General features: G+C 46.1%; 3 protein-coding genes and 1 long non-coding RNA gene across 12 annotated transcripts; 2 read left to right on the forward strand and 2 right to left on the reverse strand.

Moving 5' to 3' along the window:
* Window positions 1-1457: 1457 nt before the first annotated feature.
* TTYH3 (tweety family member 3) lies at window positions 1458-77283 on the reverse strand. 3 transcript variants are annotated; one of them, XM_059861777.1, is made up of 15 exons: window positions 77076-77279; window positions 39297-39466; window positions 31672-31783; window positions 30837-31057; window positions 29941-30036; window positions 27376-27448; window positions 26961-27036; window positions 20001-20056; window positions 18644-18736; window positions 18433-18525; window positions 17600-17736; window positions 15542-15718; window positions 14574-14649; window positions 12403-12504; window positions 1458-7125 (listed from the first exon to the last, which is right to left on the reverse strand). In XM_059861777.1, the coding sequence occupies exons 1-14, from the start codon at window positions 77196-77198 to the stop codon at window positions 12424-12426; spliced, it is 1584 nt and encodes a 527-aa protein (XP_059717760.1). In that variant the 5' UTR covers window positions 77199-77279; the 3' UTR covers window positions 1458-7125; window positions 12403-12423. The 3 variants fall into 3 exon arrangements, with proteins under 3 accessions (XP_059717760.1, XP_059717761.1, XP_059717762.1); XM_059861778.1 differs by lacking the exon at window positions 12403-12504 and having other exon boundaries at window positions 77076-77269; XM_059861779.1 differs by lacking the exons at window positions 12403-12504; window positions 14574-14649; window positions 15542-15718 and having other exon boundaries at window positions 77076-77283.
* Window positions 77284-77437: 154 nt separating this feature from the next.
* Window positions 77438-79698, forward strand: LOC132335333 (uncharacterized). 2 transcript variants are annotated; one of them, XR_009488641.1, is made up of 2 exons: window positions 77438-77776; window positions 78338-79698. It is a non-coding gene; the product is annotated as an uncharacterized LOC132335333 (long non-coding RNA). The 2 variants fall into 2 exon arrangements; XR_009488640.1 differs by having other exon boundaries at window positions 77438-77614.
* Window positions 79699-82246: 2548 nt separating this feature from the next.
* Window positions 82247-109108, reverse strand: IQCE (IQ motif containing E). Of its 5 annotated transcripts, none has more exons than XM_059861774.1 (23): window positions 108690-109108; window positions 106920-106967; window positions 106266-106308; window positions 105185-105325; window positions 104760-104891; window positions 103738-103808; window positions 103088-103201; window positions 102438-102488; window positions 101861-101931; window positions 101568-101640; window positions 101115-101164; window positions 98367-98548; window positions 97870-97925; window positions 97372-97574; window positions 96495-96599; window positions 95654-95756; window positions 93357-93452; window positions 93155-93178; window positions 92169-92264; window positions 91027-91157; window positions 90224-90339; window positions 85980-86065; window positions 82247-82464 (listed from the first exon to the last, which is right to left on the reverse strand). In XM_059861774.1, exons 1-23 carry the CDS (start codon window positions 109092-109094, stop codon window positions 82456-82458), a joined length of 2406 nt encoding a protein of 801 aa, XP_059717757.1. In that variant the 5' UTR covers window positions 109095-109108; the 3' UTR covers window positions 82247-82455. The 5 variants fall into 5 exon arrangements, with proteins under 5 accessions (XP_059717757.1, XP_059717756.1, XP_059717758.1 ...); XM_059861773.1 differs by having other exon boundaries at window positions 85952-86065; XM_059861775.1 differs by lacking the exon at window positions 82247-82464 and having other exon boundaries at window positions 82861-86065; window positions 98391-98548.
* An 86-nt stretch (window positions 109109-109194) lies between these two features.
* BRAT1 (BRCA1 associated ATM activator 1) lies at window positions 109195-117682 on the forward strand. 2 transcript variants are annotated; one of them, XM_059861770.1, is made up of 13 exons: window positions 109195-109450; window positions 109820-109974; window positions 110753-110900; window positions 111997-112381; window positions 112472-112591; window positions 113049-113140; window positions 113390-113508; window positions 113998-114184; window positions 114310-114383; window positions 114958-115060; window positions 115336-115434; window positions 116421-116599; window positions 116787-117682. In XM_059861770.1, exons 1-13 carry the CDS (start codon window positions 109273-109275, stop codon window positions 117510-117512), a joined length of 2565 nt encoding a protein of 854 aa, XP_059717753.1. In that variant the 5' UTR covers window positions 109195-109272; the 3' UTR covers window positions 117513-117682. The 2 variants fall into 2 exon arrangements, with proteins under 2 accessions (XP_059717753.1, XP_059717754.1); XM_059861771.1 differs by having other exon boundaries at window positions 110756-110900.
* The last annotated feature ends 20604 nt before the right edge of the window (window positions 117683-138286 follow it).

A 138286-nucleotide genomic window follows, 5' to 3' on the forward strand; every position in this document is an offset into this window, starting at 1 on the left:
CAGGTGCTGCCTGCACAGTGCCACGTCCAGCACAAGTCATGACCTGCAGTTTGGGCCACTTCCCACCCCAAGAGGTGACAGCAGATGGGGACATGCAGTCAATAACTGTGTCCCACAGCCACCAGCTCTGCCTGATGGTTTTCCATCCTCCATCCCACGGGAGCTGCCGGAGGCACCACTCGTGTTAGCACAGCTCAGCACCCCACAGAGCAAACACGTTTGAAAGCACCTCCCCAGGGCACCCCTCCCTGCCTTATCTCCCAGGACTGAGATCTAAGGGACCACTGCTGAAGGCTGATCTGAGGGTGAGGTTTATTCAAACACATACTTCACCCTTCCCTCTGTTTCCTCCACGGCCCCAATGGCTCAGGAGAGAGCTCAGCCCTGCTCCTGCTGGGACTGGGAGCAGGGCAGAGGGTGAGCCAAGCAGCTCCTGGGGTGGCTGGAGAGCACTGGGAGAGGTCACCAGGAAGGTGGCCTTTGCATGTTCCCATCCCTGGTGGAATCCATAAACCTGGTAAAACATTTACACTGATGACTCTGATCCAGGCTTTATTTTCCTTCATGCCATGAGATTCCCTTGACTGCTCCAAGCCCTTTTAGAGCTTTAGAGCAGACTTAATCATCTCAGGTCAGGGATGAAGATGGAAAACGTGGGTTCTTCCTTTAGATGGAAATAAAAAAAAAAAACCAGGGGAGACACATCTGTCAATTATTAGTGAAGGCAGGAAAACTGGTGTTTGGGATTCCCAGCCATGAGGGGTAAGTCACAACAAGAAGCCCTCTGTGGTTCTGAACTGGACTTGAGAGCACTGGTGTGGGTTCCAGCCATACTCACAGCATTTAAAAATACACATAGCATTTATAAAGACAGAGTTGAATTATTGCTTACCCCCACTCCTAGGAAGGGAGGGGCTGAGGTCGGGGCAAGAAAAGCACAGGATGGGGGCAGGAGCCTCCTTTGGCTGGCAGGATCAGGCAGAAAACAGATCAGGAAAATTAGAGGAAGGCAAAGGTTCCAGTTCACTGTGTGATAGAGATGTGGTGGTGGGCCTGTGATCAGAGAAGTGCACAAACAGAACTAAAAAGAAACCCACGATACCCTGGGGCAGCACTGAGCAAGGGGAGCCCATGCTGAGTTTCATCTTCTCCCAAAGAGGAACACCTTTGACAGGGCTGAGCTGGTGGGGCACCATCCCAGGACATTTTTCCACATTTCTTCCACTTGTGCTGGTGGAAATGAGCCACTTGTGTTTCCTGCTGCTCCAGTGGGGAATAATCAAAGCAGCAGAGGGGCCCCAAGGGGTTCAAACTCTCTGGGCACAGGAGAACATCTCCCAGGCTGATGTGTCCCACGGCTGCTGCAGCATCTCCTGCCCCAGGTGCAAGGACATCCCCACTGCAGCCACCAGCCCCACACCCCTCTGGGAGAAAACACAGATCAATAAGCAGGAACAGTGGTTTTAAATCGTTTATTTTTAAAACATGAAACCCAAGCTGAATAGAAACCACAGATATTACATTTAGGTTTTTTTGTTTAGTATTTGCAAACCAAAAAGTTACAGTAAAAAATAGCTACGTTACAATCAAGAGAACTACAGAATTAAAAGTAAAGATACAAAAATGGGCTCAATCCTCTTTAATCTTCACAATTTAAAAACATTTTGGGTAAGTGCAGGAACACTTGAAAGAAACTAGCAGGTCCGAAGTTTAAAAAAAAATTATATATATTTATATATTATATATGTATATAAAGTGGTATGATATACAACCATTATGGTTAAGAAGAAAAAAAAACCAAACAAACAAAACAGAGAAGTTACAAAAAGGCCAGGTACATGTTCACCATTAGGTTTCTGTGCACAGTGTCCAAGAAAATAAACTTCCCTCTGAATGATGTGAATAAAACTCATGGGGCCTCCCGTTACCAAGGGACCTGAGGCACACGACGTGACAGCTGGGCAGCTGCACCCAGGGCAGAGGACAATGGAAGAAATGAGGCTTTTCTGGGTCTTCAGCAGCCTCCTGGGCAGAGGCCACTGGAGAAGTCTTGGTGTGTGAGATTAGAGGAGGAACAGGAAGGAAGGAGTTGGGAATTGCATAGTGAGGAGCAATGTGGTATCAAATATGCAGAGCACCTAAGAGCTTCATGCTACAGTTATCCTCTTTAGGAAAGGAGTATTTTGAACTTTCTGGTTGTACATCAATTTATGTTCCACTTTGTTCGTGCAGCCACAGGGGCTGGGTGAGCACCTGGGAGCTCCAGGCCACCAGTAACCCATCCCTCATCTCCCAGCTGGGCAGCACACTCACCATCATGGCTTGGCAGGGATCCCACACACCCCCTGACAGCACAAACCACTTGTCAGCCATCTAGGAACTGCTATAAAACATCCCATGCTCCTGCTGGGCCTCCTGGGCTGCCTAGGGAAGCCATCTATAGCACACACACAAATTTTGGGAAAGGGAGGTAGGCTGTGGTGAAGGGAGGTACAGACCAAGCCTTGGCTCTGTCTCAAGGCATGAGATCTGCTCCTCAGCACCTCCCTGGAGGGCTTTTCCCTCCCACCCAGAGGTGCTCACAGAGTGGCACTGACACACTTGCTGCTCCTTGGAGCCCAGGCAGGAACAAAGACAGCTCCAAAGACAGCTCCTCTCCCGAGCTCAGGGGAAACCCACCCACCTCACCTCCTCTGGAACTGGGGGGTGGCAGGGACCAGCAAGCCAAGACACTTCTCTCTTCTTCAAAGGGCTCAGAATGGAATTTCAGTGGCTGCTGGGAGGGAGAGAAGGGGGCACCAGAAGTGAAGCCTGGGCTTGCTCCCACAGGTACCTGGACCTTGATCTGGGGGCACCCATCCACTCCTGCCTCCCACCACCCTGCAGCACCCACAGCTCTCGTGAGCAATGGCTGAGCAGCTCCCTGAGAAGTGGTTTAACTCTCAGAAAGGCCAAACTTCTCACGTAGTTTCAGGGAACTGCTGTGGAAATCCTGACTTAGGATCACTTAAAACCCCATGCACTGTGTCCCCCTCAAAGCACTCAAATGAGCATCCCTTGCATCTTGGCTGAGATGACTGTACACGGAAAATCAACACCTATCAAATGGAGAAAACTTAAAAAGGACAGGAGGGGAAGGGAGCACTCCATCCTTCACATTTGGATACATGGATGCACGCTAAAAATCTTAGCTTGAACCCTTTTATCAGCACACAAAATGAACTCAGTTTAATAATACATACAGGATACAAACACTACAGTTATAATTCCCAAGACAGCACAAGAAATTCACAGCCGAGTCTTGATTTGATTTCCTTTACAATTACAATGCAGTCTTGAACACTGGACACAAGAGTCCAACATGCTATTTACATTTCACATTGTGGAGATGTTTGTGTGCTTGGAAGAGTTCTCAGTTCCAAAAGAAAGTGTCATTCACACATGATGATGCAGTGGAAATAAACCAAGCCAACCAGACAAGCCAATGACCACATTTGTGCTTCTGAAAAGGTAACATGAAGTGTCTTCATCGATGCAGTCACCTTCCACCGGACAAGCTGCCATCCACTCTGCAGTCAGCGAGGTGTCCAGAGGCCAATCTCAGCTCCTCCAACTTCTGGACCCTTTTTCTAGCAACCAGCAACATGAGAATTGTCCAATAAGGTCAGCCAGGACACACCAAGTGATATGGCCTCGGCGTTTTGTCACATTAAAAACAGAGAGACACGATGGAAGAGAGAGAAGTCTCTACAGCTTTACCTCCTGCAGCTTGAAGAGTTTGGACTCCCTCAACCATGAATGCCATCCAGAACAGATGAGTCTTTGCCAGATAGCACCTGCTGTTCACCCGAGAGGGAGGCACAGAGTCTGGGAGATCTTGGCTTTTCTAAGTCCCCTCCTCAGACTGAATGTGACCATATGGATGAGACTGATTATGTCGCAGCCATAAGAATAGGCAAAGGCCATCTGTTCTTCAGCAGATCCATTCAGACCAGCCTGCAGAAATGCCACACTGTTGCTCAAGGTTCCAGTAAAACAAAAAAAAAAGGAAAAAAACCCCAAAAAGTAGTAGTAATAATAATAATAAACCAAAAGAAACCCATTAGTCTGTGTTTCCTATCCAGCGCTCTGCACAGCATGCAGCGGGGCAGCAGAGTTCCAGGATGCTTTACAAAAGTGCAATATCCATGTCAAGTAAAGGAAGTGCTGGCTGGACACAGGTACACTGCTCACACCGCAGTCACGTTGTGCTGGCCTCCAGAGAGCAAAATGTTATCTCCATAACATTCTTTCCAGTTACATGTTGAAGTCACAGAGCACGTATCTCCACAGCTGTGCCTTGCTGCGAGCCCCAAACACTGTCAGGAGTTGTTCTGGGTGTTGGAAGTGGCTGTGCCAGACCTTGGAAGGAAGCAGATCAAGGTGGCTGCTCTGCTAGATGCTGCAAACAAAGGCTCACTCCCGTTCCTGGGTGGCACAGACAATGCCACGGCGACAACTCAGACCCAGCCCAAAGCGCAGTCACACGCAGGTTCAGGGTGCATTCTGTGCACAGAGAGGTTGGTACACAGAAGCACTTGTTTTCACAGGGCTCCCCACACCCTGCAGCCTCCAAAACACTTGTCTTCCACCAGTAGGACTGGGCCACAGATTTCAGGGCAGCTCCCCTAAAATTGATAATGTGAGTAGCAATCGGAGCACATCCTTGCATGGAGGGATGATGGCAGAACAACTCAGTCTTAATAAGGATTATATGGCTCTTGATTCTTTCTTCAGAAGGAGGGAAAGGTTGGGGTTCCCCCAGAGAACAGTTGGGTGCTTGGGGCCCTGCAAGATCACCTCACCACACCCTGCACACCCACAGCTCCTGGTAGGCTCTCAGACAGGAGGGAAACCCTGGGGCTCGTGAGCCACAGTGTCCCTCCATCCCACCTGTGACCAAGTTCCCTGCCCTTGTTATTTGATAAAACAGAGGTAATGTTTCAGTGTGAAGCCCATCCAATGTGTCTGAAAGGGCATACTCAGTCCTGAGCAAGAACATCCTGCTTCCAGAGATTTATGGTGAAGAGTGAAGCTTATTCCAAACCCTTCTCCTCCTGTCTGTGTGGTGATGCCTCCTCCCTGTCTCACACTCCTTCGAATGGTAACAGCTGGCCTTGCAGTTTAGTAGTGGTTTCTATCTTAAGAGGAGTCTCAAAGCTTGCTGTGCCACAGAGCTGGTACCATTTCCCAGTGGATCCCTCCAGCCTGTTTAGCTGTCTGCCAGGAGCAGCTCCCACCTCACTGCAAGAAGGCAACTGACTTGAGTAAAGGCAGGTTGGTAATTCTGTGCCCCAAGCTGCAAACGTGGGGTAAACAGACACCAGTCTGAACATCACTGAGGTGACAATGAACTGCCTCTGCCAACGGCTCCACTCCAGTTTGAGAGATGTTTCCCACTCAATTTCCTCTGCCAGTTATTTAATAAAATGCTCAGCAGCTCTGCTAAGATGCCCCTACTAAGAGGTAAAAAGACAAAAAGGAACATTGTAGTTACCCTAGTGAAAGGGCAGTAGTTGACAGCACCTCCCAGGAGGCAGTCTCCTCTTGCAGCAGGAAGCTGCCAGTGCCCTTTGGAGCACTGCTCTTCAGTGGGAAGTACAGCACCAGTGAAGGATGTTGCCCTCTGCAGGCACCCAGCTGCCCCTTTTGCAAGCCTTGTTCTGCCTCACGTCCAGAAAATGCCTTACATGTGCATTAGTATGGTCAGATAGTGGTTAGCAATGTGCCTTTGAAAACAAAACAAAATAGAATAAAATAGAGATCTGTTCTGACAGTCACAATGTTGTCAAGGGTTTTGGACTCTAAACACAGAAGGTACACCGACAATCTTGTGAGTTTGGTAGGAATGAGGCTCCAAAAACCTCCTTCAATGCCATTTCAGCAACCCTGTGCTGCAGATTATGGTTTATAAAAAAGGAAAAAAAGAAAGTCCAGCAGAGTTCACACGTCATTCCCAGGTGGAGAGCTTGCACTTGCTATAAATCCATTGGTGCTTCCAATTTCTCTTGCTTTTGCAAGCTGACTGTCCCGTAAGATCTAGCATCAGAGAGCCAAAACTCTTCAGTGCAAAAATACCTCCCATAAAGTCTTAAAAGTCTTTCCCTGGAAAAATTTGGCACCAAGTGAGTGGCTGGCTCCTGTTTGATCTGTGTCAGCCTAGGAAAGGCAGCACCCAGAATACCATCTGCAAATACCTGGGCTTCCCTGGTGGAGCAGAGAGGTCAGCTCCAGAGCAGCAGACAGGGAAACTGACTGGTGCTGGGCTCCCCTGCTCCTCCTCAAGAATTCACATAGAAATACAGAGGGAAAGAAAAAGGCATTTTCTTAATGGACTTAAAAAAAAAAAAAAAAGCTAACCAGGGTAGTGAGATGGTTTGCTCTTCTGGAGCAAATTCCAGTGGATATGCAGTGACAGCCTGAGGCAGGAGCTCCCTCCTCCCTCAGCCAGGGCAGTGCACCAGAGGATTCCCACCAGATGCTGAGCTGTGCATTCCCCAGCATTCCCTCGTTGCACACCAGCCACAGGCACCCAGTGCTGCTTCTTCAGGGTCTGACAGGCTGCTGGTCCCACTGCAGAAGTGAAGAAGATCTACCAGCATCTTTCACCAAGTTCCTCTTGGAACAGCACGGGGGAAGAAGGGGGCAGAAGATATTCCCCCCCTGCTCCTGCCAGGCTGCTCTGGTGAGCTGGCCCAGGGGCTGGGGGCCCAGGTTCCTGCCCAGGTGCTGTCAGCTGCTGGCCAGCACACGTTTGCTCTCTTGTACTACAGGGTGAAGGCTTAAATTCAAAAGGAGCTTCCACTCAGTGGCCAGGTACCAGGTTGGAAGGGTGGTCTGGACTGGAGAAACAGAAGGAGCTGCACTAGATTTTGGGCAGAACAGCAGGATTGTTCTACAAGGACAGCACAGGGGCACAGCAGTTGGCACATTGTTTAGTCTGACTGCACGTGTGGGTTTTGTTTTTTGTTTTTGTTTTTTGTTTTTTTTGCTTTTTGCTTTTGCTTTTTCATTTTAATGCACACTGCCAGCATCTGGACGAGGTTGGTTGGTGGCGAGGTATTTGGCTCTCATGCTGGAGGTGTACTGGAGAAAGAAAAGACAAGACAAAAAAAAACAAAACAAACAAACAGAAAGTTAAGTCAGAATGACTAATGTCACGATGGAACCACAGATTTCTACCACTTCTCAGCATAACATGGTGTGTGTTTACAGCAAGCATCTCAAGGAGCTGCTGACTCAGTCTTAAGAGAAAAGTTTCACAAGTCACTGCATAGTTCACTCTGAGTAACATTCTGCCAGTCTGCTGCAGGGGTGCTGGCCAGCTCAGTGCAGATGTGCTGGTGATTTATCCAAGCTCTCTAGAGAAGGAAATCCAATAGTCACTAAGTCAAAACATGACATATGTTGGCTTGGGAGAAGAGAGGGAAATGGGAATGATGCAGATGTAAAAACCCACCCAACACTTTCATCCTCTCTTGGTGATGTTACTGCTTTCAACCATGCCAGAAAAGGAGGTTGAAAAGAAAATGGGTGCTCACTGCATCTCCACATTGCATTTTATAGAAGACTGCACGTGCCACGGATGGGCAGCTTGAAAGAAAAGCGAGGAATAAATGATTTATGCCAAGAAAGAACAGACCCTATCAGGCTGGAAACAGGCTGCCATCAAACAGGATGATATCAGCAAGTTATCAGGTGGGAGACAGCCCACTGTGGTTTGGGATCCAAGCTGTGCCCTGTGCAGCAGCAGATGAGACTCCAGCGTGGGGGTGAGAAGAGCAAGTCACAAAGATGAAGGTTAGTTTGATTTGGAGGTGGGGGTGCTGTTCTCATTCCCTTTTTTATTCTAAGCAAGGTAATCCAAACCAGCTCCCAGAAGCTACTGAGGTAACATGTATCATTCAGCTTTGAATAATGAGCTGAAAAACATGTGAATAAAATCCAGCAGTAAGAACAGAACTTTGCCTCTTTATGCCAATGTGTTTGATACCTTCTGGGTTCTGCTACCACAATATTAACAACCAAGCAATGAGGACAGACATTTCATTCCTCTTTTTATACCCTCTGGAGCCTGAATAATTCTATAATATCCACAGCTTACTTCCCAAGAGTGCTCTTCAGCATTCTGACTTTTTATCACCTCTTAAACCAAACCACATAAAATAGCCAGTTAAGCTGGCAGAGACAACTGAAAGGCAGTTCCACACCAGGAGGTATGATTTATCTTGCCCACTGGGAAAGAACATTATGAGGCATCTTTAGGCTCTCAAAAGCTCAGCTGTCCACAGGGGTTTTCAGAGAATTAACAGTATTTTATCAGTTTTCCCTCAAAGACTGACCTGGGTTGAACCTCTGCACAATAGAAGAGAGAAACTGCTCCTCTGGCAGAGCTGATCCCAGCAGCACAAGATGAAGACACCTGTGGCTTACCTGCACACTCAGCTTTTTGTGTCTTCCATAATTGGAAAACTTTTTTCAGAACATGGATCTTAATATAAAACTCTGGCCCAGAAATGGCATCTATATTTAGAAGACAAAGGGTACATCTGTTCTTTCTAAGATGTATTTTTTGTCAGTGAGAGGGCAAAAGATAGAAAATAGCAAGCTGAGCTACTTTAAGGACAATAATCTATACAGTTTATTAAAGGTGATTACTGTTTCAGAAATAAAGTTTAGGGTGTTATTAATACATAGGAGAATAACCCAACAGGCTCAGAGAGGTTTAAAAGTCAAAGAACTTTCTCACAGAGTAAGTAGGGCACATTGCAGGTAGTGCAAGGCTGAAATTACCAGCCTGATAAGAAGAGGGCCTTAGAGGAAAAAATGTATTTGAGTGCTCATTTTCCATTTGCATTCTCTGTAGTGACATGTGATAGGAGATGAGTATGAACAGAGAACTTTTCCAGGTGCTAAAGTTTTTTAAGAAGCATTTAGAAAAAAAAAAAATCTCAGATAAAGGAAGGTTATTGAGCATTTTTCTGGATTAGTCATATGGGTTCAGCACACAACATGCAATATAAACTCTCTTTAAAGCATTAAAATCAAGGGGACCACTTGATGAATTGCATTTCAAAGATGTACAAAGTACACCTATCATGGTGGGAGAAGTTGAAAAGAATTCCCTCCTTCCTCCAAAAAGAAAAGACCCCACAGTTGTTTAAGTGTCACTAAAACAAAGTAACCAGGAACACAAGATCTGGAGAGTCGAGCAGAGAGTATTTGACATTCAAACCTACCTGCAAATCCACCACAAGGAACAAATCAAGACTCAGAGTAGTCAGAGTTAGGGCTGATGTTCTCTCCTTAACTGAGGGTTTTTGCACCTTTGTACCTCTTCCCAGCTCAGCTGAACCAGTTAAGTGTATTTTTAATGACCATGGGAAGTGTGACAGAAACCTGGCAGCACAGAGCCCACACTCCACTGTGCACCTCTCGCAGCACAGCTCTGTCAGAGTGCTCTGGGTCAGCCACAGCATCACCCTCCAGGTACAACTGCTTTCTCCACGTGCTGCAGCCCTTCCTCAAGTCCTTCTCTGCATCCTCTGCTGGGAAGCAGAGGAAAGATGCTGTGGAACACACAGGTCCCAACAGCTGGACAGGCCAGCAGATGAAGATGTATCAGCACACACTTGCCCCTTTTGGATATGAAACCAAACTATTTATCCAGAGTTAAAGCAATTAAGTCTTCAGTCGCTTTTAAAAAAATAACTATGGCTTTAACTCCTTTAAAAAGTGACTCTAAAGACAGAAAGCCTGAGCACAATTCAGACCAAGGAGGGCTTGAACTCCACTCTGAGGCCCACAGCTGTCAGGTTCATGGTTGCATTTAGTTTCCTTTAAAGAGGAGCTTTCATAGAAGGTTAAAGAATGCACAATTCAGTCATTCTTCCAGCACGCTCACTGGAAGTACCCATGTGCCTACACACCCTCATTTACCCTTTCAAAAACAGCACAGAGGACAAGTTTCACCCCATACCTCCAGCTCACTGTCAGCTTCCCCAAGAAGGGCACCTGAAAGGGTTCTTGTTACCATTCCTGCTGGTAGCCTGTGCTATTCAGCACAGCACCTCTCAGTCACTTACCAGCCAGCTCCAACAAACACAGCTGATTGCACACAGGGTTATTTTTGTATTTCTCCAAAGAAAATAAAAGTCTCTGCTTCACATTCAGCCTTGTTGAGGGTATAAACTTTCATAGGTGTGGTTTGCCAGCACATACTAGTTAGGCACTTAACACACATAGCCTGGGCACAAAGGAATCATTGGCTGAAAAAAACCCTATTTTTAAGGAATGATCAGTTTCTTTCAGAGGCCATAAATTCTACTGACTCCTGTGAAATCCATGAGTACTTCACAGCTAACTGAGCTATGCTGAAAGATCACTTTCCATATGAAACCATGACTGGGTACAAACCATTTACTATTCGTGGTTTAAAACCCACGTGAATTTCTCTTGAGCTACCCTGACTTTGATTTCCTGCCAGAGCTGTTCAGGTAATGCAATAAAGACCAAAGTTTCTGGATTCAAGTTCTGAAAGGTTGATCTCAAACAGCTAGAGCACAGTAAACACAGAGGGTTTGGTGTTATTATGTATGGGAGGTACAAGATGCAGGGAAACAGCTAATTCTAGCCAGTGGGCTCTGAATTCAAAGGGACTTAAGTCTTTCAAGTCAAAAGAACAGAGCTTCTGTTGGTTTTGTTTGTTTTTAGAGCCCTGGAAAGAATGCAGTGCCTTTTCCATAGCCCTTCAGCCAGCCACATGAAGCTCGGGTGGGACCAGAGATAAACAGAAGACAGTGCAGACTGGGATCAGGTCATGCTCCAGCCCAGGCATTTCAAGTCTAGAATGAAAGCCCGAGAATTTCCCCACCCTCACCAATATTTTATTTCATGGAACAGATCCATCTAACATTGCTACAATACCACCTACAGGAACAGCAAAGCAGAAACCCCACCACAAGCTAAGGCCCAGGAGCAGTCTTAGCAAGACTTAAGACTGGAGAAAGCTGTGAGCCTTTCAAGGGTGCTGGCACCATGCTTCAGACAAGGTTGTTGGCATTCATGCACCGTGGCAGAGGCATCAAGACACCCCATCCAGCCCCTCCCCAGGCAGGCAGGCAGGCAGAGAGCAAGGAGCAGCAGGGATGCAGACCAAGCACCAACAGAACAGAAAGGAATCCAGTGCAAGGCTGAGAGAAGTGCCAAGAAGAAGAAGAAGAAGAAGAAGCAGAGAAGAAGGAACAGCAGCAGCTTTATGGACATGTATTTCTGGGAAGAGAATGACAAGATATGACAGCCAAAAGCAAAGGGCTCCCTGTTCCCACTGGAGCCAGCACCTCCCTGGCACTGTGCAGTTCCCTTGAAGAAGCACTGTCCTTCACACCACCTGAGCTGTCTGGTAGTCCTAATCACACCCTGTATTTAAGCAAGCTAATAACCCCCAAAAATGCAGACCACCTCCTCTTTCTTTGTCATGAGGGAGGAAACATTGGCTGTCTTGGAGAGCACCAGCAACTGCAGCCCATGAGGAATGCAGACAGTGAAATGGTACTAGGAGGGCCCTGCTCACACAGTCTGTGGGACATGGATGGCATGATTTGGACACACACAGAACAAACAAAACAGTAAAAGGTTTTGAAACAGAATGAAATAGATCTTAGTGATTATATGTGGACCATTAAGGAAGCTTTTTTCTTAAAATTTGCTCCTTTCTGACCTTAAACGTGAGGATAAAAGGAAAAGCTGCACACAGATCTGACAGGCAATTAAGTAACTCTTCAGGACAGTTTAAAATTAAAAATCCTACAACTGAGCTAAAAGCTTGTGGCAGGTTGGTATTGATGGGTTTGGGTGTTATGACCCCTAAGGGCAAACAGAACAGCAGCAGGGCTCAAGGAGAGCCAAAAGCTGAATTAAGACAACCATTCCTGACTGAAGCGCTGCTAGATTGGTTCTCTTTACTCCTAGAGAATGGCTTCTTGTGATGGGAGGACTTCTGTGCTGCTTTTCAAGTGCAAGGTTACTCCTACATTTGAGCAGCACTCAGCACTTGGTGTTGGAGCTGTCCTGAAGTGTGGGATCCAAGCTGAAGCTGCTGTGAGGTTTTTGTGAGGCACGGGCACCTGTACCCCTCACAAGGTGCACCAGAAGCCTCCAGAAGGTCGATACTGCTCCTCCAGTCTGCACCAGAGCCAAAACGGATTTCCACTTTCACCCTTGGCAGGAGGGAATGGGGTGGGAGGTGCAGAGGGAGGGAATGTGAAGAAATAAAGGCACTGGCCTGGGATAAAGAGTGCAGGGATGAAGGGAGCGGTTGGGAGTGGAGAGGGGGTTGAGCAGGAAGGACCTTGGTTGCAGTACCTGTTCCATCTGCGGGCGCTGTTACCAGTATGTCCGTGCACTGTCCGAGGGCTTAAGCTGCCAGCTCATATGGCTGCTACTGTCCATGGCAGCCAAATACAACTGTGATGACGCAAGAAAGAGAGAGAAAAAGAGAGTGCAGCCTCAACGTGCATGAAAAACACAGTGCAAGCAAGTGAAACCCTGGTGTGTGCCAGCGACAAGGTGGGCTCTACCACCCTAAGGGGATATCCCTGTGGCAAGAAGGAGAAATCAGAAGGAATGAGAGAAGGAAAAACACAAACAAACGAACAAAAAGCCAGGAAAAGTAACGGACAAACAATGCGGCAGGATCATCACGTCTAAGTTTTCACCATCTGTTCACAGAAAGCTAAATGGAATAGGTCAGCCCTGACTGCCCACTGGACATAACCTGCTTGGATGGTTATCTCCCTCTCCTCCCTCCCAAAAAGAGGCAGGGATGTGTGCTTTGGTATTCCCTTTTTGTCTCTCTCCTCCCACAGACAATTTGCTATGAAAAGTCACCATTCCTTCTGCCTCAGTACAGTCTCAGCCACCTGCTACGGAGAGCTGCAAATACAAAAATCCCAGAAAAGCCTTTCCCTGTCGCCTGCCAATATGAGAATAGAAAGCATTTTTCTCCTCTCCACTGCCTGTCTACTAGATCCCTCCAGGAAACACTTTTACCTTGTAGCCTGGTTCCTTCTCTCATCTGGGGGAAGCTCCCTTTTCTATGGGTGCAGTGCTGCTCCCTCATCCTCCCCAGCTCCCGCACTTCCCCACAGCCCACACTGATGGCTGCCAACTCAAGTTACTCTGAAGAAAAAACCCTTTATCTACTCCCAAACCCCAGCCTAAGGCAGCAGGACTCAGATTCCCACTCAGGATATTGACACAAACAGCTACTGAAGAACCAGGGAACTTCTTGCCTCACTCCCGCCCCGTGGAAGTGAATTTGCTTTCTCTGAAGCAGAAGAGCTGTAGGGCAAGGGGAAGCAGGACATGGAAGGAACATGTGCCCTGGCAGTGGCAAAGGGACAGTGCCCTTCTGGCCCAGGAGACACCAGCAGTGCAGCACGTCAGGGACTCTGCTGAGAGCGGATAACGCGACCAGAGCTCGCGATCGGAGCACGGGGCAGGAAACCTCTTTGGGAAGGGTGGAAGAGGTCTGGCCAAGGACAGAGACAAGGATCAACTCTGCACATTCCCACTTCCTCTACAGCAAGATGAACTGGTCCTCTTGAAGTGAAAGCATGAATGGCATGCCCTCATTTCCACCACAATTCCTACTCCTTCGTCCGCCAACCTCCTCTTCCTCCCCTTCCCATCAATTTGAACCAGGCACCACAGAGTGTGTTTTCTTTACCTACACCTGAAGACTGGTTGGTCATTAGGCATTTTACTACTCATCCTCTGTAATCACACCACCAAGTTAGTGAGCACTGGGATGGCATGTTCTCCAGGTTCTGCTGTAAATCAGGCTCACAGGATCCAGTGAGGGAGGGCAAGATGCAATTAGCTCTTACCCAGACATGAAGACAAGCCCATGTTTTAACCAGCATACAGAAATGGCTATCAGGCCACTCCAAATACCAAAACCTTCCATGAAAGTTTCTTTTTTTCCTCCATAGGAAATTAAATACAAAAATAGATTTCAAAGAAAGTAAAACAGTTGTGAAAGAAAGATTTAAAAAAAAAAATCTCAACAAAAAAATAATACAGGTTTCATCCTACCATCTCTTTAGGGCAGATTAAGGAGAGAGGTTCAGCAATAACTCTGAATTTACAGTTTGAACAAGTTTCTTTTTAAATTTGAGGAACCAATGGCACAGATAGCAAGAACACTGCATGCAAGTGAATCATCCTGCTGAAGTCACCCATCAAGATACTCATGCACTTCAGTGGTGGCAGGACTGGGCCCATAGGATTACCAGTGTTAATTGACTGAGTTTTATTTAGTCTTTTTGTGTGCAATGTCCAAAGTAGCATAGCAGGGTTTTATTCTCCATGGCAGGTGAGACACACACAGCTTGTCTGTTCAAGCTGCTGCCATTTATGGGCCAGATCCTGTGTTTGGCTGCACAATCAGCTCCCTTGGGAGTACACAGGAGTGGCAAATGTGTATTCCCCAAAGCTGCTGAAGCAGAGAAGAGCAGTAAAGAGAGACTTACTGAGGGAGGTGGGGACTCCCGGCCAATGAGCGGGGTATTCTCGCAACGGGGGTTCTGGAAATTTGCATTCTGGCTCCTAGGAAAGGAAGACACACATGGTAACGGGGCACTTGCCATGCTTCCCTGGGGAGGGGCTCTGATGGGGACACAGGGCAGAGCATCCTCACCCCCAGAACTACTGTATCAGGTCAGTCTCCTTCAAAGCTTTTCTTACAGGCCAGATGGATCCCCTTTTTCAGATAAGGGCATAAAGCCATCATAATTTTCCTCAGATTGAGCACTATTTTTACATTCTTACTCAGAAGGGCCCACAATGAATCACATCAAGTGATTTAAAAATAGGGCCTTGTGAAAATCTGCCTCCCTGCAGCATCAGAACTGCCAAGTGGCAGAAATGGAGATAAAATGAGGACAACGTCTAAGGGGATAAACAAAATGATGTGGCAGCCCAAAAAAAGATGGGCCCTGATGATAGACCAAATGTAATCAGGGTTAGGCACTTCTGGAGAAAGCTCTGAAGATCCCACCTGGACTAGGTAGCTGAAAACTGCAACAGATGTCAGAGGTGACAGCAAATACTGTAGAAAGAGAGAGCCCACAGGTTTTTTCTTGGCTCTCAGTCTTTTGGGAGGCTTCTGGCAAGACTGCTCTGTGTGAAGAATTAAGTCTTCTGGTGATCAGAATCACTGTGTAATAAGAAGCCCAGGCAATACTTTCCTCCTTCTTTTCTTTAGACATTTTCCTGAGTCCTGGAGCACAAAGCTGTTCCCATTTTGGAGCACGCTGTCCAACCAAACTCCTCCTAGTGCAGCACTTTCAAGCTATCCCCTTCTCCCATTAGATGCCAATCAGAAAACAAAATCCTTGGCTGCTTTTTACCTCTAGGTCAGAAGTGCCAACCCTGCAGCACTGGAGCCAACAGAGATGAGAAGGGAGCCCCGTGGAGAGGCTTCCTTGGGGATACTCACATGTACTCCGTGACGGGAGCATTGCTGACTGTGTGTGCTGCTGCAGGGATGCTGGTCTCACTGCCATAACTACTGCCACAGCTATAGAGGCTGGGCATGTGCACTCTGTACAGATTATCGTGTGTCTGTCTGCTCCCCTGAGCAGCTGATTCTTCTTCCCCATCATCATCTGAGCCTCTGCAAGAAGGAGAAAAAGTTCCTCCTAGAACCCTACAGTGACCCCACGTGTGGGGTTTGCAGGAAACCATGGCAATCCTAGGAACCTCCCAGTCATCTTCCACATCCTCCACGTTCGTGCCCGTTTGGGATGGCTCAGGGTGGCAGCGTGAAGCACAGCCCACACCACAGTGACTCAGCCCTCCCACAGATCCCATCTGGAGGTGCACACTGTGTCATCCCCTCCAGCCTCCCTACAGGCTTCTCAGCAGGGGCTGCAACTGCCCAGCTGTACAACCAGAGGATGGCTACACATCCCAAAATGTACAGCGATAAAAAACCCCACAGACAACAAAAAAGAGAAGCAGTGGGCATGTAGTGCCATGCACCCCACAGAAACACCCTTCAAAACTGCAATCTCTGTCCTTCCATTTCCTGTAGACACGGCCAAAGACCCTTAAGGATAAACCTCTGCAGACTTCTCTGAAGTCCCATTCTGGTGGCAAAGGGTCTGCTTCAGCTTCTAGCAAAAGCACAGCAGTCTTTACAGAGACTAAGTTGCAAAATTTGTGTGTAAAGGCTTTATCTTCTCAAAAATGCCAGGATTTGAAATCAATGGAGAGCAGAACTGTTTGCCAGCTGGTTCCCTCTGCCTTCCCAGAGTATTCTCTTGCCCCTCTGACATAATACACACTGTTGTTTTATCTCCCTAATTAGGGGGTGGAGCACCATGGTCTGAAATATATTTAATCTGTGCTTAAAGCTAGTGAAAGGTTCTACACAGTATGGCCACCACTAGAACCTCCCAGACATCACCTGCAGCTTCTGCACCACACGGTGGCACTGAAGATCGAGGGATTGCAGCCAGCAGAGTCCCTTACAGGCAATAAACCACGACATCCTCCACTTCCCAGAGGGAGGCTGGGGGACAAACGGTGCTCCACAGAATGCAAGAGGGAGCCCTTCAGCTCACAGCAGCAACCTGAGCCTGCTGGGGTTGGCAGGGCAGGCACCCACAGGAGATGCCACCAGACCTTTCTCCATCCATCAGGCAGACTGCCCTGCTCTTCGTGGAAAGGTGTCTGCAGCTGCCTGTGGAAGAGGTGAGCAACCAGCCACAGTCTGAGGGGCTGTTCTGACACTTCCTAAGGCCACTTCTCTGTGGGCATGGCAGGCTGGGCCAGCTCTGGCTTCCTGCTGCTGTTCAGGGCCTTCTATTTTACCACAAAAATCAGGACCACAGAAGAGAATGTGCTGCAGCCTCTTGCTGTTCTGCAAGAGTAGAAAACTCAATGCCATTTAAACAGCTGCCTGTGGTGCAGCAGCCAGCCAGTGAAGCAAAGGTTTGCTAAAGACTCACTGATTAATCTGGTTATCATCATTAACACCAGTGCCAGTTTGCAAGTGCCTCACCTGCCCATGTTGTTGACAACAAGCCAGCTCCTGCTTTCCATTATCTATGCAAGTCAGTCACCTCAGCATGAGCAAAGCTACAAAGGCAGGTGTAAACTGCTTCTTATTCCAATTCTCTTCCCCACAGTAGAACAAATGCCTCAAGACAATGTGAGAGAGTAAGAATTTTACAGAGAGAGCAATAGTTCAAGCATGACCTCTATGTTACAGCTATAATCATTCATCTGACTTGACTCACAGTCCTGCAGTGCACTGAGTGCTCTGCACAGAGTATTCCAGTGCAATAAGGTTCAGATGTTAGTAACAACCACAGCCAGAGCAAAACACAACCTTTTTTTTCCTGTTAGACCTGTGGTTATAAAGCCTCATCCCTCTCACCCCTGGGATCATGTGGGAATGAGCTCCATATGCTCATGGGCACAAATCCAGCAGCTAGTTTTCACTGGGAAAGAGCTCTACAGTGCTCCAGGATCTAAACCCTCTCTGTACCTCTTCTGCTGCCAAGTGTGTGGGACACTGCAGACAATGGAACTGAACATGAGGGCTGTGACAAAGGAGAAGAGAACCAGGTAGATGAGGCCTTCCACTCCATCATAGCAGAATCCTGTCAGAGCCTGGATGTAATCCTGCAGAGGGAAAGGAGCAGAGTTACCACTGAGCTCTTACTCAAAAGCCCTTCTCCAGATTGCACTCTCTGAAACAACTTAGAGACAACACACTCCCTTTTCTAGAGCATATTTCTATTTTAATTTCAGGCACTCAAGTGTTTTTCATAAATGATCTAACCCTTGTTTCCCCTCACAAAGACCAGCTTGGATTTAGACATAGAAATATTTTCAACCGCCCACAGTAAGACTTTAAGAGGAGGAAAAATAAACAGCCCAGGCAAATTTATCCACCCAACTGAAGATACAATATTTTTCATTAAGCCTTTCACCTCCCTCACAGTGTCCCAGGAACAGAAGGATAAACTGTCTGTGTCTCTGCCTTTAGAGGGGCAGTGAGGACAACAGCAAGGCTGTGCTACACTGTCCAAGTGCTCTGCACTCCATGGCAAAGGCAGAAAGTTATTTGTTATACACAAAAAACCTGAAGACCTCTATGGCTGCAGCTTGTAGATGTGTGAAGGCATTTTATCCACCTTCCTGTGGTGAACTTTGAACTCAAAGCTAGCTTGATCCAAATTCTCATTCCCCTTTCTGCTATATTCAATAAGTAAAAAGCTGTTGCAGACTTCCACCAGAGGCTTGGAACTCCAAACTAACACAGGCTCTACACTCCCTTTGCTCTTCCTTAGCTCAAGGCCAGTTACCAAAACTCACCAAATGCAGACTCCTGCAGTCTACCAAAGCTGTCAGCTGCTGCAAGTTGATCTCTGTGGAGTTCAAAACCTCCTGGACCCGAGTAAGATACTCCTGCAAACAACAGGCCATCATCAGTGCAAGGGAATGCTTAGCAGGAGCTGATCCTGGGCTCTGCACAGAGTTGAGGGAAGCCCCAAAGGACAGGGAGAGCAAACTTGAGGAGAGTTACCTTGGAGGTGGGGTGCTCTTTGCTCGCTGACCTCATCAGCTCCAACACATCGTCCTGCATTTCTACCAAAGCCTTGTGGCTTCCTGACAGCTTCTGCTCAACACAAAACATGCAATGTTTCAGCAGTTCAGGCCACAGGGACCAACAGATCTCCTGAAAAGACTGAAATCCTATTTCCCAAATACCAAAGCATCATCTGTATGAATGGTACTAGTTAGAGATGTCCCAACTGACAGGAGTCCAGCTGCAACAGGGTTAAGTTTGACCTTTAGCAAACTGGAAGAAGTACAGACAGAGAGAAGAGGAGAAGGGAAGAACCAAAAGGAAAGAAATCTCAAAAACACAAATCCACAAACAAAGAACAAAATACATACACAAAAAATGTACACACAGCTGGGGCTGGCTCTAGGACAGAAGGGATGGAGAAAGAAAAGACACAAAGCACTCAAGTTCTCACCACAGAACACAGCTGGATTTTTTTACTCAATCAGATGGATGAAAAAGACAGAATGTTAATAGTGGAAGTTGTTTGTTTTAGGGTGCAGCCTTCACATCCCTTTAAAGCACCATGAGAATTTCACATGCAATAGCATGTCAGGGAGTACACAGAGCAACCAGAAATGCAACAGATGACAGAGGTGCATCAAATCACAGCCCCAAGTGTTCTTACCCCACCCTTTAAAACAGAGGAAGACAAGATTTTTTAAAAAATCCTAAATATAATCGGGGAAGCAGCTGGTGTCTGCCAAATGGTGGGTGGTGTGGGCCCCTTCTGGCCTCTGATGCACACTGCAAAGTTTGGAATGGGCCCAGGTGCTCTATTCTGCCCCCACACAAAAGAATAATGACTCACATTTACACTTTGGATGTTCAAAGGTTTGTAAGAAGCATCTGTGGAAAGCACTCCTTCACCCACAGAAGCAACTGCATTTTGGGAGTGGAGTGTTACCACTGTTTAACCCAAAAGAACTTTCGAGAAGAGATTCAAAGCAGGAATTACAGAGTTTCCCAACCTGGCATTAATTGTGGTGCTGTGTCTCCACATTGCTGCTCTTGTAAACAGAGGTACCACCAACAAAGCCATGGCTCTCACCACATTACACACAGGCCCTTCTAAGGGGTGTCCTGGACCTGAAGCTGTGCAGGTGGTGATGCTGAAGTTGGAAAAAACTCCTCCCTAAATCACAGTGCCACCTCCTGCACAGCTGGGAAGCAGCTGCCAAAGCCTTACCAACAGCCAGAGCACTCCCTAAAGCAAACAGCCTGTAGCTGGCTGCATGCTGACACCAGAGCACTCCACCTGAACCTGCAGGTGAGGAGGGCCAGGGGTGGAAGGAGTTGGGGTGCTCACACTCACCTGCTGGAAGGGGTTGGGGTACCCAGCACTGCAGGTCATGTAATAGCGGAGAGTCTCTGGGGAGACACAAGAGGAGAAAGTCAGGGCAGAAACATCACCCCAGCTTTGCAGTGTGGGTCTGCTCCACTCAAAGTTAGATGGAACACAGGGAAAGTTTTATGCAGAAGTTGGCACTATCCATCACATAAACCTAAGTCATCAGTCTAGGGCAAGTTCAACTTCAGTACAGTGCAGACATACTCACAAACTCCAGATAAGGTTGGTACTGTGCCCTGCTAACAACACCATTTGTTTCCAGGCTTGAAGACACAGCTGTGTTCCTCTTCATTCACATCAGCCTGGTGCCCTCATGAGCCCTCTACAGCACTGCATCAGCTGCCAGCACACACAAATGACAAATACCAGGCTTTCCCCTGCCATCCTCAATAATGTTATCAAGGAAGGAAGCTCTGAAAGGCCTGATCATCCAAATACCTTTAGAATATTCCTCAAACATTTACAGCTCCTCTTCAGATGAATATGAGCATGCCAGCTCAGCAAAATCAAGGGTGATGTTGGTGAGGTAAAGACTACAAAAGCCCTAAAACACACAAACCCTCTGCATTCCCCCCTCCACCAGCATCTTTTCCTCTGCTCTTTTTAATCTCCTGTCTGTGCCTTTCAGTAATGCATATTCCAGGCTGCACAGCTATTCTGATGAGTCCCAACTCAGAAATCAGTAAAAGGCACAACCAGAAGCAAGCAGAGCTGTGAAGGAAGCAGACCTGCCTGCATCCTGCCTCTGCCACGCTTGCCATAAATATTGCATGCACCTTTGGGCAAGGCAGCCCGCTGGAGACAGAGTGCTGCAGCACAGCCTGTCAGCCCCTGGGTGCTGGCAATGCAACCTGACAGCTGTTATTTATAATTCATCAGCCTGCTCTGGGGCAGCTCCTGCCAGCTGCTCCATCCCCCTCCCACTGACTCTTTCTCTGGGACAGCTTACACCTCCCCAGCCAAGCCTCCAAACAGCAGTTAGCAAACTGTGGGCAGACAGGAGGGCAGCAAGAGCTGCTTTGTGCCTTTGCTTTGGGCAGAGCACAGAAGTGACTGTCCACAAGCACTGAGCCAAGGAAAGGGCTGCTCCTGCCTGCCTCATAAATCACACACAAGAGCTCTGTGAAAATGGATTAAAACACACCTGCACTGAGAGAACAGCAACAGCAACCCACAGCATCACACGTGGTGGCCCAAAGGAGCTGTGATCTTGTCACCTATTCATTTTAAACCAGCAAACCACTACGAGTTTCTCCTAAGCTCCCACAGTGGTACCAAGTTTACGTTGCCTTTTTAAGTGCAATAAATTGCATGACAAACTGCTAATGCAGAGCTCTGGAAATGTTTCTTCAGGGCCTTCAGGATCGTCCCTGGTGGGCAGATTAGAGATGAGAGCTCCTGATATCATAGTTTGCAGCTTGTAAGCTCAGGATAAAGATTGCTGGTTACATGTGAAGCAAAAAGCAGTACAGTGAAATAAATGCTTGCCTTGCTTCACCCTGGAAGGCAGGATCAGCAAGGATTCACTGTGGTAGCACTGGCTTTGCTGCTGACAAGTGTGACACTCTACATAAAACGTGCTTCCCAAAATGGCTCAGCCATCAGGAGCAGCTTTGCCCTGCACTGAACCCAGGCTGTGGTGCTTTAAATCTATGGCTGCAACAGGCAGAGAAGCTGTAGAGCAAAGCCTGGAAATTAAGAGGACCATGTCCCCTGCCTCCATGCCACCAGGACAAGAGGAAGGAGCACGAGGCACCTTCACCTGTTTTAAACCTGGTGGAGCTCTCCTGTACATCACCAAATGTCCCATTTCTGAGCAGAAAGCAGCTACACTAATGCCTCCTTTGCACTTTGCTAACAGCTCCGGGCAATTTCTTTCTATAATTATCTTTCTGGTGCATTTTCCTCTCAAGGAAAATTCCTAAAGGTTGATCTGAGTTTTGAAGCTGGCCTTTAGGCAATCTAGTTCATAGCAGAAGGGTTAGGCAGGGTCACATCTGCAGCTGCCCATGCCTGCTGTAGCTAGCAGCAATCCTCCTGACTCACTCCTGGTGCACAGGCATTGTGGGAGCAGAAGGCAAGGAAGGGAAACTACCTAAAATGCTTTATTTTTGCAAAATCTGTTTTTCCTAGAAAGGAAAGAAGAGCTTCCTACTAAAGACAGCTTCAGCTGATAGAACAACTTACTGCTTCTGCAACCATGGAGACCTACTACTCACTTCAAAGCCCAGCCAAAATGCAAAAATGGTATTTATGCATCTGCCAAAAGGCAGTGAGGTCTGGAGAGAGCAATGAGAAAAAAAGATCCTAGCTCCAAAAAAATCCTCACACCTAGAACAGCTTTTCCCAGCTCTTGTTCATCTCTGATTGAACATTCTCTTAGCAGTGCTCTTTTTAGCCATCCACCCAGATGAGGCTGTCTCTGAGGGTTCAGTCATCAGAGACAGCACCTGTGGTGTCAAAGCAAGGCAGCTCTTTTGGCTGGAGCCCCTTGCCCAGGTAAGGTTCTCCACCAGGAGTTTTGTTTCCCCAAGGCACCAGTCTGACAGCAAAGGGAGGTGTCTGCACAATATTTAATTTCTCTGATACATCCTGTCCTCACAGTGGTAAAAGCAAAGAGCTTGCAACTCTCCCTCCACTCAAAGCTTTCTGCTAATCAGGAGTCCAACAACAGCAGGCAGGACAGCAGCTCCTCAATGCCAAGATCAGCTCAGCAGGACTCTCCAGAGCCCTTCTTTGGCACACTCTGTCCTGCAGTGAGAGAGCCCAGTTACCCTGGGCTCGGGGAATGACTTTGCAGACCCCACTGCCCAGCTGAGGCTTTGTCCTGATCTCTTCTGGAGAGGGGACAGAGGTGCTGGTGGTGCCAATCCTTTGGTGATCCAGCTCTGGACTTGAGATTGCACCAGTGGGAGGCCAGTGAGGAGGGTGGGCACAGCAAGGACCCTTCCTGCTCTGATCTGAGCAGCTCAGCCTCAGCACCCAGCTGGGCCAGCTCAGCTGGACCACAGCTAAAAGGCTCCTTTATCCATCCCCTGAGGCTCACAGCTCCCTCAGATGAAGGGAGTGCCTGTTCACCAAGCAGATTTCTGGGAAGAGAATCTGGAGAAAGCTCTTCCTGTTGTTTAGACAGATTGGGCCTTTTTAGTTAATTTTATGCAACAAGTCATCTGATAATAACATAATATCAGTGCAAAAGAATGGGACTAGAAGATGGCCTCCTGCTTTGAAAATGAACATCTTGGCTGCACCAAGTCTTTTTACTAGCAGCAGGAGTTGATTATACAGGCACTGTTCAATTCCATTGGCTTTATCTCAGTTAATGAATACAGGGTGAGTTAGGCACATACATCAGCCTCTTCTGCAAAATTATTGAAGTATTTGCTTCTCCCAAAAACCTGCATTAAAGTTCTTTGCCTCCCTTTTCTCCCCCCATTATTTTTTAAAACAGCACATTTTATCTGCCAAACAAGAACATCTCTTCTCTAGCTAAAAACATGACAGTAATAATGCACTTAATCAGATTATTCTCAGCTCCATTAATTCCACTTAGATTTGAAAATAGCAATTAATACATAAACAAGAATATTAACACACTTGTTGCCCAGTATTCAACTCAGTTATTTTTCTGTGAAAACTACAACCACCAGCAGCAAAAAGCACATTGCAAATATTGATGACTCAGTCCCAGTCTGAATGTCAGAGCATGGAGAACCTTAGAATACATGGTATGTAACAACAGCAAGTAAAAGCAGTGATTAAAGAGAAAAATTGACCCAGCACTACCAAACTTAGGATTATTGGTTGGTTCTTATATCCTAAAAATGAGATGGCAGCACCCAGCCCTGGCCAGAAGCAGATACCTCAGCAGGAGTCTCAGGCCAGCTTCAGCTGAAGGGATTCTCACAGCAAATGTGATTCCTACACCTGTGATAACTCCCCATGGATTCTCCCTCCATGACCTACCTGAATCCCTCCAGCCACCCACACTCCCTTCTCGTGTGCCTGTACCTCTTTTAGTGTGTCTGTACCTCTTTTAGTGTGCCTGTACCTCTTCTAGTGTGTCTGTACCTCTTTTAGTGTGTTTATACCTCTTTTAGTGTGTCTGTACCTCTTTTAGTGTGTCTGTACCTCTTTCAGTGTGTCTGTACCTCTTTCAGTGTCTCTACACTGCTGTCAAAGCTGGAGAGTACCATCCAAAAAGCAGAGACAGCAACCCAGAGAGCACAAAGCACCAGAACCAGGGGCTTCCAAACAGGGCCTCTTCCTCTGAGAGGACAGCATGGATGTCCAGCTGCCTGTCCCTGTCTCCTGCAGCTCCTCACTCTCCTACATAAGGCTCAGCTGATCACAAAGCAGCTGCTACAGTTTGCAGCCAAGGGATACTAACACTTCTCCCAGACTTTAAAAGAGGTTTTATTGGGATTAAAGTGTAATTGCCACACTGCAGTCTTCATGTCATCATTTTCTTCCTGCTCAGATGCACGGGAAGATCTCATCATTGGGGACCAAGAGCTATTTCCATAGCTTTGGCACAGCAGTGAAAACCCACATGGGAAGACAGAAGACTCAATCATCTCCCAGCCAGCTGTCTGGCTCAGAAGTTGGACAGATTTCCTTCTGGAGTAAGGAAAAGGTGCTCACCAATGCTCCAGGGTGCTTGGCAGCAGGAGCTGATGATGCCTTGTGAAGGCTGACCTAGAACAGAGTCTAGATGGAGTTAAAGAACAAAGTAGGGATTTATTAAAAGGATCTCCTCAATGGATCCACCTTGGGCAGCACAAGAGCCCAACCAGGGCTGCACCCAAGGTGGAAGCAAAATGGTCAAAAAATGCACAACCAGGGGTCTCTCACTTTTGTAAGTTCTGGTCCATTTGCATCTTGGAGTCAATTGTCCAATTCCAGCACTAGGTCATGAAATACCATCCTTGTTTTTCTCTCTTTAGTTCACATTGTTTGTTCTCTTGGGCCTGAAATTTGGACCATTTGTCCTTGGTCCTCAGCTAGAGAAGGAATTGTTTTTCTCACCATCCCCTAATGTGAAGCCCAGACCCACACACTAAAGCAGCACAGAACCTGAAAAACATAAAAGCTCAAACCTGAGGCATCGCTGACACACTCAGCCTCCATGGAGGGGCCACCCCTCCAACCCAGGCCTGTGGCAGCCCCTGCCCTTCCTGCTCTTCCCCATTTCCCTCAGAGCCACTCACTGTTATTGAGGGAGCTTTAACAACTGTCCCATGGTGGTGCTGCAGGAGCAGAGCCTGAATTCCCTGGGGGAGCCAACTGTGCCTGCTGGGGAATGCAGGAGGAGGGATGGAATGTCAGCCCTGCACTGCCTGTGAGCCTCCCAGGGAGCATTGATCCATTGATCCTGATCAGTGGGAATCCACAGGAGCCCAGCAGACAAGCACAGCTGAAATGGACAAGCAGCACAAAGGGGCCTTTCTTTGGTTCCCCAGGGTCAATCTGATTGCTACCAAACACGCTCCAGAGCTAATCTGGGTTACCAAATTAGCACAGCACACAGCTGGCAGGAGCATCCCACATTTCCCCTTGGCCTCACTGACCCACTTGCCTCTTGCAGAGCCAGGAAAGCAGCTAGGCCCCTGAAGCCACACCCCTGTCACCTTCACAGCCAAAAGAGGATTTTCATCTTGTGCTAAACACTCATTCTCTTCCCTCACTACATTTCTTTGTTGCCAAGAGAGCTGCCTGGCTCTATCCTTCCCACAAAAATCAATAAATAAGGCACTCCAAAAATAAGATGCAGAGTTGCAAGATCAACCTGTACCTATCCTTTTATACCACATTCTGCCTCCTGACATTTATGTTTTTCACTGTTTCCAATCACTGCATCCTCAGCCATTGCTACATACCTCATTTCCTACCAGTTGCACATTGAGAGACAGCATTTGGCTAAGCACAGACCTTCTGCACACACAGCAAAAGTTCTCTGTTCCACCAAATAAGAACCAGAAAAAACACAAGTGTCACTCCTTTTACAAATCAGTGTCTTTGCCTATTTGTGTTTTACCATATACAGAACTCCATAAAGGAACTACTGGAGGAGAGAAGGCAGGGAAAAAAAGTTCACTTTGTAAACCAAGCAGCAAACTCAGTCCTAAAAATACTTTTTCTTTTCAGCATTTACTGTATCTCTGCTGGCAGGCACCCAATCACCTTTTTGTTAAGCCATGGTTCTGAATGCCATCTTTGCCCCACTGAGGTTCAAATTTGAGGCACCTCTCACCTCACCAACCACTTCAGTCTAAATTAGGAGCAACAAGCCCCAAATACATCAGTGCTTCAGCTGGAAGCCACTGAGGTGCAGGCAACATGCTTTAAGTGGAACAGGATACACAAAGAAGTCAAAATACTGCATTTATAATGGAAAAGGAAATTCAAACTTCTTTGTGGCTGCTTCCATTCACTTACTTTTCAAAGAGGCTACTATTTACAGCCATCATTAAGAGAAAAAAAAAATATATAAACTGTTGATGACATATATAAAAATAGGTATGCTAGATTTAGGAATACAGACCCAAGAGCAAATTTTAAAAATGATAACTCAAACTGCACACTGCTACTGCCACAGTTCTATCACTTAGAGAGGAGAAGAAGCCTCAAGAGTGCAACATTTAAAGCAAAATAATCCAATAATCTGGGGACTTCTGTTATTCCATCTTATCAGTTATTTCCACCTAAAGGTGAAGGCAGGAGAAAGGTTCTGAAGGTGGTTCTGATGCATACATGCACACTTCTGACCAGAATACTGTTTTCCCTGAGCTCCAAAAATTTAGTTTCCCACTGTATGCCAGCTCCTCTGTTTCACACACAGCCTAAAATTCCCAGTCACTGCCATGCTCCTGTGTGACAGCTGGAGCTGCAGAGCCCCATGGCAGAGCCAGTCCCAGCACTCACCAGCACTGAGCACTGCATTCTCCTCAACCATTTTGGAGACATAAGCATCAGGGTTGATACAGAAGTCACTGGAGCCCTGGATGGATGGAAGACAAAAGGAATATCAAACACATCAGCATCAAGGAGCAGTTGGGCCAGGTTAACATCAGGGAACCTTCTGTTCTGGGGGGTGTTTCAGATGCTGAGGTCTCTCCTCTCCATCCCCAGCAGCACTGCTTTACACAGCCACAGCAGGGCTGGACTCTCAGCCACCACACCAAGGAGAAGGAGTAGCTCTGCACTTCTCCCAGATGGAAATGGCCAGGACAGTTCCTGAGATCAGGAGATGCTGCACAACAGGCACAGCTCAGCACTAACCTGGTGTCTGCTAAACCTGCAGCAAAGGGTGACTGGGGTTTGGATGTCAGCCACTCACCACAGCAACAGCCAGCTCCAGGCCCAGGGATCCCCAGCTGACAATCAGGGCAAACACCCCAAGCAAGCACACCCTGTGGGAGACAGACAGATGGCAGATGTAGCAGCTCTGATTCCAAGCAGCTCCTTTCACAAGATGCATTATTTGGAGTTCAAAGCAATTGCCAAACCCAAGAAATTATCAGCCACCGAGTGTATGTTCAGATAAACAATCCTATTTTAGATGTCATGGACAGCAGCCACCAGAGCAGCTCATATCCAGCTGTTGGTTACTGCGTTACCTGCCCTACAGCTGCAGGGGAAGGGAGAAGTAGGCCAGGAAAGTATTGTCCTGCTTCTAGCAGGGAAACCAAAGGCACAAAGCCTCAGAGGTGGCTGTAGGGGAGGCAGATTGGCAGGAGGTTCACTACAGCCCCATCACTTTCACTGTTCCCATTCTAGACTTCATTTTCAAGGTCCAAAGACACCCAAAGAAAAATATGCTAAATAAAAAAAACCCTACAAAACCATGCTGATGCAAAACTGGAGGAATCTCCCCTGTGCCTACAATAAATGAGGTTGTTGGGGGCAAGCACTACTTGGGTACAGATGGTGGGAGGGAACACAGCCCCTGTTAGGACCTTGGCTCCGAGCTGCTGCACCTGAACAGCACCCAAGCATCCCACACAGCTCCAGGAGAGAAAGTCACCTGCAGGCAAACAGCTTGGAGCTGCAGCTCAGGTGCCCCCCACTGCCATGTGAGTCCCTCTCTGCAGATTTGAAGCTCTGTTCTGACAGCTGGACCTCATTACTGACAGAAATCCTGGGAGGTGTCTGCTGCCAAGCAGCCACAAGGCAGAGGGATGGCAGAGCAGGGCTCTCAGTGACATTCAGGAGCACACACTCATGGAAAAGGCTTTTGCACTTCCCAACCAGCACATTAACTCCTCACCCTTGCTGTCAGTATGAGTGGTAGAGATATTTAGGCTATAATGCTCCTCAACTCCCTCAGGTACAGGGCTGCAGACTAATAAGCAGTTTCATTTTATCTGTTTCTATCTTCAAAGTAAAGAGACACTGGCTTGCTCTCTTAGGGAAGCTTTTTCCCTCAAGCTTTGAAACATAAGTAGATCCCTTCCCACCCACACCCTGAACAATACAAAAACCTGTTCATAACCAAGACATTCTTTATTCAAACCCAGTACAACCATCTCTGTGAGGAAGGGACCTCTTTTTTCTGCTACATTTGTCTCACTGAATACCAGAGCTTTAAAAAAGTAAACCTATAGGTCTCCATTAAAAAAAAATAAAATAAACAACCTATCCCTCAGTTTACTAACTTATTTTAATTCCAAATAATCTCTATTCTGTGAATGGATCTATGCCTCATCTTGCAGAAGTGGGGGAGTTTCACCAGACTGACATCTGTGCTGCACTCTGAAATGAGACACCAAAGACTTTGTTAAGCCTTTTCCAAATGGATGCAAAAATTATCAGCCATGGATCAGCAAGGTTCTGTGGGTTTATGACATAAGGACAACACAGCTTGGTGCCTCCAGCTGAGCATGTTAATCAATAAGACACATTTGTTGTTTTACTTTAAATGAAGATGACTGGGTCAGTAACTGATTGCTTGGCTAAAAGATCTAAAACTGGCATTTCACCATCTTGCCTGGCTGGGATACACTTGTTTCTTTATGCCACGTGCTCCCTTCAGGGAATGCCTCAATATGAACTTCTGGCTAACGGGGAATGAGATTCTAATTTCAGCCCTGGGTCTGCCATCTGTGCACACACTTGGAGTTTGTCTGTATAACCTGCTAGGTATGAAATCATCTGGTAAATAATAAATCTGGATACACATTCCAGTTATTAATGGCAGCACCACGAACCAGGAGAAACCCTTGGCCATGTCAGGAATCAAACTGTCACTGTGTTTATGATACCAGGCTCTTGGCCAAATATGCCAAGCTACAAGATAAGGAGAGGAAGAGTTTTTTCCTGTAATGGGGCATTTTCAGTGCTTTTGAGAAACAGACATGCATTAACATTGCAGTACCATGGCAACAAGACTCCTTCTCCTCACTGTGCAAACCATGGCTTGTTCTCAGTTTAATGTTTCCTCAGGTGTGACAGCCCCAGGTAACAAGAGCAGATAGAGACACAGAAGGCAATGCTGCAGGTTGTGTAGACACCTGCAATGCTTATCATCAATTAACAAAAGCCTTCCCAACTGCAGATAATTAAGGGGAGGTTTTTTAAGCCTGTAATTTTAAGGAAGGATGTTCACATTATTATCTCCCAGCAAATGGAGGCTTCCAAAGCCATCCAGGGGAAAGCAAACAGCCTGGATGGGCTCCTCACCTTTGATTTTATAGCTCAAGAACCTTCCTGTGAACATCTCTTGTGTGAAGCCCTAACTATTTCCACACAGCTACACTCTACAATGTCTCTCTACTCAGAGGAAATGTAAGATGTTCAGTTTCAGATGTCCTTGATGTCAGTTGACAACAGGTAGAGGTTCCCACTAGCAGGCACTGTCATTCAGCTGGCTTTCCTTATGGCCTGTCCCCAGATCAAGACTTACCCCATAAGAATGGCCCTGGAGTTTCTAATGAGCCCAAAGAGCACCAGCAAACATATCAGGACATTGAACAGGAGCAGGCCCAGGTATCCCAGCCACCTGCAGCAAACAAAAACACAGTCTGCAAAGGAAAACTGGTGTGTAAAAAGCACAGATCAAGAAGCAGCTGTGACTTCTGGGGAAAGCACAGTCCTTCTCTTCCCCAAAACCACCTCCAAAGATTAATCTTCAGAGAGCTCTGGGTATTTGTGGGATTGGAAGGTGAGGCAGCTAAAAGCATTTTCACAACATGCTCAGCACAAACAGTTGTTGAGAAATGACACTGCTAGTGTTTTCTAGTGTGATGCTATATGCACTGGTAACCATCAGAGGAAGAAAAGCCATTGCAGCTTCTTGAACTTCCTAGATATTTGTTAGGAAATGCTTCAGTTATTTATTCCACATGTTTGGATAGAGGTGTTCTTTTGTGGAGTACAACTGATGCAATATCTTATTTAATATGTTTAATAAAAAGGAATGTTAGGCTGTGGAATTAACTTACAGAACTAGTGCCATTTTCTACTCCATTTAATGTATTCCTTATGCACTTATTAGGACAGAGAAGAAGCTATACCTGGGGCTGTTTTTTTTCCCCAGTGCTAGAACACAAACTACAGATTTTGTATGTTGAGAAGAAATTTCTCATCAGTTGGTAATAAAGATACTTAAGGAAAAAAAGCTGTGCATTTTGATTTAAACTGAATGCAGTCCTGCTGTAAGAAACAAATCAGCTCTGTGGGCCAAGAGCACCTGCAGCAATAAACAGAGCCTTTGGCTCAGCCATCCAGAACACTCACATAATTTTTGCAGAGCAGGCCAAAGCAGATGTTACAAGCACTACAGCACAGCATGCTACACACCTGTACCAGTCATAGAGGTCAATCTGAATTGCCAGCTCCTCCAGAGACAGCTCGTCATTCTTCCAGAAGGGGATCTCAGTTGTTTGCCTGACCAGATTATCCAAGAGACTTTGCAGTTTCTGGACAATTTGCAGGTAGTCTGTCTGCTTCTTGAACATCTCCTCCAGGACGAGCAAGTTTGGTTCCACTGTTTGGTTCAGGGCCACTGCAGTGTCCAGTACCTACAGGATGGGAGAGAAAAAGGGGAATAACAATTTTTTTTAAAAAATAAATGAAAGTACAGGAAGCCAAGGAAGTAAAAGGGAATTCATTCTTCCTAGCAAGTCATGGACTCCTTCCAGATTACCAGTCCTCTGTCTTAAGAGGCTCAGACTGCTTACCCCTCAAAAGCAACTTAAAAGCATCTGTAAGGGAGATTGTTTGCAATGATGGCACCTCAGCTGAGCCTTAACACGTGCACACACTTTACATCAGGGTTGCATTATGACACCGTGAGATTAGAGACAGCACAGGAACAACCAATGGTGCTCAAATGCCACATTTTACTAAGATTTGTCTGCTTTGGCCTGCCTCCTCTGCTGGGTGTGGAAGAGAGAGCTGATCACAAGCTGTTTTCAAGCCTAGCAAAGACAAGACTTCACTTCACAAGCCGCGCTCGCTTTGTTATTTTTAGACGAGCGGAAGAAATCACCCCTCCACTAATGGAAATTTCAGCACAATCTCCGAGCCCAGACAGGGAGAGAAAACAGGAAGAGACTCAGGCACAGCCAGATTCAGGAGGAGAGGCACTGGGTGAGGCTGCTGGTTGCCCCAGGCCCGTTTTTGGGGTGCTCACCCTGTCCTGGACGCCGGCCACGGTGCGGTTGGCGTGGCGCAGCGAGTACGTCAGCCGGTGGATGCCGTCGCTGGTCTCCCCATTCCCGTAGAAGCCCACAGCAATCCCAGCACTGCAGAGGAAGAAAAACACCAAAGGGCAGAGGTAAAGCTGAAAGGCAAGTGGGTAACACAGGGCTGATGGCTGCAGGGTCACTCCAGCACTTCCCACCAAAAGGGGAGGCGCTCCCCAAGGCCATGCTGCTGCTGAGTTTGCCCCTGTGAGCAGTCACAGCCTGCAGCACCCACAGGGCCAAGAGCAGAACACAACAAGCACATTTCATTGATGGTAAAATAATGAAAATCTGTTAGAGAACTGTGGGGAGCTCAGAACCAGAAATCCAGCCAGTGGCTCCTGCGAGAGCTGCCATTGCTGTGCTAGAGGCCTTCTCTGGACATGAAATCTTGTTACATTTTTTTTAAAGCAGGACACAAAGAGCTTGCTTTGACCACTTGCCCACGGTGGTGGTTCCTCCAGATACATTTTCCATGCCCTCTCCTCTAGCCTGTGAAATATCTATGAACATTATCTTGATTTATCTTCCCATTAGAAACATTTCTGTCACACTGATTTAGAGTACTGGGAAGGGAGGCATAATAACTTACTGGGACAAAAGGCTTATTTATTTTTAAAGCAAGCAAATTTCAAGCTTGCAGACACAATTCAACTCCAGCTGCTTAGCAAATTACCACCTATCAGCTGATTTTCTATAATTGTCCACACATATCAGTCTGCCCCAATTATGAAGTAAACCATATTAGCTTAAGCCTCACTTAAAGGAGGAAGATCCTGTAAATGAGTTGCAACCAGAGGATTATCTCATGCAAGTCAGCAATACCTCTTCTATGAAGAGATCACTGCAGGAACTCACAGTTCCTCTTACCAAGCCCATATTTCCTAATAATAGAGGAGGAAAGAACTTGTGAAGGGATCACACAACTAAACTCAGGGCAAACAAACCTTACCAAGACACAGTTTTTCTGTTCCCATGTTATATTTAGCTGGAGAGCACCCAGGACCTTTTCTAGGAAGGTTCTCGAAGCACCAAGGTTGTGTTTGTGGCAGTGCAGAGGAAGGAGGTGGTGATGATCCTGTTGTAAATCTAAACTTATTCTGGATGAAACATTTAGTTCCTTCACAACACCTTTGGGTACTGTTCCTGCTCTTGCTCCTCTCCTGCAGGAAGACACATCCATTCCTCCTTGCCTGGGGTCTGCTTCAAAAGAGTGAGCAGAACAATGCAGTTCACCTGGTCACATTTCTCCTCATATGTGACAAGACATAGAAGCAAAGATCATGATCTGGAAGCAGATCCACTAGGAAAATCTGTGTCAGCCTCATGCTTTTTCCAGCAATTGAATCTCCATAAATTATAGAGAGCTTGGCCCATAAAAACCAAGGAGTCTTCTAGGGACAAGAGGCAGCCTTCATAAGCAGAAAGAGAGGCAGCAGCTCTGTAACTGTTTAGCATTAATAAAAGAAATGGGCCTCTTTCTTCAGGAGCACCATTCCTCAAACATTTTCCTGATGCAAATTATGCTGATAGCTAGAGAGAGAAAAGCCCTCTGCATTCCTCTGGTTGCAGCTATTATCAGAGCTTGATAACACATGCCTGGGGTGCACGGGGGTGGAAGGGATAAAAAAGACACACTCCCCCCTCCCCCTGAAGCACAGAGATTACAGATGCACAGCTATGCCCAGGATAAGGCAACTCAGCACCCCATCACAGAAATTACAAAACCATGGCTTGGATTTCTCCTTGTCTTACCAGAGCAAAGAAATTCACACAGACCCTTTCAGCCTCCCGAGCTGCAGAAAACCTTAACAGTTGTTTCTACCATAGGCACCAAATAAATTCCAGAACATTCTGGACATTGAATAGACAGATCTGACCCCTTTAATTAGCGAGCAATTTCTATTCAGCCTGTTTACAGCTACTAGAAGCTTATTCTTTCAGCAAAGACTTGGTAAGTGCCCAAAACCTGCTGCTTGGCTCTCAGTATTCCCAGCACAGTAGCACAGTTTTGGTGGGAAAGACTCAGAAACAGCACTCTGAAATATCAACAGAATCCTTGGGGATGCTGCTCAGAGCAGCCAGTTACTCACAGGTACCAGGGTGAAGTGCTGGCAGTACAAACAAGTGACTCTAAACTCCTTGCCCTGTTAGAGGCAGATCTACCCTGGCAGTTTTCCATAGGCTTCCCATCCTGCCCAGTAAAAACCACAGCTCCCACTGCCCTGACCCTCCAGGCACAGCCACTGCCCATGAAAGAAAATCCCACAGCACAACCAGTGGGATAAAAGCCATTCAATCCAAGTAATGAACTCCTCCAGCCGTGAGACTCACACATTCCCTGCAAATTACACATGAAGTGTTAATTATTCCATTCCTGCCCTGCAAAAGCCAGCTCTGCATTCCCCCCCGAGCTGGCAAGGACCACTTACACAGCCAGTCCTTCCCCCAGGAGCAGTTTGGTGGCTTTTCCCCTTCCTATCAGGGTAGAGAGGGAAGGAACCCACCCCACAAGCCTGGGCTGGGGCAGCTGTGCCTGAGGAGGGGGCAGAGCTGAAGGGCAGCCAGGGGGGAACTGCTGCTGCTGAGCTTTGTTTGCATTTGGCTTCATCTAAATCCAATAGTTGCTGCAAATCCCTGCCCACACACACTGATATGAGTTGCTATTGTTTAAAGCAGATTTAAGGATTTACACTAGTTTTTAACTACCTTTTATATGATTAAAGGGAAACAGAGGGGCTCCTTCTATTTAAGAGCATTCTTTTAAAATAAAAAGAGATCAACTCATCTTAACCCAGCAGCATAAGTCCTGGAGGTCATGAGAATCACAAGGCTTCTTGCACGAACCCCAGAAGGCACAGTGGCCTAAGATACAGCAGATCCATCTCCCAGCACAGGATGACAAAATCATCACCCAATGGAGGCACTTCTGTCACACAGCCTGGATGCAAGGACAGCATTCCTGAATGACACAGCTCTTCTCCACCCTGGCACCCTCTGGAAGGTACTCCAACACATTTTCAGTGCTTCTATAGGAAAGTCTCAACTATTTCTGCCAGTCTTGCTTCTGTTGCACTCCCCTTTGAGTGCACACACCCCCCTCCCCTCCCAAATCCATACTGTCCCATCCTGAATAATTCCTCCTCCCAAATCCATATTGTCCCATCCTCAATTCCTCCTCCCAAATCCATACTGTCCCATCCTGAATAATTCCTCCTCCCAAATCCATATTGTTCCATCCTCAATTCCCCCTCCCAAACCTACCTTGGCCAGTCTCCTGTCACTTTCACTACCACCACCTCTCCTCTGCTTTCCCTCTCACTCATATTTTGGAATAAAATTTTTAAAGATCAATCTATCACAGTCTTACAGGCCATATAAAAAGTTGCTCCTGCTACTCAAAACTGCACTTAAAAAGCCACTTGGCTACTCAACAGTTTTGGTAAGTTTTAAGAAACCAACTTAAGTCAAGAAAACATTGCACTTGGAGCTTAAAGCCATCACAGACATGCACTGGGGGCACAGAACTCCACAAGCTCTTCAAAGTTGTACAAGTGAGGTGGAAGAGGTGCACACCAGGATTTCTGTCCTTTCCTACAGGTCCAACAGTGGGATCTAACCTCCTGCAGGCTGTACACACACTTCAGTATCACTTTTCAGCAAGACTCCAGAAATTCAAGTCTGGAGAGCAGCTGTCCCATTGTTTGTGTGCAAGAATCACCTGCACTTTGGACACCTAGGTGAAGAACCAGAAAAATAAAAAAAGAAGTGTAATTCTGAATTTGCTTGCAATGTGACCTGCAAAAAAAAAAAAAAAAACAACAAAGAAATGTTTTCTGCATTTACACGTGATAAACATCAGAGCATTAATCTGACACAGAGAGGATCTCTGTGCTTTCTAGTGATGAGATCCTCCTGCTGTAATACCCACTCACACTGTGACCCTCTGGGTACCCAGACAGCAGTCTGCAAAGATGAGCACTAGCCATTCACATCACATCCTTAGAAATGAATAATCTAACTACACCAAGTCATCTTTAATTACAGGAACTTCATAAGAAGAGCCCTTTTTAGACTTCAGGTTCTCAGGAGGAATGTTAATTTGTCTGCCTAATTACCACCTTGCACTTTCACACCAGGGGAAAGTGCTATTACTGGCACTTGATAAAACAAGTTTTTACCATTTATTTGCACCCCTTTCTTCCTGATGCTCTCTCCACAAGGCTTTCTCTCCACCTTTGGAGCTGAGGTCCCTTCTGGGAGAATTAGGGTCACCTAAGCTGTGGGTGAGGTGGTTTATAGGACAACTCCCCTTACACAGAAACCAATCAAAACTTGTGAGGACTAGAACTGAAGCATTAATGGAAAAATCTAGGCTAAGCATTCCTGCAGCTTTGTGGCCAGAGCAACTGGGAAGACTCAATAGAGACATTTTGTTGGAAGCTCCTGTTCACCAGCTCTGCCTCTGAATGCTGGCTCAGCATCCTCCCTGCTGTGAGTCATTAGGAAGCAGCCAAGCCCACAGCAGCACTCACAGCACTGAGGGAACCCAGAGAACCATGCTCTAGCCCAGCTGGACTCCACCAGAGCTAACAGCTCTCAGCTGGGAGGACAAGAATCCCCTTCCAAGGTCTCAGAGCAAACCTGCTGCTGGTTGGAACCTCTCTCTGCTTCAGCACCCAACCAGAGCCACAGAACGGCCTCCCAGGGCAGCAGAGGGTCAGAACAGCCTCAGAGGGTCAGAACAGCCTCATACCCCATCAGGACAGCTGCTCTGGGTCTTCTGGTGTGTGTGACACACAGCTGGGACAGGCAGGATCTATCCAGTGGGCTCATCTTTAATCAGTGCTAGCAGGAAGTCCCAGGTGGACAGCAACAGCTGGAGTGGGATTGTTGGGAGCTGTGTCTGCATTCCCAGGCACAGACTGAGCACAGAGCACCACCAGACCCTGCTTTGAGGGCACTGTGGCATCCAGCTGCTGCAGAGAGGCAGAAAACCAGTCTCAGCCCTGCAGGAGAGCAGCAGCACTTGGACAGCACCTTCCTCACCGTGGTGGTACCAACCTGCTCTTGCTCAAGCACGCTGATTTCAGAGAGGAAATTAAGCAACTAATTTAAAAAGTCAAGAAAAATGATCATCCAATAGGTTCAGATAGAACTTTATGTTATGAACATTGGTTTTATGGTTCTGCATTTAATACTTGCAGAAACAAATTGAACACCAAGGATGAGACAAGTGGTTCAGATTTTGAGGAAGCCTAAGCAGCTTTCCAGCTTGTGGCTTTGACAGAGCCACATCAAGTTTACCAGAATTTATACGCTGCCCTTCCAATGTTAAATTATCTCACACATGCTCTGGAGAAGTGCAGAATACCTCCTTCTCACCCTTTCCACAACCAAAAACAAACACAGCTACCACAGGGCAGCAGCTGCCTGGGTCACATTTGCTGCATAACAATAGCTAACAAGGGCCTCTAGCAGCAGCACAACTATAAATAGCATCAGCAGAGCTTCTGTAAGAAAGGGTTAGGACCACAGCTCTCTCAGTGGATTGGAATGGATGCAGCTGAAGTTCTTAGGATCACAAAAATACCCCTGCTTCTGCAGGAAAATCCACCCCCAGCTGCTAAACTCACCACAGAATGTCTGCTCTGCCCTGTCTGTCCCAACTCTGCAAGGCTTTGCTGCTCTCTGAGTGAGTGCCTCGAGAGAGCAAACACAGAAATCCAGTCTGGCTCCTGAGCAGCTGAGCCTGGCCTTCAGGGAACCCCTCACCTGCAGAGGGATCAGCAGCACACCCAGCACCCAGCTGCAGGCTAGTGCCCAAAGAGAGCCACAAGGCACTGCCAAACACAACCTCCTCATTGCTCCCTCCTCTCTGACTAGGGGACAGCTCTCAGACCTGCCAGACCCACAGAGGGGCAGCTGAGACCACCTGGAGTCCTGGGCAAGAGGAGATGATGCTTGGAGTTGGAAAGAAAAGCAAATTGGAGAGTGCTTGATCCAGGGCACACATCCAGAGGACTCATCTGCCCAAGCCAAAACAAGATCAGAGGCTCCTTCCTTCCATATCTGCAAACACATCCCTGCTTTCAGATGCCCCATCATCACTTTCTAGGAAATGATCTTTTAAATTCTCCTGCACCCATTCTCCACTAAGTACTGATTTTTCCCCTTGGTTTTCAGCAATCCTTCTTTCCACCTCACCTCCAAAAGCTTCTATTGCTCAGTCATAACAGCAAACACTGCTGACCCTGGCACCACTACCAGCAGCCCCTGGAGAGGGAACACAAGTGCAGATAACAAATGCAGCAGTGTCTTACACAGGCTACAAACATTCCCTCCAGTCAAACACCAATCCTTTCAAACCCAAAAGAATCTGCTGTGACTCTTTCTTCCTAATCTACTCTCCCACACATAGTGATCCTTTCTGGACACCAGGTTCTGAGAAATCTGCATTTAGACCTGATAAATGTTTCAGCTGTATCCATCCTGTTTAAGTGATAAGCTCCCAAGGACAGAGGGTCCTTGATTTATCACTTGAAAAGTATCAAAGAGCAGAACATTAACTATTCCTTTTCACATTGCTCAAACCACCAGGCAGCTCTGCAAGCAGCAGAAAGGAAGGAAATATATTTCAGACATTTAAAAACATACATACATCAAATGAAAGAAAGAGGGATTCTTGCCAATATTCACCAAGTAGAGGCAGAGCATTTTGATGCCTTGTGAAGGCTGACCTAGAATGCAGGAATGTGCTCCTTGTTGCTGGAGTGACAAAACTATCCTTTGTCTCCTCAAAAAGGAAAAAAAGCCCAGAAGTTTCTTGTTTTGATTAGGCAAAAAGACACTTCATAGGACCTAAGGGACTTTGCCTCAAACTTAAGGAAAGCCAATTAGATAGAAGCTAAGAAGTCCTGCTTGAGCAATTTACTAGAAAAAGAAGAGAACAAAGAAACTAATTGCTTTTGTGAAGTGTTTTATCAGTCAAGCCTCAAATTTCTGGCTATATATGATTAGAACATAGAGGTGGGTTAATAACCTTTGGACACAACAACAATAACTTACAGAACTCTTTCATTAGAACACAGGCTAGATGGTGTTAAAGAATAAAGTAGGGATTTATTACAAAGCCTCAGTGGATCCACCTTGGGCAGCACAAGGAGCTGTAGCCCAGCCAGGGCTGCACCCAAGATGAACCAAAATGGTCACAAAATCAATGACTGGTCACGGGGTCTCACATTTTAATAAGGTCTGCTCCATTTGCATATCAGAGTTAATTCTCCAACTATAGCTTTAGGTAATGATGTCCCATCCTTCTTGTTTTTCTTTCTTTAGTTCACTTTGTTTGTGCTCCTGGGCCTGAGATTTGGACCATTTGTCCTTGGTGCCCAGCCGGAGCAGGAATTGCTTTGTCTCCCTGCTGTGTGCAGAGAGCTCACCATCCCCTGATGTGAACCCAGACCCACACACTACAGCAGCACAGAACCTGGAAAACACAAGAGCCAAGCCCCGAGGCCCCATCTGGAGAGCGAGGCCGTGCCTCAGGGCACAGAGGGTGGGGATGGCCTACCTGCAGACGAGGGTGGCGATGATGACGCACCAGGCCGTGCAGCAGCAGTCGGCGTTCAGGTGCTCCTCGCTCTTGCGGTGGCGGCAGCACAGCCAGAAGGAGTAGAAGAGGAGGAAGAGCAGGTCCAGAGCCAGGCAGGACAGAGCAATGCCACCCAACAGCAGCAGGGCCTGCAGGAACAGACATGGGCGTCACACCTGGCCTGTAGTGTTTGTAGGGATCCCCGTGGCAGGGAGGAATGATGAGGAGCACTCCATCTTATTAGGAGGTTAATTAATGACTTAATTACACTGTATTATTTTATATATATTACACTATGTCCATTACATCTAAACTGAATCTGCCAAGCACTCAACCCTGCACACACTGCACTGAATCTCGTGGCTGTCACCTGACAGTCCTGACACACACACACCCCCACACCTGGCCCTGACAGGCCAAGGAAACAAACACCATCCCTTTGGATAAACAATCTCCATACTCATTCTACTTTTGCCCCATCACAGGCACAGCAAATGAGATAAGAACTTGTTTTGATCATTGTCTGAGGTTCAGAGAACGTGAATCCCAGAAATATTCTTGGGAAGAACTGTGCCTTGCTTTTCTCTGTGAGGAGAAATGTGGTGACACATACCTACCAAGAAGTCATTTTGTGTGCTTGGCACATTGTTAAAATATAAAGAGGTGATTTTTTTTTTGTTTCACTCGTTCCCCTCTGTCCATCCCACTCAACGAAACCATGTTCTGTACCTCAGCAGTAAATAGCTGAGCCATTTTGTCTGTCCCAGTCTGTAAACAGCCTAAGTTAATCAGAGGGTTTCCTCTTTACTACTGATCACAGGTCAGCAGATTTAGAGAACAAAAATAATAAAAAAAAATTGTGCAGCCAGCTGCCTCTATCTGTACAGTTTTTTAATCTTCATGAATAAATATGCAGGCTTATTCATTAGAAATCCAAGTGCATGAGTGGGTTTGAAAGGGGGTGGAATTTATTATACATGCATGAGATTAATATTTTTTTAAAAAATCAATCTCCATGCAATGCTTCTGTTCAAGGTAGACCTAGAATAAATGCTAAACCCCTCCATATACCATCCACATATATAGGTACAACAAACTTGGATGCTAGAGACATACTTGGAGCAGTCACAAGTTGAGTTAGTGGGAATTATAGCTATTTCTAGTCATGTTCCTGGGAGGAAAGGGAAGTTGTAAGTGTTTAACTCCTCTCCAATTTATTTCTATTTGAAAAATCCTGCCTAAAATCCAAAAATGCAAACCAATTCTGTTAAATAAAATACAATTTAAAAAAATAAATCCATCCCAACACCATATCTAGCCACATTTTCCCACCTGAATCAAGCAAAAGGATGCAATTTTATCCATAAGGTTTTTTTGATAAATCCTTGTTACTGGTGACAAATACCAACTTACTAGAAATAATTTAAATATCTGGAAAGAGCCCAAGTCACTTGCTTCTGCCCCAATATTGGGAATTCAGACATAGATCTGTATCAGCTAACCTAGAACAAAGGCTTGGGTTTTCAAACCAGTATCTCCCTTCCTCCCCATGCAGAAATTCCTTAAAGAACATTGATATGCTTCCTCCTGATTGAAACAATAACTTCCTTCTGATCAAAAGGAGTACAACAAAGAATGCTGAGATTAAAGTAAAGAACTTTCACAACTGGTGACTGCTTCTAACGGGGTCTGGTAGGAATTTGCTCTTTGTAGGCTTTTCTTCCCCCTTTTCCCCCTGCTCTGCTCCATAGGTACTCCCTGCTGGGTGATTATCCTGGCAAACAAGCCACACAAGGTCCTTCCCAGCCAAGAAACACCAGGCACACAGAACAGCAGCTAAACCCAAGTGCTGCCCCACAGATACTCCAAGCAGCCCCTTGCTCTTGGCTTTCCCTGCTCTACAGACCCTCCCATCCTTTACAAACCCTTTCCCATCCTTTACAAACCCTTTCCCAGCCTTTACAAACCCATCCTTCCAAACCCTCCCCAAGCCCACCGAGCTGGGGCGGGGGGAGCTCCCAGGTGCTGCTTTCCCAAACCCAGGAGCAGGAACTCAGCCCTGCTGTGCAAAGTGAGCTCTGGGACCTCTCCCAGCCAGCACTGGGGGTGGGTGGAAGGGAACAAGCCCAATCCCCCTTTCCCATGCTTTCTCCAGATGGTGTGAGCTCTGCTGGAGCTGCTGAGCAGAAAGGGGCCTCCGAGAGGGGAGCTGCACTCACAGCCCCACGCTCCCCCACTTCTGAAGCCTTGCCACAAACGAGCACTCCATGCTAATTTAACCAACACACTTGGCATACCAAAGCTCCTCAGGGGTATTCTTTATTTTTTAAACATGTCAGGCTGCTGTAAGGCAAAGCTTTCCTGCCCTGCTCGCCTGCATTTCTTTCTTCACACCCTCAACCCTCCTGCACATGCTAAAAGGCATTAGGGCTGGGAAGACAAACTCAGCTGAAAACATCCTCCCAGCAACCCTTCTATCAGCAAAAAATCCACACTGCAGCTCCAGATGTAGGGGAACTGCCCCCATTGAAGGGAAATAAAAGGAAATACTTCAAAAAAATCTTCAAAAAGGAAAAATGGATATCAGACTGCCAGCTAGCAAGCAACCTGAAGTCCTTGCTTTGAAGGGACACTTAATACATGCTTTAAATTTGCATCTGGCCAAAAGGACTTGGCTGGCCACTATACCACAATCTGCATCCAATTTTCCAGAGAATATTTGTTTTCCATTAATGGATATGTGCCATGACAAGTGAAATCATCCAGCAGAGCAGTTATTAATCTTTCTGACTGATGAGTCAGTTTAGGACCCAGGGACTGGCAGGCAGTGAAAGCCTGGTCACAACCAAAGATATTCCTCTGCCTGCTTGTCAGGATTAAATGACAGTATTTAAAAAAGGGGGTTGAGGCTGGATAAACCCTTAGACACTCTATCCTGCACCAGTAAATCTGGGACTCGGTTATCCAAGGCCACATTATCCCAAGTAAATGTAAAATTATGCACTGGGCCTTTTGCCACAAAAGAGCATCAATTTGTCTTTGAACATTTGCTGAGCTATCAGAACCTTTATAGCAAATGATGCATGAACTGCCCTTACAGGAAAATGGAGACAACTTGGAGGAACAGCATTTTACCACTGCACTGACACTAATGGCAGAAGTGGAGACAGAGCAGTCCCTGAAAATGAGAGTAAATCCAAGTGGGATCCCCAGACTGGCAGGAGATGAAGCTACAGTGTCAGGAAGCACTTTCAAAATAAAAGCTGCACACAGGGAAGGAACCACAGGAGCACTGCTGGCTTGGAGAGGCAGCACAGAACCTGAAAGCCCTTGGTGCTGGGCAGGGATGGTGCTGCAATGTTAGCAGCCTTCCCAGCTCCAGTGGGGCTGCCAGGATTTGTGGTGTTTACCACCTGCAGGGGAGTATGAAGCCAAAAAAGGGGCAGAAAACATCTAGAGCCTCATGGAGAGAAAGGGGAAACACAAAGCACAGCAAAAGTATTCTCCACAAATCCACCCAGGGGCTGGTCAGCTCTCCCATGGGGTATGGTGTTGGTATCATTCCTAAGGGCTTACACACAGATCAGCCTTCAGTCTGATCAATCCCTGCTCTCCAAGACCCTGCCTTATGTTACTGGGGATCAAATAAACCAAGATACAGCCTTGCCTGCTGGATGAAAATCCCCCACATGAAACAGCCACTTTCAGCTTGCAAATTCCAAAGGTGATCCACACTGTTAGTTATCCAAATATATCTGTGGATGTGGTCCTGCAGGGCTAATTTTAGCTGCTGAAACTGCACTTAAGGGAGGTATATTTCATCCCACCCAACAGATGAAGTCACAAAGGAAAGAGATCTACATAAGAACACAAGAAAAGGGATGTACAAGATGTATTTATTTCCTTATAAAGGGGGAAAGCCTAAATAAAGCCACAAGGCACCACAGTGCAGGAGGTAAACCCTGGGTTGCATTCACATTAAATGTCAAGGTTTACCACTGCATTAAATGCTGTTTGCTCATCACCTGACTTTACAGAGAAGTGTTGGCTTAGTGACTCTGCTTCACATGACCACGTCCCCTCTGCCACGGAGGTTATTTGGCACAAAATGTCCTGGCAGCAGAAGAGGTTTAAGAAGTTAATTCTGAATACACAAGGGCTCAAAACAATCCAGGTGTTTATCAGGTACAAGTTTTACCAATCTCAATTTATCCAACCTCCAATTACCACATTCTTTAAACCTTAACTGCAGTAACAGCAGCACAGAATAGTGAGAAGTTCTTCACATGGAACAGATGATTGCTGTTTTACTGCCAGTTGGAAAGTCTACCAAAACTCCTAAAGAAACTTGAGAGCAAAGCTGAAGCCTTCATGTGGTTCCTGAGAAGCACTGCAGATTCATTTTTAATTTTCCATCAATGATTTTAAAACTTTCTAATTTCAGCCCACAGGAAAAAAAAAAAAAGAGCCACAGCTTTTGAGCACCTCAAGAACACAGCTGTCTTAATCACTGCCAGATTGAGAATGGTTTACCTTAAAGTCAGCTTTTGCCAAAAGAAAGCTTTCCATTGAATCTGCAGCTAGTATTCTCTCTGTATTTCCATGCAGTGACTTGAGATAGTGATAATAAAACAGGGAGAAGAGGTTAAAGGAGTGTGGGAAGAGAAAAACGTTCACCCAGAAGAACAAATGAAGCAACCTGGGCTGCTGCCAAAGGAGCACTCATCTCTATTTATTCCATGAAGGACGGAAGTCATCTTAGCAAGAAAAGAAACTGCTGTGGGATAGTGGCATGCCTACACTACTTCCTACACTGCTTTTTTTTTCCCTTCCAGACTCCAGGACATCTCTCTAAAAAGCTTATGTACTCACAGATGATAAGCAGTTCTCTTCTACCAAGCTAACTGGTTTTTTAAATTTTTTTTTTTTTTGAATGCTGGCAACACAAGGAACACCCTGACCTCCTCATCAGCTTGTTCTGAACATGCTGTGTGTTCAGACTTGATTTCAGTACTTAAAAAAATGCTGTAGGAGGTGTTTGTTGAGTGTCTGGGGATGTCACTCATGCCACAGCCCCTCCAGAAGGGTGGGGAACACAGCCAGCCACAGACTGGCCAGTGGAAGGAGGGGGTGGATGTGGAGAGCACTGCTGCTGTCAGCACCAAAGCATCCCTCTCTCCTCACAGGGACAGGCCTTCCCAGGCCAATTACTGCACTCAGCACTGCAGGAGCAAAGCTGGGCAGGAAAAGTGCTCTGAAGGGGCTTTTCCCATGGTGCTGAGATGAATTCTCTTCCATGAGGGATCCCTGTGCAACAGGGAAGAGCACCATGGAAACAGAACAGGTTCCACTGTCTCATCCCTTCTAGAGACATCTCCCACAGAGAGCACACTGGTAAGGGAGTGCAGGTGACAGAGATATTTAGGGCAAGTCCACACTGGAGCAGGCAATATAGGCCAACACTTTTTGCCTTTAGCTTTTTTTGGCTATTGGCTTTCCTCTCCAGAAAGGAGGAAATGCCAAGGATTGTCTCATGCTTTTTATTTTTTTTTTTTTTTAACACCTTAAGACAATACAGCATTGGAATAAAAACAGATCTGCAGCTGAAACCTGTGTTAGCACAACTCCATCACTCAATTCCATTTCCCAATGGTAAAATGAGCAGGCCAGTTTCCCCAACATTGCAAAGCTCTCCACACAGGCATGGGCATTATATAGTTAATTGGTATTAGAGCTGTGAACTAAAGCCACTTTAATTACAAATGAGTGTTCACACGGGGTTTTAATGTAGTTTAACTAGAATGGCCTTAATTCAGTGTAGTTTAGTTCACTTTAGTGCATTTAAAGTGGTTTAACTAATCTGTTTTGAATTTATTCCTCCAGTTAATTCAGATTAATTCCTCAAGTGTAAGCAACAACTAAGAACAAGGCTAGGCTGATTAAAGATTCATCATCACTTCCCCCATACTAACATTGTGACCCCTTATTCCATAATTAAAGACTTTCAACTCCTCTGCCTTTATTTTTGGTCCAATTCACAGAGGCCAGCAGTGTGAAGGCCAAAAATTCAGAGTTTGCTGATCCTTGGCTCATTGCAGCTCAACAGAATCACATCACTGAGAGGGTTTTGAGAGCTGTGGCTGAACAATACATAGCTCAGGTGTGTCTGCACACCTCAGCTGCCACAGGTTACACATGGGCAGGTGCTGGAATTCATCAGAGCAGCTCATATCACATCCCAAAGAGAGATGGAAGGCACAGACTAGAAAGGATTTGCTCAACAATTGGGTTGGATGTTTTTCCCTGCCCATGAATGCAGATCTAAGCTGTGCTAATCAGCAGCAAACACTGAGGTCCTATTGGGCTGAAGTCCAACAACAATGCATTTATTCTCTTAGTTGTTACCAACTCAGCAATCTCCATCTTACACAGCAAGGAAATGTTCCCAGAGGTAAGAGGGTCCTCGAAATTGGGGGTTCTTATCCCTGCTTTCTCCAGAGTGCTGGCTGAAAGCCTCTGTGCACTACAGTGAGGAAAAGAATGAGACACTCTCACCAAACTCAGATTCCACTGACAGGTCCCCACAGACTAAATCTTTATTAAATGAGGCTTAGCTCAGAACTGGCAGCTTGTCAAATGAGCATTCTTGCTGAAAAGGCAGATTTCCTTTCTGGGCATTCTGCAAATTCCCTTGCAGGACTCTAAAAAGCCCCACACCACCACGGCTGCATCAGTGCTCCTGCAGGTCTTTGCCCCAAACCCCAGACCAGCAAAAGGTGTAAGAATCCTCATGGGAACAACCTTCAGCTTCAGAAGGTTATTTGTTCCTAGTATTCCCAGCTGGACAAAGTTACAGCCATCAGTTAGTTTTGTTAAAGGCGAGGATCAGATCATTTTTTGGGATATTGAGGAGAAGGGCACCAGAAGGGTAGCTGGAGGAATTTGGCAGGTATCCTGCACCACTCAGCTTGCCCAGCTCACCCATGGCAGACCCACACAACCCACCAGACATTCCCACAGCAGATTAGCTCCCACATTCCCACCCAACAGCAGCTCGAGGTCTTTTAGAAGCCACTTGACTTCCTTGGTTAGAAAACTGTATCACCCATTAATGCCTTAAACCACAGGCTCCTCACAAGGCAATTTTCCAGCAAACTGGATAATGGAAAGAAACCCCATGCTATAAAGGAAGTATGAATTTAATGCTCCTACAGCTCAGGGCTAAGCAAGCACTGCCTGTATAACCTGGCTGGGGCTCAAGTGCTGCACAAATTCCCACACCAAGACAATTCCCCAGCCCAGCCCTCCAGCAGGAGCTCAGCTTTGCTCCTGCAGGCTGGAACTCCCTGAAGGAAAGACGTGGCACTGCCTGCAGCCAGGGACCTGGGCACAGTTGCAGAGCCCAGCACGTGAGTGAGGCAGCACTGGTGTCTTTAAATTAAAAAAAAAAAAAAAAGAGAGAGCAGGAAATGCTTAGGCCTGAAGCCCAGTGATTTAATCCAATTTCCATCCTTTTTTCCCTTCCCCCTCCTACAATGTGCACTCTCAGAGACAATACACTTCATTTAGAGGGGAAAAACATGATCTCTCCTAAGTGCCTGTCCTTACACTCTATCAAGCCAAGTGCTGGGACACTGCTTTTTTTTTAATCTGTGATGGCCATTCATGCTTTGGCACAGACAGCAGCCTCAAGGATTTTCTTCCAAGGCCCCAGCTGTACAGAGTTTGTGCTTTACTCCACGTTAGCTGTTCTTCAGCTATTGCTGTTCCTCATTAGATCTGGGTTTCAAACCCAAGTGCTCATCCTGCCCCCGTGAATTTTAAGAATTCTCCACCAAGACTGGGCCTTCCACGAGAGGTAATTACAGGCATCATCTACAGGTCTCCTGTTCTTCTGCAGAGCCCAAACCCTGTCCTTTCCAGGAGACATGGCACCAGTTCAGATTAAATGCAGCTTTTAGGCTCACAGCAACTTCTTGATCTTCTTAATCATCTCTTCTTAAACCAGACAACCAAACCTGATCAGCCATTATGGAGTTTGCAGACACTGAGCCCAATCCTCGGCTCTGATGTCCTGGCAGGGAGGACACTGCAAGCTGTCACCAGTATTTTGCCATTTCTATCAGGAAGAGGATAAACAAGGCACTGGGGAGGGAGAGGAAAGAGCATGGAAATGAGCAGAGCCACCCCAAAGTGGAACAGAAAACAAATCCTTGTCCCAGTGGTGGAAACTTTGCCCAACCCATCAACAGAGTTGGCCCGTGCCCTCAGCAGGAATGGCAGTGTTTCCATGGGCATGACCAGTGTAGATAATGTGGTTCTGCTCCCTTCTGCCATTATTTTGCATTATTTTGGACGTGCTGGTTTCTCTTCAGGCACTATTTTAATCCCATTTATGTCTTGAGAGTTTTGGCGCTGAGCATCTCCAGCTGCACGCTATAAACTGGAGCATAACATTTGCTGCACTGAGCCACAGAAGTTATACAGAATAACAGGGAGAGAATCCAAATTGGAATGGAAACTCTGAACATCACATTGTTACTAATGTTAGACTTGAAAGGCAACTTAATGTTGCCTTTTTTTTTTAATGTATACAACTTGTTCCATATCATTAGCACAATGAAGAGGTCTTTTTCTAAACTGCAGCTATTTAGGAAAATGTCTAAGTGAGAAACTCTAGCACATACTTTGACATTTGAAGGCACCAGAGTTAAAAAAAAAAAAAAAGGTTAAAATTAATTAGAAGGAAAAGAAGTATTTTCTAGCCAAGATTAAAAATCCACTGCAAATGGCTTCATAAACTGTTTTTATTAGCACTGAATGGACAGGAAGGTAAGCAGCAATAATTGGGCTTCTGCATTTATGTGCCAGTGATGGCAATGGGTCATTTTGGTGCACTCAGGTGTCTCTGACAGGGAGATCCACATCCAGTTTGCACTCACTTTGCAACCTGAAGTCAACCCTCAGCATAAGGAGCGAGATGTTTTGGAACAACATGAAAATAACCACCAGGAAAACAACAGAGCACTGAGTTTCCATAATATTGACCCTGTCCAGCCTCACTGGCATTTGTCCACACAAGTGAAGCAGCTCCAAAGGCTGTTCACACAGCAAAAACTGAGTGCAGCTCATAATGGACTGCAAGCCTGCACAGGGTGAGGGAAGCAGCACTCCTGATTGCATTAGCAACCAGCCTGGTCTGGCTGCCCCAGGGAGGGACCAAGAACAAAATCAAAGGCACACTGCCCTACATCTTCAGAAAGCCATGGCCTGCTGAGCTACAGCCAGCAGCCCATGTGACATCTTCCTTCAGATAATCTGTATTTGAAGGCAGCTTCAATGCAGTATGTGGGTCATGTGGAGAGGCTGGGAAGGGGCAATATCCCATAGGGACAGCTCATGGGAGCTGGGGAAGGGAGAACAGAGACCTCTGCCCCATCTCTTGACTGTGTGCCCACTGACCTCCTTGCACAAACCATGCCAATGTGCCTTTTAACTGCAGAGACAAACAGGTGCCATGCTTCTCACCATCAATTCACTCCAAACTGCCTCTTTCAAGAGTACTACAGTCCGAGTTCAAAAAAAAAAAATCATTTTTAAAAAAAACAGGGGAAAGAAAGGGAGGAAATCTCTTCCTTCAACTTAAAACTGCACCTTCCCTTCTCACAAAAGAGGCTCCTTCATGTGCAGGAAACATTTCAATTTTAACTCTTCTTTAGTTTTATATTGGGGTTGAGTTGCCTTTTTTCCTTTTCTTTAAAGAAGAAAAAAAAGCTCTCAAAAAAAAACCCCTCAGGGACAAAGACTACCAATACTCACTATTGAGAACCTTCAAACCCATGAAAAAAAATACCATAGAGGGACTAACAGAGGAAGCAGATTAAAAAGCCCCATCCAAGCTAGCCAAGACCCACCACAGTCACAGCTGGAGCCCGTGTTTCTGCACCACTGACAACACTGGGAGTGTCATTAACCACTTCTCCTCAGCCTGTGCTAGGGAGGCTGGGGAGCTAAGAAGGGCCTCCTGCAGGCTCCTGGCCAAATGTGAGAAGAGATTAGGGCCTCCTCAGGCTGCTGCCCTGAAGGGAAGTGCAATCTGAACAGGGAGTTTTCTTTGCAGCTCTTCCCACCAGCAGAGCAGAACTGCAGATGCTCCTCTCAGCAACCAGAGTCAAGTTCCCCCTGAAGAGCAGCATCCTGGTGAGGGGTCACTGCCTCACCCCTCTGCTTCTGCTCCCCAGATCCTCCTGAGAAAAGGGGAGCACACACTTTTTAAATTCACCTCCTGAATGCCATCCCTGAGTGATCAGGGGCACAGCTAACAGCAGATGCTCTCGTAGATGAAACCCCTCACAATTACAAGGCAAGTCTGATGCCCCAGCACATTTCCACAGAGGCATCAATCCCACCCCGTGGCTCTGCTCCAGCAGCTCCTCTTGCAGCTTCCTCATTTCCCCATAGGGCTGGGGGAAGAGAGGAATCTGTCTCCTTTCAACTGTTTCAAAGCTGTTTATCTCTCTTAGGGTTTGCCTGCAAAGCTGAAAGCTGTCATGGACCACTGGCCTAAAAAGATTTCAAGTACTTGGTTTATATCAACTATTTAAAGACAAACACAGCTCACTTTTAGCTTCCTTTACACAACCAAGTTTGGGAATCCATAGGACAAGGGGCTATTTGGCTGTAATCGAGGTTACATCAGTTAAAAGGAGGAGGTGTTTGCCCCACTGTGTCCTACCAGGATTTTTCATTAGTTGCTTTGCTTTCCCATGACATACACATCACATTCACTAGAAATCAATGCATTTTATAGGTAATTTAATACACACACAGCCTGCCTTCAGAGATCCTTTCATCCTGCTCATGAGATCAGTGCTGGTGGGATTCCTCGAGCTCCTGCACTGATATTCATTCATTCAGCAATTCTTCTGAGCCACAGAGATTGATTTTTCAGGAAAGTTCCCAGAGTTCTCTCAGAGGTTCTGCCTGCACTTATGTCATGGCTATATTTAAAGAAGGAATCCCACTAAAGTGGTTTATAACGTGCTCTGGCAGGACAGTGTAGACAGAGCTAAATCCTATTAAGCTACTTAAGTTGCTCTCCCCCTCTGAAGTCATCTGTCAAATGCTGCTCCTAGACATAGCAGCCAGCTATCAAACTGGCTTATCAAGAGCCATGCTGAAAACACCAGACACAACTAGAAAATGCAATCATCACACACATGGGGAAGAGAAACTGGGGCAGTGTGCTGTTCCAGTAACCTCCTGGGATCCCAGAGGGTGGAGAAGGCTGGTGATTAGCTTTTCATTACAGCTAGATTGTAACCCACTTGCACACCACTGGACCTTTTTAAAGAGAAAATAAGAATGACTGTGTCTTTATGACCAGCCTTGGCTCTTCTGAAAGCCCTGTATGGACAGGACATGAATGTGAAGGATACTTTTAAAAAGGAGATCACACTAACAGGGTAGGAGGGGGTACCTGGAAAAACAAAGCACCATTCAGCCTTAACCCAGCACCCCACAGAGAAGAAGGAAAGCAGCATTCATGGTTATTTCATCTCCTTTCCCAGTGACTCAAAAATAGGCACCAGAGAGTCCTGAAAGGTTAATTCCCATAAATGTTCAATGTCCACATTTAAAGCTCCAGCTTTAGAGCACTCACTCCACTATGTCAACACATCACTGCTGCTGTGACAACACACTGCTGAGATTTCAGAGACAAACCTCAATTCCACACATTCCACACAACAATAGACAACAATAGGCTGGAAAAGACCTCTGGAGGTCACTGTAGTGCAACCTGCTGCTTAAAGCAGGGCTAGTTTAGTGGATGGGGCTGCTCAGAGCCTTGCCTGGGCAAGTTTTGAGTGTCTCTAACGCTCGAGCTCCCAAAGCTTCCCTCACCCTGCCCCAGCACAAAAAAGAGAAATGCTCATAAGTGGCAGCACCCATGTCCCATTTCCCATTTCAGCTTGAGGTCGTTGTCACTTGTCCTTTGGCTGGGCACCTCTGAGAAGAGCCTGGAACCATCTTCTCCAAGTCCCTCCTTCAGTAATGCAAAGGCTGCTCACAGATCTGTCATTTCTCCTTCTCCTCTCCAGGCTGAGGGATCCCAAGTGTCCCAGCCTCCCTTCCCAGGCCAGCCTCTGACCATCTCAGGGGCCTTTTCCTACACATGCTCCAGCTCACCAGCACCTCTCCTGCACCAGGGCCCCAAGGAACGAGGCAGTTACACAGAATTTATGCTGGCACACAACTGGAAGAGTCTCCAAGCAGGTGAAATGGCTGATGGCCCCGTTTTAGGGCTACTTTCAGCTTGCTTAGAGGGCTGGCCAGAGCACAAGCCTTCAGAGCTTGGGTTTGCCTCCAGCTGCACGTCCCACCCCTCCTGAGAGGGTCACCAAGAGGTGACAGATTTGCCCCATCAGTCAGAGACTCTGTGCATGTTACTGCTCACAACAACACAGTGAGACAGCTGAGGGCAGAGGAGAGGAGAGACAGGGAAAGGTAAAAGCAGCAATAGAGCAGTTAGATGCTTCAGAGTGAAAACAAGGCACCCCAGGAGTCATTCAGGAGCCCAGCTGCAGGGATGCTCCTGCCTGGCATTGGCTGCTGCCTCCCAGAGCTGCACAGCAACCAGCCCGGGAGCTGGAGGCTGCCAGCTCACATGAGAGCTCCCAGCTCAGCCCCTCCTGCCATCCCCAGAGCCTGGCCAGCTCATCCTGCCCAGCTCAGCCCAGCATTGATCCCTGTCCCAGCCCGGGGTCAGGCAGGGAGACAGCCAGAGGAGACAGGAGCTCAGTTAAACAAATCAGCAGCCACTTTTTGGAATCCTCCAATCAAATCTCTTTTATTTCTCTTTAGGTCCTCACAAACTGGTATCCCTAATTGATCTCCATCAGGTGCTGGTAAAAGAAAAAATCCTGGCTGTATGATTCCCAGAGTGCAGCTCCCTTTCCACTGAGAGGGGAGTTCTGGGGGTGCTCTTTTCCCACATATCCAAAAAAGCCATCTGGAGCTTTCCAACAGTCATTTTTCTGTTGATCTATATTCTCCCAAAATCTGGGGGTTTCTGGGATGCCAAAGGAAGGATTCTTGCCTGTATACAAGAATGTAGGATAATCACATGTTTTATCTTGGTCCACAGCTCAGGTTGTCCTCAGCAAGCAGGAAGGCAGAACTGCAGAAATAAGGAGGGGGTGGAGGGGAAGGGGTGAGATTGCAGCTGTGCTTGTGCCTGACACAGCTCAGAGAAGTGCTGACACCCAAAAGGGATTAATACTCCTCAAAGGCAGCACCACACAGCACAAGTGCTGCTTCTGTAGGTGTTTCACTCCATGAATTTAGGAAAGTGAGGGAGGAAGTGGTCTCTACAGGGAAAGCTGCCCAGCCCCAGCTTCCCTATGAAAGGGCTCCAATCCCAGGGTTCCAGACCACACCAAAGTTTACAACAGAGGATCAGAATTCTCAAAGAGCAAGCAGGAGAGAGCACAGAAACTGGCAGCATGTGGGAAAGCAGCTGATCCAGCTGTTGGGCTCACCCCCAGCACGGCCACAGAGCCACAGGTCAGGAAGCCTGCTAGGGATGTGGAGGAGCAGAGCTGGTTCTAGTGCCTGGGCAGTACAGGTCCCAGCAGGAGAGCTGGTCACAGCTTCCCTCTGGCACACAAACCTAAACCAAACCCCCAAGAGATCCAAACAAAAATTAATCTGAGACACAGAACTCGAATGTGATGATTTGCAGGCTCCAGCACAAGAAATGTCTTGAATTGTCTCCATGCAGACCCCAAGTCATTATCTTCCAGAGCACTTAGAGCTAAGGAAAGCATGAACTCCTCTGCCCTATTCCCAGTGTGTGCAGGAGCAGCTCACCTCCTGGGCAGTCACTATTTATTGATCAGGGGCATCTGCCCAGGCTCTGAAGTCCCACAGGGCTCACTCAGTGACCCAGGGAGGGGACAGCAGCAGCACCTCTCCCTTTCTGCCATTACACAGCTGCACCCACAGCAGCTGTTTCTGCAGCCAGGAGCACCTACCTGCTTCCCACTGTTTATAAACCACTGCAGGAACAACTGTGTCTGTGTCACTGCCTGCCCTCAGCTGATCAAACAGCTCTGAGGCAGAGGAGAGGCACCAGCATGAAGCCAAAGAGAGAAGTTTGGCTCCTGAGCACCCAACCCTGCACTGAAACAGGAGGCCCTGAAGCAATCCATGCTGCCAGCTCTGCTGGGGATAGAACAAAGAGCAGATTTAATGTCTTAAAGGCAAAACCCACAGGTTTCCTGCATGAAACATGCACACACCCATTGCTGCTGTGGTTGTCTCAAACAGGAAAAAGCTCGAAGAAAACAGCACCTTCACACACTTTCTTGTCAGAGGGAAGTAGATCCTGCCACCCAACTAAGTACTAAAACAATTTAAAAGTTTTTAGGGACTAAGAGTACAAATTCATTCGAAAATCTGTCACATCTGCTGTTGGTTGCTTTGAGCAAAACTACTTGTAAAGACACTTGACAAGCAGACAGCTAAATACTAGATTTCTTTATTACTTTGGCAGTAGCCAAAAAGGTCTGTAATCATTTATATGGGCACAGTTCTCAAGCTTATAAATTACTGTTATTTCTGAATCAACTCTACTTTTATTTCAACAAGAAGAAAAAGAGGTAAAAAGCATAGTTTTAATAAGTGAGATCTCTCCAGTTTTGACAAAGCACTACTTTCCTCATTAGCAGCTGCTGCTACATATGAAGGTGTCAGACTTTTTTTTTCTTCTCCAACATCACAGCTGAACATTTAGCAACAGAAGAAAAACAAGAAAGCCACCATGAAAAGTTGTGACAATTGAGGTTGTGATGGGCAGTGTGGCTCTCCCTGGGCTCAAGCAATCACTCCCCACATCACTGCTGTGGTCTCTGAGCTGGGGACAATGCCACTCTTACCAGAGAAGCCAGGAAAATGAAAGAGCAGGTAGCACAGCAGCTTCCAAACCTGTCATTTACCCCATCCACAGAGGGAAGATAGCCAGGTTCCCCTCTCTTTTCTTCTCCTCTTACAAAAAAAAAGCTGTAAATCCCTGTGTCCTCAAGGGAGGCTGACTCTGATATCACTGCACCAATACCAAGATGTGTTGTTTAGGTGAACTACCCAGAGGTCATCATCTCCCAGCTGACCTGCTGGAGCAGTGAAGCACAGCAGACACAGCTCCACACTAACAAGCACAGCTCTTTCTGCTGCTCTGCTTGGTGATCAAAGCTTCTCCCTAAAAGAATAAGATCCCAGGGTCTCCAAGACCAGTTTGGTAGCAGCTAAGATGGGAAGAAGACCCTTCCCTTTCAGGAAGCAAACACCACACAAGCTTTGTGTTAAGCTTTGTGTAAAATTGATGCACAGCAGCAAGAATGCCTTATTAAAACCTGCAGCTAACTTAATCAAGGAATTCTAATATTCATAACTGAACTTAAAAGCACTACCCTCTGGGATACCAGAGAATTTCCCCTCCAAGACTGTTCACCTCATTGACAGTCACGTTGCTTTTCATAATCTTGTTCACAAATTCAATCAAGCTCCAGATAAAATCTAATCAAGTTGGACAAGCTGAATTGCAAGGGCTGTTGTTTCAAGTCCTTTAACAGGAGGTCAGCTCAAAGTAAGCCTCTGAAGTCCCAGGACTTGAGTAGGATTATTTCATGTAGTTCATTGCTGTAGGCACCAAAGATCATTTTAGCTCCCCAAACTATTTTTAATGCTCACTCTAGTGGAGCATTTGATCTCTAGACAAGCTAGGTTCAGTCTTCAGTCTTTTTTGCTCAAACCCTCAGTGATTTCTCCAGGCACAAAAGTGGCTCTCTCAGGTACAGGGAAGAACAGCTATTCACAAAACTTCATTATTTTAATTGTTCTTCAACTGAAGTTTGTCCCTCTGGGAAACATCACCATCCCTGAGAACTGCTGCTAGTCTGGAGACACTGACCACTCCAAAGCAGACATGAAAGCACCCAGACTGCCAGGGCAAAGCATGGAGGAAGACCTCATCATTCACACTCAAGGCATGCTGGTCACTTCAGTCTGCCCTCTGGAAACACCCTTTTCCTCTTCCCCTCAACTGAAAAAACAAAATTCAAGCCATAGCCAAGATTCAGATCCTTTGGCTACTCCCCAGCAAACAGGCACTAGGAAAAGATTACTCCCACAAAAATTAAATGAGAGAAGAAGCCTTTTTATAATGATTCAATCCAGACTAAAAGATTCATGAAGCACGAACATAACTTATGATCTTGAAAATAAAACTCTCAGCTCTTTTGAATGCATGCTGATATTGTAAGAAAAAAAATACTCAAGTGGTTCTTGGTTCTAGAGTTAACTTTAAATTCCACCTGTGGAGCCTGGGAATCACTGGATAGCACCTGAACACCTCACATGACAGTGTGACATTGCAATATCCCACAGGTGAGATTTTGCATATCCCATATCCCATGTGTGGCTGTCACCTCACTGCCTTCCTTCTGCTCACCAAGCAATAGGAATCCTTATTCACATTAACACATCTGATGCAGATTCAAGGCAACTCTCTCTATGAAATTGGTGTTGATGACAAAAATGCTTTCATAACAATATTAGTCACAAACTTTATTATAACTAAAATCTTGAGAGGAGAACACCCCTTTTTCCCATCACCATACTTCCATGGATAACAAGACAATGCATGGTCCCACTGGCCAAACTCTGAACACTTGAAAAGCAATTATTTCTCAGCTACTGAACAGATAAACAGAACTACCAAGCTTCCAGCCAGCAAGCCACTCCCCTTCTTCCTCTTGTTCAGCGTGTGTAGCTCAGGTCATTTCCCATTTTGATCCCAGCAGGAAGACCTATTTCAGCCAGTGCCCAGAAATAAGAAACTCAGAAACCCAGACTCACTGGCTGCACTGCATTAAAAAAGCACAAGGAAAAAAGGCCACTGATTAAAGGGAGGCTGCCTTTATCTCCAGCACACCAAACATCTGAGAGGATGTTCCCTCCCAGACACTTCAATGTATCAATCTTGCTTCCCTTCCTTTCTTTTTTTTTTTTTAAGTAAAGTCTCTATAAAATAAAGTGTTTGTTCATTTAACTGTTTATCCAGCCAGCTTCAAAATTAAAATATTTCTGCCCTGTCTCCAGTCCAGGTTGGTCCCTGGTGACTATCTCCTGTATTTTACATAACACTATCTCTTCCTAGAAACCAGCTCCAGGGAAAATGAAGAGCTCGAGCCTATTTATCAGGCCTGACACTTCCTGTGGGAATGCAGCCCTGGAAAACCATTTCCCTGACAAATGGATGGGCCTGATCTGAGTTGCACAGTCCTGGATCTCACTTCTCATCACTCTCCTAAAGAGGGACAGCTCTGGAGAGGGCTTCAAAATGCAGATGGACTTGCAGGAGGGGAGCTTGCAGGGAAGGTGGGGACTGGAGTTACAGAAACCAGCTGAGCCCCAGGGCTCTGGGGAGGAGTCCCCTGTGCCACTGTCCAGCTGTGGAGTGGCATTACACCCCCCAGACCCTGCCACACAGAGCAGCCACATCCCATCCCACAGGGCACATCCAGAGCTCTCGTGCACACTGGGGAGGAGCAGAGGCACACACAGCACCAAGGAGAGCATCACAGCACACATAACCCACTGCTGGGAAGGGAGAATTGATCACCTGCTCCCGTGGCAACAGGAGCTGCTCCAGGCTGTTAAAGTGATGGAGAGTGTGGTCTTAAGGGCAGGGGGAAACAAAGGAACCATCAGCTCTGAAAAGGATGGGTTGATGGTAGCACTTCAAGAGGAATATTCCCTGCTCAGCTACAGTTCTGCAGGTCACAAATGAACCAGAAATAAAATGCTATTGCAGACCCTTTCCCCAGCAGTCCAGTGGGATGTTCTATGTGCTCTCAGCATTGTTTCCATCTCCAAACCAGAAAGAAGCCATAAAGGGCAGGAAACAGCTCGTCTATTAGCCAAAACCAGAAGTGTGTTTTTTTTCATGATGGTTTTAAAAAAGCTACGGTTTAGGAAAGCCTATGGGGGCACATGAAGACAGAAGTCAGCCAGCAAACTTTTATTTGATTCCTGATTTCTGCTTCTTGATTGAGCACCCCAAGATATCCCAAAAGGGAGATTCAACACAGAGCCTGCCATGTCCCACACTTTTCCACCCAGCTCTTGGTGCTGCAGCTCTAGGAAGGCCCAGGGACTTTGTTTCCATGCCAGGTTTGTGCCAGGCCAGGGTTACAACAATTCCTCAGCCACAACCATCCAGTGTTTCTGCCTGGATCAGATGTTCAGCCTGGTTCCCTGGGTAGCTGTTCAAACAGCCTGGCCCTGGCTGGCAGGGCTGCTCCTGTGCATTCCAGGCCTGGTTACACTATAACTGGAACCAGAGCTACCTCTGAGCTGCTGTGGAAACCTGTTTGCAGCCTGGGCAGTCCCCTGATTTAATCACTGAGCAGCCCCAGAGTGCAAAATGTTCCAGCCACCCTCCTGAACCATGACCTCAGGAACCACAAATTTCCACTTCACACAGGTGTGATTAAAAGGGCTAAAGCTGGAAATTTTATTAGGGATGGCAGAGTCACATGGATGTTAGAATTCCCCATGCAGGACCTCAGATTTAGGTGCCATTTACACAAACAAAGACTCAGTGTTGAAACCACAATTTTGCAGTATTTCTCTGCTGAGGTCCTGCCTGTAGGTGCCTATCATAGACAAACACCCAAATTCACAGCCCAAATCTAATTTTAAATGGTGCTCAGTATGTTAAATTACAGTACTCTCCATTTCTTTATCTTGCTCAACAATCAATATAAATGTATTTATTCCAAATGGGTGCTGGATGCAGTTTCACCACCACACACAGGTCTTGGCACTGCAGCACTGACACAGCAACGTCATTCCATGGGAAATCAGGACCAAAAAAAAGTCTTTAATGTCATTAAAAAGTAAAGGAGACTTTGAGCATACAGTTACAGACAATGGTCAGAATTTCCCTCCCCATAATGTTTAAAAAGAGATTTGCAACTCTGTAGAGAAACAGACCCATTTTCCAGAGATTCAGATCACAGGAACAAACCTTGCAGCAAAGTTTGGGCTCCACACAACCACGGGATTTCCTGGGGTTTCAGTGTACACACAGACAAACCTAAAGTCAATTTGTTTGCATGGATTTCTACAACATAAAGATGTTTGGGTTTGATTGTTTGGGGGTTTTAAAAACAACTTCAAAACTCTCATCTAACTTGTAAGGAAAGTGACAACACTAAAGTTTTCTCCTGGGCTCTTTGAGTATATCTAAGCACCTGCATGTTGCAAAAATAATCTAAATAAAAAACCACCAGCAACAATAAAACACTCAAACCACACAGGACTTGAGAACATGCAGTTTATCTGGGTTATTAGAAAAAACAGTCTTTCCAAACACAGCACAAGGGAGGAAATATCTTTGCAATGCTCCACAGTTCCCAGGAGTGTGACCTCTTCTAGCAGCAGCCCTAGGCTGTGCACTGCAGACTTGGACAGCACCAAACCCTTCTGCACTTCAGAGATGCAGAAGAGGAAGTGGTGACACTTCAGGCAGACAAAGCTTTCCTTTTAAGCCCAGGATTGAAAAAAGTGCAAGACAGCAGAATTATAAGTTGCTTGATCATAATTCTAGCAGGAAACACTCTGCTCTTATCAGCATTGCTTCAAACCACCCTTGTTATGCTAATCCAGGGACTGGTGAATGCTGAAGCACCCTTGATAGAGGACCATTGTGGGAAAATAGTCCTTCAACATTTGTTTGCACAGCAGCTACATCTGGGGAAGAAATTCCTGCAAAGCTTCTACCTCTCAGCAGAACACTGCCTGGAGCAGTGTGAGAGGCAGAAATGCCAGGCCCACCTGTGGGGCTTTAGCTGCTTCACAGACCCACAGCTTGTCACCAAGGGCAGCCCAGCCCTCTGCACTGAGCCATGTGTCACTTGGACACAGGTGTGTCACACACAGCCCCTGGGCCTGCAGCACCAAGAGCTGGGTGGAAAAGTGTGGGACAAGGCAGGCTTTGTGGTGAACCTCCCTTCTGGAAAATCTTGGGGTGCTCAATCCAGAAGCAGAAATCAGGAACCAGATAAAAGGTTGCTGGCTGACTTCTGCCTTCTGAGCAGATTTCCTTACTTGGGATTGCTAACCAGAGTTGGCAAAGCCAGCAGCTCCCCTGCTCCTGCCACCCTGACCACAGAGGAAAGCCTTCCTCCTGACATGCTCTGTGGGGACCACTCCATGCACAACTCACACAGTGCTGTGAGCTGCACTAAACACCAGCCTTGGTCTAGGAAAAAAGTGAGCCCCACAAGCTAAAGGCAAAGGTTGGGCCTTTCATAGAGAGCACCTACTGCAATTTGATTTCTCTACTTGTGATAAACTTACCCTTTTAAACTTTTCACTGGGGAATTGGAGCCACTTTGGACACTTGCTGTTGGGAGTGGAGACTTCCCCCCCTTCTCCACCCACTAAAAGACAATTCATCTCACAACTGCAGTTCTGCATTCTGAAAGCATCACATCCTCCCACCAACAGCCAGCCTCACCAGGCAGCAGTCCTGGCCTTTGAGCTTGAAACCTTAAACACACTGAAGCCTTCCTTCAGAGAGCCCACAGCACTACCCACTGAGGCCAAAGCTAGAAAGCACAAGGAGGAAGCAGATTTTCTTCCACATCCCAAACTGACTGATAGCTCCCCCCTCACAGTGTAATCCTGAGCTATTCTTCCCACCAGCTCCTTTTACTCCTGTCCCCACCCAGGTGTGCTGAGATTGCTGCATCTATTCTGTATTTCTGCCACCTCTGGGTTAATAACCAATGCTTTCTATCCATGAAGAATCACAGTGAGACAGAAGTGCTAGAGCAGAAGAGCTTGACAGGCCAAGCTCAAGGTGTTGCACAACCACCCAACAAACCTCAAGGGAAAAGCTTCTTCAGCCAAAACAGCTGCTGTGGTCACAGCCCCACACAGCACAGCCAGCAGGGCAGGAGTCACCAGAAAAACCCCAGGGCAGGAGTCACCTGCTGAAGAACAGGCTCCAGTGCTCCTGCTCACCAGGTCCTCACCTGGCCTTGGCAGGGACTTGCACTTCCAACCCCCAGCCCAGGTCCTTTTTCTTTCCCTAATGTGTTCACAACTACTGACTGGCACATTTTGGGTCACAGTGCCTTTCAGAATGAAAAGCCAGGAGCACAGGCTCCTCAGTCTGCTGGTTTAAGCCTCACATCTCAGGTTAGGAACACAGCCCACAGCATTCCAGCTGGAAGTATGAGGAGGGATCCAGCAAAGGAAGGAGAAATCCAATGGACAACAGCCAGCTGCCTCCTCCACTTACCACTCTGCACTCACCCACTGCAGCTCTTCGAAGGCACAGGGAGTCAGGAGAGAGTCCTGGCCTGAAAATTCTTGGGAAGGATTGTTTATTCCAGCCTCCCACACAACATTCAGGCCACAGCCATTGATATCTGAGCAATGGGTCATTCCTGCTATGAGCCATCCCTGTGGCTGCTCTGATTTTTGGTCTATCATTCAACACACACCTCGTGGTGCCTTAAAATGACTTTTGTATTTTTGCAACATCATCGAGGTTGGACACTTCCACTAACAACAACACAAACAGCATTTATCAGTCCTGCAGGGAGTGCTTACACAAACTTAAAAATTAAATTAGGCTACATAAAAACAGCTGTTAGTGCCAGCTCAGCATTCTCTGTGAGAGGTTCCAGAATGACAATTGCAGAAATACATGATATCACCCTTTCTGGCTGCTGTGGTTCCTGGAACACATTTTCATCAAATCTACACCAGGAACTGCTGCTTAGTTACTTATTTGCTATTTGCCTGCTGTGTTTACTTTTATTTCAGTGTCTTTCAGTTCACTGCTGCAGCTGGATGGATTTCAGCCACCTTATCTTGACCAGTGAACCACATTCCTTGGCATTACAGCAACCTTCAGCACTAATACCCACAGTTACCCCCATGGCTAACTTTGCATTTGCAAAAAAGAGTTTTTCTGAAGCACCAAATACCCTGTTACAGCTGCAGATTTGCAATTTGCCTGTTTGGAACATCATCCCAAAGTGGGATTCACCAGTGTGTAAAGCAGAAAAACCCCAGGCTACGTATGAACTCTGCCATAATGGTTGCCACAAAAGGGAACCAGGTGTACCACCTTGCATGAGTAGTTTTATACATATTTTTAAGCCAGGCCACACCATACATTCAACTTGCACTTGAAATATCTCAGGCTTGAGATTCTCCCTTCCCTACAGGGAATTTTTCTTCCTATTCTTTATAGACAGGTATTTAAAGCCTCATTTGTGAATATATTTTGGGTGAGAATCCTAATCAGCAACAAAAAGCCCCACTTGCCCCAGTGTAAGGCTCACAGTACTCCTACTGAAGCTTACTCTTTAATCAGGTGGGGCTGTCAGACCTCACTGATTGCAGGACCAGCAGTAAAAATACAATAAAAAGAAGAGAGTCATGTCCTCCTCAGCAATTTTGTATTCCCTTTCCACAAACTCAGCTCTCTAAAACCACCATCACTACAAAAAGTGGTTCAGGAAGCCACAGAGGGCTGGAGCTGCTCTGACCAAGCCCATTTCATGAGGAACATTATCTTGATTCCCAACCTGGACAGAAAGCTGGATCTTTGACAAGGGACTTTTCACAGCACTTAAGGGCTGGCAGCAGTTGCCCAGAATTCTTCACCCTTTTAGCAGGTGTTAAAGCTCCTGGGACAGAGCCAAGCAGTACTTTTGACTGACTGAAGCAATCCAGTCATTGGTTACATCACCCAAAGGCTGCAAAGAGTGAGACCAATTCACCAGAAAGAAGTTTTGACCAGGCCCATGATAAGACACCCTGAAGCCACAGACCAAATATCTGCAATAACTCCGTGTTTTCATGCTGCCTTTTATTGAACAAAAGCAAGTGGTGCATAAACTGCAGAACAAAGTAGAGCAGAGCAGCTGCTCCAACACTCCTGCAAAGCACTCAGTAACTGTTCTCACTTAAATCTATGCAGCATAAAACCAACTACAATACCACTGGCAGTAACTGTGTGCAAGTAAAGTAGCTCTCTTTCCTTTATGGGTCTGCAGAAGAGCATTACGTGACACTGTTTGTCTTCTCTGCAGAAGGAGCTGAAGACAGAAGCTTTTGATTTTGCAGCTTCTTCCCATCATCTCTGACAATAAAACAGTTCAAGTTTATACTAAAAGAGAGTGCAAGCTTAAATGAGTATTGAGAAAGTGTTTTAATTTCACTCTGCAGACAGCATTAGTGGGAAAAAATGCAGTACTTTATAGCAGACAAACCTTACCCTCTACAGACTGGAGGATAAGAGTGTCCATGACTGGGGAGTGGAAAAAAGGAAGGCAAGGGATGGCCAGAATGTGTCCCTGGTGCCTTCAGGGGTTTAATCTCATTAGCTGAGCCTGGTGCACTTGGACCTAGAGATCAGTAACAGGCTCTCTGCAGGCTTTAGCTTGCCTTGCTAAGGACACGGATTCACCTTCTCAAGGCTTTGTCACATCAGTTTAAGGACACAGCACACACGTGAACCTGTGCCTTTCCTCCTCCCCTGTTCCCAGGGTGACACACACAGGTCACCACTCACCCTGCTTTGCTCCATGGCAATGAGGGGGCAGTTCTTTCCTGAATTCTTTGTGCCTCCACCCTGTCTAGGTGCCATAATCCTGTTTGTGACAGGCTGGTTGCTATGGAAGTGATTGTGTTGTCACTGCATTATGCCCTCAGGTGGAAAGCATGTAAGGGAAGGCACATGAACAGGTTTTTGCATACATTTGAAGCCATGATAGTGCAATCCCACATGTAATGACTCGCAGCTTTAGCAGTAGCTTCCAGACACAGAATATGGTCATGAGGGATAGCACGGCATCAAGCTTTCATGTGGTTTTCTCCTAAAAAAGGAGATATTTTTCACTTTCCTATCACTGTCTGCCACTATTTTATTTGAGACAGTGCCCTACAGCTGAACGGAACAGTCCCAGCCACTTTCCCAGGCTCCTGAAAATACTTCTGCACTCCAAACAGTGCGTCTGAAGATCAGGGTGAAAGAAGTGACAAGATCATGTAACCAGGCTCCACAACTCCAACTGCCCTTTTGTGGATGATGTCTTTTACAGAGCATGGCTTTGGAGAGCAGCAGCAAGAGAGACAGATCGTCTGAGCTCCGACACGCTCGGGGAGACGCATGACTAACTCAGCTTGAGCCAGGACGTGCCTGGAATGTGCAACCCCACTTGGAAGCCTTTTTACCAGGGGCACAGGCTTGGGGGTTATCTGGCTGCTGCCTGGATGGCAAATACAGGATGGTAAGGAGTGCAACATAAACAGCCTAAAGACCCCGCTCCTTGTGAGCAGCTGGGAATCACAGGAGATGCTTTCCTACCTACTGAGACCCCACTCAGCAGCACTGGAGGAGCTTTAGATCTTCACAGCAAGGCTTGTGCAAGAACCAGCAGCCCAAGTGCAGCACTGATGGCCACATGCAGTGGCCAGCACCATTCCCCCAACTGCTGGAATGTGCACACACACATGAACTCTTCCTCCAGCCATCAGCTCATCATCTACATCAGCAGAAATCCTGTCCTGGAACACAAAGAGCCACACAGGCCAAGCCACAGGTGTACCAAGAAAAAGATTCTTATCCCAGTGCAGTTAATGTTTTGACTACCAAAAGAATACATCACTTGCAGTTAACATCAAACTTTTCACCATGTACTATTCCTTACTGCAGCACTAGAGCAGCGCTGCTGTTCCATTTCATGGGCCCTGCTCTTAACAGGAAAAAAAAAAATCCTCACTGAGAAAAAAGCTGAGGACAACAGCAGTTTCCAGAAGCTCTCAGCCCTGTTTACAGTTAGCCATATTCACAGCACAAGGCCATGACCAGGCACTGCCCAAGGTCTGAGTGCAGCTACACAGAAAACACTCAGGAGGAGCTCTATTTTCCCAGGAGATGTGACCAGTGACTTGTTGGAAGGCAGCAGCATGTCCAAGGCTAGTTGAACACAACTCTAGGATAAAAGCCTAGTTGATCACAACCTCAAGGATGACAGCCTTGTAGGACTAGCTTTAGGATCAAAGAAATGCTGATGATGTGTTTGTGAGTAGGAAGTAAAGAACTAAACTGCTGGTGAATCCCAGCTGAAGGCACAGATGTTAGAAAGGAAGCTCAACGTTCACTACATCTGACAAAGCAGCAGATTTCACTTTGGCAGAAAAAACCCAGACACGCCTGGTTTGAACTTGAACCTTGAAGAGCATTCAAAGCCTATCCTGGAAACTGGTTCTTTCTTAGGAACCTCGTGTTTAATTTATTGCATCACATAACCAAGACCACCCTTGCTGGAGCCAGCACATGCAAACCAAACCTAATAATCAGGTTAGTGATGGGAGTCCAGCCCATAGGTTACACCTGCAGAACTACATTTCACCAGAGCTATTTGTCACTGCTGTGGTCCAAGGGGTACATCTCCTCCCATCAGCAGAAGGTGATTCAGATCCATCCACAAAAATGAACTTGGATCTGCAGAGGACATTAAGAGGTGGGTCAACCACAGGCAGAAGAAGTCATATCTAGCAAATAGCAAGTAAATGTACTCAGGACAGGAACAAGACAAGCAGCCATATCTCAGAGCAACATTTTCTTGAGAAAAAAATTAACAGTGATGAAATACTATAGCAGGCAACTGATTTCTAAGAGCTGCAACAAAATCCACACAAAAAAGGTTGAAAGGGCACTGCAGTGACACACACGTGACCCAGCAAGCAGTTGCCTCAGTAAGAATTTCAGACATAAGATACAAGTAGAGAGCCAAGAAGAATTAACATGCCAAGGGGGGATTAGGGTAACCAGATCCCCATCCCTTCTCATCATGCTCTGCTGGGAGAGGAGGCAAATTCACAGCTTGTCCCTTCCTCCTTCTCCCATAACCTCCACATCACCCGAGGCGAAAGCTAAGCTGCACTAATAAAAACAGCAGAGCCAGCCTAAACTGTCCAACCTTGTTATTTACACCTCAGCAGAACGCTCCCAGCATCCATGATCATTTACACAGCTCCTCCAAGACCTTGGAAGCAGCTCCCAGAGCACCGCTTGTCCACACGGAGAATTCTGTCAACAGCACCTGACCCATTTCATATTCATCATCTTCACTTTGCCATTTCATATTGGAGCATTTAAAATGCTGAAGAGCTTGTGCTCAAAGATATTTTTTAGTTTGCAGCGGGTCAGGCTGAAAAACCTCAAAAAAAATGAACCTCTGCAGTGATCAAGAGGTTTACTGCTGGAGTACAAAGCCTGCCCCAGAACATGGGCTCCAGGAGCAGCCAGGAACCTCAGCAGGATATTTACCAAGTTGTACTTATGAGATTGAAAGGCAAATTTTAACCTTGTAAATTTGCTGCTCCAGCTAATTTGTGCACTCGGGTTGATCCAATGTTGGTTGTCTCACCTGTGGGAATTTTAAATATATACAGAAATAGGAAAGTCCAGCCTATTTGACCCAGCATATTTGACCTCAGAGGTGAGGGATGAAGCCCAGTGCCACCCCAGCTCCAGGCACTACTCAGTCTCATCAACCAACAGTGACTCAGACTGTGTGGGGAGGGACAAACAGAAGACAGCAGCCACACACTGTAATACAAAAAGGCACACAAGAAATGTACAGTGGTTTTAAAATAGCACCCTCATCAGAAGTAAAGACTTCTGTTTAGCTACAGAAGTGTCAAACAAATCATTCCATCCTCACTGGATGTACTATCTGTGCTTTCCACTAAATCCAGACAGAAAAAGACCCAAAACACAGCTGATCCATTTTTTCCTGCCACCTACTCCAATTGAAACAGTTTCCCTCTTAAGGGAACATGAACATTAATAATTGCCATGGCCTAGCAGTACCTCTGATCTGCTCTTGTGCAACAGCTCCCATTTTTTTCAAGTCCAAAACGTTCATTCTAACCTTACTCAAGTTAAAAAGTCTAAGGAAAAAAATATTAAAAAATGAAGCCTATCTCTTCAATCATCTCTGTTTAAGCCCAGAGGCTGCCAGCTATCTCCATCCCTAGCCTTTTCCTAGGTCTGTGCCTTTTTGGATTGCTTGCACTTGACAGCCTGTCAGTCCAATGCTAAAAGGAGATCATATTATCAGGGTCTACCATGGCATCCACAAGGATCAGAACTACAAGCAGAGATGCAATAGGGTAGAAAGAACAAGTTCTTCCCTGAAATCCTTTCAGCCTTCTCTCTATTTGTTCTTCTGCAAAAGAAAAGAACCCATGAGCATTTCAAAGGTACCAGAAGCAGCACAAGCTTCTCTCAGAAGACCCCAATCATCTGTTGCTGGGGGTCAGCAGCACAAATTAGTTCTGAAATTACCTTGCTTCCCATTTCAGAAACAAGAAGACATTACAAAATAATAGAAGTTCACTATTGATTTTCTTCCCCCAGAAGACTGAAAAAAAGTACCTGGTACTTTTCATTGCAGAATACCCAGCTATTCCCTAACTTCCAAAAAGCAAAATGGGTGCTGTGTGCAGTGCCTGCAGCTGTTCTTGTTACATTTATTCCAAAAGTGTCATTCCACCGGGTGCTAAAGGTTTTATATAATATTCCATATTAAGATAATATTTTCATTTGATTCTCCTTCCTCTTTTCTCTCTTTGAAAGTTACATTATTACACCTCCCAAGGAAAAAGAAAAAATATTTATAAGCAGGACAACTCCACCCTTTCCTCTCAGTTCAACACCACAAGGCAAGATTCAGCCAGAGGTCATTCACAACACACACTCAGCTGCTTCTTTCATTTCTAGGTCCTTCCATGTTCCTCACCAAAAACCAGACCTGAGAAGAGTTCACCATATCTGCATTTGCCAAAAATCCACCACTTCTGCAACTGATGCAGCACAGCTTATTACAGCTGCAAACGTTCCTGGGCTCTGATAATTATAAGCCCATGGCTGGGTGTCTAATTAAAGGAGGAATGAATTAATGAGTTTTACCAAAGGCTTTTGAGTCACCATTATAATTCTCACCCTTAATCGGCTGCAGGACACTCAAAGGACACCGTGAGCAGGATCAAGAGCAGAGAGGGGGGGATAAACCACCCGCAGCTGATGCTTCCCCCATCACGCTCCTCTCCAACATGTCACTGTCATTCAGATCCCGACAGCCAGATCAAACCCAGCAGGAAAACGCCTGGGCTTTTTGGACAGCTGAATACCAAAACGCTTCCTGAAGCTGCCACAAAGCGCTCAGCAGCCTTTGAATGCCGAGAGAGCGGCGAGATGCGGGAGAGGCTCCGCAGAGCGCTGACTCCGCCGCTTCCATTCATCCGGCCCCAGCCCCCACCCAGCGCCGACAATTACAGCTCAGTCCCAGGCTCCCGAGGAGGCAGAAATTGAAAACACGTTTTCATTGAAGCACAGCTTGAATTTCATGAATTCCATTACTCCCGGCTTTCTCAGCATTTCCTGGAGTGAGTACTGTAAGGGCAGGGAGAAAGGGGATGGGGCGGGCCATAGGGAGGGCAGCAATCCTGCGTGCCCTCTCTGACCACGCCAGCCCAAAAACGGACCCGAGGCACTTGCAGCGAGGATGCAACACAGACTATTCCTAAACTAAAGAAAATTAGTACAGATGAACCACAAAGTTAAGGAGAAAATCAAGTAACAAGCTGCCAGAGGCCTTGGAACCGTAACAGCTCCAGGCACAGCCCCGGTGAGAAGCATCACAATTTCAGCAAGCAGCTGAAAGCATCTCTTTGGCAGACTGAGGCATTCCTAGCTCCTAGAGCAAGTGTCAAAATCACCAGTTTATCAGCTACAGGAACTCGAGCACACTGCTCAACTTCAAGAAAGATCACCCCAGGGAAAAAGCGATTGTGATCAGAGAAAACAGGTAGCACCGAGCAGTTTTTCCACATGCACAGCTGTAACACAATCAACTTTGGAATTATTCAGGCGTGCTAATTAACACCCTATGGAAAGCTTTGATACCATTAGCAATACTTTTAATGGCTCTGTCACTGACACCATCTTCCCTTTTTCCCCAACCCCAGCCTGGGCCTTATCTCAAGGAGCATTACATCATCTCCTGCACCAAGGCCTCCTTGTAACAGACACTATTATGCAACTGAAGTGCCTCCATTTGGATTTTGGCGTTATTTTGAATTTCGGCCTTGAATAGAAGGCTTGTTTAAATTCCCTGCATGAACAGCAGCATTTTACAGCCTGAAAAGGGCGTCCGTGCACAGACACCAACACTGGCATAACAACGTGTCTGAATGTGTTACACATTTGTGAAACATCCATTCCCCACATTCCCTTTTTCCCTGGTCCAGGAATAAGTCCTGCATTGTTAGGGCTGATTAGCAATATCTTTCATCCCTAATTTCACACTACAAAGGGCTTTCATGCATATGCACGTGTGGCACCATTCTGAGCCATATCAGCCAGAAAAAGCATTTAGTGGTGACTGAGGAAATGCAACCCGAGGGTGCAGCTCCAGTTTAAGTGAAGGTGAAGGGGAGTGGCAGCTCTTTCCCTGGATGCTTTCAATGCTGCTCTCACCATTGACCAAAAACCACTCATTTGTTAAAATAATAACTAAAAAGAGGGCTGGCACTCATTACATCTGCTGAAGCAAGCAATCTGATAAGCATGTGAAAGCACACATTACTGCAAATGTTACCCTTATGTTACCCAGTGCTCGCAGAAGGGAGGATTGCACGTTAACCTACTTTTCTTTTTTCTTGCAAGAGAATAGCCTTGCAGCCTTAGCACACAAATGACTACTTTGCAAAAACGTGCACATTTGCAGCTTACCAAACCCTAAAGCTCACAATTACAAGATCAGACTCAAACACTATAAGTGGCTCATTACGCAGAAATCTAAAAAAAAAAAAAAGTTTGAAATGAAAGCTTTTGCAACATGAAAGTGCTCTGTGTTTTGTTCTTTCCTAGATTATTTCATACAAAAAAGAAAAAAAAAAAAGCATCAGCATGGCTCTGCCCCACAGCCACTATTCACCTGGAGACCCCTTCGCCATGCAGCAAAAATAATTTCTGGTTTGAGAATAAATGTAACTCCCAGTTTTGCACTGCTGCAACACATCAGTCACCCCTTGAAGTGGAGGAGTAGAGAGGATTTCTAACAGTGATGACCTTTTTTTTTTTTCAGACTGTCATATGAATGCATCTCCAGGACTAGAAGCCTTGCATGAACTTGATCCTCCTTGATTTTAGCTCATCTGTCTTGTTAGTCATTGTCATCAGCTAAAACAAAGAACTGGTAGGATGACATACCCAGAAAGTGCAGCCCTGCCAAGAGAGAAGCAAAGTTACTGGACTTGGATATTATTATTATTATTATTATTATTATTGTTATTATTATTTCCTCAGCAAACATCAATAGGTCCCTGAGTTTTATGAGTCTTGTTCATGTCTTAAAAGTGAGAACTGAGGTTCAGTGCAGTAGGTAATTGTGATATATTCCAAAGTTCCTCAGGTCTCATCTGAATCTTAGAGCAAATAAATTCCCAGGCATCACATCCCTTCCCCCAGCTATGGGAATCACATTCAGTTGAAAACAGGCCAAGTTCTCCTACTCACTCAAGGGGAATGGGAAATCTCACCATAACTGGTGGAAAAGTTACTACTGAAAATTAAAACAGGAACAAGAAGAGAACTGACAGTCACCAAGAGGTTAATGCAAGTGAGGTGCTGACTCCCCTCCATCCTAAGAAAATTAAGAGTGAGCACCACCTTACTCACTGCTTGCTTGCAGCCACCCAAGCAAATTCACTTGGCATCCAAGCCTGTGAAAGAATGACTGCAGGGGAAGCTCTGGCCAGCATCACTGTCCCTTCAGCACAGGCACCCTCACAGGTACAGGAGTGTCCCCTGGCAGGGGTCACACCGGGGTGACCGTGCAGGCTCTGCCACAGCACAGCCCTACAACACAAACACCATCAGCTCTGCACTTCACCCTTCCATCAGTGGCTGCTGCTGGGGCCAGGGGAGCAGGAGAAGTGCTGTGAAATGAGCCTTGTCCTGGAAGAAAAAGGAAAGGAAAAAACCAAACCAAATGAAACAGAACAGAAAAAAAAGACAGAAATTCCAAGGGATTGGAGAGTGCTTGTTCCTCTGCCTGCCTGCTCTGCAGACACAGGGCAGGAAACCTGAGGAGACACGGGCCCATAACTTCCCTCTCTCTTGTACTCAATGGACAGGTTTTTGTTTACAGGCTCCAAAATGAATATAATCCCAAAGTACAAGTAAGAGGTCAAGAAGACTTGTGGCACAGCCCCTTAATCCACATTCAGAGCCTTGGGATTAAGTCAGAGAAAGCACCTGACTTCCTGCCCTTAATCTCCAGAGCCATGCCTAATGGGATATGTTCTTCTGGGTGAGAATTTCTCACTTTCCCTAATAACAAAAAGCAAAGAACACTAAAAATCCACATCAACATCTGCTTTAAGCACTGCTTGCTTTATTGGATCAACATTCAAACAGAGGCACTTTGTTAACCTGGAGACCACAGATGTTCCTCTGCTCAAAAAGGCATGAAGGGGAAAAGAACAAAAAGAGGCAAGACACGCTAAGACTGAACTGAATTTGCTTACCCCTTTCTCCAGACTGCTAGAGATCAGGTTTTGCAGACCAGGAGTCATATGGTGTTACACCCATGTGGATAAAAATGGAGCATTCCCAGGAAGACAAATGTTGTGTAGGTGCAGAAGCACCAGGGTGCCAGTGGCTGGCCACCACAACCAGACACGTTTCCAGCTCTGGTTCTACCCTTCCAGCTGAGACCAGCATGGTGCCTTCAGGGCACCACATGCTCCATAAATGTGTCTTAAGGCTGGGAAGCTCACCAGCTTGGCACCAGCATCTTCTCTGTGCAGGATGAATAGCTCTGGGATCCCACCCAGGGGAAGGGAGCATGGTTTACATCTTTGCACACTCACCTGCATCTCCTTTCCTCCATGCACCACAAGGTGTTTCACATTTCCCCAAGACACCTTTTACCCCTGTGTACTCTGCTAAAACCATAAAACCATACCTTTAGAACAGTTGTTTTGTTTTTTTTTTGACTAGAGTAGGGTAATTACAGCCAGTGTTTCCAGAAACTGCCAGCTCTCAGGAGAGCATCTGAAAACGTGGCAGCACAGCATGGGTCAGCAAAACAAAGCAAGTCTGCAGACAGAAAGCTGGCAAAGGTGGACTTTTTTCCTCTCTGCACACCATATGCTGCTGCATGACTGGATGAATGGTCAAGAGAACACATTTTATATCTACCTTTGGTAAAAATCAGCCAAAAATAGCCTTGGTTCTACCTTTTTGGTTATTCCTTGTGGTGCTGCTCATCAGTAAAGGCTCCTCCAGATCAAAGACAGAGGAGTCAGAGCACAGTTTGCTGATAGGAGGCATTACTGCATGGTTACTCATGCAGCCAACACTGATGAGTAAAGGGAAGAGGGAATTTACCAGCAGCTCTTAAAAAATAAAAACAACTTCAATTTCATCAGAAAACATAGGATTCTACTAACAGGGGTCACTTAACCTTTCTGGAAATACGAGCAAACTGGTGCTACAGCAGGATAGCTGATCAGACCTTGGAAGGGATCCATCTGCTCTTGAAAGAAAGAAACCTTCAGTCCAACCCCTTCAAGAAAGGCACATTACCCTCTGACTTTGAGCCAACTAGACAAAAACACGTCATCCAACTTGACTAATACACATGTTTCCAATTTACAGAAAGACTCTTGGTTTCAAAATTGAAATAAGATGCCAGTACAGTAGAGGAAGTTCTAAAACAATCTCTGTAATCCAAGTTTTTTGGCAGTTTGGGCTCCATCATGTTTCTCCAGCCAAGAAATACTTCCAAAGATGACATTAGCTGTTATGTGCAGGGAAACAGCCTCACAGAGCCAGAAAGTACCTGACAGAATTAATTCCTTGCTGAACCTTTGGCTATGGGTTCAAACACACATGCCTTGGATCAGAGTCTGCGTTGGGCTTACACAGCGCCTTTCCCTGCTGGATCCCTTCTCAGCACACAAACAGAGGGAGAAAAAGAACACCACAACACAAAAGCACTGACAGAGGCATGATAGGAAACTCCTGGGTGACAGCACTGAAGAGAGCATCTCAAAGCCAAGGACTAGAGCATGTCCCTGCTCTTGTCACTGCCTCCTTCAGCACGATTCTGCATCTTAATTGGTGTGAATCAATCATCAGTCATCTTCCAAAGCACAAACAGCTGCCATTACACCTACTAACCATGCATCTGCAGCTCTGACTGTACTGAGAAGGCACGAAGCAGTGCAAGGGATGAGTTTCAAAGATGCTGGCGAATTTTTCTTTATTCTAGCCTGACTCACACATAACCTTTGAGTTTACATAGGTTTGTGTCAACATCGTCAGTTTCCAGCAATGAAGAAAAAGCAGAAACTCCAAAGGGCTCCGTGGTTTAGCTTTCACAGCCTCTTTTCTCCTTCACTGTTCACAGGGCACTTCTGAGCCCACAGTCAGACTCCAGAGATAAAGTGCCATAGTCTCCTTTTCTGTCAGTGTTCAGACACCCTGACTGGAGCAGATATCCCATTACCTGTTGTTGTGCTGTATCACAAAGCTGTTCAGCTTTTCTATTTCTCTCCAGCACGTGACCTCCACGCTACTTCAAGGCTCTTAACCAACTCTACCCCGAGAAAGAAAGTGAATTCAATGCCACCCAGCTAAGTTAGTCCCCAGGAGGAGCACTTCCATTGCTAAATAAATTAAACTAGTGACAGCAGCAGTCTCAGGACCATCTCACTGGGCCAATCAACTAAAGTGGAAAGTCAGTGGACAGTACTGGCAAGATCATCATGATTTGATCAGCAGCAAAAGGCAGGGAGACCTGAACTGGTGTTAGCATGATGCTGTCAGAAGGAACAGGAGCTCTGCTCCATTTTCACATTCCCTTCACTCTAGAATTTGTGACTCACTACACAATGAAAAGGCTTTGCAGAGCACTGCAGTATGACTCAGATGAGAATACAGCCAGAACAAAGCTGTTCATATCAAGATATTTTCAACCCCAATGATTCATGGGAGGATTAGGAAAAGAGCTGGTCTGATAAGATCCTCTGTAGGGAGGACTATGGAGCAAGTCCTGCAAGGAGCACATGAAGGCAGCTCTGAAAGGACTCACCAGCATGCCAAACCCCTGCAGAAGAAGGACCACAACCCCAGCTCATTCTACATGGAGATTCACCTCAATTCCTCCAGAAAAAGAAAACAACTGGTTGCACTGTTTGTTGTGGCAGAAGCAGAGCATCTGAAGGACATCAGGATACATTTTTAAACATCTAGTCCAGAGGGGAAGGATCTGTTCTGCTCCTCCCCACTCACACACACTGGTCTAACCTAATGCAACAAGATATGCTGTGGAAGAAGATAAGGAGTAAAGTAATACAGAGAGAGAGAGAGAGAGAGAGAGAGAGAGAGAGAGTTTTAGAGCCTGACTCAGGTGAAGAAAGTATGCAGCCAAAACCTGCAGCTGCACTGATCTCAGCCCTTGGCAGCAGCACTGCCATGAGCATTTCTCATGCTCTCAGACAAAAGGAGGAAGCCCCAGTAGGTTGGTACACAATGGCTGCAGCCTTGAGGCAGCCCAGCACACAGCAGGCTCCCTGCTGCCCTGGCCAAGGGACTCCTTGGGACAGAACAGCAGAAGCAGCCATTGCATCCACATCCTGCCAGACATTCCCCATCACCCAGGGTCCCAGAGGACTTAACAAAGACCTAGACTTCAAAGAGTGGCAGACTGTGCTTATCTGCCCTCTTCAGAGAGGCTTCAGGGCACAATGGCTGGGCTGCTGCTCCAGGGGAAAAGCAGCTTGGCATTACACTAATCCTGCTAGGCAGAGGTGCAAAGCCTCCTCAGGCAGCAGCCTCCTCACCTGCAGCAGCACGTGGCACTGCAACAAGTGACAGGACAACATGCAAACCCAAGGCACTGCATTCCACTTCTGGCTGGAGTGGGATGTTCAGTTGATGCACAGTTTCAAAGCCCACCATCAAAACAGGAGTACAACAAACAGGTGGGTATTTCCTAAAAGGTTACTGAAGAAGAGAGTTTTGTAAGGAAAGTGCTGCTTTCCCGTGGTCATGGGTTGGGAAATCTTCTCTAGAGAAGCAGATAAGAATCAGAGAGGGTACATGGCTTCCTTCCTCAAAACATGTCAGAATGGGACTGGACACTGAGCCCAGCTGTATGGCTATTTATGACAACAGTCCAGCTCCCAGATGAATTGGAGTCATGTAGTTCAGCAAAGGTAATCCTTCCTTACAGGTAGGAACACCCTGCCCTTACCTGTGCCCATAAACTTCATCTAGCATCCCCCCACTGACCTCTCCTCAGCCCCTGGGGAAATCAAACACAGTGTGTAGTTTAATAATTCATGCTTAAGAATCAGAGTATCAATGACTAATGGAACAGAAAACAAAACCATACACAGTTTGCCCCAGTGAGACCTACAAAGTAAAGATAAATAAGCCAAAGTTAAAATTAAAAAATGGGCTTCCTAATTTTGAGGATGTACATGATCTCACCCATTAAATACAAAAGGTTTCTAAAGATAAGGGGAGACAATGCCAGCACAGGCTGCACACAGAGCAAGAGGTGCAGATTCATTAAAAAATCTAGAATTCAAACCAAAAGGCCTTCAGAAGCATTTAAAGCACAAGAGAGCATTTATCATTCCAGTTCCCAGTCCTGGATTAAGTTTCCCTGGTTCAGTGCATTAGAATTAATCTATGTGCCTACGAACTCCAGAGCCAACTTGCAGAGCCACAGCAGCGTGGTTATATAACCACAGCACTGATAGCACAGGCTGCAGTGCTGCTGGAGCCTGCTTGCTACCCCTCACCAACACCACAGCCAGCAAAGCTGCTGCTGCTCAAATCATTCTCTTGATGACAGACGCCTCAGTAATCCAGACACTGGAGTTTGGATTTGATGTTTTCTTGCGAGCTGATGTTAAGACTTAAAAGGCCATCGACTGCTGTGCAAGAAGTCCTTAATGTCATCAAGGGAGGGGAGGCAGCTACACAGGAGGAGAACAGCAGAAGGCTTTAAGTGGGAATATGATTACTGTAGAAAAATTATCTGACAAACAAACACAACCCCAAACACAGATTATTGCTAGGAATGCTTTTAAGCAATTTCAGTGAAAACTGGTACATCTGCTGTCTATTCAAAAGGTCACTGAGTGCTTATTTCATGATAACACACTCCCAAGAAGATCTTTCAATGAACTCTTAACTTCTGATCTCCAGGATTGCATTTCCCTTGTTTTAAAGGCAGCTACCCTCTGAGGTCATGGAAATACAGTTCAGCTGCTGTGCAGCGTTACATCTGCATGTGGCCATCTTGAACTCTTCTAAGCCAAGGGAACTAAAACAAATTAACAAATTGAAGCCTCAAAATACAAAGTTAGCTCAAAAGTCCCTTTGATTTGCCGGTATAAAGATGTTTCTTTGTATCTACCCACGGCTCCTTAAATACATCTCTCACATTTTGCTCTAGCTTCAGTCCTCAGATCTGTTCATCTGTTTAGAACAAAAAGCCAAAACATACTGCTTCCTAAAGTATTTCTAATACCTTCTACTCCTAGGATAAACAAGAACTGCTTAGATGCTTCAGCCTTCATGCCTGTGTGCATGATAGCAGGCTGTGTATATAGGACACTGCAAGTATGTTCAGAAAAGCAAAATGGTGTTTTCAAAACCAGAGACCGTGGCAAAACGAGGCAGCAGAGTCACTGCAGCTCTGTTCCAAGATGACAGCAGAGAACACAGATGTTGGAGCACACAGATTCACTCCACAATCATTTTAATTACATGCCCAGCCAACCAAGCCAGGATACAGGCTAAGCAGCATTAAAAAAAAAAAAAAAAAAAAAAAAAAAAAAAAAAAAAAAAAAGCTGCGCTGCACACAAGTATTCTGCGAGCATCCTCCTGTGCACTTGATGCTAACGCCACTCTCGTGCATTAAGTCATCTGTTTTCCAGCAGGCAGGCAGCCGGTTTGGAGAGGCACTGCTGGCCTCGCTGCGGGGCTGGCAGCACCAAAGGGGATGGTCAGCGGAGCCTGCACAGGACTGGCACAGCCCACGGTGGCTGCGGGCAGCCCAGGGGCTCCAGGCCGGGACGGTGCCTGCGCCGGGCAGCGCTGGGAGCCGGCCGGGCCCGCAGCAGGGCTGGCTGCTCCCCGCTCCAGGGCTCACTTCGCGGTGCGGGTCAGTGGGCACACGGCGGCATCGGCTCGAAGGTTGAGCTCACTGGATCTTGGAGGGCTTTTCCAACCTCAGTGATTTTATCAGTCTATCGTTTCGCCTCCTGCCAAGAAGAACTCGGGCTCCGGGCAGGCTGGGGGCAGCTCGGGGTGGTGACCTCCTACCCCAGCCCCGCCAGCGGGACCCGCACCCCGCCTGGCCCGGCCCTGCGGGGGCACCTGCTCCCGGAGCAGGGGGGTCACGCCACCCTCTGCCGCCCACCCGGGGAGCCCCAGCGGGGGCCGCACGCCCCCTTCTCCTCCTTCTCCTCCTCCTCCGCCCGGGCCGAGCCCCGCGCCCGCCGCCCCGCACAGCCGGGGCTGCGCCCCGCGCACCCCGCACGGCCCCCGGCAGACCCACCTGCTGGTACTCGGCGTCGTGCGGTCGGAAGTCGGCGGCGGTGAGCTCCCAGCGCAGGCTGAGGTGCGGCAGGCGGTGCAGCAGGCTCACCCACCAGGGCGGCGAGTAGCTCACGCCCGCCATGCCCGCGCCTGCCTCACCCCGAGCCGCCGGCCATGGAGCGCCGCCCGCCTCACCCGCACCGCGGCCGCCGGCCCCGCATGGCCGGGTGTCCCCCCCGCCCGTTCGCCGTCCCTCCGCCCGCTCCCGCTCCCTCTTTGTTCGCCGAGAGGCTCCGCCGCCCGCGCCCGGCGCCGCCCGCCCGCTCCCATTGGCGCCGCCGCCGCCGCCCCGCCCCGGCCCGGCCCCCGCCGCTCCCCCGGGACAGGGGGTCGCTGCCGGGCCCCGAGCCCCCGGCGCTGCGGCGCTGCGTTTGTTTTCCGACAAACGTCCCGGTGAATCTCACACGGCCCTGCTGTTCTAACAGCGGAAGGTGCGGTTTGGATTTAGCCTAAAAGCCAGCGGAGCAAAAGCAGTTCGTGCCGCACCAAGTGGTAAAGGTAGGCATGAAGTCGCTCATTGTCAGCTCCTCTCGAGTCCCTCTCAACGCCCATCCTAAGATCCAGAGGCAGCAAGTTTGCCCTTCCCGAATTCACAGTTCTTAGAGGCAGAATGTTATCCAGCACTCCCTTGGCTGGGCGCACACATGGCAACGACCACAGGTGAGCGTTAAGGAAACACCTCTCACTGTGTGACAGCACGAGGGGACAAATAATAAAATAATAATTTGAACAAAGTCTTGGAATCTCTCAGAATACCTCAAAAAAATGTGTAGATATGGCACTTGAGGACAGGGTTTAGTAGCAAACATGGTCATGCTGGCGGGTTGATGGTTGGACTTGGTGATCTTGGAGGTCTTTTCCAACACAATGACTCTGTGGTGCTGGGCACAGGGCCACGTGTTAGCCCCTTAGAGCAAATAAACATATTTCTGCTGATGTTCTGAAAACTTCAATAGCTTTTGACTAGGATGGGATTTTCATATGAGTATTATCAACACAGCTAAAAAGAAATCTTATCACTCACAAATAGCATTAAGACGCATGTCAGAGGGTTTAGAGCCACGTGCTGTGTGCACAAGTACAAGATATACAAGGGTACAAGATAGAAAACCTCAACTCCCTCCAGCTTTCTCCAATAAAAGGGGTTTTTTTTCTGCAGGAGAGACAGCTGAACATCAGCCAATTTTATTTTTTTCCTTATTATTTTTGTTTTTTGCACAGTGCCGGCGAGGATGGATGGACGGATGGAAGAAGGAATTACTTCAAGGGCCAATTTCACCTCCAGTTCTAACAACCCAAAGACAAGGAGCAGAGAGACCTTGCTGGGAGCAAGAGATCTCTGCCTAAGCCCCTTCTGACACAGAGTTTATGCAATTTGGCACTAAAATGTTCAAGGCTGGAATCTGTCCTGCAGATCTAACCACAGCCACGGGCCTCTGGACGGACACAAAACCCCCACCAGGCTGCAAGTCCCAGCCCCTCTGTCAGCATGTGATGGACAGGGGAGAGAAGCTGCAGCCAGGACAACACACTGAGATCTTGTTTGACAGGGCTGATGTAAATCAAACAGCACAGAAAGTTTTGGAATAAATGAAAAGCTGGATGCTGTTCCATGGGGTTGGGTGTTTGAGGCACTCTGTGGGGCTGGGGGTGAGTGGGGAAGGGAGCAGTGCTGGTGTGCATGCCTCCCCTCAGCCTCCTGCTGCTGAGACAACTGGATTAAATTAGAGCAGAATGAGGACTGGGGATTACAGAGAAACAGAGGCATCAACAGTTTTCATTTCTCCCCCACAATTATTTATAATGATATGGGAAAATGAAGAGCAGAATGGATTCAGCAAACGAGGAATAAGAGACAAACCACAGGATCCAGCACTAGCCATACTTTCCAAGGCATTCCAGCCTGTTGTGCCACATCACCAAGAAATATCTGCAATTCTTGGATGTCTAGCATCTCTCATTCAATCCTATTCAGGTAACTCTTGAGTACATGACAAGACAGTTATCAAGGCTCTCATGTTTAGATTATAGCAGCCTTTTTTTTTCTTCCCATTCAAATAAGTACACTCTCTTTTGCCAAAGCCAAATGAACAAATGAGACACTGTCGTGACATCCCAGGAATAAAATCTAACAGTAAATCACCCTTGCATGGAAAGCAGTTCTACAGTCAAGCAAAGCAAACTGCAAATGTCAGCTTGTTCACTGGTAATCCTGCTGGAAAGTAACCCAAAGAGCAGTATTAGTGTTTGCTAACTTGCTCTGACAGTGGCTTTGCTAAAGAATAAATGGACAAAATAGGCAGATGAGAAGTATTCCCCATTAAAGACAGCAAAGATAAAAAGACTAATTTAAACCTCTAAAATAAGGCAGCCAGTGCTGTCCTCCATCCTCTTGAGATCACCAGGCAGTCTACAGAAGCCCTCCAAGAAATGTAACATTTTTCACTCTTCACAAGCTTCTGATTCCAGACATCCCTGCTGCTGAAGTGGTACTGGCAATGAGAACACCTTTTAAAACAGCAATCTCCTACCCCTGCCTTTTCTGATTCACTATGAAATAAAGAATTCAGCTTTTAATGTAATGTGGAGCAAGGAGTCTTCCCCTTTCTGTCAAACCTAATATGTGCTACAAAAAAGTTTTAGCTAACAATACAGATTAAAAAAACAAAGGCAAAAAAAAAAAAAAGAAAAAGGCAGGTTTGCACTCCAAGTGCCAGCAGATGGATGAGTTGCCCTCTTGAGACAGGGACTAAATTACAGATGGTCATGGGGAGGTCAGGGAGACCTGGCGGTGCCTCGGCACTCAGCTGCCACTGCCGGGCCACACCTCTGACTCCGCCGCTCCATAAACTCTGCCCTTCCAGCCAGCCGTGCCTCCTTCCCGCTGAGCTAAACTCTGCCTCCATTAAAATTACCCTTCCTCTCCTCCCAGGGCTTCCTCTGTAATTTTCTGCTCAAAGTCAAAGGAAATAACAAAGCCAGGGCTGCTCTCCAGCCTCCCCCAGACATCGCTGCCCCCTCCATGACAGCTCTGTCTCCAGCCTTGCTCTCCCAGCTAAGCCAGGGATCTTCCCAGCTGACTTCTCCTCCCAGCTTGAAGGACTTCCCCCGAGTGGAGGCATCTGCAGGCAGAAACATACATTTGGGTTTTCATGACTTTCCTCTGATGTCCTGCCAGGGACTTTCAGGTTTTCACAAAGAATAGCCACTACCAGGGCCAGCAAAAAAAGCTTTCAGCCAACTGAAGGAATAATAATAGGTTAATTCTTTCATTTCCAGTCCTGAGGCCATATTCTCTCTCTTTCTCATGTTTTACTGGTCTTTTAAAACTGAGTTCTAGGGAAATGGGTGGAAGATGTGGAAATCCTATTGCAAAAGCACCTGCCCGCTCTTTTCCCCAGAGAGCCACACAGAGAACATTCTATTATTTAGTTAATTGCAAAGAAACAATTACAAAGGAACTTGGCAAACTCTCTCTAATCACAGCAAGACCCACTGCAGTCCAGTAAGTTCAGCAAATTAGCAAATAAGTGAACATAAAAAGGAAAGAATAACACAGCTCAAATTGCACTTTGTTCATTTGTTTTGTCACTCTTCGTTTCTATTTAATTATTTAAGGTATTTCTTCATAACATTCTGGTACATTCTATATAATAATGAAGGTTTACTAGCATGGAAATGCAATATGTGGCTATTAAATATCCACCAAGAGAGGGAAGAAAACTGCCAATTCTCTGAGTAGATTACAGAGAGCCTGTTCAGGAAAAATTTCCAGGTTAGATAAATAGAAGGTTCTGCAACAATTTGTCTAAGTTCCAAATAAGGATGATTGCTCAAGAATGGCAATGCAAAGCAATGCTTGTGCAGAACGTTGTAACTTGTACTACAGGCACTCATGGTCAACCCCATTTATTAAAAGCTCTTCTAATTTTCCATGCATATAGCTAGAGGCCATTCAAGCACAGCCTTTTTTTTACAGCAGCACTGTAACCAAGTGACAGATTTTACAGGATTCCATCCCTAAAGTCAGAGCACAGCAGAGACTTTCAAGCTGTGTCACGTTGCTGAGGCAGAGGCTCAGCTCTGCAGAGCTGATGGGCTGAGGAGGGGACAGGAGTGACATCCAGGTGTGGGATTGTCTGGCTGGCAGTGAGGGAGGTAAGACAGCCCCTGGCAATGGACATGATGGCCCTCCTGTCCCTCCTGCTTCTTCCCAGACCATTTTGAGCATCAAGACTTTATGACAGCTCTGTTCACACTGCCAGCAACAGAAGACCAACAGGGGCTTATGTGGACCCAGTGCAATGTTTCTGTGAGGCAAAACCCTCCCCAGGAGAGGGCAGCTGGGACAGCCTGAGCAACACTTTGAGCTGGGACATTGGTTCAGACACAGCTCTGCTGAGAGGAACAACACAAACACTGTCCTGGAGAGCAGGGGGAGTCCAGATGCTCAGGTATGAAAAGGGTAATTGGGACAGCCAGGCAGGGAGGGGCAAGGGGAGCAGGGTGCAACTTCATCAGTGAACCTGAGCAGAGTGAATTCCTGAGAACACAGCAACCCTTGCTGCTCTTCCTTGAGCACAGCAGGACTGGCTGCTGAGCACCACGTGTAACCAAAGGGCCAAACACACACCAAAACCAGGCCAGGCATGGGGAGGGGATGGCAGGGCTGCCTCCACCAGCACAGCAGCACTCCAGCAAACAGAAGGCAACATCAGAGGAACTGATGCAGCACCTGACCACTAACCATGCCTGGAAATCCTTCCCTACAAACCTGGGGTCTAACATGGAAACTTTGCTCTTTGCAGGTGTTAATGTTGCCCATTGAATGAAACTTTTTTTCTCCCCTTAAAAAGTTTGTATGAGGAAAGCAATTCATTAGCTGACAAACCTACCACAGAGAGATGCTGCAAAGCTTGCAAGAGTCAAGGGCATTCCAACTTCAGCTGCAGACAAATTATGGCTTAATATAACTAAGTGTGAATGCTTAATTGCTTTCTGAATTCAAGACCAGTCTGCTCCAAGAAATAATACCAAATTTTTCCATTCATGCCTCATGGATTACCTCTGGTGTTTAAGATTTAAAACTGAAGTTTCTCATAAGAAATCCAGAGCATATGCCAGTAGAGCTGAGCGGAAAGAATAAAAAATGTGAAATTTAATTAATAAAATCATCCAACAAAGACTGTCTCATCTTGTACTCTCATAGCTGTTGTAGTCCTACCCCAAGGACTCTGCTTGACAGGAGGATGACTGCAGGATTCCCATGTTTTCACAGCAGGGTCTTCTATTGCCACAAACCAGCAGAAGGCTTCTTTAGGGAGTCCTTAAAGGCTTTTTCAGTGGACCTGGAAAAGAATGCACATGTCCCAGCTCCTTCCAGAGCTTCACAAACAGCAGCATTAACCCAGGTGGGAGGATACACTGTCAGTAAACTGTTGCACTCTGTAGTCTCCTGCACCCCTCAGCTGCTGCCAGACCAGTTTTTTAAAGCAAAAACCCATCAGCTCTTTCAGTTCCACCAGGTTTTGGTCAGGAACACTGCTCATTCCTGATGGGAAAACCTTGAACCCGCACTAAAAGAAGAGAAATTTCACACCTTACATGTTTCAGTTATCTTGTTACTGTCCATTCAGGAAATCAGGGATAAAAGGTCAGCCCAGGTGCAAAGAGAAAACAGGAGAGTGCAGCAGAGGCCAGAGGGGCAATGAAAATACAGCAGTGGCAGAAGAAACACATCAACATTCGGTTATAAACTTTATTTCAAAATTCAACAGTTCAAAGAAAATTCATTGCAATTGTTTTAGCTTTTCAAAGATCCCAAAATAAATTATATAAAATACTTGAACAGTTCTAAATATTAAAAAGATCATAAAAATTAATGGTGCTCTCATATGCCAAGATTAATCCTTTTCCATTTTGACTACATTAGAAGTTGCCTGTGCAGGGATTATTTTTAGAGCTATGCAGGAAACAATAGAGTTTTCAGGTCTTGATGCCTCAGTAAAGATTTACAGGCAAAGGCACTTAAGGGCAAAAAGAGATCAAGAGAGATAACATGCCATTAAAGTCAGATCTCTGCACTCACACACAATCTCTAACTAACACTGCTGCAAACTGCAGATGGTTTTAAGTCAGAAACATTATTCCATATTGACAGGATGGAAAGTGTGCTTTTAGATTACACTGGATACAGGGGAGTTTCATTTGCATTCAAGGCCTTGACACCCCCACAAGGTTTCCAGGGCTTTCTACAGAGGTGTTTTTCAGAAACAGTGTGTTTGTACAGGGCCTATCTTGGCAGATTTGAGTCTCACTGATTTTTATTGTCCTCAGCTCTCTGTTGAGGAAAACGCCATTTATTCAAAAATTAACTTTTTCTTCCTTCTTTGTGCCACACTTCCTCCCAGATTTATGGGTGCTGGCATTCAGATAGATAACCACAGGACCAAACCTAGGGTCAATCACTACTCCCTCCAACACATTCCATCACAGTGTACAACAGAACAACACCTAAGGCTGATAGTGTGCAGGCTTCCCTTCCTTCTGGACCACACCAAGCTCCTGATGTGAACACATAATTACCTTCCAAAGTAAGGTATGAGTTTGCAGGCCATCTCAATGTTAGTTATCAGATCTTTGATAGCTGGGAGACTACACTCCCAAATTTAGAAAGTTTTAGACACATTTTGATTCACCCCAGAGAACACTTGTTTCTTTTCACCCTGGTTTCTGTTTGTGTCTGGGTCACTCCAAGCTCCTATCTCCCATTAATCCCAGAATTTGTCTCTGGACAGTGCTGCTGCTGGCCATGCTCACTCCAACACAAGCCCTTCTGCTCTGTATCAACTTCCTAATACTGCCACATTGCTCATCACAGCAGAGTAAAGTAAAAGAATGTTTTCTTTATTGCATTTGCTGCCCCAGTACCTCCCTATAGGATGACAGCCAGGCAGGTATTTGGTATCAGCCTTGGTCCTGACACATTACACACTCTGACTTTAATGTGTCAGGCCTCATCTCTGGTTACTCTCTGGAGAGATCCCTGACAGAGTCACAGTTACAGACCTGAAATATTATACACTACTACTCAGTACAGCACTGCTTCCATTTAGCAAAATGACCCTTCTTCTTAATGTGACTTCCAGAAAAAGAAAGAAACATATCCCAGCTTCCACCAGAAGGATTCTATCCCTTTTCTTCTATGTATATTTTTTTATCCTTCCTGCAGATGACAGTCATGTGACCAAAGCACCAGCAGGAAAAATTTACCCAGTGGGAGTGCAAATGACATTCTTCAGACTGCTTTGGGTATGGAGAGCTCCCAAAACTGCCTTTGGAAATAGCACAGGCAGCATTTCCACCGAGGGGATTAAATGAAATCAGCTGCATTGTGCTGCAGCCATCCAGTTTCCTCTTTGGCTCTAAGTACTGGCACAAACTATGATAAGCCTCAGATAGTCTCCACTGAAATCACAGAACTGAGACAGCCCTGACTTATTGGTATTCTGAGAAACAGTGGTGACTGATTTTTAATTTAGAAAAGGTGATAAAGATCTTATATTTAAGAGTGTGCTTTCTGTTTACAGGAGACTTTATTACTCTTTGATGACAAAGAAACCATTAGTGTTTCCAGAAAACCTTCAGCACGTGCTCGTAAAATTAATTTCCCCTTCCAAAAAGTATCATGATTTATCTAGCTCACCTTAAAACAACCCACACACATTTCAATGTCTTTGAAGGATGTTGGTGCAACAGTAGGAACTATCCAGTCAAAAAGTACAGTCTGCAGAGATCTGGAAAGACCCCCTCTGATGAAATCCTCAACAGCCCATCAGGCCTTTGGTCTTTCCATGGAAAATCACACTGTGAGTGCTTTTTCTGGAGGCAGTCCTAATTTCTGTTATAATCCAACCTACCACTTCTGCTGCCTAACCAAACTGCCTCAATTAGATATGAGCAATGTAGCCAGGTGAGCATTCCAGACAGTTCTATCTCCTATGTCAAATATTTTTACACATTAAGAATTGACCCTGCAAAACACACATAATAATTTGTGACTTTTTAAGCAGAAAAAACACTCACAAGGGTATCCCTTCAGAGCACACTGCTGCTAATACACACCTGCCCTGACAAATCCCCAAAGCTGATTATGTCATCAGACATTTCCACACAAAGCAGTACCACAGATGTCATCATACACACACAGGAAAAGGTCAATAAATAAGAAAACCCAGCTGATACAGTGGGCCTAGAATAGTCCTATGGCAAAGAAATGGCTTTCTAAAAGCCTTTACAAGGTCTGCACAGACTGTAAATGTTCAATATAAAAATAAAAAGAAAGATATTAAAATATGATACAATAAAAATTTTAAATAGTAAAGCACAGATAACAAATACCAGTTGTACCCCTTTGCATACCTGGGCTAAAAACTGAGTTATGTCATTTACCACTTTCTGATTAAACAAATTATGTTATTGACCTGAAACAAAACTTTGTTTGGCATTAAACATCTTAAGGCTTTATTGCTTTCATTTAAATTTGGCAACTGAATTTATAATCCTCATAAAAAATATTAAAGTGTTTGGTTGAGTTTATAAATCCAAACTCTCTCTACCAGGAGGGTAAGGTTAACAGTCAGTCAGTGGCTTTTAGTCATAAAGTCTGCAGAGAAAACATCAAAGAATTACTCATTTGTGGCTGAAATCATGTGAACTGTCACTAAAAAGGGGCTGATACTCCCCCCTTTTCCATCTTTGATATGCTTGATCTTGGTACAAATAGTTTTGTTGGTGAAGCAAATAATCCCAGACCACCAGAGCCTGTTAGCAAACCTTAGAAGTGGGTGGGGCTTTTCTTCACCTGCAGCAAGGGAGGGACAACAACGTCGTCGGAGTCATCGGAGTGAGCCTCGTCCGGGGCCACACAGGGAGCAGAGCAGGACCTGCCTGAAAGGATTCCAGCAAACAAGCTCATCAACACACAGCACCGACCAAAACAAACCCCTGGAGCCACTGTGCTATGCTCTGAGCCAGCAAGCTCCCAAGTTTACCTGGAGTCATGCAGTTATGGGTGACTGTGGTCTTTTTGGGCATGGAGCTCTTTGTGCTCCTCTTTAATGAGCACAGGGCACAGCAAGGGTTGAGCTGACACACTGACCATGCATGAGCTCTCTGATTGCCTTGCAATCTTTGCAAGGGGTCACACACTCCAAGTAAAGCCATTTGATACTGAAGCCATTGCAGGTTAAAAGCAAACATTTATTAAATGGCCAGAAAAGGAAAAATTGATCCAAGCTTAAACTACACAGAGAGGTCACAATGAGAACTTGACTCAGATATAGGTGGAACAAAGGGAAATAGGTGCAAAAAAAAGTCACTGTCTTAAACCCTTACACATGTAAAACCCCCAAAATATTGTTCACATGCTGTTCTACTGTAATGACAATAAAAACAGAGACTACACCATAGGGTTTTCCCCCTTTTTAAAAATTTTGTTTCTTTGCTATTTTCCTGGATGTGTTTCTATGCATCTCAACCATTCCAATGTTTGAAGAAGTGTTCAGGTTGTGAACAGATATTCCTGATGATTCCAGTAAACACTGGAGAATCAGAGGCATAAAATGAATATGTACAAAGTCCCTGACACAGGAAGAGCAGAACCAGCAGCTCATAACCCCTGTGCAAGAGATGTAGGAACTAAATGATGACTGCTATTAATACCTTCCAGTACAATATCCTCCCCTCAGCTATTAATACCTTCTAGCACAATATTCTTCCCTCAGCTCCACTTATTTTTCACTTTCAAACATAAATTCTCTGAAAAGACTCTCCCAGAGAAGAAAACAAATCAAGACAACCTGTGGTAGAAAGAGGAAACTGGCAAGAAGCCACAGTCTGAGGTTTTGACCTGAACTGGAGGGCACACAGAGAATATTATCCAGGGACAACAGACCTGCCACAGGGCTTGTAGTGAAATAAGAGATTCCTGACACAGGAAAAAAAAAATCCTGGTCTGGAAGAGCAGGCACACACAGAAAGTGGAACATGGAATGATGAAAAGGGACCACAACTGGCCCTGGGATAGAAAAAGAGTGACAGAGCCTGTGAATGGCAAGGGGGATGCAGGGAGCCATTATATGCCACTGACCTCAGCCTAAAAAGCAAGGAAACACAAGATTTTCTAGGTAAGTCAAAATCTTCTCTCCACCAGTCAACACATAATGCCAGAGTTTTTCAGGGAGATTTATGAGATAGTAGCACTGGTGATATGGAGGAGCAAAGGGAACTGCCAAAACCAGGCATGGGAGCCAAAGAAGCAACTCTAAGAATAAACATATTTTATATGAAATAGCTTCATATTATTCAAATAATTCTTGATTATATACTGCTCCTGACATATGAGATTTTCTTGTCCTCATTTTCAGTTTGATTTCAACTTGATCTTGGTGCATGTGAAGGCTAAGCACTGATATGAGTTAAGGGTTGTATGTAAATTCATTAGGATTCCAAAAGAGCCTGAAATGAAGTTAACAGTTGCAGCCAGAGTGGCCAGTAATATGCAAAGAGAAACACTGCCCTTAATCAAGATTGCTGTGCATGTACAGAACATATTCTTCCTTCCTGTCACTCCCCTGACAGAACAAAACAAAACACAACACCAAGTTTCACAGGCTGAATTGTTAATTTCTCTTTCATTTCATGGGAAACAGCAGAAATGGCTTTCTAAAATCTCCAGGTCCTGAAGACAAGCAAAGCAGCACTGAATAAACTTTTTAAAAACTGTTTTTCTTTTCCTAGAAAATACAGAGCTATCTAACCTGATGCAAACAATGAATTATAAATCTGCAATGCCACACCAGGATTATATACATTCATTCTAGCAGATGTATAAGGTTTTAAAAACACATTTTCATCTTCCCCATTGTTCTTCAAATAATGCCAAAGGGGTAGTGAATTGAAATGATTTACTGCAATACAGATATTGACTGAAAGCTTAAGATCATTTCAAGACCTAGAGGTCATGAAATGCAAGCCTGGACTTGGGACAAATGAAGAAAGAACTTGTTCAACAGCTGCATGATTTAAAGCTGTAAGAATCTGATTGCTTTTAAATCACTCAGCTGCTCAACAAGCTCCTTGTCTCACATCCTTCCCAGGCTGCAGGATGACCACTGAAATCCCAATTTACCAACAAACCCCAGTTTTGCCAGTGGATTTTTCTATCAGTCATGAGCTCAGAATGGCAGGGGTGCACGTTTAGTTAACTTTAACTTTAGTTTAAGCTACATAAATCCACATGGCAAAAAACCAAACAGATGCCTGAGGGGTTGCATTTACACCAGGATGCTCTCCTTCCTTTAGGAGGCTTTTCCTAATTCATCTTTTGGGAGATTTTGGTTAAACACTCCCATGCACCAGGCTCTAATACTTCAGAGAGCTCAGTGCCAGGCAGACTTTTGGGCAGCTGTGCAGTTACAGAAGCACATCCCCAGTGTGCCTCTCAACAGAACACCTGGATACATTCTGTCCTCATCCCAGACTTTGAAAACATCTCCCACACCGATAAAGTCAGCAGCAAACAAAACCTGCTCTGCTCCCAATCACTCCTTTTTGATATTCACCAGGAAAGGACTGCAAGGAAGAAAGTTTCAGAGTATGGTTTCCTCTGTCTCTCTTCCAGTATAAACTATCCCAGGACTTCTTCACTCATCAACTTGTCATCATAATCTGCAATAAAACTTAGCTTAGGAGACTTCATAGCTAGACAATGACTGTGCCCTGCTGGTACTCATATGACTGTGTTCACTGGGCTTGCCTCATCTTACCCTCTTCTGTGGGTCCTAGAATCCCTTAAATGTTTAGTCCTTCTTTCTCTTTGAGCAGAATTTACCCTGGCTTTAGTGAGCATGCCAATAATGACTACTGCAGTAGAGCTCAGGCAAATCAAGGTGCTGCAGCATTGTTTTTTTTCCTGGATACTATCACCAGACATAATTAAAGCCACTCAAAACTCAAACATCTTCAGAAGCAAGCACTTCCTTCACAAAGCAGAATGTGCCTCTGAATATGGAACACAGTGAAGTTTCTTAAACACATTTTCTTCCACTGAAGTGTTACCTCTGTTTTCACAAGCCCTGCAAATCTGGCTTGTTCCCCACCTCCTATCTTAGAGAAACAGCCTCACTGCTTACAGCATTCTCTGTCTCTGAGCAAGCCTGCAGGGACTGAGAGCTTTTCATTGACAAAAAAAACTGAGCCAGGGTTTCTCAGGTCACAATCAAAGTTGCTCCTTTTTTCCCCAGCTGGTCCATAAAAGCCTCAAATGTCCCACTCTGGACAGAACCAGCTCTTTTTAATTTAACTCCCTTGAAGCTGCATGTCTAAGGCTGTCTTATCTGCAGCATTGCTTTGTCTTTCTTACTCAGTACTTCTAACATCCTCCTGAAAGCCTCTTTGGCTTTAACTCCATCTTCTCACAAACAGCAATAAGGAATCCAAGAAGAAAACCAAAAGGCACAAGAGCCATAAAAGAGACAGATTTTCTCAGTTTGTATTACAGCAGTACTTGCTGGCAAGGTTATCCAGGACTTCATCTTTCCCCTTACTGTAGCAACTGAAGACTGCTGAAAACACCATGACCAAATGCACATGGCTGCCTAGGATGGCTCTTTTTAGCAGATGTCTGTCTGTCTTCTGCAGAAACTAAGTCAGGGTGGTGGAAATGCTCTCAGCTTGGCTATGGCTGAGGGCCCAAAATGTGATGGGAAGTACCATACTCCAGCTACAGGGCTGCAAAGGAAGCAGAGAGGCAATAGAGGGGAACACCATGTTCCCTCAATAATTACCACTTACATCAGAGAGACCTTCCAAACCACAGCTGGGACAGACAAAGCTCTGGGAAGAAGCTGGTGCTGAGACTGTCAGAGCTTTTATTTTTTATGCAGGGAACTGCACGTGCCAGTAGAAGCAACATGCCACCAAAGGAAGCCACCCACATGGAGTACAAGGCTGCACATGTGTGTGCACATGCAGATGTTCTTTATAAAAATGTGCAGGCACCCACTCAAAACACCCAGACTTTTGAACACAGGGCAGGGAGATTACCAGGAAGAGGAGATGTGGGGACTGAAGATCCCTGGAGTGCTGCTGAGCCTGGTCTCTTCTCTGAGGTGGGACCTGCAGGATCTGCTTTCTCACTGGGGGTACTGGGCACAGAGGACCTGCAAAGAGACACACTCAGAGCATGAGGCACAGAGCAGTGTTTGCAGTCTCTCTTCACAGGCTGTGCTGCAAAGTTTCTTGTGTTGCTGCTCTATCACCTGCAGAAGTGAACCCAGACACTGAACAGAGGTGACAGCCATGTACCTCTCCTTGTAACCATGGCAGCTGGCACTAAAAACTTTCAGAGCAGTAAACCCTGGAGAGAAAGGAAGCATTTTTCAAGACACAGTCACCACAAACCTAAGCAGTAATCAAATCCCTGCCTGAGCTAAGTGACTGGATGGCATTCTAGCTTCTCCCTCTTCTTCCTCCACATAACCCTTCACCTGCACAGGTCAGGGCTTCAGAATCACAGTTAAGCAAATGTATCAGCAATCTCTGTGATAACAACAGTAACCTTTCTGTTCCACAGGGGAATTATTTCACTTTACTTCTACACATTGCTGTGAAAGAGAACATCAGCAGGACATGGGAAGACTCATGCTGCCACAAAGCTCCTTTAGTTGCACATCTTTTGAATCTCCTCAGGAACCAGCTCTCCCTTGTCTTTTTTTTTTTTAACAATAGCCACATTCTCCTTCTCTGCTAAGGAAACCACACTAAAAATCTATTAACAAAATACTCCTCTCCTGTAATAAAAATGATTTTGCTATTGCATGTTGCAGAAGCATCTACTCCTGGCTTACCTCTCCTGAAGGGATTCTGTACGTGCTAAGTGAGCCCTGAAAATGGACTGGATGAATGTCACAATCTCATCTCTCTCCTTGCAATCAGAAGAAAAGCTCAAGGAGTCTGACGTGGAAGACAGGCAGGAGCTCTGCAAAGCAATCAGATTAAAGAAAACTGACCTTTTACAGATTGCACAGAATCTTTCACAATCTTCTTGATTGTGAAACTGGCAGTAGAACAAACATCCCCATCTTTTGGTCTGCAGTTTTTAAGGTTCTGTAAGACTAAATCAGCAGGAAATGCAAATCTGATCATCATGTAAGCTTTGAAGCATCAGCATTCAATTAATGAAAGAGCAGACACCTGCAAGGAAAGTTCATTTATTTTCCAGGAAGGAAACCTTTTGAAGATTAAGGAGGTAAGACAACCTTCAAAATGGATTTATTTTCTGTATCAAGCCAAGTATTCAGTCCTCCTACATTGGGCCAGTTTACCAGAATCAAAGAGCATGGAAAGTACAATCAGATGGACAACCTGGTTGGAGAATTACAAATTAACTATTGCCTGCTAAAGGTCCAAAGGATATTTATATAATCTGGCAAATGATTTACAGAAACTGAAAGTTCAATTTGTAAGGAAATTTTTTCATATTCACAACAGAATAATCTTGAGTAAACTGGACATGATAGAGGACACCAAGTCTTAGGTTGAGCATGCCTCACCAAGACTCCTTTACTTCTCAGTCCAATAAAAGATGTTTTCCAGATTCTTATTGCTGAACTTTGGTGAAAAAAGTTCATCTATTACTCCAGTGATTGAGTAGTGAACTCTGAGAGCAGGTAAAGTTCTGAATAGCACTCCAAATTAAAGGGTGAGCTACCTGATGGGAGAACCAGGGGAAAAAAAAGAGTTACAGTGTTACAGGCCACAAGGCTGAGAACTTACAGCTTTACTTCTAAGAAAAAGTGTGAACTACAGAAAGTGAGCAGGGAAGCCAGGGAATGAGCTCAGTATCTTTCTAGAATTACAGTGGTGCTGCCAACCAGCACATTAAAACAATCACCAGGTGATTCAGCAAATGAAGCCTGGAAGTCAAGTCCTTTCCAGTGCAAGATAAACACAGAGTGATGCTGGGATCCCCACCTGTCCCCACAATTACCTCGGTGTGAGACTTTGCATCAGGCACCCCAGCATCCAGCAGCACCTTCTGCCGAGATAAATGTCCCCTGAAGGCTGCCTGGAGCAGAACAACTGCCTGCCATGGAGAGAAGTGGCCATCAGCTCCTCTGAAAGGTAACCCACAGACATTGCACCCCCAGGGGCAGCTCTGGGGGTTAAACTCCACCTGGGAGGTGCTCAGGACTGATCTGATCAAATGCAGTGAAGTTGTAGCTGCCAGCACCAGCAGGAATTTCACCAACAGAGCACCATGCTGCCATTCCCATGTCAGATTCTGGCTACCCAGAGGGCTCTGAGATGCTCTGCTGCAATCAGAAACCAAACCAAGCCTGGCAACCCTTGTGGTGATTGCACTGAAGGCAAGGCCTTCCACTCCCCGCAGAGATTTTACTGGGTTATCATCAACAAAAAGCATTTAGAACAGCATGTTTGTGTCACATGGTTAGAATTAGTTCTAATTTATGAAAGTGGGATTTTTAATGCTCTGGAAGAAACAAAGGTAAGATGCTACATTGTGCTATTTGAAAAAAACAGTTTAATTAAAACCCTTCTGCAAAACATTCATCAAGAAATGACTTCGTGTGACAAACTTTTCATTATCTTCCAAATTTTCACAGATACTTTTCCTTAGCAAAAGCTTCAAATCCTATTTCAAATCTTTCTGAAGATTCATCATAATGAAAATTAAATCAGGATTAGAGTTATCACATTTAGAAAAACTTTATTGTCTGTTTGGTGCCAGATTTGGTTCAGAATTTTCAGAAGCTTTCACCTTGCAGAAGGTGCCAACTATGGAAAATTAGAGACCAAAAATTTGAGACCACTGACAAAATACATGAAACAAAATCTGGATGTCAGAAGGAAGATTATAGCCAGCCTGAAGAACAAATATTGTCTTGGCTGTTTGTCCTTTGATACAAATCAAATCTGCTGTACTATTTGGTTGGGTGTCATAAACACACTCACCTCATGCAGAGCAACTTCTTCTTTCTGAAATGAAAAATGTTCATGTTAATGCCACAAATAGATACAAGTTTAATTAAAGACACAGAAAACTTGTCCTGACCCCTGCCAAACTCAAACAACAATCTTTCAAGATGTGTGGATAGACGTAAAACAAGATAAGATTCAGAGGGGGAATAGCTGTTCCCTGATAGGAGAATCTCACCTTGGTTTTGTACATCTTCCAGTATCTCTGAATAATTCTGGCTGCTTGCTCTTTCCTGTGACTTTCTTTGCCTGTAACTATGCAGACTGGAGGAGCCTGCAAAGGAGAATCTCTGAGTTAGCACAGTAAAGACAGAGCTGTGAGGGAACAGATTACAAATGACTCAGGAAAATCAGCACCAGAGCTCATCCTGCCAGCAGGACAGAGGGAAGGTCAAGAGGAAACTCTTAGTTCTGAACCCTGTTTGTGTTCAAACTCATCATGGAGATGACTCTGAGAGTGAAACACATCCCTGCCCCCTCTCAGCCCTCAGCAGGGCATGGGAATGGAAAAGTTTCCATTTGCACACACCTATTTTTCTGTGCATTGCTAAGGCACTGCTAACTCACTGCTCTGTTGCTCAGAAAAGATTTGTGTGTTAGCAACAGACAGAACAAAAATCAGGTTATCTGATTTTGCAGTTCTCCAGGAAAGACAAGTATTAATTAACCAGGGAGGTCTCTTATGCCTCATCCTGGCAACTGTGGCCCCATTATCATCTCTTTAGGCTTTCTGAGAGCTGGCCATTGTATGACACCAAGCTTGTGTAAGTTGGCATCAATCTACTCTTCTATCTTAATGAAATTAATTAGAGGAAAAAGGAAGAAACCAAGAATAAAACAAGATCTTGTTCCAATAATTTCTCCCTAGGTGTGGTTGCATATTCCACCTCTCACCACTTGATCCTTTTGATCCCTAATTATCCCACCCTACTTGTCATACCTCACATGCCAAACAAAAGTTAACTGCAAGTTTAAAAGACTAATTTAATTTGTTGGTATAAAATTTTAACTAGAGGAACAAGAGATTTTATAGACTCTGAAAAAACCTCTTGATTCTGTGAAAAGAATTTATTTATAACCTAAAGCCGCCGAGCTCCAGGCTTAAGTTTAGCAAATGGATCATGTCATATTAAAAATGACAACCTACTATTAAAATGAGAAATTGGTAGGAACTTAGTGATAATTACAAATAATGGGAACATTTCAATAAATGGATGGTTACTGGCCAAGAATATATATAGTCTGCAGAGGGAAAAAGGAGCTGTTTGTTGGCTGTCTTTAAAGACTCCAGTTATTTGGTATTCAAAACATCCTCTAGCATCCATGAGCCTGTAACACACAGAAAAGAATCTACAGAATGGCACAGTATATCAGAAACCAGAACCTTCTTAAGCCACTGGACATTTTTATTAGTATTTTTTACTATGTGTATTTCAAGGTCTATTTATTTTTAAGTGCAAATCAAAATCCCCAGTAATAATTTCCAAGTAGTATTTAGTGAAATGTGATTAACATGGCCACAGTGCCTCTGAAAGCAGCTCTTCAGTGTCCATCCATCTCTGCTGGCCAATTACCTCACTGGGAAGAGGGACAGAAGATTGCAGAGATATCAAGTTCAGACATATTTTACAAAACCCCAAACTAATTCAAGAGCCACACTTAAGACTGTCCAGGATAAACAGAATATATGCACAAACATATTTATTAGTTAGAACACCTCAACTCTAGGAAAACTCCTCTTGAAAGTGGAGTTCACTTACTTCATTGTATTGACATCTTCCTTAATTCTTGACTCAAATATTATGTTCCACCAGCAGCAGAATTAAAACCCCCTCAATTTCCATGGTTATGAGTGTTCTACATCCTGTAAATCTTCCCATGAAAAAGCACCTCACTTCCATCCTAACAGAAAAGCAAGTGAGTGTTTTCTGACTGGACAGCTCTTGTGCCCTAAGGGACCACCTGGCCAGCAGAAAAATCACTGAAAAGGGATTTTTATCTTTTGCCAGTCTGCCAGGGAGCACATTTACCTGTGTCTCCATCCTTTATCTAACTGTCAACTCCTACAAAACCTCCCTCTCTCTACAAAATCAGACTGAAATTAGGCAATGGTCTCAGATGCTGTAAGAAAATCAAAGTAACCACAATTTTTTAATTATTTTAAGTTTTGAGAAAAGCCCCAAACACTTAAAAGTTTAAGTCTTTTGCAATATTACACTGAGAAAGAAAAAAAGCAACGGCAACGAAGAGGATCACAAACAAAACAGCTTCAAAAAACTCCCCAAGCTGCAGTGTTAACTATTGAAATAACTTATTTCCAACAAATATTGGGAGTTAACCACCATTATCTCTATGACAAGATTTAATGTATCTCTGAAAAAACACAAGTAGAAGCTCTTTAGACTACCAGCTCCATTTGAAATCTATATCAGACACAAAGAAAAAAGAAAAACACAAACAAAAATGTGGCTGTACCTTATTAAGCTTTTCCACTGTATCTTCTCCAATTTGTCTTTTCTCCTCCTCCAGTTTTAACTCCAGTTTTCCTACTTTCTGTGTCAGGTTCTGGATTTCCTCACTATGGTTGGAAAGGCAAAGATATTTATAGCTTACAGAAATTTTCTGTTGACTCTGCTTTGAAAATACTGAACCCATTTCATAACACTTGGTTGGTTTGGGTTTGTTTTTTAAGGCCAAGGAGGGAAACTGCTCAGGACTGTTCTCATAGTAACAGACAGGTAACATCAATTCTCAATCTGGGATAGCATAGCCTAATGTTAAAATTCAGAAGTCTCAAGGTTACTGTGGTAGCCTTGATACTATTAATAATGTATTTAGATCTGCTACAGTTTTGCATTTGTCAAAGTCCTCTCTCAATATTGAAATCACTTTTTTGTGACTCCCTTGCACAGGATTCTCACTCACAGTTGTACAGAATATAAGGAATAACTGGAGTGACACAGATGCAATGGTCTAGAAACACAGGCCAAGGTAAAGAGAGTACAACATTTTCATAGAGAAAAAAAGTCTGAACCCAACATAAAAGCATTTTCCTTTTATCTTATGAATTTTTATTATAATTTAAATCTTATTTTTACTATACTACTTAGTCTTCCACTTCCTCTAAAAGCACTCTATAGAAGTCTTCCCCTAGTAAGTTACTCCATCCCTCCAAACACTTCTGCTTAAAAGAATCCCCAGCTTCTTGCAGTTCACATGAACTCCTACAGAATTTGAGCCACTTCAAAAGAGAATTATACTTAAGGAGATTTTTTTTTTGGGTTCCAAAAGGATCTATTAATACAAAATGCTTTACCTTAAAGTCTGCTCTTCTGTACTCTTTTCTTCCATCTTACTCTGCCACTTCTGCAGCTCCAGCTCCACTTCAGCCTTAGCCTGCAGTAACTGCTTGATATCTAATCTACAAAGGCACAAGGAAATCTCAGTAATACCTGAGACATTCATAATTCCACCAAGTAGTTATTTTTTCTTTAAACTTCTGAATCAATTGGATTTTCTAAATTTGTAAAGTAACTGAATGTTTCATTTTTCCTTTTAAACAAAACTGAGTGCAAGCACCCATTGCTGATGAGCAAAACCCTCCTCAAGTGCTCTCACTGTGCATTTTTGTTCAGAGGTGACACAGGAGGCAGAGTGTCCCCAACACACCTCCCTGTGGGCAGGTCCCTGCTCAGTGCTCAGAGTAACCTGCCCTGACACACCAAACAGCCCAGGAATACAAACTGCAAATCAATCACTTAGGGGGTGAACAGAAGCCACAGAGCACCCCAGGGCAGAAGGCAGGTTTAAATGGAGAAAGTGGGAGATCAGGACAAAACATGTTGGGGAAAAAAACAAACAAAAAACCACATACAAATTTTTACAGCACAATACAAACAGGAAGTGCTGCATAAGCATATAACCCTTCAAAGGGTTTTCAGTGTGGTTGGCAGAAAAATAAGCCTTGAAAAATGTGCTAGAAACAAGCAGAAATTCTCATTTTCCATCCTCTGGCTTTTCTTCTTCAATGTAATATTATGAAGCAAATAGGATTAGAAAGAAGGTTTTGAAATAAGAACTGAAGGGATTCTCAAAATTAATGTGAATTACTTATTGCATCATTTCACAACAGGATCAGAAATGATGAAATACTTCACAGCCACAGAAGAACACCCCAGACAAGTAACACTTACTCTTTACTGAGCAGCAGATTCTGAAGTGCCTGCCTATCATCCTTCAGCTTCTTCACCAGCCTCTGGAGGCGACAGCATTCCTCACCTAAATGTTGGGATGCTGCATGGTCCAGGTCCACAGAATGTGAAGATGATTCAGGAAGCACTTGTGATGCCTCACTATCACCTAAGGACACCCTGCTGCTCTCCATGGCACACACTTTCTAAGCAGGGTAAATTCACATGGAAAACACACACACAAAAGAAGAAAATTAAATTTAGCGTGAAATTACTTTATTTAGGCCATGAGAAAAGATCAAGTGGAGGTTAATTCTAAAATGTGCATCTATTTCTAACAAGTGTGAGAGAAGAAAACAGGGAGGGAGGGCTCATGCTACAGGCAGCAGGTTATGTGTGTGAGGCAGAATGCACAAGGCTGAGACATTGAAGGACAAGGCAGTGGTTCTGCATTTTCTGCTCCCAGACAGGTAAGAAAGCCCCTTAACTATGACCACTTACTTTTTCTAGATCCAAAATCTTCCTCACCAGCCTCTGTCTGCTCCACTCACTATAATCTAAATACAATAACAAAGCTTTAAACATGTAACTACATCCATGGGGCAACATTGTTCTTGCTTTTTGAAAATTCTGGCCATATCAAAAGACCATTTAAAGATGTCTGAAAGCCAACTTTAAATATCTACCAATGAAAAAATGAGAATGGGCATAAAATATTTGACTTGTAAACCAATTAGCTCAGAAATCAATATAAGCCACTCATGTTCACCAGTTTTCAGCTACTGAAAAAGTTTCCTCTATCAATTCCAGTTTAGAATTCTCAAGGACAATAACAGAGGAAACACAGATCTGACTGGAGAAATCAGACTCCTGAAAGAAGGTTCTCATTCCAACTTTGCCACTCCTGAATCTTCACCTTTGTAACAACCCCCTCATTTCTCCCTTTGTAGGGTCCTGCTGTCACACATCTTTCAGACGTACCCAATCCCTTGCCCCACCTTCACTGGTGTTCCAGCACACACTTTTTGTTTTACTGTGAGGAGGGGAAGTGGTCAGCACGTGATCCAGGTCCTCCTTCAGCCTGCGGTTCTCAGCCTGCATTTCCCTGATGTTCCTGGAGAGCCTCAGCACAGCAGCATTCAGGGCCTTCAGTCGTTTCTGGGTGTCTCTGCCCTCTGCACTTGGAAAAGGGATCAAAACCAGAAAGTTAACTTAAAAGCAGAGAACAAAGCAGCAGCACTAGAAAGAGTGGAGCAGCTTCACTGCTCAAGTCAGGTGGCTGAGCTGACAGCCTCAGTTCCCCCACAATAACATTTCTCAATGTTTTTTTTTACTTGGGGAGTTACCTATTCTTCTCTGAAAAAGCATGCAAAGATCATCTTGCTCAACACTTCCACAACTGTTTTAATTTGTGTCAAAAAATTTGAAACATTGAAAATTCATTTATTACTTTTACTTCCTCTCCCACTCTGTTCCATTTATGCACAAACAAGGGCACTTGTATGAATGTTATTTATCTTATTTTCTGCTTGCTTTGTTAACCAACCTTATAATGCTTTACCAGCACTCTGTGAACCTCTGATTTAGAAAATGCATCAGCAAGCTGTGAGATTCCTCCAAAAATCTGTCCAGCACAGAGAGCCAACCTGCAGGCTCTGAATGGCTTTTGTTCACTAACAAACAGTGAGACTGGGGGAGAGAGACAGGGACAGACAGATGGAATAACTCTCAAAGAAATCCAACACCCAAGGGTATTTTCAGATAACTGGAAATGGTGCTCAACTGTAAAAGAAATTATCTTTGTGTCTATAAACCCCAGAGAGATCTGAGACAGATTTGAAGAATAATATGAAAATGAAAAGCATCAGAAATGGGAAAGCATTTAAACAACTTTTAAGCAGTTAAAACAACTTTAAATATACTACAGGGATTTTAAACTTTTTTCTAATAAAGGGGGGGAAGAAATCTGAGCTTCTAGTTGTGCAAAGTTATAATGTTTGTTCACAAAACAGACTTTTAGTGAGATGAAATATATTTTCTTTATTGCTATGAGAAAATTCCCAAAACCTTACTTCTGGAAGTAAAGGCCTGAGGTAACTGATGGACTTAGTTTTGCACAAGTGCCACTGCCAGTGACAACCATAGAACAGTTTGTGAAGGAATCTTATATCCCATCTGCTGGAATAATTGCAAGGTAAAAGGGGAGACAGCCTAGAGTTAGCATATCAAAAAAGGCTGAATTTTTAGCTGATCTCCTTTTTAGAAATGGAAAGGAAATGAAGAAAAAACCAAACAAAATAAGGCTGTCCAGGTGTCATGGATGACTATCCCCACAGCTGTCCCAGGCAGGAGGGAAAACAAAGCAAAAACCAAAACACATCACACCATCAGAATGGGGTAGTGACAGGAATGATAGAAACAATATCCAGACATTATTTTAGGCTCATCTAAACCTAAATAAAAAAAATCTATTTCAGTCCATTTTGAGAGCCTAACTAGTTAGTTTCTAGCTACAACTGGATACTACAGCTTCACATACAAATAACCAGACTTCAGCATTACCACTGAAAAAGAGAAGCCAAATGCCATTCACATCAGCCAGAACTAATGGAGACAAGCATCATGAAAGAAATACTCTCAAACAACTCTTGCAATATGCCAGAGTCCTGACCTTCAATATGATTTATTATTTCAGTGCTCAGCCTCTCCAGCAGAGACTGACAGTCATGTAATGGAAAGAGACTGCCCTGACCACCACTTTTTGAAGCTATGAATAAATGAGGACAAGGAAGAGACCTGGTGACTCATTTTCACCTGTAAATTAATTAGGTGTGATGGCTTAGAGCCTTGAGAGACTGTTCACTGCAGGCCTGAGCCAAAAGATTTATTTTTTTAAAAAAGTGAGAAAACAAATTGCAGTTTTCAATCCACAAGTGACAGTGAATTAGGGAACACAAGCAGTATAAATAACGACTCAAAAGAGTTCTCACATTTTTCTATCAATCTAAATAATTACACTCAATGTTAAGACAGTTGTCTGTACTTAACACTAGAAGGTCAAGTATATTTTGAAGGGGTGTGGTAACAAATGTGACTGTCCTACAAGACACTCTTACCCTTTTTTGAGCTCAAATAACACTCACTTGCAGTGATGCTTTTAATTTGCTCTCTTAGTGGAGCTTTGTCTTCTGCCTTTGTGCTTTGACTTTTATTTTCTCTATAAACTGCTCACCCTCATCACCATGCCCACACTTGCACAAGTGACAAGCACTAGTACAAGCTTCTCTGACACAATTTACTAATCTGGGTCTCTGTACCAAAGGAAAATAATGTTTACTCCAAGAACATTTTCTTTGCAGCACACACTCCAGAGCAAGATGCAGAACTGACTCAAGTGTGAAATGCCAAACATCCAGGGAGTTTGTTTCAATTGCCAGTAATGCCAGAATAGGTGTGATCATGAGGCAAGATGTAACAGAGAGAAATTTTCAGTGCTATCCTGTACTTTTTAAATAGCTCTGGTATTTTTCCAGATCCACAAAATGATCTATCTACAAGCAAAAAAATGTGACTAAGACATATTTCAAGGCTGTGAAGCCAACTAAAGCAGTGCTGAAAAAGCAAATCCAGCAATCTAAATGACAAAAACTGTTCCTATGTAGTAGTTTTCCATCAGTTAAAGCAGGACTCCAGTGATGTGTCAAACACATGCATGCAAACATTTTTAGCAGAAGAATTAAACATACTTTTTCCTCATGGTCTCAGACTTGGCCAGGAGGAGCTGGAGGCGATGAACCTGGGAAAAACAGATTCCATTAAGGAGCATCAGCAATGTCAGCTTGCACAGCAACACATCTGTTCATTAGGTGAAAATCAGAACAAGACTCTCTGGGTAGTAGCAGAGCTAATGATGCCATCACTGCAGATCAGGCTACTGTTAAATTTGCTTCCATCTCAACACTACACTTATGGATGTACAGTGGGTTCTTTATTTTCCTTTTTCATTAACACATTCATCTTCTTGAAAAAAACATTTTTCCATACAGCTGGAGCTGTGAGAATAACTATGAAAACCTGCTACCAATGACAGGTGCTCTTAAGGTACAAGAAACTTATCTTAAACATTCCATTTGCACTTTGACTCAAAAACTGCCCAGCTTCCTGTCCTGCATGCACACTGAAGGGCCTGCCAGACATACCTCTTCATAGTAGGTTTCCATGGCTAACCTCACTTCTTCCAAACTACTGGTCTTCATGTCTGCCTGGGATTCACTGAAAATAGAATAACACAAAAAAGAACCCAGTCAGATCAGCAAAGACACTGCAAGCTGGTGGTTCATAATTTTTTGGCTTATAATTGCCAATATGTTCTTGAGAGTTTATTAAAATGTCTTAAGGAATAGAACACAAATGAAAAATAACATGGATTTCCAATTCTTTCTATTAGCTCATCCAATACAAGCCTCTACCCCCTGCCCCCTCAAAGTCATACTTAATAGTGTGGTCTTTCTCCTTGCACTGCTCTTCAAGCTTGACAATCTTCTGCTTTAATCCAGTAACCACCTACAGAAAGAACAAAGAGCTCGTGAGTCCTTGAATAATCTGTCTCTTCACAGAAGGTCTATTCCTGTCTGCCCTGTCTTTATAAATTGTACCTAACCAGATATACTTATTCTACATATTTCAGTCCTTAGTAAATCATACACATCTGCTACCCTGTGAAAAAGAGAACACTGATGAAATCAGATGCTTGATTTCATAATGAGTTCAACAATATGGATATACAGCCATAAAATAAAAACAACATCACCCACTACCTTGCCAACATCAAAGCAAACAATAGGGAGAATACTGCCTAAACAGACTCAAAACAATGACAAAGAAAGCTCCCCAGAATCATGTTAATTCTAGATCTTTGTTACTGACTCCCTACCTGCTAACAGAGATACAGGTTATGTGATTCCCTAACTGATTATTCTTTCTGACCTAATTTTATTTTTTAGTGGTGTTTCACCTTAGCAAGAGGAAAAAGGACAAATGAAAGCAGGAAGTGATGAAGACACTCTTACCCATCCATTATCAGTCTTCTTTTCTGACCAAGCTCGTGCCAGCTCAGAGCCCTGCAGCAGAAAAAGCAAGTGACCAACTCTGCTACTTTATTCTACTGCTGGCTCTTTCCACAGAATTTTCCAACCTGCTCAGCTCCACAGTCACATCAGAGCCCAACAGCTGAAATTCTGAACTCCCCATGCCCACAGCTTTCTATTAGCACATTTCTCCCAAGATGTAGGTCTGCACACAGTGACAGCCACAAAAAATTCAGTAAGATTCAAGTCTGACCACAACCACAAATGCTTCTTGTCAGGGCCTGACAAGGCTGCTCTTCTGCCTCCTGGTCAGGTCTCAGGACTGCAAGCACCCATCACTCTGCAAGAGGTTAACTCCCTTCTACTCTCAGGCAAAATATTCAGAAAGTGGGTTCCTAATGAGGCAGCATTTTTATTTTACCTTCAGAAATTAAAAGTATTTGTGCTAAATGAACTTTCTATAGCACATGCCATCATCTTCCTTTGAACTGAGCTGGCCTGCTGATCTGAGATGCACAGACCAGAAATCCCTTTACACCACCTCTCATATTCCAGCCCATCACTCCTTGGAGTCACCACACTACAAACTCCTACTCTTTTGCCCCACTTTTATCCCCACAAGAAATCCCCACCCTGGAAGGATCCAGCAGTTGTTCAATCTGTTTATCCTTTCTATTGTTCTCCTCTTCCAGGCGACGGAGCTTGGTCTTCATTCGGTCTCCCTCATTCTTCTGAGCTTGTATTGTCTAAAAGAGGGGAGAGGAATCTTAAGCACATTTCAGAAACAGGAAAATGCAGAGTTTTCACATGGAAACACATTTTGATGTCAAAACCAATCCAATTATGATGGTAAAGATGACATGGAAAAAGAGGACAAAGCAGCCAAAACACAAAACCATCACATTGGACCAGGACAGACACCAGGACAGCTTAGGGAGGAGACAGAGGGAAGATAAAAGGAGAAGCTCTAACAGAAAGGCAACCTTACACAAACAACCAACCACAGCCAAGTATTTGTGTACAATACTTGGGAGTACAACAAACCCAGTCCTCACCCTTCATACAGTGCACCAAACTCTACAGAAAACCCACTCTAACCATCTCACCACAGTGAATTTTTCTTAGACAGAAACAAGTTTCAGTTTAGCCCTACATTACAAATGCAAAAAAATGTGGTGGATATCCAAAGTTGTAGAAACCAAAGTATTCTGGATCATTAAGGCCAGGACAGGCACAGGATGGATCAATCATGACTTTTTCTGTAGTATCAGAGAAACTGTACCTTTTTCAGTTCTATAATTTCATCATACATATCTTCCTTCTCTTTGTAGTCAGGAGTTCCAGGAATGTAGCCTACAGAAAGGGGTATGTAAAATAAGTAGATCCAAAAGAAGTATTTTTAACCAACCAGAAACCTTGCAGATAAAGAGAAATATCTAGAACAGCACCAAAGTGGAAACTAGGTTTTTCTCCTTTCCTCGAAGAAGAAGAAAAATCAACTAGGAAATTAATTTTAGAAATGGAGGTGAAATGGAAGTGTTACTGTATGAAACTTCTGCCAGATTTTGCAGCCAATTTTTTCCTAATTACTTCTCTTCTCTGCTGCTATATTAAAATATCCATCTCAAGAAAAATACAAACTTCACAGATGACTACAGTCTTCTCATCCCAATAAATCCATTATTTACAAAAGGTTTCTAAAAGATGTCTAGAATACATTTTTCTATTTATGCCTAACATGCACAAATATATCATCCTGTAAAGTTGCCAGAAGCTGTGAATCACCCATATATGTACAGGTGTCATTTTAAATGGAAGTGGAATTTTACAGTTCTGTAAGAAAAGCAGAATAATACTTTGAAAGTTTGCTCTTCTCATAAAACTCATTTGATTTTAATGTCACAACCACATGATAAAACACTTTCTAGAGAAGAAGTAAAAGGAGTCAATTACATAGAATTTCAGGCAAGCAGATGGTTTCTATCAATGGTTCCTAAACTATGTTTTGAAGTCACAATAAATTGTCTACAGCTGTCCCATTGAACCATATTATATTTGCAACGTTTTCAGCTGCAAATGCATGGCAATTTGCAAAAGTTTTGAAAGCTAATAGTGATTCATTGCTCAAAAAAATTGGAAATCCCTTCCTTAACCAATTTAGGAATCTCAAAAAGTATCTCATGGATCATATTTTCACACATGTATTTTAGTAAACTAAAATGGCTCTTGCTTTTCTTAAGCAATGTGTGTTTTCAGAGGGGGAAAAAAAATCACTTTTATCTACCACATCATTATAGAGCTTACCATTACTGGAAGAACGAGCATGTTTTGGCTTTTTCATTCCTAGAGCTTCCTTCAAATATTCTGGAGTGCTACTGGAAACGTTAACTCGCACATGCCCCGTGTCAGCATCTGATTTCAGAGCATGGCTCATCCCTGCCAAGAGAAATGGAACAAAAATGCAAAAATCAGGGATAATTGTGAATTAAATTTGTGGAATTATTCTGAACAAATGCAACACGGAAAGCTCCAGATGCTTTTAATTATTCCCTCTATAAATGCCAATGCTCAAGATCAGATAATTCCAAACACCCAAATAAATAACAGTGAAATTAACTCCTGTGTAACCTTTAATCAAAAACAAATCTATTTTTTAATAGTTTATATGTTAAGCTGTCCACAACAATGACTTTTAATCATAAATGCAAACAACATATCTATACTAATACCTTGTTTCAGAAATCCCAGCCACATCTGCCTTGGGTTTTCAGCAGTTGCATTCTCAAAACAAGCACTGCCTGTTCCCTGCAGAGATCTCCAAGCTGCAGCTTTTCTAGGATACAGCTGTGTGCTTGAGCTGTAGGGAGACTCTACAGCAAAAGAAAACATCTCAGTGCTGCCTTCAAAAGCTCAAGGTTACTAAAATTCTAGTTGTCTTGTTCTTCAAAGTTTCCAGACTCAATCCTATTACTTGTAAAAATAGAATTTAACAGCATATTCCAGACTGGCTTATACAGAGCAATGGGACAGGCACATAAAAAAAGCCACAAAACCCAGAAAAACTCCACTATAAATAAAATAATACAATTCCAAAAAATGAAGAGGCTTAGAAAAAGCAGAGTGACAGTAGTATGACTCAACAGCTGTGGAAAAATTTATGTGTACAGTTTGGATAGGCATCCTGAAGATACCTGCACATCTAAATGTTGTTATTAACAACACTTTAGGGTAAAGCCTTCTTTGAAACATTCACTAGAAGCCTGTGAAGCAAGGTAAATGGAAAAGTATAGCAAAAAACCATAAACCCCAGAAAAAAAGGACAAACCCAATATTAAAACCACGGATCTAATAATAATAATAAAATTGTACTGGGAAAAAAACCAAAACAACCCATCACAACAAATGAAACAAAGAACCACTAAATCTACACACAGAGATCTATGACTGGATGGTAGAGAGCTCCAATAATTCCAGAGTCTCTCTGCACAACAAGTATCAACATTTCTCCAAAGAGACAATGAGAAAAGCAAATTCAGAATGGTTGCCATCAGAAGGTAGAACATGAGAAAAAAGTAAATTATGCTGGAGAATCAAGAATTACAACCAACCCATAAATGTCAATATTTCAGCCTATACAAGCTGGACTTCACAAGTTACAGAGCAGATCTCAAATAGGTGTGTTCTGCACACAGCAGAGAATAATTCTGAAGAGAATAATAAGATCTTATCTCAGATAAAGTTCCCAGTTCCTGTATCCTTCAAATGTATCCGGTTTTGCAATTGCAGACTAAAAAGCTTTGGAAGACTTACTTGGTGACTTTGGAGGCTTGTGAAAAATCTTCTTCTTTAGCTTCTGAAAGAGAAAAGGATTTTTTTCTGTATTGAAAATACTCAGCTCTTAAGATATCATATAATCTCAAAATTGCCTTTAATCTCCCATTTTCTCTGAAGATCTTTTGTTCTAATAAGACAAAACCTTTTCTATACAAAAGAAAAATAGCAGCATTAAGCACATGCAGATTTGGGCATAGCAATGGTGATCAGAATTAAGGTGGTGCCAACTGAAGTCTGATTCTGCAGATAAACTGTCAATTCTTGCTCTGAACATGCAACCTTTCCCACCAATATTAAATATGAGTAGCAGAAAATTCAAAATAATCCCAAGTAGAGGCTGATCTGTGGAACTCTTTAGCTAAAGGAGTTATTCAATTCCATTCAAATTCTCTAAAAGGATTACTTAAGCCCACAACTTGATAGAAGAGCAAAATAAAGCCAAACAGCATTTGCACCCCCAGTGCTGAGGATCTGGAAGGCAGAATTACATCTGAAATTTGAGGTTTGTGACTCAAGCCCTTTGCAGTGCCACTGTTCACTCTCCTCCCTGAGGGGTGCTTGGTGTGCAGGAGGCAGCACACAGATGAGCAGGAACTCCAGAGGGGTTTTGGGGCATTAATCCAAACTCACCAGAGCTTTGTCTGACTGGCAGGTTATCACAGACAGGCTGTCATCTCCCTGCAAACACAGACAGGAGATTTGCTACTGAACAACTGCTTGTAATGCACATCCAGAAAACTTGTACAGTTCAACAAAGCTGGAGAGCAATGAATTCAAACAGCAAACACTGTGACCAAAGCCTCTGTTTCTCTTCCATTGCTAAAACATCAATTGTTTAAGACAAAAAGAAGCTATTTTTCAAAAACATGAAAGCGCCTGAAGGATGGTGGGGCTCTTGCTGCAAAAGCCAGCATCATTTGCTCTACACAAATAGTTTTGGGATATTGTGAAAGTCACTTCAGAAATGAACCATCACAATAGAATGCTTTGGGTTGGAACAGACCTTAAAGATCATCCAGGTTCAATCCCTGTGCCACGAGCAGGGACACTTTGCATTGAGTCACAGAGACCTGACACTGCACCAGCTGAACCTTCAGCTGGCTCTGCATGAATTTCTCCACCATTTAAGCTGCAACTCACCCAGCTCTTCCCTTCCTCCCTCACCTGTGCTACCCCTGCTATGCTGTGGGATTGTTCAGCTCCTGTATTGAAATGGAGAAGTGCTCAGGCCAAGGGAAGAAACCTCAAATGCAAGGAAGATGACAAGTTTCCCTCCCTCTCAAATGCAGGCACATCCACAGCTGAAGGAAAATTTCTACTTAGCTTCCAAATTATCTGGATGCTGCCCTCACAGAAAGACCTTTTCCACTTGCTGCTGACTCTGAGGCACTCAGCACCAACCTTTGGACAGATGCTGATCTGTGCCTGTAAGAGGCAGGGAAGGGGATAAAGTATTTTTGGAAACCCTGGCTGGTAGAAGAGGAGCAAGGAGAGCAGGTTAAAGAGCCTGCCATGCTGGCTGAGAGCAGGCAGGGATGTGTCCTCACACACCAGGCCATACAGTTTTTCATTTCCTGAGGCAATGCTCCTTGCAGCACACTGATTAATTTTGTTATTTTAAGGTGTCTCATTCTGAAATATCTCTCCCTAACTGCAGCTATCATATTTGGAATCAGACAACGTGAAGAGTGCTCAGCTTTGATAAATGGTAACAACAAAACCTTGGCCAGGATACAAACATGCACTAACAGCCCCACCACTATTTCTTGGTAACTTTCAGAGCCCCTTTTGCTCCTGCAAAACTGCCCCAACCAGAGCCACCCGCAGCAGGCAACAACAGAACCTGGGGGCTCCCAGAGGGGCTCAAAACCTCCAGCTGGCTGCTGAGGGGGTGGGAGACAAACACCAACACAGAATCACAGAATCATCTACGTTGGAAAAGCCCTCAAAGATCATCGAGTCCAACCTATGACCCAACACCACCTTGCCAACCTGACCACGGCACTGAGTGCCACGTCCAGCCTTCCTTTGAACACCTCCAGGGACGGCAAATCCACCACGTCCCTGGGCAGTCCATTCCAATATCTAATCACCCCTTCTGGGAAGAAGATCTTCCTAACGTCCAGCCTAAACCTTCCTTAGCACAGCTTGAGACTTTGTCACCTCTGTGGCGTGCTGCGGGGCACTCGGGGAGACACTGGCAGAGCCCGGAGTCCCGCGGCCTGGAGAAGGCAGAAGCCATCCCACTCCCGCTCCGAGCCACCGTCTCACCGGCCCGGCGAGCCCGGGGGTGCTCCAAGGTTTTGCCCGGGCCTCGCGGGAGCGTTTCCTGAGCCGAGCCCGGGCCGAAGCAGGCCTAGACCCGGGACCTTCTCCTCCTCCCCTCAGCTCTCTCCTTACCAGCTCCCCCTCCGCGGCCGCCTCGCCGGCCCCCCGGGCCATGGTGGGAGAGCAGTGGGAAGACCTCACGGGGCGGCGAGGCCGCGGGACCCGCCTCGGGCCGTGGCTGCCGGCTCGGGGCTGGGGGCGGCCATCGCCCCCCGGCGGCACTTCCGGGTCGCGGTAACCATGGCAACCATCGGCGGCTCGGGGTGGTGACGCATGCGCAGAGCGGGTGCGCGCCTGCAGGCAGTGCCGGGGGAGGGCTCGGCCTGGCCGCGGAGCGCGGGTGACACCAAGTGGCCCCGCAGGGAGCGAAACCCCGGCAGGCGGCGGAGCGGCCTCTGTGAGGGCTCCGCTCCACTTGCGGGCCAGGGGCTTCTGCCCGAGAGCGCCAGGATAACTCGAGGCAGGGCGCAACTCCATCCCGCGCACCGCTGCTACCGACCCGCAGCCACCGCCTGTCCCTGGAGCGCGCCCGGGTCACGCCCCCTGACCGGCCACTGGTCACGCCCCCTCTCCGCGGGCCACGCCCCCTTTGCGACACTCGCGGTGCGGCCGGGCTGGCCCGCGTCGGTTCGGTTCGGTCCCGGTGGCCCCGGCCATGTGCGACCCCCAGTCCCGCTTCGTGGCCCGGGCCCGCCGCCGCTTCGCCATGACCCGCGAGTGCGCCGTGCTGCTGCCCGGAGTCTGCGCCGCCCTGGCCGACCCGCGGCAGCCCGGCCTCGACGACACCTGCCTGGAGAAACTGCTGGACTGGTTCCGCAGCCTGACGTGGTTCGGTGAGAGCGGGGGCTGGCAGGGGCTGGTCCCAGGGGAGCGGAGATCCATCACGGGAATGCAGAGTAGTTCGGGTTGGAAGGGACCTCTGGAGATCACCCCGTGCAACCCCGTGCCAAGGCAGGGTCACCTGGAGCAGGTGACACGGGAGCAGGGGTCCAGGTGGGATTGGAATATCTGCACAGCTGTCTGAGGTGCTGTGACACCTGGAAATGCTGTGGGTGCACCCGCACTCATCAGTTCTAGCAGCTGGCAGGGCTTAGCTCAGGGAGCCACTTTAGTGAGACAGGACAGTCCTGGCAGGGGGACTTTAGAAGCTCTGCAAAGCTCAGTCCTGGCAGTGAGCTGCTGTTTTCTGCTGTCCTGGGCAGACCCCACTGTGGAGCTGGTGCAAGAGAACCCGTGTCTGACAGAGCTCCTCAGCTCCGTGCTGGCCCTGCCCGATCCCAGCCCCGGCATCCTGTCCTTCACCCTGCAGCTGGCCGGGATCCTCGCCTCCTCCGAAAGCCGCTTCCAGCACCTGCAGGTGAGCCGGGTACCCGGGTACCTGCTGCTGTGTGGCTGTCTGCTCCTTCTGTATGGACAGTCCCTAAAAACGTGCACGTTCTGCTTAGGAAATGTATGGCTTACATGGAGCAGCTCAGCAAAAGTGATTTGACAGCAAAGACTACAATCACCATTCCTGTTCAATTCTTGTGTACAGCTGCTTCTCCCTTCTTTCTCACCACAGCAGGACTGTGAGTGCTGATGGGTAGTGCTTCCATTTCTAGTTCAAAAGAGTTTATGGGGTAACCCTACTCTGGGTTGGACTCCATGATCTTGAAGGTCTCTGCCAATCTAGTCATTCTGTGAACACAATTTCCTAGCAGTCACTGCACAGTACTGCATCCCCGGACAGATCCTGCAGATTTAAACTGCACTAACAGATGTCATTTTCCCTCTGTAGTAGGTTGACAGGAAATTTTTGATTCCCTGCAAAAACAAGGGAGCTTTTTAAAGCAGTGCTTTCTCCACCAGGATACAAAACCCAAAAATCTTCATTCAGGGAAGAGATGTGCACAGGTGGATAAAGCAGTCTGATGGAACTGACACACATGAGTTGTCCTTTAGCACCTGCAAACAAAACAGTTTTGGTTTTGAACACCCTGGTTTGTCCATATGTTGCGTTTCAGCATGAGATTCTGAACACTGCCCATTTTATGATACTTGTAGCAAGAGGAGGTTTCACTACAGCACTGATACTCTTGCCTGGCACAGAGCAGCCCCTTTGCTCACTGTTTGCTCTGTGTTCTGCCCTTCCTCAGCAGGAGAAGCTGCTGGGGAGGCTCTTTGGCCAGGAGGGCCCGCGGGGCCGCGCGGCGTGGGAGGACGCGTCGGTGCGCAGCGCCTGGCTGAAGGGCGTGCACAGCATGCTGCACCACCTGCCTGCCCTGCACTGCCTCTGCTCCACAGGTGAGTGCTGCTGGGGCTGCCAGCTCCCCTCCCTGCTGTGCCCCTTGCTGTGCAAGATAGGTGTCTTGGATTATTTAAGGTTAAAGTAAGCCATTTGTCCAAAAAACGAAGTCGTTCAAAGATGTTGGTTAAGTTAGCTAAGCAGTAAGTTAACTTTTGTTAAGTTAGTTTTGCATTTGGCTTTTTCCTCCAAACACTGAAGGTGGTGCTCTGGCTGAAGGGTGTGCACAGCATGCTGCACCACCTGCCTGCCCTGCACTGCCTCTGCTCCATGGGTGAGTGCTGCTGGGGCTGCCGTCCCCCCACCCTGCTGGGCCCCTGCCATCCCAGCCTCTTGTGTAGGTGGCAAATGAGCAAGATGGGTGTCTTTGTTTATTTAAGGTTAAAGTAAGCCATTTGTCAAGAAAACAAAGTCATTGAAAGATGTTGGTTGAGTTAGCTAACTTTTGTTAAGTTAGTTATGCATTTGGTTTTTTCCTCCAAATACTGAAGGTGGTGCTTTTTACAGAGGGGAAAGAATCTTATAAAATTGCCCTTACAAAATTAAGAGCTATCTGTATTCTTATTTGTAACTCCTACTAAAGGGTACATTTCAGCATGATTTTAGTGCAGAAAAACTAAGCAGAGGCTCATTTCATTTGCAATCCTGTTGTTATGGAGGTATGTAAATTATGCTGCTAGCACCAACTTTAGATCCCATGTACAGAGGGGTCTAAAAGGCTGGGTTGGTATTAAAGTGCAGCACATGCTGCTGTCCACGTGATGGAAAAGTGGTGCTGATACTGCTGTTCATGCTTTTCCTACTGGTTATGTCCAGAGATGGTACAGGCTCTGTCCATAAATACACATTGAGTGTGCTGTCAACTCTCCTGATGTTATATTGACGTCTGATCCTGAGTTATTAAACCCCTGAGGATCTGAAAACATTTTTATTTTCTTCTGTTTGCTTGTTCTTAAGAACTGGCTGACTTTGAGTAGAGACTACAAAACAAAGTATAAGAAAACCCCATCACCACCATGTAAAGCTGTGTGGTACCTGAGTTAGAGGCATAACTGGTTGTTTGTTGCTCCAGTGACTTGCTTTGTTTTCCCACAGGAGGCATGGATGTGATCTTCACTCTGCAAGGGGATCCCAGCCTGTTTGTGGCCTCAGCTGCCAGCCAGCTCCTGGTGCACATGCTCACCTTCTCCCTAGAGTCTGAAACATCCAAAGCTCTCAGTACCAAGGACTGTGACTGGCCAGCCTGTGCCCAGATGATTGTAGAGCACATCAAGGAGTCCCTTCAGTCCAGCTCTGCCTCTCACATCGAGCAGTCACTGAAGCTGCTGAGCAGTTTGTTTGGCAGTTGTTTTGGCAGTTGCTATGCTGCATGGACTGAAGTCCTCTGGTTAGACATAGCAAAGCAAATAGAATCCTTTCTGCTGGAGGAGACTGTTCAAGCACAGCCCCTGCTGGCCAATCTTTTGCTGAACGTGGCACGGTAAAGATCTTGTGGCACCTTGGAGCCCGTGCTGAGATAGATCTGTTGGCCGCCCTGGGATGGGTTACACTTACACTTCTCTCTTCTCAGATCCCCTGCATTTTGTGGCACTGAAGGCAGCTTTTGGGCATTAGTAACTTCTGCTCTGGAACACTTAACCCCAGTACAAGCAGGTCCTCTGGCAGTGGGACTTTTGAAGCTCTGCAAATGGTAGGACTTAAAGCAATGAAATTTTTGCACTGTGCAGGTGTTTCTGCTCCATAATTTCCCTTTAGGTGGTGAAAAAGCAGCAGAAAATCATCAGATGAATACAGCACATACAGATCTTGATTTCCAGGCTAAGTAACCCTTTTTTTCTAAGATAGAAGGACACTTTTGTTGACAAGATAATGCCTCTCTCCCAGCCTCCTTACACAGGATCCCACTCTCTATTTGTATAGCTTGGTAAAGCTGCTTCTAAATTCCAGAGCCATTTTTCCTCTGCTTTCAGTTAGCAAGGGGACCTTGGAAGAAGGCTCAGATTGTGGTACTGCTTTTGTTGTTCTGTCATTGCTGGCCAGTTTAAAAGTCTGCATGAAAATCATTATCCTGCTCAGCATTTGGGGGCAGGTATTTGGGAAGGAAGTGAAGTTTACTTGTGTTGGTAACTGCTGTTTCCTCCTTGAAGCCCACAAGATGTCAGGATTCAGGCACTGACTGTTCTGCTTCAGCCAATGGACTGTATTTTGAGAGCAGCCTCCCAGCCTCTGGAATGTGCAGGTACAGTTGTGACAGAAAAGTTAGAGGCCAGTCTGCTTGCCATTATTTCAAGTGCCTGGTGCAGCCAAAACTGGAGGAAAAAGAGTAGGAGAAGTCAAGGACAGTAGCAGTGTTTGTGGTAAATCCTCCTGCCAATTTCATTTGAAGACATGTTCATACTATATCAGCTGAATATCTTGGTTAACTTTAAAAATCACAGCCTTTTCTATTCACTGATGACCTGAGCTCTTCCCTTCTTTGGTCCTCTAGGTTTGCTGGATGAGTCTGTCAGTGATCCTGCCACTGTTGAAAGTCTTCTGTCCTCCAAGACATCTTGTGCTGGTCTCCTGTGTCAGACCCTCACTCACCTGGAGAAGCTGCTGTCTCTGGTAATATTCAGAGAGGGGAAAAAAGAGCCTGGTCCTTGAAAGACAGTGTTAAGATGGTTGCAAACTTTTTAAGTAGAGCATAACAGAATGTGGAGAGGAGCTGGCAGTGAGGGTTTCCATAGTTTAAGGAAATTTAGCACAGTAGGCTCTAAACAGGAAAACAGAGGGATACTGAGACTCTTAAAGAGGGACTGCACTTAAGTTTTAAATTTGTCTTGATGAGCTTTGTTACCATACCTTGCTTGTATTGCAATTACTGATCCTGAGAAGAAACACAAATTGAGCTGCTTTCCCAAGCAATCAGAAGAATGTCCTTCCATCTGTGCAGCAGTTCTTGGAAGAGAGGAAGATAATTTATTTGTAGTTATTGACACTGTGATACTTTAAGAACCCACTAATAGTTGCAACTTTTTGCTGCCTTCTGACCTAAAACTGCTCTGTACTCGAGACTGTTGCTGGAAACTCTTTCTTTTCTTTCTCACCCATTAGAAACATTTAAGAGTGGATTTACCCTGTGTGTCTTTGCTGCACTCTCTCATGACAATATTACAATTCTGCAATGGCTTCCTGAGCCCAACTTCTCCTCTGGGAAGCACAATCAGTAGGAATCTGATCAATTGCTTCAGAGTGCAAAAGTCAGCTCTTGATGTCCTTGCAGCACTCTCAGAGAAAAAAGGTGAGTTAATCTTTGCTTTCTTATCCAAAACAATTTTACAATTCTGTCTCTTTGGGTATTTCAGCAGGGATTTGGTGGCTCCACATCTCAGTATTGGTCCTTTGGGTTTGTGTTTTCTGTTGCAGAGTGTGACACTCTCATGGGAAGTCTGTTTGATGTCCTTCTGGCATATCTGCAGAGTCCAAACACCAGCCCTACTGTGAGTATAGAACTAGGGAGAGATCCAGGTCTATTGGTGTGCCCCAGTGGGGTGTAATTCTGATAAAGGGTCTGGCTGCAGTTGTTTCTTAGCACACTTTTTATTAGAATATGTAGGACACTTGTCTTGTCCTGGGTGGCTTGCAGAAAATAGCTAAAATTATAGTGAGCAAGTAACTGACCAGTACATTGAGAGTTCTTGAGAAGACAGGAGCCATCATGTCCAAGAGTAGCACTGACATGCTCAGCTTGACACAGTCATGAGGTATTGAATTCTTTTTATTAAGGGGATTTGGTTTTTTGCTTTGCTTTGTTTGAATGACTCTGATGGCAGCTGCAAACCCAGAGCTGGAGGTACTAGAACTTTGTAATGCTAAGCTGAACACAGGTATTTTAGTTGTTTCTTAGAAATTGTATTTAAGCACCATTTTTTGTGACTGGCTTCTTAGTAAGGAGGCATATACACATTTTATTCTGATAAATTCTCTGTAAGTTTGAGGCTAAAATTAATTATACCTTTAAAGGCAGCACTGCCTCCTCCTGTAGTAAAGTCAATCTGCTTTACATTGCTTCAGGTTCTAAAGAAAACCTTTCAAGCTACATCCAAGTGGTTGGTGCACTTGCAGGAACTGTCCTCCTCCAACAGTCAGTGGCCACAAACTGAGAAGATTTTGGAAGGTAATGAAGCTGTTCCAGCTGGGACAAACAGCAGCTAGTGGCACACATGAAATCTGCTCCTGCTTACCCTTCCTGCTCAAAGCACTGGACTCACTTGTTCACAATTATGTTGAATTTAAGTTCAGCTGTCCAAATAGTGCTTTGCAGAGCTCTGGAAGAAGCACCCAGCAGCAGCAAAAGGGATTATATGAGATAAAGTGGTGTAGAGGTTGTACAGTGAGTGTTTCAGTAAGGCTTGTCCATGTCCATTCAGGTTTGTCACTTGCCTTTCACAGATGTGTTGGTGGTGCTGCAGAAACGTTTGTGCAGTCCCTGCTGGGAAGTAAGAGATTCTTCCCTGGAGTTCCTCACTTCCATGGTTAAGTGCTTGAGAGGTAGGTGCAAAGATTTACCAGTTCAGATTTGAGGAGTATTTCCTTTAATGGTGTGAAAGTCAGGCTGGCTGGTGAAGCATCTTCTGACCTGTAACTGGAGGGCTGAGAAAAGAAAGAAGTGTCAAGATTTTTACTCTTAGATCATGAACAAAATCTGACAAAAATATTAATAAACTTACCCTGCTTTTTCTGTAGAACTCAGATTGCTGTATCTGCCTTAATGGCAGTTTTGCTGAGCTAAATTGAGTTGTTGAGACTTGTCTGTCAAGGCAGGTGACAGTGCTTAATGGCAGATAATACCTTCTGGTTTTCAGTTTACTCTGCACTGGAGTCTGGTTTCTTTCAGCTGGCTGGGGGCTGGCCTTTAGGCAGCTAAAAGTCTAAACCTGCTTTACATGCTTGGGATTAATTACTGATTTTCTGCTTTACTGATAGCTCAGGCCTTGCAGCAGGTAGCACTGAGGCAAAGCTGATTTTCCTACAGTAGCTCTGAATGGTAGAAGGGCGGGGAATGTTATCAGCTGCTGTTGTCCCCAGGTCACAAAGGAAGTATCCAACATGCTCAGCTGCATCAGCACTTTACCCTGCAGCCCCTCTCAGTGCTGCAGTTACTTTTGTTTTCTCTGCCATACGCCTGACAGCAGGAAAGGAAGACTGTTTTTTCCTCCTTTTAGCAAAGGCATACATTTGATGAGGCTGGAACCATGTCCCCACTTGCCTGCAGAAAGTTTTTTCTTGCTGTTAAAACAACTCTAAGTGCAATTTTCCAAGTTCCAGTGTCTGTCAGGGCTTGACTAAAAGCTGCTGGGAGAGGGGGAGCCTGACACAGAACATCTGCCTGGTCCTGCAGCAGCTCCTCTCCCTGTCAGCTGTCCCTGCAGGCAGCGGCCATCCTTGTTCGAGGCAAAGGACTGTTTGCATTGGAAACAGCTTCATGCTCAGAGGGAATGAAGTCCCACTTCATTGGATTGCTGTCTTGTTTACAGACCAGAAGGAGTTCAGGCAGTGTCTCCTGTCCTCAGAGGTGCTGAGGCTGACAGAAAACCTGCTGGAGGACCCAGAGAGCTACGTGCGAGCGAGCGCCGTGACTGCAGTGGGACACCTGGCCCCCATTACTTGCTTTGCTCCAGAGTCACCTGTCACAGGCAATCAATATAACAAAGAGGTAGGATAACCTTTTCTGCATGAGCTATTCCCATCAGTTTACTGCTGTACTGCTTATAACTTTCTTCCCAAGTTATCTGCTGATGCAGGCAGGTTGCACAACCAGTAATGAGAAGATTTTTCAGCTCTGTTGTTTTTGTTTCTTTGCATTTTCCTCCCCTCACTGTGCTTTCTCTTTTTGCATCCAGAGCATTGTAGCAAAGCTTCAGGAGATCTTGTCAACAGACTCAGAGGGCTTTCCTAGGAGGGCTGTGATCAGCATCTTCACCAAGTGGCTGAGAGAAGGCTGCACAGGTCAGCTGGACGATACAGAGCAGTTTGTCTCTAGAGTTATCCAGACTGTGGAGCATGACTTAGACTGGGAAGTCAGACTTGGTGGTTTGGAGCTGGTTGAAGTTTTCTGTAGTCAGACCATTTGCCAGCTTTCCCAGTGTCCCTATGCTCCTGTCTCCTCTGCAGTCCCCAGTCCCAGCCCTCAGAACGAGCTGCTGCAGGTGTTTTGTCGAGCGAAGCTGTTTGGGTTTTTGTTTGGATCTTTGTGTGACTGTGACAAACCCGTGGGGCAGAGAGCCTGTGATGTGCTGGTTGGCTTGAGAGGTCATTTCTACCCCATGAGTACTTTGGAGAATCCACAGGAGATTGAAGATTCACCTGCAGGACGTGGCATTGCCTGGTTACAGAGGACACTAAGACAGGGTTCTCTGGCTCAGAACTTCCCCATGGATGGTGATGTTGAGGTGGATTTCCAAGATCCAGAGAGCATGATGTTAGCTTTGGGTGCAATAGACTTACTGGAGCTGCATGATGAGCTAAATAAAAGTAGTGACCATGTGGAGGAAAGCCCTCAGTCCCTCTTACAGGACATCCTTGCTGCTGTGGGGACCGTAGAGGATAATGAAGTTGACTGTTACTGAACACAGCTTTGGCTCTGAGGGAGCAGTGCTCAAGCAGTTTTCTTCTTCTGGAGGAAGATGGTTTTGTTAGCTGTTAAATAGGTTAGAAAATCTTTGCTTTAATACTGATGAATTTTTTTTTTGTTAAGTGTCATTTCCAATAAACTGTTGTTTCTTTTTCAAAGTAAAAACATCAAGAATGGCATTTGTTCTTTTTAAGTTTTCTTTTAAAAAAGCACCAGACCATGCCTACATAAGGAAGCATTTAAAAAAAACAAAAGAGTGACTGAAAACAAGCTGTTGCAGGCTCCTTTTGGAGCCAGAGTAGCTGCAACTGATGGAGACTGGTTTAAAGGGACACTTGTTTTGACCTTTCTGTATTTATTCTATAAACAGAGCTCTCAGCTTCCCTTGTGCATTTTGAGGTCTAGAGCAGAAAGTGGCATTTAAGGAGTCAAAAGCTGATCATCCTTGGCATTACAAATTTTCTCCTATAGATCACAGACTTGTTTGATCTCAGCAGTGGCACCAACATGCTGACTTTGGTTTTAATTGAAGCCAGAAGCAAGTCCATCTTGCTGATTTTTTTTTTCAAGTGCTCCTATTTTCCATTCCTGAAGTAATCAGTTTCTAACTTCTGAGAGAAACTTACACTTAAAGATTTTTCAAGATAAATTTGATCTGTGATTAGCTTTGGTAACAATTAGAAACCAGCAGACATAGTGTGAATGGCAACATCATTTTCTGAGAAAAAATTGCCAGTTTTTAAAAAACTTAGGGAAGAGTGCAGTTGGCAACTTGCCCCAGTGTCTTGCCATGTGCTAAGAAGCTCTCTGCAACCTAGGAAAAAAACCCCAAAGCAAACAGTACCTTTAGCAGCAGATCAAACCATGGTGGGTTCTTTTCCAGCACTGAGGTGTTACTGAGCATCCTTTATCCTCCTGCAGCCTGTGGAGAGGCAGAACACGACACTGATTTTGGGGCTGTAGCATCTGAAGCAGTGAAAGGACTGTACAAATCCCCTCCCTGCAGCAGTACCATGGACTGAGGTGTAGTTTGGATCTCTTGCTGCTGAGGCTAAGGTTTGCTCTGTGCCTTTTGAGGAAAGCAGCACACTTGCCTCTTGCTCTGTGCACAGCTTTTTGTGTGACAGAACCCTTGGGTTTTGCACCAGCAGCTGTTTTTAGGAGAGAATAGCTCTGCTTCTGACACACAATTCCACCTGAGCTGGGTCTACACCTGGCAAAAGACAGAAGATAGTAAAATTGAGGCCTTTTCCTGTCACTGCATCCATCTCAGAAATGGAAAGGGTTAGTGAGAGAGCAGGGATGTGCTTTTAGAGGTGTGGTGTGTTTGTGGAGTTCCAGCAGTGCTGTCTGGTGAAGGCACTGCAGTTCCAAAAGCAGCATTCTGTGTTGGCAGCAGGTCAGCTGTGCTCCAGGAGAGGAGGCAGCAGGTTGCTGGGTGAACCCTCCCTCCTGTTCAGCACTGGAATTCTTGTCATTTCAGGACTCTGCACTTTGGGAGACTCCAAGGAGTTACTCAGATACCAGCCAATTGAAAAAGTTAGTTGTTACAGAAGGAAAACTCACTCCTTATTACCAAGGTCTCTCAACTCCCAGACCTATTAATTTTTCATGGCACTCCTTTTTCTTTTTAATAAGCTGGGCTGAGGGTGACATTATGTTTGTAGCATTTGCCTAATTGCAGTCCAAATTTGTGTTTATACACTTGTACACTAAATCCAGATGTACAACAAGCTGGGGGGGGCTCCTTACCTATAGAAGGGGTATTGAGGACTTGTTTCCTCTTTCATTAAAAACAGGACTCCACCTCCAGCAGCTCTGTGGCAGTGCTGGCTCTGCATTTCTGTCTGTCTGAGCTCCCTGCTTTGCCTTTTGTTTTCTCTGCTGCTCCAGTGACAGTGGAGTGCCACAAGGTGCTGGCACTGCCATGCTGCCCCTGAGAGCTGGGAGAAACAGGAAGGGTCATGGACATCTGGGCAGAGTGTGGAGAGATTAAGGGAGATGACAGCAAACTTGAAATTCCACAATTCTTTCCACAGAAAACAATGGGGTGGGATTTTTGAGCTGGAAATTTAGCTATGAAATTCATGAACACACACCAAACAGCTACTGATGTGGATCATCCCTTGTGCTGGGATGCCTCTCTAGGATGCCCATCTTCACACACTTGAGGACTCATGCAAGCCCTCCCCCTCTTGCTTACACCCACAACTTATTTTAAACCCACTCTTACCTACCCAGGCTTTTTTTTTTTTTTTTGCACAGATCCTTTATCCCAGCCCCAGAGTTTCCTGCTGGGTTAAGAATTACACTCTGTGCCAAGTCCTGCCGAGGAGCTGTGCTCATGCTGCACCTGGGGAAATGCCTGGCTCCCAAGGAGACAGCCCTGAGCAGCACTGGCTGCCCCCAGGTGCATCCTGAGCATCCACTTCAGAAGTGCCATTGTTATTTAACCACTTCACAGCCCAACAACAGTTGTCCCTGCAGAAACTACCACCAGCTCACTCTGTCACACAGCATAGAGAAGGAGGGGCTGCCCAGCCTGCTCTCATGGACATTTTGGGACGGATTTCTCTGGAAACTCCAGTGTTCATCCCATCAGAGCTGTAGCTGTGTTTGGTTCCTGCAGGAGGCAGGCACCACTGAGAGTTTTCCCAACAGCCACAGAGCTGATTGTGCCAGAGGCTGTGGCCACACATGGGCCTCAGTGCAAGAGGACAGGAGGCTCAGGACTGTCCTTTGAAACAAAATAGCTGGCAGGAGAAATACAGGTGGTATTGACAAAAAATATCACAGTTTAAAAAATTGTATCTATCCCTGGTGTCTGGTGCTGTGAAAGAAGAAAATTTCAAAGCTCATTTCAGCTCTTTATCTGCACAAGGGCAATGCTAAGTTGTGTTGTCTGCTCTGTACACAGGTAGGAAATTCCTAGAGTTGTTTTCAACACATTTCAACAAAGCTCTGAAGAGAAGATTTATCCTTTAACTGCTCAGACTCAGACACTAGAGAGAATAAGCATCTTTGGCTCAGCCCTGCACTAGCAATGGCTTAATGAAAGCTGCCAAAGAAATGGCTGTTAATTTTCTGGTTTAATACACTAGACATTTACAATACAAAGAATATTCTTTGCCTAATTACACTAATTGCACAACTTAGTCAAAAACGGGCCATAAATGTCTAGGGCTGTTGCTTCAGCTTAGATATACACAGATCAATTTGTGCACATCTATGCAATTCCTTCTGTCCTCCTCTGATAAAATCTGCTCTACCTTTCTATACATATTCATCAGGGCTTCTAAAAATGGGCATGCATTGGAGAGGAACTCCTCAAAAAGCTTCACTGCAGCAGATCTCAGCAATTTACAATGGAAATACACACCAGCAGCAGCAGCAGCTCTGTGGTCTGTGTCATTTCCCCTCAGAGCAGTGGGTTTTGTCTTCTGCTGAGAAATAAAGCAGCCCTCCAGCAGGGCCAGACCTCGGGCTGTGTGAGCCCTGCTGCTCCAGAGGCAGGACAGCTCCTGCCTCTAACCTCGGAGCAGCACACACAGAAATGGGGTTTGAAGGAGCAGTGAGTTCTTCTGGACAAGGCAGAGCAGAGCTGAGGATGTGCAACTGTGAGGAAACACATCCTGGGGGCTCTCCTAGATCCCCCCAATGGAAGGGGGTGAGCAGCCCTCACCAAGGGTCCCTGCAGAGCTGCAGGTGCAATTACACACCAACTTCAGTTAAGGCACAATGAATTTAAAGAAAGCAGTGTTTCTATCCGTGGTACCAATACTCACTCTCTGCTCAGAGCACACCAGCTAAAAGTGTTAATTTACATTATAATGAACAAATAACAGGGCTCCTATGATGCTCTTCACACCTCTGCCTCCAAAACAAGCCCATACAAACCAAGTTACACCCCACTTGCCTGGCTGTTAACCTCCATGCCAGGCAGGAGCCCAGTGTCTGGACAGAGAGTGCACCCACCTCTCTGAGAGACACTTCTTAGTTAGATCAGATCAGGTGTTAAACCACGACCTTAACCTGCAGAATGTTAGAGCTTGAACTGTCATAGGTCTGAGCCTTTTCCCTCATTGTCAATGCAGGATAGGTGAGAATTAGCCTCCAGGAACAGAGACCTTCAATCTTCAGTTCTCCCATCTCATTATCTTTCCCTCCTCACGTTTCCAGTCTCCTCTGAGCCCAAATTCCCGAGCTCTCCAGCAGAAGGGAGCAGGATCTGGTGCACACAGACATCCAGGCTTGCCCAGGCTGGTCCCTCCTTTCTGCACTCACATTTGAGCTTTGGCCTCAAACCAGGCTGGGCTGTGACCAGCACGAAGGAGCTGCAGAGCCAGGTCTGGCAGATGGTGAATGCAGGCTGCACATCTTGAAACATGACTTGGCCCAGCCAAGGCAGCTCCTGAAACAACAAACCCTTGTTAAGCTGCATTAGCCATCACACATGAAGTCTGATTTAGCCTTATAGGCTGGGGCACAGGTGAGTCCTAATCCCATCACTCTTGATAACAAACACCCTCCATGGGACTGATCTCGTGATTACAACTCTCATTACATGCCAACAACAAAAAAGCTGCAGTTAAAACACAAATGGCAGTGGTTGCTAAGTGACAGCATCCATCACAGCCCTGAGACAAACAGCTGTGGCTGCACAGCAATCCTGTCTTGTCCAGGTAATTGAGGATAAAAACGCTGTTTTCATATCTGTCCAGTAACCTTAACTTTGACCCAGCAGAGTATCTTGTGCTTTAGGTTCTGACAAAGAGCCCTGTGAAAACAAGGCTAAATCTTCCACTGAAATCAGCTGAAGTGAATTTGATTCAAAATACCTTTAATAGTGCATGCTCTTTCAACATATTTTCTTCCCAGTGAGGCAGTGCATAAGACAAACATGGCTTTCTCAGTGAAATGGCCCATTTCTGAAAACAGAGAGCAGTGACAATATTTTCAGTGAGGGTCACGTGACACAACAACAAAATCAACAAAACCCCCACTTGTCAGCTTCTAAAGGAACCTGTGGGCTTTGTTCAACACTGAGGCTTTCTGCAATCTTTGGAAAAGATGACAAGATTTCAGAGCTGTAAACAACATTTATCCCCGTAAATAAAGTATCTAAACTGCAAATTTAAAATTACATTAAATGATGGTTGAGTTGTTCAGGAGCCTGAGATCCAGCAAGGCACAAAGGGGCCACTTGCTCCAGGGAAAGCAGGGGTGGGAGAAGCAGTTAGCCTGGGTGAAAACCCTGAGAGTAGAGAGACCCTAATTAGCACAACTGGCGGCTCAATGCATCTGAAGAAGATGATTTAGGAAAAAAAAGGAGGAAAACCAGCAGTGCACAGCAGTTTGCTCACCCCACACGCTCCTACAGGCTGCAGTAAAACCTGTTTGGGGCCGTGCTGGCAGCTGAGACAAAGGGACAGATCCGTCCCTGTCCTGTGAGCAGATGCCAGGTGAGCAGGGAAGGGCACACGCGGTGCCCAGCGGGGCAGGAATGCAGCAGCAGGCGTGCCCAGCCCGGCCGGGGCACCGAGCGGCGGCTCCGGGCACCCGGCGCTGTGCCCCTGCCACCGTGTCCTCCTACCCCGAGCAGCAGCTCTCAGAGACTGCTCTGCTAATTATACCCTTCCCTAATGACTTCTCTGCTGCTCCATCCACGGGAGCCTCGATTCCCGGGGCCAGCAGTGGCAGATCTGCCCGCAGCTCCAAGAACACACGAGTCGCCGGCGCGGTCAAAGCTCAGCCATGTGGATAAAGCCAGCTTGACTGCTGCCCTTGGTCACCATCTCCGTGTCAGCATGGGAAACACTTCTATTTTGCACATTGCACCAGAGTAAAATGTTTGTTTCCACTCTATATTTATCCATAAACAGAGCACTTTTCCTGGCTGTTCTCATTGCTTCACCACAGTCAAGAAAAGGAGTGTGCCTGGCACTGGTGTTAAACCCCTGGGTCTGTTCTCCCAGCCCTGCAGCACAGGGTGAATATTGCAGTGCACACAAAGGTCTGCCTCTCCAGCACCGTTAAATCAGGCAGCTCCAAGGTGCAGAGTGTCTGGCTGGCTGCATGAAGGGCACGTTCTCCATGTGTGCTGGCGGGCACACAGCTCAACCTCCCTGCTACCACAGACATGGCATCGGGAGGGATAAACAGAGAAGCCTTCTGTCACCCTAATTCCTCTTGAAAACTTCTGCCCCGTAGGGATCAGCCTTGCCTTCCTTCCTAGTTTGGGAGCATCTTCTCCGCCCTTTATTTATTTCAGCGAGATCAAAGATTCATCTCCATGGAAACGTCTGAGCTCAAAGAGTTTCTGCACTCCAGCTTTGCATCCTGCACGTAGGGCTTGGCACCGGGTTTTTGAAACAGAAGCTTTGAGATGATCAGCAGTCAGGTCTCTCCAGAAATGGTTTGGTGAGCAATAATCAATAACCTGAGAAGTGTGGGTATGTGTGTCACTAACACAGTGAAGTGGAGCTGCCATTCCACTGTGGAATCTGGGGCCCGTGAAGAGTGCATGAGGGACACTGACATGACTGCTTTCTAGGTGCTGGCACTTTGTCCCCATATCTGATATTTGGTAGGACTCCCAGGAGACCAGAGCCACACAGGCAGAGCTGCTGGAGCCCCTCACTGCCCACCCTGTGCTGCAGCTCATGCCTCAGAGGAGGTGGCTGCAAATCTGCTTGGATTTACCCAAAGGAAACAGCGAGTGGCCCAGCACCCAGCCCAGCGAAGACCTCATAAATTCTGCATTGAAACTGCTGCCTCTGGGCCAGCAGTGGCTGGGGCACTGGGTCTGTGTCATTCCAGTGATTTCCCTCCCAGTAGCTCTGAGCTCCAATTCCTCCAGCACAGTCATTCCTACAACTAGTTCCCAGGAGAAGGAAAATAAAAAAAATTAAATAAACCAGACATGTTTAATGCTATTTTTGTTCCCTTTGCAGCTCACCACATGGCCACACAAACTGTTAAACTGTTGTTCTGGGGGCAGGAGCAACTAGCCAGGAGGAAAACTATTCAGACATCCATGGCAGCTGCTGCTGACAGAAAGGGGTCGTGGAGCTGCAGCCTCGCAGGAAATCCTGAATTCTACTTAACTCTCACACGAAGAAAAGGAGGACAAAAATGAGTGAAACAGAACTTATTTACAGGACTCACATTTTCACAGGCATGTCCTAGAAGGGTGGGCAGGGAGTAGAAAGCACGTGGGGCTGCATTTGCACCGGAGCAGAGCCAATAGCATCCACCTGGAGAGCATCAGCCAGCACCTGGGGCAGGAGGAAGCCCCTTCTCCCAGCTCTGCCAGGGGCACAGATTCTGCTCTTGAGGAAGTCAGACCACACCTCACCGCTCGTGGCAGTGCACAGCCCCAAGTTGCACATATGCAAGCAGAATGTGATTTTTATAATCATATTAAAAAATTTCAGAATAGTGACTGTGCAGAGAGCAGTCCAGCTGCCAGCATTGAGCCTTATCCTAGGGCACAGGCAGAATACACCAGCCATGAATTAATACTGCATAAGCTGCACCATGCTGGGTTTCATGGCTTAATTATAAAAGAGAAAGCAATAATCAAGGGATCTGTAAGGCTAATAAATGTTCTGAGAACACCAAATGTGACACAAGAGCTGCAGCCGGTGCGACAGGACATGAATGCATTTGAAAAGCACGTTAATCACACCCTGAGCATTAATTCACAGTTGGTTTCCAGTGACAGCACTTGGCCCCCAGCCGCCTTTGTAGCGTCACCAGGCACAAGCAGATCCTCACCCAGCCCAGAGCAAACTGGGCTGTGGTCAGTTCCCCAGCCAAAAATCACAGCCATGCCTCAGCCCAACGAGACAGAGAGATGAGCTCTGACTCGAGGCTCTGCTGCCCTGTGCTTCCCCTGTGCCTCGTGCCTGAGCCTGGTTCAGTGCCCACACCTGGAGGTTTCTGGGTCACTGATGTGTCCCCCCAGCTGCCCAGCACGAGTCACCTGGCTCAGGACAGCACAAAGGGGAAACCAGGCAAATTCTCCAGTCACTCTGCAGCAAAATACTTGAAAACTCTTCTGTTTCTCAGTGCCTCCAACTATCTCTGCTCTCCATCTCCTCTCATCTCACTGCAGTGTTTCAATTAGGCAGACAGAGCATTGCAGGGCTCTGCCTCTCAGGCACAGACCCCCCTCCTTCTGTGGGGAGAGCCTGTTTCACATTACTGACCATGTGCAACTTGCTGTCTCTACATCTCAGGCAAAACTGGTGAACCTTAAAGCTGGGGTGCCACCAAAGACCTCTCCACCTGCACTGTCACACAGCTGTCCCCAAATTCCTGTTGACTGAGATGCCACTGCAGGACACGACCCAGCCCTGAACTATTGACATCAGCCAGACTCTCCCTGAGCTGAAACGCTGCAGGACTCATTGCCAGACAGGGCTGCATACACAGAAGCTTGAAATGCTCCCAAACATCCATTTCTGCCCAGTAATTTATTGGAATCAAAAAGTTTCCTCTCTGCAGAAGTCTCATCCTCTAGCTCTCCACAAAGGGCAGCTCTTTCCAGTTCTCTGCCCGAAGATCTATTATCAAAGATTTATTTCAAAAGAAATAGCTGCCCTTCCTCCCTTACTAATATTCCCAAATTTATCTATGTCCTACTTAACACCTCCTCTGAAACCAGGAAGCGAAAAGCTATTTCTGCTGGACTCAATAAGTGGACTCTGCTGAATCCCAGGGAACACACACCAGATACCAGGCTGAGTTTAAATCCTGGGATGGATTGCTCAGGCAGCAGCCTCCTCCTTCCTCAGTGTTTCCAAAACCTAATCAGGAGCCAAGAGGAAGACAATAATGAAAATAGATAAATAAATTATCACGCAGTATATTCCCCAGATCTTCTAAGCCAAGCCAATTTTGTACACTGAAGTTGCATTCTCCTGGCTGTAAAAATACTTATCTGCCCCCTCTTCTGCCTCTGCAGCCATCTGGGAACCTGAAATCATGCTTCCTCATGGGAATGAATCATGGAGCAGCCACATTGACTTCCTGCAGAGAGACACAAAATCAATGGTAAAAAGTGAAGAAGACCCTTAAATTTTCCTCAGATTGGCACAAGACAGACTTGGACCAGCTACATGTGTGGGCTGATGTCTCAAGAGCTTCCAACTGCAGTCAAAACTCTCAGCTCTGAATAAGCCCACAGTATTAGAAGCTGCCCAGATGCACATGAAGCCTGATCTAGCAACTTATTTGCAAATAAATGGCTCCCTTTCATCCACCCACAGATCTTCTGCCCAGTGTTTTCATCTTCACTCCAGAGCTGTTTTCTTTTTCTCTCTCTTATCTTCTCCTCCAGCATCAGCTGTGGCAGCAGATTGCACTCACTAATCAAAGAGGGGCTGGGCTCTCTCTGTTTGCTCCTTGAAGTCTGTGGCACGACAGGAACACCATCCAAACATTTGTTTTCATTAAAGCTCCTCCCCGAGCTGCCCACAGAGCCTGGACTGTGCCAGGACACAGCAGAGAGGGACAATTTGCTGGTGTGGCTCCGCCTTAGGGACACCGATGCCCCCAGTCCATCACCTCCCAGAAGGTGCCTGCTGCTCTCTGCTTCTCTTCTGCCACCTCCTGCCGAGGGAAGGAAGCTGTCCCTCACTGCTGCCGGTCCCTCGGGTTTCTCAAGGGGATCGTGGAAATCCTGGAGTGCCACACTCAGTGCTGCTCACCCACTCCTCCAGGAGGTTTGTCTGCAGGGCTTTTTGGGGAGGGGTGATGGATGGGCCACGAGGCAGCATCACAGGGCATGTCCTGGCACATGGGATGGCACTGCCCAATGCAGGGCAGCAGCTGGGCAAAGGAGGGGCCTTTCCTCAGCACCAGCACAATGCACTGCATTTTCACGGTATCAATGGAAGAGACAAGGAGCACTTCATTCCCCTTCCACACCCTCTGACGTGTGGCAGGGAGCCAAATCAACTGATTTCAGTGAGGAAGCAAAAACCTCCTGTAGTCTTGTCAGATGAGGCCCCCCAGACTCTCCAGTTGAAGGTAAAATCCTGCTTTAATAACTCCTCATCTCCTGCCTCAGATGCTTGACCACCAGAACTTGCAAAGGGAGTGAACCTGACCCCAGACAGGTCCGTGCCACATCCTCCCAGTGCCTCCCAGGCTGGGAACTCTCAATCTCCTGTGCAAACCAGTCAGTCCCGTTTCTCCTTTCCATCACCATTAACATGCAGGAGATCTCACCCTTTGATTTTGAGTCTGCTCCTCCTAGTAAATTTTGTACTTTACTCATTTCCATAGAAGCAGCAATATGAGATTAGATTCTTACTATTTTTGTGGGGGCATTCCCTAATTCTCCTCCTTGTGTCTGAAGGTGAGACAGATGTGGCTGCAACTGCTTTAGGACCAACATCAAAGTAGCTGCTGGTAGTTCTACAGTGCTGCCCAAGTGTAGGTCAGGGTTTTGTGACTGACCAGCAGAAAGACAACACAAGCTGAACCCACTCTGCTCTCTCTGGGCTGCTGCTGAGGCCCAAACTTTCAGAAAATTTGTTTGTGTGCATTTATGCTTTGTGGAAGCAGCACAAACTGAAATTAGGAGCACCATCCAGGAGGGATTTAGAAACCCATGACAAGAGCACAGCCTTCATTTCCTGAAATCAAGGTGGGGTCACAAAGTCACCTCTTCACCTCCTCAGAGCAGAGACCACCACATTTCACCCCATCCTTACTCTGCTGAACACAGGAACATGTGCTTGGCTGAAGCCCACTTGGGGAAAGGCACCTGATCTGGAATAGAAAACACTATCACATGGGAAGATTTTCACTTTCCTCAGTAATTTGTTCCAGCAGCTAATCAACTTCATTCTTTAAAAAATTAATGCCTATTTTCTCATTTCAATTAGTCTGCCTTCAGCCTGCAGCTGTGGGTTTGGGCTGTCTCTTCTTTCTGGCTTACACAGCTCGTGGTACCTGCCTTTTCTGCCCATGGAGCTATTTGTGTTTCTATACAACTTTCTTTGGCTAAATAGCTACAGTTGCCTAAATTCCAGTCTCAGACAGCACTCCTGGGATTTTTTTCATTCTGCTTCTCCCTGAGGTTGTGCTGCCCCATGAAGTTTCCTGCACTCACCTGCCCAAGGCATGCACCCCCATATTTTACATCCTCCCGTGGGGAGAACACAGGTTGTGGCTGCTCCAGGAAACACAGCTTTGCACTAACAGTTGATTTCAGAGCAGAATGGTGGCTGCTGCTGATCACTGCAGATAAAGGCTACTTGTGGTGAGCACCACGTCTCTGCTGTGACCAGCTCTAGCAGCAGCTGAGTGAATGCTGAGTGAGTGCAGCTGTCCCAGAGCCCTCCTGCTCCCTCCACAGCCCCAGATCCCATCTCTCTGATTCACTGCTCTCTACAACTCCTGGTTGTCTTCTCATCTGAGTTCTGACCACCTCCTGCTTCCTTTTCCCTTCCTTTTCTACTGATCCTCTCTTGATAAAACCACTTGTCTCCTAAAAAGTGAGAGAGCTGCTGTGTGGCTTTTTCCTCATCACTGTCTCTGTCCCTGCCTCCTCTCCCTCACTGCTATCTCTGCTGGGCAAGGACTGCGCACCTCCCCTGTGCCTGCCCAGGATAAATGCATCATTATGAGAACATTTAACAGCAACACCAGTCCTGTTTACCTATGCTGGTCAGTCAGTGGGCTGGCAGCTAAGCCAACTACTAATTTTTAAGTTTACAATAGGTTTAACAAAAAAAAAATAATTGTGCATTTTGGGAGCACGCTGTATCAGTGCATCTGGTTTTCCAGTTCACAGCTTCCTCATGTCGGAGCTGACTCTTTGAGGCTTGTTATGGTTCTAAACATGTTGATGGTGTACTCAGAGCAACTCATAAATACATAATTTAAGTAATTAATACAAATAAAGTCTCATTACAAGCAGCAGCCAATTAAAACAGCACAGAGGGCATCTCCTGTGCTTTGGGTAGCAGCTGAAGTGGAAGAAGATACTGTTGCAAGGCCTCAGAATTCCCTCCTGCCCTTCCCACACGCTGAATCTCAGGAAGGTTTCCCACAAGGAAGATTCACGAGCAGCGTCTGCTGCCAGGAGAAGCTGCTGCTTCGCCTTGGCCTGATTATGAGAGCAGCAAATTAGGGCAATTTTTCACCAGTGATGCTGCCAGTGCCTTCAGAGCAATGCAGGTCCCAGGCACGCAGGCTGCAGCAGGGATGGTCTCATCTTGGTGCTTGCTAATCCTGCAGCATGGCATGCAGTCATCTGGCCATGACATGTCCAGGACATTGTGCTGGCCCTTGCAAAGCCCATGGTTGTGCTGGGCATGCAGATGGCATTTGGGCTGCCAGCACTGCTAAAACCCCTGAGGCTGTAAAATATATTTTTTTTCCTAATTTGAGTTTATGTCACTTAGGGGCATGCTTGGGTCCCAGCCAAGGTATTCCTTTTCCTCCCATCCAGGATGGCAGAAATGAGGGATCAAAGCACTGAAGAGGATCAAAACATGAAAGGCAGAATAAATGAAGCCATGAAGAAATGGGAACAGAGATCCACTCCTTTAATGTAATTAACCTTTCCAAGAACAGATAATATTCCCGAATTAAAGGACATCGTGGGACACAGAAATGCATCCGGGTCATGTGGGAGCGATGCTGCGAGCGAGGCATCAAGGCGAATGCAAACACGGCTCGCAGGGCGGGAATGGCACCAGCCACCGGCACAACCAGTCCCCAGACAGCCGCTCCTCGCCCAGCTCTCATTAGAGCACAGATTAAAGGGTTTCCACCCCCCGGCACCGCCGCGCTGCTCAGCCCCGGGCTCTCTCGGGAATGCTCTTCCCCAAACCGGGGCTGCCTGCGCTCCCGCCCCGCTCCCGGGCTCCGGCAGCCGAGCGGGACCCGCCGCCACCGCCGCTCCCGGGCCCGTCCTGACCCCGCGCCCCGTGTCCCCTCCCGGACCCCGTGTCCTGCCCCCGCACCCCGTGTCCCCTGCTGCTACCCGTGTCTGCCACCCGCACCCTGTGTCCTGCTCCCAATCTCCATCTGCTCCGCGCACCCCGTGTCCCCTCCGCACCCCGTGCCCTGTCCCTGCACCCCGTGTTCCCCCCGCTTCCCGCATCCTTCTCGCACCCTGTGTCCCTCCTGCACCCCGTGTCCTGTCCCTCCAACCCGTGTCTCCTCCCGGACCCCGTGTCCCCTCCGACACCCGTGTCCTGTCCCCGTCCCCGTGTCCTGTCCCTGTCCCCCTGTCCCCGTCCCGGTGTCCCCTGGCCCGGCCGCTCCCCACGGGCGCCCCCCGGCGGTTGCCCCGCTCGCGGCAGGAGGCGGCTCTGCGCGGCCGCTCGGCGAATCCCGCGGGCTCCCGGCGGCGGGGCCGAGCCCCCCTTTGCTCCCCCTTTTCTTCCTCCTCCTCCTCCTCTTGCTGCTCCTCCTGCCGCCGCCGCCGCCGCTGCCGGGCTCCGCTCCGCCTCGCCAGCCCCGAGCTGGGTGCCCCGGCCCTGCCGCTCCTCCCGGCCTCCGCAGTCCCGGCCCGGCGGGCGGTGAGTCCTGTCCTGTCCCCCCGGACAGATCGGGGTGTCGCGGGGTCGCCTCATCGTGGGAGGGCACGGTCAGGCGGGAAGGGGGATCCGGGAGGCCCCGGAGTGCTGCGGGACCCCCCCAGGCGGGCTGGGGCTTCTCCCGGAGTGATGGGCATCGCCCCTGAGGTGACGGGCACCGCTCCGCGGGTGAAGGTGGCCACGCTCGGGGCATCTCCTGGGGTGATGGGCAGCGCTTCCCGGCGACGGCATCGCTCCGCGGGCGGTGGTGGCCGTGCTCGGGGCATCCTCCCCGGTGGCGGCGGGTCACGCTTTAGGGCATCCCCCTCCGGGGGCTGGTGACCGCGCTCGGGGCATCTCCCGCCGGGGATTAGGGACTGCGCTGCGGGCATCATCCCCACGGGCTCCAGGGGTCCTGCCCGGGCACTCTCGGTGCACCCTCCGGGGGTTTGCGGTGCCGGGGGTGAGCTCGGTGTTCGTGCTTGGTGCACCGTCCCAGAGTGCTGGGGGACTTGTTCCCTCCCTGCAAACGCACCCGTGTGATTCCCGCACCGGGGACCAGCATCAACAGCCCCTTCTCCACATCAGCGGGGCCAGGGGTGTTCAGGTGTCCCAGGAGCAGCATCTGCTTCTGCAGCCCTTCCAGAACATGCCTCGCACGCAGCAACCCCCCGGCTGGCAGCGCTGGCTGCTGATCAGGTACAGCCGGCCCCTACGGAACCGTGGCTTTGGGCTCTGTGGTTGTCCCCCCACACCAGCCACGCTGGCTGTAGTAACACCTCAGAGCCCCTTCCTTCCCCTTGGCCGTGAAATGCCCCCAAACATTCCCGACCTGGCGGCACCACTTAAAAAGCACTGGATGTGTTGGGAGGAGGAGGCACCGCATCCCCGTGCCTTTTTACCTTTTCACCGCGGGATGAGGCACTTCCATACCGCCCGTGCTCCAGGGAATACCCACCCTTAGCCATACCTGTCTGGGAGTTCATCCGTATGGAAAACGCAGCCGCTTTCCTGGCTAACACTGGGGTTGTCTCGCAGAGACCATTTAGTCTGTCTAGACAAGTATGATGAAGAGCAAAGTGCCTGGAGCTGAGTGATTAGAGCTCGACTATCTCTGCAGTGCTACGTTTGTTGTACAGCTCTGATAGATGCTGCTCCGTGCTTTTGGATCTCTGGTTAGCAAGTGCACAGCACGCAGACATGGATTGTGGAGGATTATTTCATGTCAGAGCCAGGGAAGGAGAACACAGCCAGCCCTTCATCACATGTGTGCACGGGAGAAGCAACACAGGCACTTAAACCAGACTAAAATGAACAGAGAAAACTCTGAAAATGGTGAATAAATGGGTGACGAGGGGGAGGAGGGGGAAAGGCACATACTGCCGGCTTACTTTCTGGAGGCTAGTGCAGAGAAGTTCATGAATGTTTGTGTGACACTTAGAAAGCCTCAAATGGCAGGCACTGAAAAATAGGGTAGTGCTGTGTACGAGCATAGAATAAATAAAATCAGTAGAAGAGAAGGCTGAAAGGAGGGATAATGTATGTCCTCAGGACGTATTAAAATGAAGCACACTGTATTGAGAGAGCAGGCTTTAACATAAAACAAAATCAAAGGCAAAGTGGACGTGTATGTATTCTTAAATACTTAAGAACACTTAAATAAGAGTATTCAAATAAGGACAAAAGGAAGCATCTGCCTCCATCTTAGGTATTTAATGACCTTTACAATTCTTGTCTTTCACCTTGCAAACCTTTTTTGCATATTGTTGAGTTGTCCATCTAACTTGTCCAGCAGTCCAAGTTAATTAATGAGGCAGATTCCTGGGAGGACAAACTTCCAGGGCTGAGTCTTGCAGCAGTAACACATCAATCTCAGCTCCAATAGGACAGGCAGATTCTCCTCCTGGTAAATCCCTGAAGGTTTCCACAGCACCAGGAATGACTCTTCCCGAGACCATCTGTTTCTGAGCCACAGCCATATTCCAAAGACATTACACACAAATATTATTGGGATCTGGCACCACGTGAGGCCAGAAGGCTTTATCTGAGTTTCTGGGCAGGAACACACACAGATCTGCCTCAGTGCTCTGTGGCCACTTAATGCCAACTGGACAGAGGACACCAGAGCTCCATGGGGGTGCAAGTAGAGGGCTGAGCAGGTCCAGAGTGGATTTTCTCTGTGAGCAGAGGGGATTGATTCTGAAAACTTCTGAGTATCTCAAAACCAGGTCTGAGCCTGGCCAAAGAGATTTGGTGTGACCCCAGAAGCTGAGCCTACTCGGCAGGCAAAGCCTGGGTCTGTTGAGCTCCTTGAGGAAGGAGCTGGACCACTGAGAATGTTATTTGGAGCAGAGCTTCTCAGTCAAGAAAAATCTCTTTCTATACCTGTAAACAAAGAAATTGAGAAAATTGCTTTCAGGCTGTCAGGGGGGCAATATTGGGAAGCACTGAAAAGGAGAGGCTGATCCTGGAGCAGCAGTAGCAAACACCAAGAGCAAATCTCAGGGAAAGAGCTATTAAGTAACTGGAGCATGTGTTGATAATTAGTTATCGCTCGTTATGTTTGCTCTGGGCTTTTCATTTCTGTTGACTGGCGATGAATTTTCTGCACTATCACTGCTTGTTTACAGTACAGCACCTACCAAAGGTAATTAATCAGTGTTAAGAGACCCTGCTAACGTCCCTCTGATATACAAAGAGCCAGGTAAAGTCAGTTTGCCTCCAAATACTTCACAAGAGCTGAGAGGGGAAAGAGGGAATCTCCTTCTGTGCATCTGCAGTGCCTATGGGAGAGTCAGAACTAGAAATTACTTACAGGTTGGCTTATAAAATAAATAACTTTTGAATGACCTTAAAATATATACAATCTTTGCAATGTTAGGGTCAAATTCTATACAATACCAAATAACTTCATAATGCACTGAGTGCCCTTTCTGGACCTGTACATGGAATTTCTTCACACAAGACCATCCCTGTCTTGAGAGAATATCCCAAATGAACTCTTACTGTATGATATTGCCTTGGCCTTTGAGAATCACCCTGTTACTGTCAGCCCCAGGCTTATCTATCCAAGAAAGCAATGTCAATATATTAGAGAATAAATGACATATCTATGAATTACAAACAGAATAATTCATAGGTAATTTTCAATTACAGAGAATAATTTATGTGTGTCTGATTTGCAAAGAGAATTATTTATGAGTAACCTGAATTGCACATGAAGCACATTAACAGGTTACTGTGGGAAAGGGAGTGTACAGACTGCTCAGGTGTCATGTGCTGAGCCTGGATTTTGGGGTGTTGTGAAAACACTCATCATAAAATAAAATCTGTCAGATTCCATAGTAAACAGATTGGTGTAATGTGCCAAATCTGGTCTGAAACCTTGGAGTGGTGCTGAAAGCCTCAGGGAGAGTGTAGGAGCTCCTGCCTTGAGGAGCACCATGAGCAGAAAGGCCACAACTGGGGTCCTACACTATAATCCTTGGGAAAGGCTGCGGCCAGGAGCAGGCAAGAGCCAAGTGCCAAAACCTTTGGGTTCTCTGTGTCTCCTCTGCACTGTGTGGAGGTGATGATGGATGATATGAAATATGCAAATAACAGAGAAAAAGAGGAGGATCTCCAGGGGCTGGATGAGATTCCCAGCCCAGGCTCCTTCCCTGCCCCTGGACCCTGCACGTGTTCCATCCTGCACACAGGGATGTTGCTCCTTCATATCACAGAATCACTGAGGTTGGAGAGACTTCCAAGACCATCAGGTCCAACCTTCATGGATCTCATGTGGTCCAACACAGTTACTCCTGGTTTAGGAAAAATTACAATGTTAGCAAATGGCTGAGAGATGGAACAACAAAATGTGTGCTGGGAACAGGATGTTTTCCTAATAGTAAAGCAAAAAATAGCACAGGAGTGGATGTGGGGAGTGTCTCCACTTGCAGCAGATCTCTACATTATTATTTTGCTTAAAGCATTTTCTTAAGTGCATCTACAAATTACTGGCCTCTTAAACAAAAGGAGTTACTTTCTCCTCCCCAGGACTTGCTGGTCAGGTCCCACAGCTTGTCATTTAACAAGGGGCCAAATCAGCTTCTTTAAAGGCAGAACATCTTCTGAAATACCTGAAGGGCAGAAGGATGCATTGATGCTTCCACTTCTTCATCCCCACTTTGTTATCCTAAAAACTGAGTTAGGAAAGAAACTATCCAAGCCAAAGTGCCATTTCCTCCCAAGGGACTGCCTCAGGGAGTTACACCAGGCACCCTCAGCACAAGAACTAAAAATGATAAAGCCCTGTTGCTCTGCTCCAGTTAATGAAACACCATATCCATATATTAGACCAAGACAAATAACATCTACTGTGGCTAATATGGTAAAAGAGCTTATTTTTTCAACCACTAAAGTTGGTCCATAAAATTTTTCTGAAGCATTCATTTTCTCCTATGAAGAATTTCAGAAAAGCTTACTAAAGAGAAGTAATTGTCTTGGATTTGGAGAGTGTAATGGGTTGCTGCTGTTCTGTTGGAAGCAAAGCCAGCCTCTCCAGGAGAAGGAGGCACATGTCATTCCAGACTGAATTCCTGCAATGCATCCCTGTGCCTGAGCTTTTGAACCACTAAAGCGTCGTCATGGGCACCCTTGGGCATGAGGAACATCACAAAACACCCATGGACACAGCTGGGAATGTCTGGAGCTGGGTGAATGTCCCCTTTTAGGAAGTCTGGGGAAGCAATGTATATCCCATAGCTTTGGGCTCACACTATACTCCATGAGGGACCCCGGGGGGAACACTTACTACAACACTGTGCACTCTTTGTATTTGCTGTCACATACATCCACTCTTTGCTGCTTCCCACTTAGCTGAGAAAAATCCATTCATTTTCTAACCAGCCCCCTCCTCCTCAGACCAACACTCCAATTGTTCCCCAAAACATTAATGAAAGCAGCTCATGCTTCCAGAAACTTTGAAATTTAAATCCTTTAACATGATCAGTCTCAACCTGGACCAAGTGCAGGTCTCTTTCTTGATTTGCACTAGGCAGGCAGCAGCATCACATCCTCAGGGAGCAGAATATTGCTATAAGTTCCCCAGTGAAAGTTCTGCAATCACCCGGAAAAGGATGCTTGTATTTAAAGGTTGTGCAGAACAAGTGAAATCTTGTCCATTAGGAAAATGCCCATCTTCACCCTACTCAAGGCAAAACTCCTGATGACCTGCTGGGGTCAGACTCTCACTTTGTGCTCCCAAATCTGGAAGCAAGTCAGAAGTGTAGAGATTTGGGTCACCAAGTGCAGAGAAACCTCACACAAACTCTTGCTGCTCCCCGTAAAAACCTGCTGGAGCAATTTGGACAATTTTGGGCAATAAGAAGAGCTGATAAAATATCACAGATTTTTTTTCTAAACTTTTTCTAGACTGGGTTAGGGCCCTTGTTCCACTTCATGTCCCCCCATGCCACCTGCTGTCAGCCTTTAATGCAAGTGAAATACAAAGTTTGCAAAAATGAAAGAAAACTGTGTTTCCACTCCCTCTCCAAGCTACTCACCCTCAGAGACAAAAAAGAGTGAGCCCTTTTAAGGACTACCAATACATACACAGCTCTTCCCAAGGGTTAGATGAGAAGGAATGCAGTGTTAATTTTAATGGGCTGCCACTTTCCTCTTACAGTGCAAACCACCTCTGCATAACTGAGGAGAGGCTTTGGCTCATGTTGGTACTACTTTTTTTAAATATTGAATTTTCTTAATCATATTGCTGTCCTCAGGGGCCACTGAATGCCAATTACCTGGCAGAACTAGGCTGAGACCTACTTAAATTATAGACTTAACCAGTTCCTCCTTAAAATATTTAATCTCTTTTTCTTTTATTCTGTGATTGAATGCTGCTGCTAGAGCAGTGATGGTCAGCAGCTGATACAGTTGGTGTCCACCCAGAAAGCTTTTCTGGCTCCTTCTGAGTTACTATGAACTTGCCTAGAAGAATGTAACACTTATTCCTAAAAACCCTGGGCTTTTGTGCATATATCCCCCAAATTTCCCATTCTGCTGTGAACAGGTGGAGCACTTACCTGTGGTAGGCCAAAAGTCCAAAGCACTGCTCCAAAATGCTCCAGTTCTGCCTGGCATGGTCTCCTTACAAAAAGGAAAAACCCAGACATTGATTTGTCAGGGAAGTTGTGCTTTGTTTCCTCTTTTTCTTCCCTCTCCCCGAGGTGTTCACTGGCACCTCCACAAGTGCATAAAGTGGAGTGGGAAAGAGGTGCTTGGAATAGCAATAGAAGTAGGAATAGGAATAGGAATTCTGCAGCTTTGGAGAACGCTGGCCTTAGACAGGATCCTGGAGAGGATATGTCCAGGATGCTCCAAATTAGTTTCTTTGTGCTGCAGGCTTTCATTTGCTCTTTATTTACCACTTGACATCATCCCCAGCATTGCTGATGCTAACACAGCGTGACATGAAGTTGTTCACAAAGGGACATGATGGCAATGGGCCTGAGTGTGACCTGCTAGAGAGGCACCAGCAGCCTCACACAGCAAGTCCCACCTTGGCTGGGCAAAGCTCCCCAAATCCTGCAGCCTGACAACAGCACTGGGAGCCAGCAGATGCCCTGGGATAATAATAGCTAGGATTAAAAGGTGTAAGAGGAAATTGTCATCAGAGAACAGCTGCTTTCACTGGTGTCAGATAAGGCAGGAGTCTAGGCTTCCGATTGACAGATAAAGATCAACATCAACCTCTTTGTTCCTGACATGGACCTGTTCCAAGGAGTGTGGTTTATCCCAAGCAAATAGGAGCACCACAGCCTACAAGGTCCAGTGCAACCAGTTACACAACACTCGGAGGTATTTCCCATCTTATTGAGGCTTCAGGATAGAGCACACCAAAAAACCCCCAAACCAGTCAGGCCATCTGGTTTACTCCAGACACCTGGCACCATTTTGGGGCTGTGCATTCTTGAGCACCATGTCCTGGCACAGGGTCCCGGAGCCAGTGACACCCACGGGGACATGGAGAACCCATAACAGCCTCTCCCACACAAAATGTAGGGCCTGGAGTGTGCAGTGTTTACCACACCACGAATCTCACCACACCCTGCAGCCAGGGTATTGGCACTCACTGCTGTGAGGGCCAAGCGTGAGGAGCTTTCCTGTCCCTGTCAAAGCCGGGTGCTGATGGCCGTGTCCCTCAAGTGTGAGGAGCTTTCCTGTCCCTGGCAAAGCTGGG

The sequence above is a fragment of the Haemorhous mexicanus genome, chromosome 17, assembly GCF_027477595.1.
Source record: "Haemorhous mexicanus isolate bHaeMex1 chromosome 17, bHaeMex1.pri, whole genome shotgun sequence".
In the NCBI taxonomy this organism is placed as follows: Eukaryota; Metazoa; Chordata; class Aves; order Passeriformes; family Fringillidae; genus Haemorhous; species Haemorhous mexicanus.

What these genes read in the sequence shown, in the direction of transcription:
- TTYH3 (XM_059861777.1), bottom strand. Translation starts at nt 77,198, where the DNA reads ATGGCGGGCGTGAGCTACTCGCCGCCCTGGTGGGTGAGCCTGCTGCAC. An exon ending in ATCGCCACCCTCGTCTGCAG is followed by an intron (nt 31,784 to 39,296) that starts GTAGGCCATCCC and finishes CTTCCTCTGCAG; the next exon opens with TGCTGGGATTGCTGTGGGCT. An exon ending in GCTCCCGTCACGGAGTACAT is followed by an intron (nt 14,650 to 15,541) that starts GTGAGTATCCCC and finishes TTCCTTTCCTAG; the next exon opens with GAGCCAGAATGCAAATTTCC.
- BRAT1 (XM_059861770.1), top strand. Translation starts at nt 109,273, where the DNA reads ATGTGCGACCCCCAGTCCCGCTTCGTGGCCCGGGCCCGCCGCCGCTTC. An exon ending in CCGCAGCCTGACGTGGTTCG is followed by an intron (nt 109,451 to 109,819) that starts GTGAGAGCGGGG and finishes TGTCCTGGGCAG; the next exon opens with ACCCCACTGTGGAGCTGGTG. An exon ending in AACTGAGAAGATTTTGGAAG is followed by an intron (nt 115,061 to 115,335) that starts GTAATGAAGCTG and finishes TGCCTTTCACAG; the next exon opens with ATGTGTTGGTGGTGCTGCAG.
- IQCE (XM_059861773.1), bottom strand. Translation starts at nt 109,094, where the DNA reads ATGGAGTTGCGCCCTGCCTCGAGTTATCCTGGCGCTCTCGGGCAGAAG. An exon ending in CGGCCGCGGAGGGGGAGCTG is followed by an intron (nt 106,968 to 108,689) that starts GTAAGGAGAGAG and finishes CTGTGTTTGCAG; the next exon opens with GGAGATGACAGCCTGTCTGT. An exon ending in CCCCACATCTCCTCTTCCTG is followed by an intron (nt 86,066 to 90,223) that starts GTAATCTCCCTG and finishes GAATCCTTTCAG; the next exon opens with GCAGGTCCTGCTCTGCTCCC.